Source organism: Sciurus vulgaris (assembly GCF_902686455.1).
Source record: "Sciurus vulgaris genome assembly, chromosome: 10".
Taxonomy (NCBI): Eukaryota; Metazoa; Chordata; class Mammalia; order Rodentia; family Sciuridae; genus Sciurus; species Sciurus vulgaris.
This window is the reverse complement of record NC_136470.1, coordinates 85,947,213-86,091,391: the sequence shown is the minus strand read 5'-3', so window position 1 is coordinate 86,091,391 and position 144,179 is coordinate 85,947,213. Positions and strand designations below refer to the sequence as shown.

Sequence of the window (144,179 nt, the reverse complement as noted above, 5' to 3'; positions counted from 1 at the left end):
GGTTACTAACATCTAGATAATCACTGTTGACATGGTACATTGTTTAAGAAAAATAGGAATCAAAAAGAGAACAATTTTACATTATATAAGAATTGTCATTTGTGCTGCCAAACCTGTTATGCTAAGCAACTGTTGGTTGGTACAGAGGCGAGGTGTTCCCATTGGAGAAGCATTTCCTACATAACATGGAGTCTCAGGGTAAAATGGAGTCTGTTTAGTCATTGTCCATATAGCCTGGCCTATAACATTTCCATGAAGTCAAATATGTCAACCCATCCCAATGGGCTGAAGCACAGGATGAGAAGAGAAAAGTGGGAATGGGGAGAGAGAAATTCAGTCATTAAGTCCACATGAAGAGGGTTAGTGGGGAATCACAGGGAGGTGATCATGTGTGCACCGAAGGTAAAAAGCAGAGGCAAGATGATAATGATACAGATAGGTGGTAAGAGAGACTGAAAGCAGGTCCCTGTTACAGCTTTGATACCCTGGGGAAAGGTGAGGCTCCATCTCTGGGAAGACTGATTAGACCAATCTAGGCCTAGATCCAAGAAAGTCACAATACCAGACATTATCTAAGCAGTAACCCATTCTTTTTTTCATGTAGATAGCAAAAACTTTATTAAAATTCTTAAATGTACCAGAAAACGTGCCAGTTATTTAAGTCATTACTACAAATACATTGACTCTACAAAAATTTTTAACTAGAGATGATCAACTTATAATGTGGTTATACCCCAATAATCTCATCATAAGTTGAAAATATCATAACTGCATTTAATACCCCTAACCCAACTCATTATAGCTTATTCTGTTCTACCATAAACATGCTCAGCACAATTACTTTAGTCTACAGTTAGACAAAATCATCTAAAACAAATTATTTTATAATAAAGGGTTAAATATTTTATGTAATTTATTGAATATAATGCTGAAAGTGAAAACTGGTAATCATCATTAATGTATGGTTAATGCGTGTTAAAGTACAGTTTCTACAGAATGTCTATTAATTTTGTACTCCCATAAAGTAAAAAAAAAAAAATGATCAATTAAGGCACTGTAAGTCAGGGACCATCTATAGTGAGAAAGACAAGCATTATATTGTCTGGTGCTTTGGCAAAAATATGCATAGGAGGACACTATTTTAACCACTCAAAAATTCTGACCTTACAAGCTTAGTTGTAGTGATTGGGGAGAGATGAAGAATAGGGACAAAGTACAGAAAGAGGATTAAGAAAGTTTTCACTGAGGAGAAACCCAATTATTAACATAAATCAGGGCAAGGCGACATTTAGTTTGGCCTGTCAAAGCCCTCCTCTATTAATGCGCCTTTGTTTCTAGATCTGAGGGTAAAGATGGTGGGTTGGCAGCGTGCTGGGGACAATTGTATAATGAAGGTGAGGGCAGCGTCTGAATGAAAGAAAATACATGTGGAATTTCCATAAGATAGAAACAAACCTCAGAAATAGTTAAGCAGTAAAAAGGAATAAAATAATGACACACTATAAGATGTATGGACCCTGAAAACATTCTAAGTGAAAGAAACAGTCACAAAAAATCACATATTAGGACTCCACTTATATGAAATATCTAGAAAAAGCAAATCTATAGAAAACGAGAGCAGATTAGTGACTGCCTAAGGCTGGGGGAGCTGGAAGAAAACAGGGAGTGACTGCTCATGTAACGGGATTTCTTTCCAAGTGATAAAAATGTTCTAAAATTGAGTTTGGTAATGGTTATACCAAAAACCTCTGACTTACACACTTTAAACAGATAAATTGTGTGCACTGTGAATTACATCTCAATAAATCTGTTTTAAATATAAAAACTGGATAAAATAAAATAAATAAAAGTGGTTCATTAGTTGAATGAGAGAAACTGACTATGATTAGAATTTCAAGCGTACAGGGTGATGTACCAAGAGATTGGTTTAAAGCAGTGACTTTCAACTGATGTTAATTTAGCTCTTGGGGGGGCTATCTGGCAATGTCTGATAACAGTTTTGGCTACCACAGCTGGGGTGGAGATGCTTCTGGCACCATAGCACAATGCACAGGGTTTGAAACTGGAGACATTGGTGCTACACATGAGCATCAGGTGTATAATACAGTCACCTGTGGGAATGTGTGGAATATCTAAGGGAAGCGTGCATGAGATAAGAAGGCAACGCTGTAGTGAAAATTAACAGGCATAGAACAAATAAATGCCAAAGAAGACTAAAAGAGTTGCCAGAAACTTGGGGAGAAAAACAAACCCATAAAGTCATAAAGTCAGAGAAAGATGGTTTCAAAGTGACTCGCAGTATGTGATCCTGTGTAGGGATTAGATAGTGTGAAGAAGGACAATCAGCAATCCAACAAGAAGGAGTTTGAGGGCAGCCATGGTGAGCCAGGCTCCAGTGGTGTTTGGGCTGGAAGTCAGAAGGAGCACGTTGGGGTGTACAGGGAAGCTGAGGAGGTAGAGGCAGTGTGCCTGAGAAACGGGACTGTGACCTGTAGAAAAGAGATGGGTGGTAGCTGGAGGAGGATTCAGGATCAAGGTTAGAAGCTTTTTAAGACAACAAAGACTTCAACATGTTTAAATCCTGAGAGCAAGCAGCTAGCAGGGGAGAAAGAGAGATGCAGAAAAGGGTAAATTAAAATGCCGAGGGTTTAGAGAAGGACTGAAATCGTTGACCCCGTCAAGTTGAATGGTGACTGTATGTCAAAGCAGGGGCAGAGGAGGGAAGGTGGGTGAAGATTAAGGGGAACGTCCAGGTTTGTTCCCTACAGCTGAGAAAACGCTCATTTGAAGAGTCCAGGTAAGATCTGCTGAGAGAGAGCCAGGCAAACAGCAGAGATGCAACTTGTGGAGCATGGACTCAGCTAAAGCAAAGGAGGAGAAAATGATTGAGAGATATTTTGTTAGCACAGGTAGCTTAGCTAGATATGAGCAGTAATGAGAAGAGGGAGAGAGGAGCAACTGTAAAAAGTCCCCTGACCAATAATCGGCCCAGAGGTACCAGACTCCAGAAAGAGGCCCAGCACAGGTCACACATGCACCCAGGCTGCTCCAAGGGTCATTATATGACGGCCATCAGTGGCATTAGGCCAGAAAGGCAAAGTATGCAGGTGCATGCAGTGAAGGCATAGGACTTCCCCCAAATGGGTGGCAGCCACACAGAGCACTGGGCCCACGGAGTATGTGTAAGCTTCGCTCCACTCCAAGTTCTCATCTCCTATCTTAACAAAAACCAAAACGTCCTAGTCCTTGCAGCATATTTCAGCTCCCCACCCACCTGCGCACCACCAACCCTCTCTGGTGGTTATCTCACTTTCTCTTGCCTTTCTCTCACCTTATTATAAACCTGCCCCAAACGCTATTTCTGCCTCACTGTATTTTTCTGTCTCTGCACCAGGGTAATCACCTCATCTTAGACAATTATATCCAAGGATCAAGTATCACAATGCTCCACAATTGATTCTCAACTAATGGTAACAAGTTTTGGTCAATATGGAAGGCTCTTTTGAGATTGGGGAACATGAATGTGCAATGGCATCAAGTGTGTGTGTGTGTGTGTGTGTGTGTGTGTGTGTGTGTGTGTGTATTTCGGTGTTCAACAGTATTCTGCAGGTACTTACATAAGAGAATAAAGGAAGTAAATTCATCGCAGGTTCAGATTTTTATAGTTGGGATGAACTAGGCCTAAAGTTAGACCATATTACCTAAACTGGAGACAGAAGAAGGTAAAGACTTCAGGGTACTGGTAGATGAGGGGGTCAGGGGCTGATGAGGTCTAACAATAGGCTTGGTGGGAATAGCTGAATGTGTTTAGGAAGATGGATGACCAAGTATATGACAAGATAAAGTATGTGGCCACACGACCGAGTGACTTAAATGAGTGGAGTGAAGGTCATTGGAAATGAACGTAATCAGGATTGGAAAATGGATTTTCTTCATCAAAGTTGTCTTGAAGAATAGAAATAGATAATGTCTCTTAAGATAACTGTAGTTCTGAGTAATGTTTTTATTTCAATTCTGAATTGTTTCATCCAGAAAGCAAGACTCAATAGTACTTGTTACACTTCAAAGTTGTCTAACACTTGCACTTAAGGAAGAATAGAAACATTTCAGGAGGCCACAAATGAATACAAATCATTATGTACTCATTGATATGAAGGTTAGCCTAGACTTTATGGTAATCTGCAAACAAACACCCACTTAACCCACTTATGCTAAGAGTTTGACTTGTATCAGGCTAAGCAAGGCTGTGCTGATTTCTCTCATATTTTATTTTCAATTTGGAGGATGGGGAAGATACACCCCAAGATTTTCATAGATCTGGGATTGGAAGAAAGAGGCCTTAAAGCTGTTTCCTCCAACTGATAATCGGCATGGATCTTTTCAATGTCCTCACTTGGCCACTACTACCCCATCCTGGCCAAGCTTAGTTTGAATCTAGGTCTTTAATTCTAAATTTGGCCTTTTTATGCTACATCAAAATTCCTGGGATGCAGGGCTGGGGATGGAGCTCAATGGTAGGACATTTTCTTAACATGTACAAGGTCCTGGGTTCTCTCCCCAGCACTGTGTATGTATACACACACACACACACACACACACACACACACACACACATACATGCGCACATGCCTAGATGATACTAGAGAAAGGAAGTTGATGATTGTGATCACCCACACCAGCTTTGCTTAGCCTTGAGTGACAATTTTATTCAGTTACCCTTTATGTTGAGAGAATTCCTCTTCCCATAGCTTCTCTCTCCTGCATGGAATTTAGCACTTTGGAGATGTCAGGGGTTAAATTGCTTCTTCTTGCAAATGAAAGGGGTTCCTTTGATGTTTTCAAGTAGCTGTATTTCTGTGAATCTGTCTTTCCTTCAGGTAAGTAGTCTTCCTTCCTTGCCCACCCTTCCCTCTTACTGACCTCATATGCTTTGTCCTCATCCTCCTCCAGTTTTCTCTGAGGGAAAACTGAGCTCTAGTGGGAGGCAGGCCTCCTGACTTCCAGAGGACCACCCTCAAGGTCATTACTCTGCTATGTCCTTGAGACAAGCTGGTGCTTGTCCCAAATCAAAACAGCACAGTCATGGATATAGTAGAACTCTTCATCCCTCACACAAATCCGGAGACCTGTTGCACCCCCAAAATACCAGAACTAGAACTGAGGGGAGAGGCCAGCTAGTCTAGTGTTTAATTATGCAGAAAGGGAAGCTGAGGCAGAGGACAAAGCAATTTGTCCAGATCAAGGCACAGCTGGATTTAAATCCAGGTCCCCTCATGCCTGATCTGGTTCTGTTTATGTTTATCAAATTCTCTGGGATAGTATCTCATTTTCTTCTCCCCATGTATTTACGCCTGAATAATTTTTCAGCTCAGTTCTATATATTCATGTCTCAAACCTCAGGAGCTTAACAAGAACAAAAATTGAATTCAAAAATTAATCTGCCACTGGGTGACCTGGATTATAACAAAGCAGGAGAAAACACACACAAAAATAAAACCTCAGCGTGGGTACAGCCTTATGACATTCATCAGACTGCAACCAACACTGGACAAGAGAGAGCATTATACATCCTGGGGCTGTGAGGGGAAAACAAGGAGAGAAAATAGTGCGACAGCATTGCTGCCCCAAGCAACATCCATCACCTGTGATGGTCCAGTCGCGGCTTCTTCAGAGTGTGTCACGAACACAGCGGGCTTGTGTTCTGAAGCAGTAAACCTCATTGATCCCTCTCTATGTACTTGACATATGTGACTGACACCCGGCAATTGAATCTCACAGGGCCTATCTATCCCTTCTTCATAAAATAAGATTATAATGTATCTGGAGTTTAAAACTGAAAACAGAAGGGGGACCTCCAATAAAGTGTCTGCAGGGACACAGGGAGAATAGACATCTTTTCTTCCGATTAACAATGGAAGAGGGACTCACACAGTGATAAACAAAACAGGTTGTGACAATGACCTGTTAGGATGAACTTGGGAGAAATCAATGACTTCAGTGGAAGATTCCAGGTCAAATTCTGAAAACACTTGGCATGAATCTTGTGAACAGTCCTTGGGGAAACAAGTCTAAACCTCTGCAAAACATATGCACTGAAGCCAAGATCAGGAGTCCTTTAATATACTTACCAAGCTAGCTACTCTTCGGTGGGTTGCTTGGTCCTGCTTGTTTCCTGGCGTCTCAGTTGCCCTGTGCACAGGTTTCAATTTCTCTCTGATGTCAGGTGGGTCCACAGGTCTCCCTGAGGCCTGAGCTGCATTCTTACACTCAGATCAAGGTTGAGGAGGTAAAAGGGTTACCACTTTTCAGTGATATTGTTGGCACTGATGTGCAATGTCTCTTCAGTTTTACTTTGTAATGGCCTTGAATGATCTGTCTCCATTTTTTATTGCTCTCCTCCTTCACTTTCAATGTGGTCTGTTGTTAATCAAATTCATGCATTATGACTGTGGCTGTCTCTTGGACTCTATCCATCAGAGAGAAAGCTGCTTTCAGGTGCCAGGTCAACTCACCCATAATGACTAGATGAATAAAGGCTGACCTTGCTTTCAGTAATTTCACTGTAGGGGGAAAAAAAAAAATACACAGGGAGAAGTTAAAGTACCTTGCTTTAATCCTGTCTCTGCCTCCATGTTGTTAGATCTTGGTAAATCACTCTTATTTCCTGAGTTGTAGGATTTTTTTTTTATTTCTAATGATTTGTATCCAGGAATGTATTTCAGTATCATTCCTGAAGCTTTTAAAAATACATAGCCCCACCCCAGACCTGTGGAATCAGAATTTCCAGTGGTAGTTCTGGTCATTTTACAAAGCTTCATTAGACTCACCCACTCTGAAACCTTCTTTAATAAGAGTCATAGCCATTGGGGTATTATAAGGACTATGTAGATTTGAGGAGAAAGGTGCATTATAAGAGACAAAGGGCTCTAAATTTTAGTTCTTCATTTTATCTTTTGCTTTTTTCCCTCTCCAATACAAAGACACAATTTCTTGATTTAAATATCTCTCTCCTTTCCATATGTGTGCCTTTATGTCTTCTTCATTCTTTAAATGTTGAGTTTTACTCCATCCAAATGCCATTATTTCAAGTTTTTCATATTCTTCCTCTTTTGAAATAATACTAATAGTTTGTCACCATAATCCATCTCTAAATCATATTTGTATACATATTAAATCTAATACAGTTGGTACTATTATTTCCATATTATAGGAGAAAAATATTAAGGTTCAAAGAGATTAAGCAATCCAGAGAGTGTTGACAGTAGAATTTATACCTTTGACTTCTAATTTTAAGTCCATTGCTTTTCCTCCTGAGTTACTCCAGGCATAGGATCTAGTTTTATATATAATTCAAATATCAATCATAAAGCCACCAAGAAAGAAATGGAACTTACAGGCCTTTTAAAATCTCTCCTATAGCTTAAAGGCTTAATGACTCTAGTTTGTTTGGACACTTTGATAACTGATTAAATTCTTTATTTCTCCCTCAGATATTATAAACTGAGTAAAAAATTAATCTGAACTCTGTGGGACCTGGCTCCTCCCACAGAGGAAACCACAGGCAATCCTGACTCTTGAGCATAGGCCAGTACATTTCCTGGTCACTACTAGCTTGGTGGACTTTGTTCTCATTATTATCAGAAAGGAAGTCATCCCTGAGGTGGAGCAGGGTGGTTCCTGTCCCCCATATTGAGGGCAGAAGTAGCTGGCATTGAGTATTTCCCTTTGTAAGGTTAGGCTTTGATAAAACTCAGTCATGCTTTGGTGAAATAGATTCCCATGAGGACAGATCATGTTAGGAGAGCAGAGAAAGCTCTTGGTGTTTGTAAAAATGGTTCTATTTGTCCTCTCCTGTCAGAAGCACAAGACTTTTCTCAGTCTTCACAGTGAGATCCTTGTGGGATTTGTGGAGGGAAAACTGATGAAAGTGGACCCTCTTAATTCCCAGTTTTGTCCTCACTGTGTCTCTAGCAATTCTGCAATCACAACATGAAGAGTTCCTACCTCATCAGTGCCAGTTGCAGCTGTGACTTTCATTCCTTGGTTTTGATTCTGGTAAGCTGTGATTCTCATTGAAAAGATTGTGCATTCCTTTAGTTTGTATTTTACAGTCTTCATCTATCCCAATGAATCTTAAATTTGACCTTTCTGTGTTACCCAGATTTCTTGAATATTCTTTCATGGTCTCTTAACATCTTTTCTTTATGGTTAACTTTATTTTCAAGATTACATACTTTGTCTTCAAGGCCTGAAAAGTCAATCTTCAAAGTGATCTATTGGTGATGCTATCTATTGAATTTTTAATTTGGTTCATCGATTCTTTTATTTAGAGGATTTCTGTTTGGTTCTTCTTCAAAATCTCTATATCTTTATTGAAGTGATCTTTTATTATCTGTATTTTTTTTTTCAGGTTGAAAGGATGTTTATTTTGTCCATGGTTTTCTGGATTTGACAGTCTGTAAAGGATCTCAAAAAAATGGAGAGTGAAAATAGAAGATGTACATTATGGGCTGTACTTTCTACACATTAGACTCATTTTTCAGTAACTACCAGTTATACAAAAGACAATGTGGACATTTGCCTAGAAGAGTTTCATATTCCATAAGTCAGTCTTTTTTTTTTTTTGCAAACAAATCAGAAAATATGGCATTTTTATATTTTGAACAAATGTATTCAGAATTTTCTAGAATTCTTTTTTTAGGTGTGGCCATTTTTAATTTTCTATACCAGTTGAAGAATCTATCTAGGGTAATTTACTGAGTTATATTTTGTCCCTGATTTTACTCCTTACATATTATTTTGTCTCATAGAACAGCATAACTATAAACTTTCTAAATTCCTTCCAATGAAGTGTCAATGAAGTCTGTTGTTGAAATATTATGGGCTGTTTGGGGTGGTTTGTTCCCTTGCTTTTCATATTTTTTGTATGTCCACCCATCTATTTGTATAGTTCTGACTTTTAAGCTCCTTGGTCTTAAGAGCTCTGGGGTGGGTGACTATCCGGATAAAGATATTTTAAATCAATGTGTGACCTTTGCTGGTCCCAATATCAATACCACTTGAAGAGATGCCACTAAACTTTATTTACTATAATCATTTCAGAGCCAAGTCTTATTACTTTCAATCTTTTAAGAAAAAAAAAAAAAAAACTTGTTGCAATTGTTCTCCTTGGTCCCTCAAATTCAAGTATAAACCTATCATAAAGTGCTGGAATAGGAAAAACAATTAGTTATTAAATTTAATAGACACTATAACTTTATGTGAGGGTTAAGAGGGGAGGAAGAAAGATTGGGCAAAAAAGAGAAGGAAAAACAGAGAGAAAGAAAGAGACAAAGAGTGAGGGAGAAAAAGAGAAAAGATATAACAGAATAAATTACACCAAGGGAGAAAGGAGAAATAGATGAATGTTGGGTATTTGAGGAGATGGCAGATAATAGGAGGTAAGAGGAGCAAGCATAAACTAGGACTGGGAAAACAAAGATAAGAAGATCCATTCCGACTAGTGCATTGTACCGTTAGATGAAATACACTCAAATGGGTTGAAGACACAATGTTGGCTATTGGGTTAACAATTACTGTTCAATTAAAGTAGTATTTGTATCATCGAAATTGATAATGGAGTTGTTTTTCGTAAACCATCTCAAGGTGAAGAACATTCTTGTTGAATCTCAGTTTAGATTTCATTGGGGTTTGGAGAGTTAGCAGATGTCCATCAGTCCTTGGCTGGGGATCGCTCTCAATTTCCAGGTGCAGAGGAACCAGTCCCCTAGTTGCTCTGCACCTCCTACCAGCAGCTGTCAGCTCAGGGCCCTGCAGTTGCCTGCTTGGAGTGTGCAGTGTTGTAGCTTGGCTGTTTCTATTGTGTGCACTACAAGATGCAGGCTCTGAAGTGCCTCTGTGTTTGCTGTGGGTCACCATGTACCTATTCTCCTCTATAGGATCCTTTTCAAGGTAGTGAAGACCCTGGTGGCTATCTGTGAGTGCAGGGACTTTTGTTCTGGGTTTTCCACTGATGTTCTGTGGTACGGAAGTACTCTTCCAGCTGACACTGCTCTCTGAGGTACTGTAGTGAAGTCTCAGGTGGTTCACCTGGACTCTAGTTACCACTGCCCCAGGTTGTGAATGGCAGGTGTTGATCCTTCCATTTACTAAGCCTAATTCAAGGTTCCACAAGTATCCAAATGATGCCCTTTCACTCCCCAGTTGTTATCATGGGTCAGGCTGTGCCCCAGTTGAGACTGGGGTCAGCTCCTACCTGCTGTATAGACTCTGGTAATTTTCCTCCAGTTCTCTATGTCCCTAGATACTCTGGAAGTTTCCCTCTGGTATAGCCCCACTCCCAGTACTGTCCCTAAGCTTCCCAAGTTGCCTCCCCCTAATTTAAGTAGTTGGGGTCTGACAAATCCACTTTTCTCTGGAACCAAAGCTGCTTCATTGATCTCTCTGAGTTGAGCAAGTAGAAACTGCACAGAGCTTTCCATCCTTGCCTGGGTCACAGGGGCTGAGCAGGGTTATATGCACTTGCTGGCACAGGTCCCACCAGCTTGCTCCCTTCCCCTTGTCCATGGTGAGGGGGAGGGAGAAGAGGTTTGGGGCTAGGAGTGATCCTTCTAGAAGTTCTTTCTGACTTGGATTCTTGTGTGTGTGTGTGTGTGTGTGTGTGTGTGTGTGTTGCTGGGAACTGAATCTAGGGCCACCTGCATGCCAGGCAAACCCTTTGCCACTGAGCTACTTTCTCAGTCCCTGGCTTGATTCTTAAGAGGTCCCACAGCAGGGGACTTTCCTCTTGTTTAATTTGTAGCTGTTTGGGCATGAGAAGTTGCTGAGCTGGTTTTCAGGGGTGATTGGTCAGCTGAGGGCTCTACAAGATGGTTGCATACCTCTGGATCAGTTTTCTTTTTATGAGTTGGTTTTAAGCTGTTTATGCTTTAAAAAAAATTCTTTCTTTTTAGTTATACATGACAGTAGAATCAATTTTGATATAATTATACAAGCATGGAATATATCTTGTTCTAATTATGACCCTATTCTTGGAGATGTACATGATGGTGGGATTCACTGTGGTGTATTTACATAAGTAATTAGGAAAACTATTGTGCTAAGCGAAATGAGCCTATCCCCCAAAACCAAAGGTCAGATGTTTCACTGATATGTGGAAGCTAACCCACAATGGGGGCAGGGGAATAAAGGAAGTTCTATAGATTGTGCTATTTTAAGGATTCTACTGTTGCTATTGTGCTTTTACATTGTGTCTGTTTTTCCAAATGTTTTCAAGTGGGTGAGCTTAAGAGAATTTCTACCCACCATTTCTCTCTGTGTTGCCCCTCCTGCTTTTTATCCATCGGTTTGAGGTTAGGGGACCCTGAGTTTATTTTCTACTCAGGTAACCTGTCTTCCAGTCTCTCCACTTTATAATATTGAGTCTTAGAACATTTATTTTGTCACCCACCTCTCAATTCTGCTTTCCCTTCACTGCCTCCTTTCTCTGTTGTGAGATCAGGACTTGCAGTTTAGCTGACTTCTGCCATCTTCCTGTCTCAGCTGTGATTCTCTGTATCCATCTCTCTCCAATTTTCAGGGCAGCAGTTTGCCCTGTGACCTCAATTCTCTAATGGGTCTAAAAAGAGATATTGATTCCCAGTTTGTTCAGCTTTTCTCTTATTGTGAGGGTGGGAGTGACAATTTCTAAATTCCTTGTAAGTCAGACTGGAAACTCCCTTTTTCCTCCATAAAAAGGAAATAAAGAAAAACAAAATAAGTTGCTCTTTCTTGGTTACAGTTCTTTTAAGGGCAGAGTCTATGACAAGTAGTCTTGGTACAAGTAGTTTGAGAGGCAATCTTTGGCAGCAGAGTAAGCAGTTGATAGAGTGAGCCAGGGGCAGAAGAAAGCTCGTTAAAGGGTATATTTGGCCTGCTTGTTTCCAAACACTGGTCTGGAATTGAGGTGATTACAGACCCTGCTCCTTTGCCGGGCATATGTTCACCACAGCCTTGGAACAGAGTTCAAAGAGTTCTGACTCTGGCTTTTTAGATCAGCTGTGCTGAAAAGGAGAAAGTGGCTATCATGAACAAAATTCAAGGCTCTAATTGCAGTGGCTGTTATGGTTTGGATCTGGAATGTCCACCGAAGTCTCATGTGTTAAAGCTTTAGTCCCCAAGACAGCAACCTTCAGGAGTGGGGCTTTGGGGAAGTGATTGGATCACAAGGGCTGTGACCTCATCAGTGGATTAATCCACTGTAGTTTTAATAATTTAATGGGAGCAGCTTTCCTAATGCACACCCTTCCACCATGATGTTCTGCCTCGCCTCAGGCTGACCCAAAGTAATGGAGCCAGCTGACCATGAACTGAAACCTTTGAAACTATGAACCAAAATAATTTTTCCTCTTTTAAGTTGTTTATGTCAGGTATTTTGGTCACAATGACAAAAACTAACACAGAAGCCTCAGTCAGCGGGGCACCTCTGGATTGGTCACCTCTCCTCTCTGGGTCTCAGCTTTATTCAGATTCATGGAAGATTTTTCTACCAATATTCACACGGTTGTCTATTGGGTAGACCCCCGTATCCTAGTGATGGATCTCAAGAGGCCTGAAACTCAAGTAGGTTTTTGTAGAAATTATGAAGCAAATGAAATTATGAAGCAAATTGTCCCTCTGAAATAGTATAAATTTTTATCTTCATTCTTTTGCATAGGTTTATTTTAGGATGATATTTGCTTTCTTGTTTTATTTATTTATTTATTTATTTATTTATTTTTGCATACTTAACCTCAGGGCCTGAGCAGTACTGGCTCTGGATGTCACATCTCCTTTCCCTTCTTCACTCCTCACAGTGTGTTTGGCCTTGAAAACAGGGGTTGAGCATGTGTCCTGGAGAAGGAACTGGCCTTGCCCAAGGAGGTGCACAGAGCTGGACAGGGATAGAAAACATGGGACGATAGGAATATATAGGCTCAGTCCGAATTCCTAAGGAATATTGGGCTTTCTGAATACTAAGCATATTACACTTTTTTCTCCCCACACTATAATTTTTAAAATATGCATCCATAATTTTATCTTGTATTTTCAATATGTTTAAGAAAGATGTTATGGTAACTTCACAGAAGCATGTAATATAGCAACAAAAAGAACAAACACTTCTATTTGCTGGTGCTGGCAGCTGCTTTTAAATCACTCAACCCTCACAGCAGCCCAATGAGGTAGGTAAGATTTTTATCTCCATTTTTATATAGAGAAACTGAGTCACAGAACAGTTCATGGTCTTGGCCAAGGCCACCAAGGTGGTAAGTGGTATAAGTAGGACAGCCCAGGTAGTCTGGCTCCAGATCTGTGCTCCTAACTCATGGAATAAACTCATGACAAAGTGACAGGGGGAAAATGAGAGACAGCTGGAAAGGAGGAAGAATCCCTAAGGGAAGAAAAGCACTGATAAGCTCTGAAAGAGGGAGTAGAAAGATTGATTCTCAGAAGTTCAGAGTTGAAATAGCATGTGCCCAGTGACCCCAGAGAGTGAAATCCATGGAGGAGCAGTGTAAAGATGCCCACTCAGATTCAAAATGTAAATAATATGATTCCTGCCTTACAGAGCCCCTCTCTCATTTTTGTTTCTTTCTTAACCAAGCTGAATCTCTCCATGCCTTTCTACTCCCAAACTAAAAGAACTTTAGAAACAAATGATCCTGTAGATAAGTACCATAAGCAGGGCCCCCATTTCCTCTTTCAGTCTGATCTCCATCAAACCTTATCATTCATGTCTGGTCTCCTCTCTTCCCAAGCCTACCATGTCTTAGTGTTAAACTTTGTACTAGTCCTCTTTGTGATAGGTCATGTGATATTCCAAAAATGGGTGCATGCTTAAGATTACAAAAACATCAAGCTTTGGTCAAATCAGATGTATCTTAGCTTCAGTTTCTGCAATTTGTAAAATAGAATAGCAACTGTAGTTGAACTACTGCAGGAATGGCAAGAATCACCCAAGCAATTGGTAATGGCTTCCTGGAACTCTATGATGTGAGGGATTCTCAGTCATACCCAGGTCCTGAAAAAAAGTGTAGACACTGATTACCAACGTCTGTGTCGAAAAAGTAGGGAAGGGTATCACTTGCCATCTGGGTTTAGATGCTATTGTAGACTCGTTCTGGCTCTGAACCCCTAAGAATCTAGATTTTTCTATGCCTTCTTTTTTCCAGAATAGATCTGTGCTTTTCTTTCTTTGGGGATCTTTTCTGTTTTATGGCAATCTCTCAGCAGTGCTTTAATCTATGTTAAAGTCACCAACAGTTGAAAAAAGTCTGAGGGCAACCATGATCACATTGTATGCCTTGGGTAAGTCAGTTTTCCTCAATGAGTCTCAACAAAATGATCTTTTCCAACTACTGAGTTCCATGATTTCATTATCTTGGCGTTAGAATGCTTGGATATAAAACGTACCCAGAGTGGTGTAAGTGTATCATGAGGTTGTAAAAGGTTCTGTGATTTCCTTTTACTTTCTTCTGCTTTTTCATCTTTTCCTTCTTGGTGTGGGGATGGTGATGGGTTTGTTCTGGTCCTTAAATTACAAAACCTACTCTTAATGTCCTTCCTGTCTTCATCTTACATGTCAAAGACCAGGCCAACCAATTGTGTATGTCATCGGGAACACACAAGATAGTGGCAGGAGGAAATCATGAAGGAGGGCAGAGGATCAGTCCGTATTTTGAGCAAAACAGAACATAGATGGATCCAGTGATCAGGATACTCTCTGAAGGCTTATTCTGAAGATAAAAGAGAAAAGAGTGGAAAAGGTGGGGAAAAGGTTTATTTTTGGGTCGGGCAAAGGAGCCAAAGCTGGGGATTGTATTGACTTAACATTGCTGTGTGACCTTGGGCAGAAGACCTCGTTCCTCTGGATCCCTTCCCTTTCTTTGCCTTCCCTTCCCTCCCCTCCCCTTTCCTTGGCCTCTTCTCTGGGAGTGAGTGGTGAAGACACTGCAGGGTTTGGAATCACACAGACCTGCATTCCAGTCTCACCATAACAGTGGTCCACTTTATGCTTTGAAGGTAGCCCTTTCACATTTAAAACAGATAGGTTTCTTTTTCTTCCTCTCCCCCTCCTCCTCCCTAATCTGTCCCCCTCCCTAGTCTGGAGAAAACAAGATTACCTTTCTTCTCCATCCTAGGCAGAGTTATCTGTCCTTGAATTCATACTCACTACAGGATAAAGTAAGTCAGACTTGGGGATGGCACAAGGAGATCTAAGAAATGAGTGTCTCCCAAATTAACAAGTGAATTACAACTCCCAACAGAGAACACCCAGAATGTAGCCTTTGGTTCACTTGTTAAAAAAAACAAACAAAAAACTGTTCCCTCCAAGAGGAACAATCACAGTCTCTGGGATAGGAGTCCCCTGAGTTTCTCCTTTGCTAGTCAAAGAATAAAATTTCTTTTTCCTTTTTCTCAAAACTGTATTTTCGTTATTGGATTGTTATTGGGGACAAGGACTGAGCATAAATTCTAGAGTCTCACTGGAGGCGATATTACTGAAATCTAACAAAAAAAAAGGGTCAAGGAGATTTAGGCACAGGTTTCTTCTCTTTATATATGTATTGTGTAAATTAAGTGTACAAATAACATTCTCAACCAAAGAGCAACAACTTCCTTTGCAAGTGCCTCCCAGGAAGAGCAAACAAAGCCCTCTCTGCTGGAGGTTGGATAAAAGTGAGTAAGGCCATTTGGGCCAAAGGGACCCTAAGGAAGGGGATCAATCCTTAACCAAGATTTTAAAGAGGAAATCACTTGCCCCGGAAAGAAAAATAAATAAATACCCCCTTAAGGCAAGCATCACTGGGGATTCATTCTCTTCCAGATAGAATTTTAAAACATGAACTGAGTCAGCTTTGCCAGAAACCCCAAATATATGTGTTTAGAGATACACATACATCTAAAAGCTTAGGGGAGCACTTTATCAAGCGGGTGCTTTCCCAACTAAAGTGGTCTGATTTGGGGGAATCAGGCAAGAAGTGGCAACACTCCAGGAGTGAGAGAACGCAAACTTTATTTTATGCCAGCAGGTTCAGAGGAGATCAGACTCCAAATTCTGAGCCTCATCACCAGTTTTTCACACTTATAGGCTACGTAGTGTCATAATTTTCTAGTCTAAAGGATACAAAGTTGTGCAAGGGTTTCAAGAGGGGAGTATGTTTACAGAAGCAGAGTGTGATAAGGGGAAGAACAGGATGGGCCTGGAGCCTCCAGAGGGACATTGACACTTAAAGCAAAGTAGTCAGATCCTAGGGGAGGAGTGGATGGTGTTGATCAGGTTCCCTGAAGACAGTTGTCTAGAAATGGGAGCAGAACTCTCCCTTTCCCAGGAGTTAATTCTTACAACAGTGTGTCTTGGTTTACTCTGCATCCAGGCTTGGGTTAGTTACAGTCTGCAGTAGTCGCTTCCTTTAGATTTACATAGAAATAGCAAATTTAACTGGGGATTTATTTATGTCATTTAATGGTCCATAACTGGATAAATGTAACCTGTTACCAATGAGAGATACGCATAGAATTTTGTGTTACTCTTTACACTGGGGTGGGAATTTAAATGCATTTTTGTCAGGTAATAAAGGAGAGTCTGATCTGTTCAAGTTAAGAGCTCTCTTAGCCTTTCTGTTTGATTCATGTTTCAGATGTAATGTTGTATTATGTTAACTGATATTAAGATAAATTCAGGAAATAATATATGAGAACTTTATAAAATGACATTTAAGAGAGGGCAAATATCAGCTTCTGAAATAAAATGCTTTATCTAGAATTTGTCTAGAGCCCCAGCTCACCTGAGGTAGGGCTCTGTCTCTCATCCTACCTCATGTTAGGATCGCTAGACTTAAGCTCATTTAAAGTTATGTTCAAAGGTAGATTTTTGTAGTAAAGATTACTGCAATCTCAAAACTAAAAAAGAGATATAATACATAAACTTTACACCAAAAATGCAAAGAACCTAATCAATAAATGGGCTAATCAAGAAACCAGGCAGATACTTCACAGAAGAAGATATACAAGCAATCAACAAATATATGAAAAAGTGTTCATCATCTCTAGTAATTAGAGAAATGCAAATAAAAACCACCCTAAGATTTCATCTTACTCTAATTAGAGTAAGAACAAAACATCAAGAACAAAACAATAATAAGTGTTGGCATGGATGTGGGGAAAAAAGTACACTCATATATTGCTGGTGGAGTTGCAATTGGTGCAGCCACTCTGGAAAGCAGAAAATTCCTCAGAAAACTTGAAATGAACCCACCATTTGACCTAGTGATCCCACTAGTTAGTTTATACTCAAAGGACTTAAAATCAGCATAGTACAGTAATGCAGCCACATCAATGTTTATAGTAGTTCAATTCACAATAGCCAGATTGTGGAACCTACCTAGATGCCCTTTAATAGATGAATGGATAAAGAAACTGGTATATGTACACAATGGAATATTATTCAGGCATAAAGAAGAATAAAATTATGACATTTGCAGGTATATGGATGGAGTTAGAGAGTATCATGCTAAGTGAAAAAGCCAATCCCCAAAAAACCAAAGGCCAAAGGTTTTCTCTGCTAAGTGAATGATGATACATAATGGGGTGTGGGGGGCAAGAGAAGAAAGGAGGAACTTTGGATTGTGTAGAGGGAAACGAGAGGGGAGGGGGCTGGGGAAGGGAAGATAGTGGACTGAGACAGACATCATTATGTACATGTATGATTACACAAATTGTATGAACCTACATCATATACAATCATATAAATGAAAAGTTGTACCCCATTTGTGTACAATAAATCAAAATACAGTCTATAAAAATAAAATAACATTTTAAAAAAGAGATATAACACAAAATTAAGTAAGGATTTAGGTAAGTTATAAAATGTATTCAAGATTGTAAATGAGTTTTTAAAGGAAATAACATTTATAAAGGATCTTATATGTGATTGATTTGATAAATCTATGGGTCTTTGTGGAGGTAAAATATATACCAAAAATACATTAGTGTTATTATAGAAATTATGTTTTTTGGTTGAAAGCTATTATATAAACTAAATATGTTTTTAGTCTTGTTAATTTCATTTTGTATTCTCCTTATAGAAATTTATAAGTGTTGCCTGTTAATGTTTTATAGAACTACTGCTTCTAATCGAACAACTTGAGTTTATTTGAGACAATAAATCATCACCCACAGGACAGACAGAATATGAGGTTGACTTCCAGTATTAATACTGATCCCAATTAAATGGAAGGGGAAACTATAAGATTACAGACATTGAAGTTTAAGATCCAGTTCTCCTATTTCAAGATTGGTGAAACTGACCTGCTGGATATTTAAAACCAAAACTTGGAGACCAAAGTTAAGGAAGTAAAAGGACCAGGGAAAAAGCAGCCAATATTTTGGTCCTTGCCTTTTAAGTTCAGCAAAGATCCAGGGAATGATGGGACATCTCTAAGGGCCTTGCAACTCCTTGATTCCCAATCAGTGGAATCAAGAGGACCCCAGAGAATAGGAAGCCAACCAGTACACATTCTGCAAAGAGGAGGGCACTGGAGAAGGAAAAGCCCTTGATGCTTCCAAGGAAAGCCACATGTGGTCAGAAAGACTGACCCATCCTGGCAGATGGCACAAATGTTAGATGTAAAGCCAAAAAGGAACCAAGGGGCTTCTTGCAAGTCCCCAAAAGTGATCCCTGACAAATTTCAGCTGATTCTAACAGTAGATTGGACAAAAGGTCAATTTTGGCCAACTTGGTCTTAAACACCTGGAAGGAGAATAGCCAATGCAGCCATACATGGACATTTCAAAGGTAAAACAATGGTTCTTTTACTCGATTTGTACATTTGTGTCAATCCTCCCAGAAGTAAGTAGAACAGGGAGGTTATAAAGGAAGGGATTTTATATAGGTGCCTGATGAATAACACAAAAAGTCTGTCAGAGTCACAAGTTTGTTCTGAGTCAATTTGACACCTATCTGTGATGTGTTTCTTTCTCCCCTCACCTTTTTTTTTTTTTTTTTTAATGAGCTGCTGCCAAGAATTGTTGGGAGAAATCCTAGTTCTTGACTGGCAGCAGTGAATGTCTCAAGTGTGTAAACTTGCAGGAAGGAGCATTCCGCTTCTCCTACCTAGGAGAGTAAACAAGTGCCCCAAGTTGACTCAGTGTTACCTAGAGAACCCATATAGGAGCCTGGTGGTCTGATCCTCTGTGCCACGTTGTGATTGAGCAAGAAGCCTATAAAATGTATAGCTGTTCCTGCAATAAATGAGTTTGCAGGCTGCTTGCCACAAGCCTGCTTCCACCCAACTCCCGAAATCTGGGGGTCTTGACTCCACATCCTTACCTGAGCTAGCCTGGCACAATAGACAAACTACAAAGGATCCTCTTCTGGAGTTTGCAAAAGAGGATCACTTCCAGCCTGGCAACTTGATTTTAATCAAGACCTGGAAAGAGAATAAACTTCAACCAAGTTTTAAAGGACCTTACCAAGTGCTCCTGATCACTGGGGGTGTCTATTCGAACTGCTAAAAAGGGGGAAACTCATTATCATAGGCAATTTCCACATGGAAATACCAAAGGGTACGAGAACAAAATATGAAAATGAGACCAAAAGGTATAAAAAGAAAAAGGGGGAACTTGTGAGAAATAGAAAGTCCAGTGGTCCATTTTCAGAATAGAGTAATTAGCCTTAGAGTAATCATAGCCATTTTAACTATAGCCTTCTCCTTTGCTCTCCCCAACTTTAAAATTAGCCACGCTCCTCCTCTCAGAGCAAGGAACGGTGCTGTGTTAGGGATAAAAATGGGCAGACTGCCAGCCCAAGCATGCTTGCTTGTTCAGTAGTACATCCTTCTGGCAGAAGTAAATTTGCCTGACTGAGCTACTCTCAGGCTTGTGTTTGATCATTACAGCACCCTGGTATTTCTAAGACCTTAAAAAATACTTTCTCATCCAGAGCATTTTTTTCCTTCTGATTTTCCAACTATAATATATTTTCTTACCTATAACTTTCTTATATTTCATTTCTAGTTTTAGATCCTTCCTTAAATTATTATTCTGAAATAATTTTTATAAGTGCTATGTATGCATATAATTTACACAACGAAATTTCCTCTCTGGAGAAGGATTGGATAACCTGGCATACACAAAATTTGCACCTTAATCTTTTTTTCTCCCAGGTGGCATTCAAGTGGTAGGAAGACAGGATATTGTTCAACCTGATCCATCACCCTTATCATTATCATAATGCTATCAACTTTCAGTGAGTTCCCCACTCTCAATTGTATCCAGAGGCTTTCGGGGGGGGGGGGCTTTCTCTTACAAGTAGTCATATTGATATTTAAGAGAGCAAAGAGAGCAAAGACTTCTCCATCCTTTTCTTTAGGCTTCCTTGAGTATCCCTTTGTAGAGGCTGCCAAAAAACACAGGTTGGCTTTAGTTTCTGTTCCTCTCAGGCATTATATACCATAAAGGTACTATCAGCTCGCTGTGAGGGGTTCATGTGAGTTTGTGTCCTCTGTACACTGAAGCTTGTTTTTTTCTTATGTCCAGGGCACTCTGTGTCTAATGCAGACCACATTGACCATACAGAGATTTTTAAGGACCTCTCTCTGCAGAAATCAGCAGGGCCAAGAGACACAGGTACCTGCATACATGGGGCTCCAGGAGGTCCTTGTATTTTAACTATGTGGACAATAGGCAGGAGTCACCCAGAAGTGTTGCCTGGCCAAATGGAGCATCCTGTCAAATCCATAAAAGGGGAGACCATTTTTTGTTTCCAGATTATAATCTAATAGTGCTGGAACCCATTCCTATGTCTGTTGTGACCAGTAGCCTTTACCCCCTGAATAAGATAGGATAATTAATGGTCAGACAATCAGGGTAATGGGCCCCAAGATCACCCCTATGAGGTTGGTCTGTAGACACATTCTGAACATTCCAGTCCACTCCTTTGTCCCAGAGCAGCTGGAAAATGAAAGTGGGGATGAACCCAAATGGAGGTTATAGAAAAGTTTAGACTCAAGGACTAAAAAGACACAGCCAATTAGAAAATCATGGGCCAAGATAGTCACAGGTGTGTTCACAATCACTGTGTGATATAGATTCCAGCCAGTAGCCTCAACACTTTTTTTTGTTGTTGTTGTTCAGCATGGACTTCAGTCAATGTCCCTACCCAGACTCGTACACCTAAGTGGAAGAAACCCTCTGCCAGGTTCCTCCTCACATTTTGGGAGCTCCATCTTTCCTCCTCTCTTTCGAATCTTAATCCTTTCACTTTTGCCCTCTGCCACCATCCATGGTGTTTTTTCAGCTTTTTTGTTGCTATGACCAAAAGACCTGAATGATTAGAGGAGGAAAAGTTTATTTGAGGAATTTACGGTTTCAGAGGCCTCAGTCCATAGGCAGTCAGCTCCATTCCTCAGGGCTTAATGTGAGGCTGAACATCATGGTGGAAGAGTGTGGTGGAGGAAAGTGGCTAAGGACATGGCACCAGGAAGCTGAGAGAGAAAAAGATGTCCCTCACCACAGGCAAAATATATACCCTAAAGCCATGCCTGCAGCGACCGACCACCTCTAGCAACATCCTGCCTGCCCACAGTTACCGCCCAGTTAATCCCCATCAGAGGATGAATGTATGGATTAGGTTAAGGCTCTCATAACCCAACCACTCATCTCTAAGCTTTCTTGCATTGTCTCACACATAAACTTTTGGGGGACATCTAATATCTAAACTATCACACATGGATTTCATTTTCTGAAACTGTGAGACAAGAATCCAGAAAGAATCAGCGAGGTCTGCAGACCACACAGATCCCACCCAACCGCAGAAGTGATGGGCTGAGCCCTGTTCTCAAACTCGTTTTAACCCATGAGCAAAAAGGGGCTGGAAGGCAGGACAGAGGCAGGTCTTCCTTGTCCATTTCTTTATAGCCCAGGTAGCTTTCCTGGGATTTATTTTTTTCCACTTGGCACAGGGCTGGTGTTACTGATCCATGGTGAGATGATCTGCAGCTGCCTGGGGCCAGGCTGAAAATCATTGCTGGGACTTCCAGCACTGGGTCGAAAGAATTTAATTTTTTAACACTTTCTGATGGTGTCCTGTTAACCTTGCACAACAGAGGCAGTGCTGTTTGCACCCTCAGCTTAGTTTCTGACTTCTTATCTTGCAACTGCAAAAATAATTCAGAAAGTCATTTAAAGGCTGCATTGTATTATAGTAAAATATCATCTTGTTATTATACAGGCTTATACCTACAGGTAGCCCAACACAGTATTGCCCATGTCTTAAAAGGGGCAGTAAGATATACAAATAAAAACACAGAGACAAATAGAGAGGATCCCCAAAACCATGACCAAAAGACAGGAACCTTTAAAACAGACAAACCAGACAGGGGAAATTCCCGTAAGTTGCCTATTCCCACTTAACCATGACTCCCATGCCAGAGGTGCCAGATGTTCCCACAAAGGGGAACCAGATGCATGGAATTAAGATGCACGGAGGGATTTACCAGATGGCCTAGAGGGTCACAATGTTACTGCATTCAGTTTCTGTTTTCTTAAAGTAGACCAAGATAGAGCAATCTGTATCATTCAGGGAGAGAAGGCAGGATTTCCCCAAAGCAAAGGGGGTTTCTGGCAACTGCTGGGACAGTCCCTCTGTCCTTCCCTTTACTCACAGGAATTCTGCATGGAAGTGGAGTTGCTTGGAGTGCCAGACCTGACCGACAAAGCCAGAGCAGGGAGCCACTAGTGAGTCCCATCTGGGTTGCCAATTTGTTATAGAAAGCCTGGTCCCTGATGCCAAGTCCAGAAGGACAAAGCTTTGAGAAAGAGGAAAAAGAAGTTTAATTGCTTTGCTAGCAAAGGGGACTCCTGTTCGAGAGGCTGTGATTCTCCCATCAGGGAGAAAGAGGATTTTTAAAGAAGTGATTCTTTCCAGGTTTCTCTGTAAGTATGTGTGTGGGTATGTGTGTGTGGGGGGGGTGGGGGGATGATTCACTTGTTAATTTGAGAGATAGCCATTTCTTAGATCTTCTTGTGGCATCCCTGAAGTCTGAGTTATTTGGTTCCTGTGGTAGGTGTATGCTATAGGACAGATAATTTAGCCTAGGATGGGGAGAAAGGTAATTCTATCTCCCTAGAGGTCAGGGACTGGGAGAAGAAGAGGAGAAAAAATGTCCATTTTAAAATAAGCCTCAGTGACAAAAGAGCATGGACTATATTCAAAGCATGTGGTGGAGCACTATTACATTTACTTGCTGTGTGACCTTGAGCAAGGTGCCCCCAGCTCTCTGTGTGTCTTACCTGCAAAATTCTAGGAAAATCCTCTTCTGGGGGACTGCATGAGGACAGTGTTGAACATACTCTCCCTTCACCTGTTCTCTGGGTCTCCCTTCCATGGGGGTAGGTTTCTTAGCTGCAAGCTCCTCCTTTATCCTAATGACAAAATTAGTGCTTTGCCTTTTATAAAAATGAGAGAAAAGTAAAATGAAAGTTGACTTGTAGGTGCCACCAGAGTCTAGAACAGATCACTGTAGTCAGCTCTCTAGCAAGGCCTGTTAACGAAGTAACAAAACTCTGCTGCCCTCTGTCTTCAGAACAAAGAATTGTTCTGTTTCGTTTTCAGCTGAAAATGAAAATTAAAAAAAAAAAAAAAAGTCTGTGTTCAGAAAAGGAAACTGAAACTGAACTGAACGGGGAAACGGAAGTCTTCTTTTGTTGGGAATTGAGCAGTACTGAAATCGTGTTCACTGAATCCTGAAGCTCAACAGAGAAGGAAAATGTATTTGGATATCAGTACATGGGAGCAGACGTTTCAATCACTGATCCAGCAGGAGGAACCCTGGGCCAAATGGACCCTGAAGTTGAATGAGAACATTCAGCCGGGTGGCATGGCCCGAGGGTGGAGGCAGTACCTGCAGAGAGCATTTGGCAGGTGAGTGTGGCTTTGCTCAATATTAGGCCTTCCTGAGCAGAGAGGCTCAGCCCAGCCTTGCATTATCCCTTTGTGAACTTGCTGAAACAATAAATGTCACCAGGTTCTCCAAGCTACTGTGGTTACAGTGCTCTTTAAGGTCTAACAGACTCTTAGCCTCCCTCTTGTTTAAATGCAGGAAGTTTCTTCTTTTACTAGGTTTCCTTCCCTAAATGTTTTTGGAAATCTTTGCAAAATTTTTCCAGGCTCTATAAATCTGCCCTCCTAGTCTCTTATCACTCATCTGGTGCAGTAACCCCTAGATTCCTCTGCAGTCTCCCTCATCAGTTAGTCCTGACCAGCCTCCCAGGCTGTAGCAACTCTCTGTGCCCTGGTACTGATTAGTAGTCTGAGACTTGATCCTTGCTTTAACATTCTAACATTCTACTAAGATCAAGCAGTCACTTTGAACATTAATAAAGACCTGGGGATAATTGGAAATAATGATGCTACAAAATCTAAATCTAAAACCTAGTTCATGGAGCTTCAATAATGCCCCTCCCTATTAGATATCCCCTCTTTCACCCCCAGCAAGCCTCCAGGTTGCAGGAACCAGCTTCCTTACCCATGTCAGGAGGGTGAGCATGACCAACCTGGACAATCAAGTCCTCTATATGACTGACACCTAGGACCTCAGTTTACTTATCTCACCTATTACCCTGCTGTCTGCCCCTATCCTACCTCAGGCATGCTCTGTGCCAATCCTTATGATCTATCAGCAGGAAATGCACTCTTAGGCCATACCCTGTGACAATGTTGTGCCTGTTTGGCAGGCCCCTTTCCTCATTCCCTCCCTACTCACCCTTCAAGGAATACTCAAGGGCTGTGCCTCATTAAGGCCTTCCCTGGTCCTCCTAAGCTGAGTAAGTTCCTTCCTCTATAGTCTCATCAGGTAATGGTTATGTATATAATAAAAGTAATATATATTTTTAAATAATATAATTTATTAATATTATACAATATTTATGTTTATTTTGAGCTACAGAATCCAATTTTTAAAATGAAGCCTTCTACAGCTCTGAAGACAGTTTTTAAGCCACTTGGCAGAGCCCACGTGCACCCATTCTGTTCTGCTCTGTAATTCAGTGACATGTGTGTCTCTCTTCACACCAGACTCACAATGTCTCTTATCACTTTGACACTAGATAAATCGATTTGAAAGTCATTTTGAGATGGGAAAAGCAACCAACCAGCATGCTTTTGGAAAATATCAAATCAGCTTTTGAAAAGCATTTTGTATTTTATATTTTCACATACATTTTCTCATTTGATGCTGACAACATAATCCTTGAACATTTTCCTTTTTATATATTTAAAAGTTGAGGTATAGAAAAGGAAGGTGCTTTGCCAGTGTCCTCTGATGCAAACCATGGACTCAGATCTTCCACCTAAATATTATGGTTCCAAATCCTAGTCTATTTCTCTAGGTGCAAGATTGGCCGCTTGCTCATGAGAATGGTGTGTCATAGTAGAGGGATAAACGAGGTTGACTTCAAATGGCCTATGATTGGAAAACATGCCTTTACTTTACCCTGTATGTCCTGAAGAGGTTGTGTAGACCTATTATGATCCAGTTTCCTTATCTGGATATTGTGCTCAATAATGCCTACTTCATAGGAATGATTTAAAGACAAAATGAAATGACATCATAAGACACTGATTACAGTATTTGCCTTGAAATAGTTACTTTATAAAAGTTTTCTGTCACCGTAATGGGGAACAAATTTAACTGCAGATGGTAGAAATTCTTTTTTCTCTAAGGCATCCAGAGATGTTTTTACTAGTAAAAGAGGCAGATTTGGGGACAACATGTAGGCAGAAACCCAGACAATCACAGGAAAAACCTTTTTCTAATCATGTGCTAATTGAAAGGGATCTCAGATCAGGGCCATTTTCCCTCAGGTCAGCATTGCCAGCTGAGGACACAGCTTCTTTCTTCTGCTTGCAGGTTCTGGTGTTCCTCATGCCATCGAAGTTGGACTTCTGCTCAAGTGAAGATCCTGTGCCACATGTATAGGGAGCGTCGGACAACCCAGGGCCAGGTCCTTATGCGGGTTTTTGCTCAGAGGTGCCAGAAGTGTTCCTGGTCCCAATTTGAGAATCCTGAGTTCTCCTCAGATAGCACCATGAGAATTCTGAATAACCTGGCTCAGTGTATTCTGCACAACTACTACGGACATAACTTCAGGAAGATGCCGGTTGCTCCTGTCGTGGGGTTGGATGGGCCCCATGATAGGAGCAATTGTGAGGCATGTACGCTGGGTGTCTGTGTAAGGGGCTCACAGGGACACATCAAAAAGCCAACTGAATCCCCACCCTCTACCCCAAAGCCAGGGCATTTCTTAATTCTGTATGGTAATGCGACTCCTGGTGAGGTACCCTTAGAACTTACTTCAGCTGACATTTTAGTGATTGGCGGTATTGCAATATTTTTTATACTATTTATAGCCATATGGTGGGAGCAAAATAAGTTTAAGTTTAAATTGTAGGTTTGCTTTGTTCTCTTGTCTTGATTCCATGTTAATCAATAAAGTGGTGACCATTTTAATATGACAGCAGATTTGCTTTGAGATCATGCAGGGTTAAGCATGTAAAAGCAGCACTGGTTTCCTGAATATACAATGAAGATAGTCTGAAACATGGCCATGCACATGATGGACCCAGTAATAAATATGTATTGAATCATTAAAAGGTCTTCATTTATTTATTCATGCCCTCATTCGCTGGTATTAGTACATATTGATCAAATCTTGACAAAAACTAAGGTTTATGAGTGCAGAAAGTTATTGTGTTGCCACAATACTGAATGAAACTCCCCTGTGAATATCCATGTCCTAATCCCCAGGAACTGTGTTAACTGTGTTAATTTAAGGTCTTGAAGTAGACAGATTATTTTGCTTTATCAAAGTGGATAATAACAAGAGTCCTACTTTCTCCAACTAGACACCACCTCCTACAGTTTCCATCCCTCCCCATAGTCTATTCACTTTGATAGATTAATCCTTTAATGAGTTCAGTGCCTTCATGATCCAGTCACCTCCTAGAAGTTCTACCTCTGTACATTGCTGCTTCTACTGGGGACACATTAACCTTTTGGGGACATTTGACAATAACAGGAGGCATGTATGAAGTTACTGATACTGAGACCCCATAGTACAAGGCTATTTCTTTCAACTATTTTTCACCTGTCCCATCATTTCTGTGTGACTGTCCATACTGACTTTTCTCTATGTTACCATGTTTGAAACCACACTCATCTTTGTGTCCGACTTTCTGTTTTAATTCGCCCCAGTCACCCAACCTTATGACCTTGGAGTCATGTTTAGCTTCTGTCACTAACCTTCATTATCTCTTCTTTTATCAGGTTGCTCTCATCTCTTTCCTCCATTTTTCCCTGTTATCCCACTGTTAACCACTTAATTCAGGGTTACTTAGTAACTAAGAGTTTGGATTTCATCCCACAGGTAATGAGGAATCATCATGAATACTTATGGATCTGGGCAATTTGAGTAGAACCACATTGTAAAAACATATTTCTGGAAAAGAATACAGAATAGAAATAGGACTATGTTTTGCAACAGGATAGCAGTAAACAGATGGGGGCTGCTGAAGACAATGAATAATTTGAAGGAATTTAAAGACAGTGAACAAGAAGCCTGAATATTGAATACAGAGGCCAAAAAATTCAAGGATAAAAATATCTTTCCTTGACTTTCTTAGTCTGGCTTATTTCACTGAGCATGACATTTTCCAGTTCCAACTGTTTATCAACAAATGCCATTATTTTATTCTTCTTTATGGCTGAGTAGAACTCCATTGTGTATATGTACACTGCATTTTCTTTACCCATTTATTTATTGATAGACATTTGGGTTGGTTTCATAACTTGGCTAGTATGAATTGCGCTGTTATAAACATAGATGTGCCTGTATCACTATAGTATTCTGATTTTAGTTCTTTTGGATAAATGTGAATGGGATGGCTGGGTCTTATGGTGGTTCTTGACTAGTCTTTTGAGGAATCTTCATGCTGCTTTCCAGAGTGGTTATATTAAATTGTAGTCCCATTAACAATGTATAAGTGGACATTTTTCCCTACATCCTTTCCAGAATTTATTATTATTTGTATCCTTGGTAATTGCTACTCTAACTGGAGTGAGATGAAATCGCAGTGTAGTTTTGATTTGCATTTCCCTGATTTTTAGGACAGTTCAACATTTTTCATATATTTATTGGTCATCTGTATTTCTTTTTCTGAGAAATGTCTGTTTAGTTCTGTTACCCATTTATCGATTTGGGGTATTTGTTTTTTGATGTTAAATTTTTTGAGTTCTTTATATATTATCAATTTAATTTAATCCTCCATTAAATGAGTAGTTGGCAGAGGTTTTCTCCCTTCTGTCAGCTCTCTCTTAACACTTTTTTTTCCATTTTCATGTAGAAGCTTCTAAATTTGAGGAAGGGGATTGAGGGAGAGGGAGGAGGGATGGGAAAAAGGAGGAACTGCAGAATGAACTTGACCATATTATGCTTGCTAGGTACATATATGAATATACCACAATGACTTCCACCTTTATGTGTATCTATAAAGCACCAATTAAAAATAAATAAATAAATACATAAATAAATGGAAGGGCAGTAGATGAGAGGAAAGGGAACAGGGATGGGGGGGAGGGAAAGAAAAATCACTGGGCACTAAAATGGAGTAAATTATATTCCCTGCATGTATGATCATATCAAAATGACCCCACTATTGTGTATAACTATAATACACTAATAAAAGCATTAAAAATCTCTTTCCTTTTACTCTCAGCCCACCCTTATAGTACTCTGCCTTACTCCCTATTCCTCTCTCCAAACCATCCTACTGAATTTCTGCATTCTTCCTATTTTCATACCTTTTTGGTTCTTTCACAGAGAATATTGCTCTGAAGACATGCCTGGAGAATTCACTTGTGACCTGCTTATGTTTTATAACCTGGTGCAAGCCATTGTCTCTGCTTGGACCTCAGATTCTCCATCTAAAAAATTGGTTAAGGTAAAACATAGAGGATTGAACGTTTGCATTTACCTCTGATCTCTCTTGAAATCACACTGAGTGACAGTAAAAGGGGAGTAAAGATAGAAATTCATAAGGGCAAGGAGAATGATTAGAAACTAGAAAACAGATGAACTAGAGACAGGTAACTGAGCACAGTAGTGATCTGGAATATATGTAAATATGGGAAATCCATGGCACAATTTCAGAAAGCCTCCAAAACTATAGTCAACCAATAGCTCTGAAAGTAGATAATAGGAATGTTGAAGTAGGAGGATTGACTGATAGCCTTTATAACAAGTTTCTTTCCTCCTATTCCCATGTAACCTGGTGACTGCTTTTCACCCAATCCAAGAGGAGCAGAGCTTTATTCTCTGAAGACATTTATTACAGGTATTTGGAACTCAGGAAATCCTCTAATGGAGAGGGTGCCAACCAGCCACCAAAAAGACAGTAAGAGTTCACCTATAGAATTATAAGACTCTTATTACCCACTGTTAAGCCTAGGACACTGTCTTACACCCTACCTGCTCACCCTTCAATATGCAGAGGGAAGATTTCTCTTTGGCAGTACTAATGAACGTAAGATGGGAAACACACAAAACACAACTAAACTGATGTGAGTAATGGTTAGCAGGCCACTCCTACTTCTACTCCAGAACCATATAGTCTACCTACTGGGGTAGCAGCATCATATAATGATCATTAATTCAGGGTGTGCTATGGTAGATGGTGACTCAAAAAGAAGGCAGCTCCTGATGCTGCATGTTTAAGATCATTGATGTATCAGCCTGACAGATTATGATTGATAAAACCAGGAAATCCCATGGTTATATCACCACTGCTGTTTATATTTTTGATACAAATTCTGTCCCTTGGTCTAAGGGATGTTATGTGGTGTATTAGTTGGCTGGGCCTCTGAGAATGTTGCTTGCCCGATGCCCAGCTTCTGGGGGTTGGTTTGCAATCATTGGAGTTACTTGGTTTGTAGATGTGTCACTTTGATCCCTGCCTCTCTTTCCTATGGTATTCTCCTGTGTGCATATATGTGTCAAAATTTCATGTTTTTAAATAAGGATACTGGTTGTATTGAATTAGGGGCCTGCCGACTCCAATATGACTTCATCATAGTTAATTACATCTCCAAGGACCCTATTTTCAAATGTGGTCACATTCTGAGGTATCAGTGGTTAGCACTTCCACATGTGAATTTAGGGGCATGAGATTTAATGCATAACATCTGAGATCTTGCGTTTGTGGATCAAGTGCCCATAAGCCCTGGGAGAGGTGCCGGTCAAAGTCCTGCAAACAAGAGTTGCAAGCCCATATCTGAAATATGTGCTCGTTTTCAATCAAAATAAGTCACTACCCTATCCGTGATGGAAAGAGTATAATGTAACCTATTTGCCACCAAGGTGTTGGTTTTTATACTCAAGGGATGAGACCATATTGAGGGCTTACACACTCTTGGCAGATTGGATACTCAGCAGTGATATTATTTATATCAGTCTTAGTGAGAGTAGACTTGCGATTTGGGGCCCATTTGTAGTCTACCCGCCCACCTCTGTGGCTATTCCTTTCACACACCCATAATGCTAGTACTAGAGTGGCCAGTGACAGAGGCCACCATCATCAACTGACTATGTCACTCTGTCTACTTGATTGTTTTGTGCCTCTTATATGGTGGGTACTTTCTGGTGGGTATTAAAAGAAGACACAGACCTTTACATTTTGTGTTCATTCTTAAAAATTCATTCACATTTCTCCTCCCTAGATCTCATTGTCTCTAATTTTCCCATATTTTTCCTTCTAGGCCTCTGACCAATCAGTTAAAACATTTGCCACTGCATGTGAGTTCATGCTTATTCTCACTGGGCTATTTCACTTTTTAAAATGAAGTGGATGACCTGGTGCACCAAAGTTTTACCCATTGGGAGTGTTACTCCTCTCCACTGCCTTTCAAGGCCCAGTGCAGCCACAGTCTACTTTCAGCTTTCACCACATATTGAGCTAAATCATTGATAAATCAAGATTGGCCTTTCCTTTCCTCTGTTGGCTGGTGATAAGTGAAAACCCCACATTGCCACCTCTAGATAAGTGTCTTAGCCTCTTTTGATCACAAGGTCAAGGCCAAACTGAGCAACTTAGTGAGATTCTGTATAAAAATAAAATTTAAAAAGGACTGAGGATGTAGAATGCTTATTTAGCATGTGCAAGGCCCTTGGTTCAATCCCCAGAACTCCCCCACCCCTGCAAAAAAAAGAAAAAGTCCCACCTCTTATTGCTGTTGCATTTAGGATTAAGTTTCTGACTCACAAATTTGGGGGAAAATGTTCAGGATGGAAAGGAATGCATTTGCCAGGTCAATGTGTAAATCCCATGTATCTGAAGCTATCTGAATTTACCCTAGGCAAAATTCCACTGCTGGCACAGCAGTTGCTATCATACCTCTGCTTGGTTGAGTGTGAGATAGCCCACTGTCATATTCCAGGATCTGATTGGTTTTTCTAGGGGCCATATTGGTGAATTGAATGATGATACCCTGGAGATTACTACCTCTGTATTTTTTAGCTTCTAAGCATAGCACTAATCTCTGCCATTCCCCCTGAGAAGTAATATTTTTGTTTTCATAATATCATATCTTGACTTTCAGGGAGGGTCCTAAGAATTTCTCATTATAGTAGCACTTGTGTGTCTGTGTGTGTGTGTGTGTGTGTTGCTGGGGATTAAATGCAGGGATTTGCATGTGCTAGGCTACACCCTGGGTATACCATTGAGCTATACCTCAACCCATTATAGTAGCTGTCAATCCATAGAGTAAAGAATAAATGAAGCCATCTGTCATCTACCACATGTATTCATTCCAATTATGTATTTGGGGAGTAGGGAAATCACCACTGGGTGAGTCTATGGAAGCAGTGGACCCATGGTGAGCCTGACCTGACTCTTATTACTTGGTTTTTCCTTTCACAGAAGGCTATGATTTGCTTCAGATGATTAGGGATTAATATCGATTCAGACCTTGAATCCAAAATCTCTCTAGCTTTCTGGGTATTTGCCTTTCTCCAGCATACAGTTACCTGAATACATGACCATGTATCCCCTTGGGGAAGAGCTGGAAGTTCCTTGTAGCATTCTTCCTCCTGGGGACCTGATCTCTCTTTCAGAAAATGAGTTGAGTCTGAAAACTGGATGAGATCTTGACTGAGCAAGAAATCCTAATTGTTTCATTGGATTCACTGTTTGCAGTCTCCTGAGCATTTATTCTTGGTTTCTCTTGATTGTGTAAATTGAAAAATACCCTTACTAGATGCCCAACTACTTGCCCACACATAGAAAATAGGAACTACATAAAACCAGTGGATTGAGTTCAGAGACCCAGTAACTGAAGAATGCAAGCTCCTGAAAAAGAAAACAGATGATGAGGGGAAGGGAATTATGAAAGGGATTTAAAAAAATTCTTTCCTAAAATAAATATATAATTAGTTTAAAAATTCTTTCCTAGAACCAAAGGAGACGATTTCTTGATGGAAAAATTTTTACCAAGGGGCTTGCCTGCACAATGAATGAACAAAGACTCACACCAAGACACGTTGTTGTGAAATTTCTAGCACCAGGTATAAAGAAGAGGCATTAATGCTTTTGTTTGTATCATTTTCTGGTTCTTGCACTGACTTTTTTTTCTGGCTCACTTTTCCCATGTTGATTTTTGTCTCTGCCTTTCATCTTAGAGGATTTCCTCAAATATCAAAGAGTTCTTGGCTCTCTGTTTAATTTCAAGCTCTAGACAGTAGCTGATTAGAAAACTGGAAGCTGAAAGACAATGGAACAAACTTTCAGCCTTCAAAGTTCTGAGGGAAAATTATTTCCAACATAGGATTCTATGCCCAGACAAAACTTTGTCACACATAGACATAGAATGAATTTTATTTTCATATTCTCAAAGACTTAAAATTTTACCCTCTTCTCTCCATGCATCCATTCCCAGGAAACTACTAGAGGATGCGCTCCAAAAAGATAAGATAGTAAAAAATGTATAAGGAATGCATGGAGCCTTGGGATAAGAAGAGACTAAGAAAGTTCTCAGAATGCAGGAGAAGCCTGAGGTGATACCAGAACACTGGTAAAGTGATCAACCTAGAAAGAAACCCATTCAGGTAGGGGTTGCTGAGAGAAGGCTCCAGGAGGTAATGTTCCCACCAGAAAATCAAAGGTAACCCAGAGGCTACCTGATGCATTTGAATGTATAGAGAGGAATTTACATTTTCAACAGAATTTTGGGATGAACTAGGTATAAATGGAAAAGTAAAAAGAGAAACAAGAAGTAAAAACCTAAGCAAGCATTAACTTCATGGGCTGAAAGAAAGGTTGTACCAGACAACAAATTCAGTAGAGTACTCTACATGGTGTAGTACTCTACATGGTGTACATGAATAATATTGAAATAGTCATAATATTAAATATTAGGAGTGAATATTGGTTTATCAAAAATATGCTTAAAAGTATTTGAGGGGAAGAGAAGTATACTTTCGTAGAGGCTGATGGTGTAAGAAAATTAAATTCTTATCTTGATGATAGGAAATCAGTGGAATATTATCAAAAACTAAAAAACCAAGAAACAGAAACATGTAGCTGAGTACCAGAAGAAAAAGTTTAAAAAGAGTAAACAAATTGCTGTGGGGCGTGAAGATGGAAGTTGGCAGGGACTGGAAAGGACTACTTTTGTAATAACCGCTATAGAACTATTTCATGTTTCTTAAACTATGTACTCATATAACTAATAAAAATTAAGGTAAATGCCACTTTATTTCGCTTATTCTAATATGCCCATTTCCCCTTTCTTTTCTCATATCTCCTTCTCTTTTCTTCTTTACTCTTTTTCTCTAATCACAATTAGATATGGTCACAACTGCACGATTTTCAGTTGGAAGAATGTTTTTTCTTTATGAACAGTGAGACAGCCCTAGACTAACACTACTTCCACTACTAAGATCCAACTCTGTGAGCTGCTGGTGAATACAAGGTGGGGGGTGGTAGGTGGGCTCTGCCCTAGGTAATGGAGAGGTGCGTTGAGTGCAGAAAAATTTTAATTCGTAATAAAATGCGTGAAAACTTGTCTATTTTTTCCTACCATGTACCATTGACCCTGAACAACATCCGTCCATGGGTGGTGAGGAGATGGTCAACAGCCTGGGAACATCATTCTATTCTCATGCCAAGGAACACATGGAAAATTTATTTCTGAAATGGATTGGGATATTATTGAAGGGGAGAGAGTTGAGAAGAGGAATTCAGCACCTCCCACTAAGCCTTGAGTGATCCTTATCAGCCATGCCAGGCAACTAAATAGGACTCAGAAACGGAAAGATATTTATTTTGTGAATGCTCCAAGGACTGAGATGGTTCTTAGGCAGAGATCTGACCTGAGAAGGCTTGGGAAAAACTGCTGTTAACAGAATCAGTCATCCTCTGTAATGAAAATTTTCCATGTGTTGCTCACTAATTGCAGCTATGGATTTCAAGGGAAATGAAATACAATGCTCAACCTTTCCTCAAGCACCTGTCGTGTTCTCTGCCCCCAACTACACTTCACATCTTTATCCTGTGAACAAGGCACCTTTAGCCTTCAGCATGATGCCTTGAACATCCTCAGGCCAGGAGGGCAGAAGAAAAGATGCCTCTGGAGGTTTGGAAGGAAAGATTCGTCTGAGGTCAGAGCCAGAGTGATTTTAGAAAGGAATACTGACCCATCCCCTTCCGCAGAGTGAAAGGAGTAGCTGTTTGACCCCTGGGTCTCTGCTGGGAACAAAGACACAGATTTCCACTTAGGGATGTCAAAAAGGTGAACACTCAAGGGTAATGTCCTGACCTCTGGATTAAACTGAAAGCTGTAGATGCAGAACTGGGGATTTTTCAAGGTTTTAAAGAGAAGCAGGGAGTGATTGGTGGAGGAAGAGGTAGAGCAATGAGGTAAACTGGACCAAACAATGTATTCTGGCTCCTGAGAACTTCTAAACCTCAGAGGCACTGAAGGCCGAAAGCTTTCTAATGCAATTTGACCACTGCTTTGTGGGGCTGGGTATGGCAGGAAGCAGTACTGTAGTCACTAATTCTTCCTCCAGAGAGATAGGATATCCTTTTCCCTGGAGACCCCAGGATGTTGGGAAAGAGAGTCCCAGGTGGCTTAGTGGCTCAGATACCTTAGAGTAAGCTTTTAGAGACCCTCTGGTCCTAATGCATTTTTCAACAGATAAGGACCCAGATCCTTGGAGGCAGAACTGAGTTGCCTGTTAAAGTATAATTTTTAACAAGGTAAAATCATGTTTCTGGTACAGATAGTAAATGAACACGTTTCAAAGATTTTTACTGAAACTCTTTAATTAATGAGGAAACAGTAAGATTTAAAACTGGCCTGAAGTACATCTGAGAAGCTATAGACATAAAATCAATTTAATAGCTCTCGGGTTACAAGCTATACAAAAAACTGGTTTAATGGGATCATAAACTGTAAACTTTGGGACTATTAGTTTCACTGGGCAGAAATTATTTCCATTTCTACTGAATAAAAATTTTAAGTGATACTTTACAGTGAAGTAAAACAGTCTAGTAAATGGAAAGTTAAGTCTAGCACTAGAAAAACACCCAATAATCTCTGGTTTGTATCCAAGTTTCAGATGCTTTTTAAACTTGTCCAAGGTCACAACGGTAATTACAAGCAAACGTAAGATGACAGTTGGGGTCTCCTATAACTAAACCAATACTTTTTGCTCTTGTAACACAATTCTGGAAGACGAAGCTGTTCAAGAGTCAAATTGTCACTCATGGAAGCAACCGGTAGGAGAAATGGTGGATTTCCTTCTTGCCTGCCCAGGTGGGACATCTCTCTGTCGCTCCTTATGCAAACACTGACTCGTGAGTAAACCTGAACTGGGGCCCTGCTCTGTGTTCCCCAAACTAGGTCTGGAGACCTAGTTTCTTCCTTACAGCACTTTACAGGATTTCTTGACCATTCTATGACCCCTTCCACACACTCACTGGGTTTTCTTACTCAGCTTCTGTGGACTCCCAGTTGGGCCCTGCAACTCCCTCTCTGAATTGCTGAGTTCTTGCAGCACATTCAGTTGGAACCCTCATTAGAAGTCTTCAAGTGAGGCCTGAGGACACTCTGGCTGTGATATTTAACTAACTGGATTGAAGTAATGAGCATGCTTGTTTGGCATAGTGTCCTTGAACATTCTTTCAGAGCTTAAATTCAAGGATTCTCTAATAGCTCATTCCCAAAACGGGAGTGATAACTTTCATACAGGACCTAGAAAGCCTCAGGTGGGTTTACCGAGCTGGCACTGCAGTTTGGGCTTTAGGACAGATCTAATTTCCTGACTCCTCATCATAGTGAATGCGATGCCCTTCCTTTGGGAGGGCTTGTGGCTGAGTGAGTTACTCTTTGCTAAGAGATTTGGGAGCCTGAGGCAATGACATTGAGCAGCTTACAAACTATGACAAGGCATCTGCACAAACACCCTTTTGTTCTTTTGTTCTTGCCAGATCTGTGTGGGTGGCAGAGGTTGGAATAATTTCATTACCAGAGTCCATCAGCCCTGACAGCGTCTCTGTGAGATTGCCTTTTTCATGATCGTTTTGTTTACTTGTCTGGAATGGAATTCAGGTAGATAAGGAATAGGGTAGCACCGGGTAGCTATTAACCATTCAAAAGATAACTCGAGGAGGAGAATGAGTCATCTACCCCCACGCCCCACTCTCAGGTTTGTTTTTGCATTCTTTTTATCCTCTAAAATAAGAAAAGTTCCAAGAAGGCTAAGTTCCTTATAGCTAGTAAAGTAGTTCAGAACTATTATAATACCAAGTTCAGAACACAATCTGGGATGGAAATGGGAACGTTTTGAAAGTGTGAGGCCGAGATTTCAATGTTTTTTTTCTTTGTCGTACAGAATATTAGGGCCCGAGGAATATGACAGATGAGTAATTTACAGATTGGAAAAGGAAAGCCCAGATAAGCAGCAGGACTGACCCAAGTTCACGCAGCTGAGCGGAGGCACCCTTGCTGTGTGTGTGTGAGGTACGGGGATAAGAAGGAGAGCAGAGCTCTGCACTGGGGAAGCGAGTCTCTGCCTCCTAGCCCAGCTGAGTGAGGGGTAGCTCTCTGAGGCTGTACTATAAAACAAAGAGAGCAAAGCTAGATAGGAATGACTGCAGTACATTTCTCCTTCTCAAATCAAGCCTCTCTCTCCAGGCTGAGAGTCAAGGCAGGCTATTGACTCCACTCTTCGACATTTTCTTTATGTACTGTTTCTCAGCCTCCCTCCATCGAATAACAATAAAATACCAACATTTATGGAACATCTGTTGGAAGTGGTCTTTGCATTCCACTTCTAGTATCTCAATTAATCTTCACAGCCAGAGTAAGGCCTGTACAGTTAGCCTTATTTGATAGGTGAGGAAACAGGCTTAGTGAGACTGGGCATCTTGCTCCAGATCCCAGGCTGACAACCACAGAGTTGGAAATCTTACCCCCAAACTTGTCCTTAAGTACTATGCTTAGAGTTCTTCCCCACTCTTCTCTCCATGTCTTCTCTCTACCTTCCAGGTCAGTAAATTCCACCTTTAGACAAGTAGGGACCCCTGTCACTGGCACCATGCTGAAATCAGAAAAATTAGGACAGGCAAGGGAATGGAGCAGATGGGTTCAGAGCCCAGAGAGATGTCAAAATTGAACTCAGTGCACATTGTAGTTTGCCTGCCCAGCTTTCACTTGCCATTCCTCAGTGTCTCTTGGCATCCACCTCTCTCATAAAGCTTCCATACCTCACCCCTAGTTCCAAGCGATGGCCTGGTTTATTCAAGGAAAATCATGTCCCCTCGTCAGCAGATGGTTCATAAGGAAGCACAAGACCAGTCAATGGAGTGCAAGAAGTTTACAGTGGGTTTCTGAGAAAGTCCTGATTAACTTAAAACACAGAATTTCCAAAGAGAAGCCCTCTGATTTTCTCTGCACAACCTGTGCTCAGGTTTGAAGTTTGGAATGTCCACAGCTGTCTCACTAGTGAGCTGTAGAGGCAGTTTCCTGGGGCATTGACCCAGGGCCACCAGCGTATGTGGACCTTGAGGTTTGCCCTGCCACTGGACTTGGTTTCAAGAGCTGATGAATTCTGTTTAAAACACATAGAATCCATGGGTGAAGACTGAATGCTTTGGTTTGAATCTGAAATGTCCCCAAAAGTCCTAAGAATAGAAAGCATGGTCCTAAGGTTCAGGGGTGTGGCTTTTAGGCAATGCTTAGAGCATGAAAGCTCTGACCTCATATTAATCCACTGATGGCTAAAAGGACTACTGGGACCTAGTTGATCACTTGAGGCATTCCCTGGAAGGGTTTGACTTCTCCCTGGCTCCTTTGTCTTAGCTTCCCAATTAGATGAACCAAGTAGCTTTCCTCTGCCAGGCCCTTCCACCATGATGTTTCTGCCTTGGACCTGATTGACCATGCACTGAACTTTTAAAGCCCTAAGCCAAAATATATCTTTCTTCCTTTAAGCTGTTCATATCAGTAGTGAAAAACTGAATAACACGCTGAATCAAGATTCAACATCTGGGTTCTGTGGCACACACCTGCAATTCTAGTCACTTGGGAGGCTGAGACAGGAGGATCATAAGTTCGAGACCAGCCTCAGCTACATAGCAAGATCCTTAGCAACTTAGCAAGACTCTGTCTCAAAATAAAAAATTAAAAAAAAAAAAATGAAAAGGGCTGGGGATATTGTTCAATGGTAAAGTGCTCTTGGGTTCAATCCTCAGCAACCCACCTCTTGAAAAAAGTCAAGCAGATGATCCAATGGGAGTATTAACATTAATCTGAAATTAATCTGAAAAAGTTGGTTAGGAAAACAGTAGCTATGAAGCAACAACAGAGGAGGTGAAGATACCAGCACAAAGGGAAATTCTGAGAACATAGAATCTGGCACAGACCCTAAGGAGGTTCCTAAGAACCTGGGGCATTATTATTTTTTTCTTTGTATCAGGGATTGAACCCAGGGACACTTAACCACTGAGTCACATTCCCAGACCATTTTTTGTATTTTATTTAGAGACAGGGTCTTGCTGATTTGCTTAGGGCCTCACTAAATTGCTGAGGCTGGCCTTGAACTTGTGATCCTCCTGCCTCAGCCTCCCGAGCCACTGGGATTACAGGCCTGTGCCACCAAGCAGGCTCTGGGGTATTATTGTTGGGCTGTTTGTTCAGGAGATGATCTAATGGATACCAGTAGTGACCACAGACTTACTGACTTCTGTAATCTCCCTGTTTCTTGTCTCAATCCAAATCCCACCCATCCTTCAAGACTTAGGAAGTCTTTTCTATCTGGGCCTTATTTGCTTCCTTCTCCTGAAGTTTCTATGGAATCTCTTTTCTACAAAATAGAGAATTCCCATGCACCCATGGGTGAGAATTTTGTCTCGTGATTTCAAAGAAGCAGTATGTTTATTTCTTCTCCCACAGAAGAAACCAAAGTTACTTCCAGAAATCAAGGGAAAGCAAACACCACTCCACATGATATTGTGTGTATCAGCTGGCTTCTCTACAGTATCAGAATCAACAAGAAGTATGATTATAAAAAAGGGATTTATTAGATTGGCTTACATGACCAGAACCTGGATAGTCCACAATGGTCATCTATAGGCAAGAGAGACAGAGCACCAGAACAGGAAGAATCAACATTCTACCCTCATCTGAGACCAAGGCTTCTGGAAACCACCTGGAGAGTCACTGGCAGAGTCTGCTTTGGAAGAGTGAAGAAGGGGTGTCTTCTATCCTCAGATGATCAAAGCAGCAATCAAGAACCTGTTCTAGGAGAGTCGAGCTAGCATCCGCATCTGCTTCCTTGTTCTCACAGCTTTTCTTCCATCCAAGCCACCACCCTATTGGGCAGTGCTGCCCACGCTTAGGAAGGGTCTCCTGTTCACTATCCCACATTCCAATCACTCCTAGACACGTCCTCATTGACACACCCAGAAACCTCTTAATCAATGCCATCTCTTAATCCAATCAAGTTGACATTTCAACTTCACCCTTAGAGTGTGCTAAGGCTCCTAGAGAGGGATTCTGAGTGTTCTTGAGGAGGCCCTTTGTAAGTACAGCCCTTGGGTGTGTTCCTCCCTCGGTGTCTGCTCATATAGGACTGTTTCATGGTTGGGTTCAGGTGCAGAACTCCTGAGCCATTTTCAGACTATGCAGGAAAAAGACCATTGTCCTGGCTCATGGAGAAATTCCCAGAAGTGGGGGGAAAGGTGAAGAGCAACATGAACAGGTCTGACCTTGTTAAATGCTTGGAGTTGTGAATTATCTAAGCTGAAAGGAAGCTTTAAATTCACAGATGCACATTCTTCTTTTCAGCTGGGGAAAGTGAGGCTGAGAGATGAATCTGCCCAAGGCTCTACCTGTTTTAGAATATTAAAGTGACGTTTAAAAATCGCCTTTGTAGTCTAGACAAAGGTAGTTTAGTGGTAGATTGCCTAGCAAGCATGAGGCCCTGGGTTTGGTATCCAGCACTGCAAAGCACAAATGAATGAATAAACATCACCATTGAATGAATAGGGAAGCCTAGGCAGTTAGTCCATCATTTTCTTAAACATAATTCTTTATTTCTTTCTTAGGTTTCTATCACTATACAGGTTGGAAATTTGATGGAAACTAAAAAAATTTTCTAAATAAGTGACTATTTTAAAGTGAACTACCACTCATATTTATATATAGCTCTGCAGTTAAAACATTTTTATATGCTGAATTTCATAAAATTGCGTTCTGGAGGTAGGGATTATTGTTTCTATGTTTAGAAGATAGAAGCAAATCTCAGTCCCTATCCTGGTTGTTGCTGTAGATTCAGGCCTGGAGTTCTACTCTCCTTTTTCCTGTTTCCATGCTTTCTTTTGTTGTTGTTGTTGTTGTTTTTTAACATGGGATGAGAAACATCAATTTGATTTCTCTGTGAGTCCAAACCCTTTGCATTGGGAGAGCCCCTGCCTTGTCATTGGCTCAGCTGTAAGTCTAGACTCTGGGTTCAGAACTCCCTCCTTGTTTTTAGTTGACCGTGGAGTTTCTTTAATGAGGTGACCCAAAATACTACCCACTGTCGTCAAATATTAATAACTCCATTTATTTCTAAAACTTAGAGACCGTGTCATGAAAATTAATGAGTGTGCTGGTGGAAATCAATTGTCTTCTACAAAAGATTCTCTGGAGTCATTGTGTAAGAAATTATGTGGGCTGTTTTATTTTCTTTTTTCTTTTTCTTTTGGCATCTGGGATAATCTATTTCTAGCTAAAGGGTATGTTTTGATTATATTTATGATGCAAAATAATGGAGACTTCGTTGAAAAAAAAGCTTCTGGCCCTTCATTTTGTAGAAATAGAACTTTTGAAGAAAAATAATCCCAAGGAATGAAAACCCAAAGATATCATGTCAATCCAGTCTTCCTCATGACTTGGTCTTAGGTTTCTGAATTCTTTTCAGTCCTTACATTTTCACACTTGTATCTAGGATAAGGTGGATTTTTACTGAGCTGAGGACACAGAATCGAACTTGGAGAGGAAAAGAGATTTACAATCTCTTATAGTCCAGTTAGTGGGAGAGGTTGCTGATCTGGAGACCATAATTCTTGCTATACTTTATTGCCTGCCTTTCTCATTCTTTCTAAAAAAAAAAAAAAAAAAAAAAAAAAAAAAAAAAAAAAAGCCACCCTCTGAAACAAAACCAGGCATCAGAAGTTAACAATGTATTCATTTGTTCTTATAAAATATCAAAATTAAGATATTTTAATTACCTTGAATTAAGATTGAGATATTTGTCCACTGTGACTCTGCTTTCATCTCATATTTAGTAGGAAGGTGACATAAACTAGGTTGAAAGCATTTTGGGGTTTGAGCCATGAGAAAGTTGAGTTTGGGAACTAGTTAGTCTGGATTTAGTGGGGTATATTTGTGTATTTAATATATATAAACATGATAAAGATGCACAGGGGTATGCAGAAAGTTGGCAACATTTAAATACACCATTTCCATGGAAAAGACATTGACTATCTCGATAATCAAGTGAGAGGTTACTAATACTCAATATGAAGAATCAAGATAAATACATCATTTTTTCCCTCAAACAAATGGTTTATTGAAGAATTTAATGACAATCAGATAAAAATTAGTGGATATTTACTGTACCATTTTTCAATATTTTTGTGTGTTTGAAAATTTCTATAATAAAATGCAGGGACTGTATTAAAACTTAATGAAACATGAAATAATAAAGATCAGGATGAGTAAGGAAATTTATAGAAGTTTCTGATGTAGAAAAGCAAATTGTTACAAAACCAAAAATAACCAAAGGAAGTAATTCATTAACAGGAAAAGATAATGTTTCCATAACAACTGTAGATAGGCTCTTGGGTTGTTCGATAATCTAATTAATGAGTGAAGTGAATCATACAAACCCTTGGAAAATTTGAAACTATTCTGTAGATTTGGCATGGAATGCTCATATCAATGATGATAATATAAAACTGATAACAAACCACTACAACAAGGATATCAATGATAGACTTGTTAAAAAAAATGCTAGCAAACTTGTTAATGAAGGTGTTACTCATTGATTCAGAGTATTTATGATGATTCACTATACTCAGAAATGTGAAATGCCCTCTTGGTGGTCTAATGTTTATGTATGAATGTTATAAGATTTTTCCTAACAGGACAATAATCCTAAGATTATCTGTGACATTATTAACAAAAAATTGTAAACCTAAAAGAAAGGGAGACTGAGGAGTAGATTTGGTGATTTTGAAAACCCCTGAGTAACAATGACAATAGCAATTGCTACTATTATTGAGCTCTCATTATTTGTCATGCATTATATCAGAGGTCAGCAGACTATAGGCCCTGGACCAAACCTGTCCTGCTTCTGCTTCTATAAATAAAGTGGGTTTTTTCCTTTTTCTTTTTCTTTTTTTTATACTGGGATGGAATCCAGTAGTACTCTACCACTGAGCTGTACTCCTATCCCTGTTTTGATACAGGGTCTTCCTAAATTGCTGAGGCTGGTCTTGAACTTGAGATCCTCCTGCCTCAATGTTCCAAGTTGCTGGACTTATAGGACAATTTTATTGGAATCCAGCAATAACCTTTGGGGATCAACGTGACTACCTTTGTGCTGTAAAGGAGGAGTTGAGCGATTATGACAGAAACGACATGGCTTTAAAGCCTAAAATAATTACTCTTTGGCCCTTACAGAAAAAGTTTGCTGGCCCCTGGACTGTGTGCTGATCATCTTTGTGGCACATTGTAGTGTTTCCAGATAGTATGTCCACATAGGATTCCAGTCCACATGCTCTTGAGAAAATGTGACCATGTCCTGCTCCCATCAAGAGGCAGACTGAGTGGGTACTGTTGCCACCTTGAGCAGTAACATGTCATAGAAGTGAAGTTGAGTCGTGCCAGATAGAAGTTTTCCTTAATCTGGCTGCAACATCTGCTTCCTAAAGTCCTGCTTCAGTTGCCAGTTAAGAAGTACCACTATCTGAGACGACATGCTATGAGAATCTCAAATCTCATAGAAAGGGCCTGGTGGATGAGATTCCATGTCAGGAGAGAGGACAAGGCTCACAGGAGAGCCAGGCATATGAGTGAAGAAGCCATCGTGGAAGTGGCTCTTCCAGCTCCAGCTGTCCAGGTGGTGCCCTGTGGACCACACACAGATCACCCAACGAGCCCTTCCAGAATTCTTGACCCACAAAATCATCACTGTAACAGATTGGTTGTTTTTATCATTTGAATTTGGGGTTAATTTTTAAAAGCAGCAAATAGTTAGTTGGAATGATCCTATATAATCCTCAAAATGGCCACATATGATAGGAGTTAGGAGTCCAAATAACTAAATACCCACAGTACATCTTTGGTATAATATACCCACGGTATATCTATGAAATACTGCTGGAAAGGAATTCAAGAATATAGTAAACATTATTAGAGAAAGAACATCAAGCACCTCCCCCCAAATTGCTCAGAGTCAAGAAGTTTGCCCAAAGTTTGAAAAGAGCTGGAGAAATGTCCTGTGATTATTTTGATTTTGGGGAATCTTGATCATCCAATGACTAATGTCTCTAAGAGTCTCAAATTAGATCTTGGATCAACTCTCATTTTAGATGGCTAGGGCTTGTGAATGGTATAATCGAAAACACAGGCTTTCCTTGACAACTCCATTTAATTACAGACTTTTTAAAAAGGGCTATGCTTAAACCCTTAGAATCAAAGAAGACATTAGGAATAGGATAGTTCATAATTATGATAGTTGATACTACATCAACTCACCACAATGCCCTTGAATGAAATATGCTAATAAAACTTCTTTCACTTAATTATGGAAATAATCTTTCACAATAGAAGGTAATCAGACTAATCTTTAAAATATTTGAAAAAATATTTTAAATGAATTGGATTTTTCTTAGGGCAAACTAGTGTTTTACCTTCTGATCTTGAGTAATCATGTCTGTTTTATCCAGCAGCCTCTATTTTCCTGAAAGTCAGGACTTACCTCCTTTTATCTGCAGCTCGTATACATCTAGTACTGTGCCTATACACAGTGAAAATTCAGAAAATATTTTTATGGACTTGCATCATCATCTGCTGTTTTTACAATCTATTGATTCATATACTCCTAGCAATGATGTTGCAATACACTGTCACCCTAGTCTCTACAAAGGAACCAAGCCTAAGAGAGGGAAAGTGATTTGCCCAGGATGGTCCTTAGAAGAAGGCAAGGTCAGGATTCAGTCTCGTTCAGAATTCTGTGGAAACAAGAGACAAAAACAATCAAACACAAGGCATTTCATTGCTCTCCTGCTGTTGTAAATTCCACTATTTTCTCTCCTTTTTGCTCCATTGACTTACCATATTATGCTTTTCAATTACAGTCGTCAACTTCCTCCCACAATTGCTCAGTATTCTGGGCCGTAATTGCTCCTCAAAGAACCTCAATTCACATGCCCACAATTTCCCTATCAACTCCGCAGCCCTCCCTGCCTCCACAGGCCCAAGGCTAATGCAGCCCACATAGGTATAGACACCTGTGATTACTGCCATTTTCCACTGGTTTAGTTATCCCAGGAGAAGTGTATTCTAGAGTGCCTCTTAAGTGCTGTGTAGTGATAATACTCTGATGTAGGTAGGTGGCCAAGAATCATCATCCCACATGCTATTATCAAAAAGCGGTTCCTTCCAAGGTGGGGAGCGGACATGTTCACTCACACGACTGAGGGGAGATACAAAGGTGAGATCCTCTGAAATTAAGGTCTATTTCTTGTCCTTAAGTTAAAGGTAAAATGCTCCTTCCTTGATAGTATATTAAAGTCTTCACTTAAGTGATAAAAATCTTCAGTGAATAAATGACTGACTTGTGCTCTACAAGAAAATAAGTAGTCAAGAAATAAAGGATTCCTCCAATTTCTTATGTATAAATTTAAAAAAAATTATTATTATTACCATGTATTGAGCCCAGGGGTATTTAAGCACTGATCCACATCCCTACCTCTTTTTATGTTTAATTTTGAGACAGAATCTCATTAAGTTGCTGAAGGCCTTGCTAACTTACTAAGTCTGGCCTCAAGTTTGTGATCCTCCTGCCTCAGCTTCCTGAGTCCTTCGGGTTCCAGGTGTGTACTACCAGGCCCAGCTTCTTAGGAATTCTGGAAATGTGTTTCAAAAGAATTTGAGCAGGTCACAGGACCTGAGAACTTAAAAGGGCCTTGAGAGGATGAGGGATTGGGGGTCTGCACAGGGAGCAGGCCTTGGCCAAGTCACCCAGCAATGGTTCTAAAAGACTGCAGTGTTAAGACTCCCAGATGCGCAACCACTCTGGAAAGCAGTATGGAGGTTCCTAAGAAAACTTGTAATGGAACCACCATTTGACCCAGCTGTCCCCTTCCTCAGTTTATACCAAAATACTTAAAATCAGCATACTACAGTGATACAGGCACATCGATGTTTATTGCAGCTCGATTCACAATAGCTAAAATATGGAACCAATCTAGATGCCTTTCAACAGATGGATGAATAAAGAAAATGTATAAATACAATGTGGAATATTACTCAGTCTTAAAGAAGAATGAAATTATGGCATTTGCAGGTAAATGGATGGAACTGGAGAGTATCATGCTAAGTGAAATAAGCCCATCCAAAAAAACCAAAGGCCCAAATGTTGTCTCTGATAAGCTGATGCTAATTTATAATAGGGGTGGGTGGGTGGGGAAGAATGAAGGAACTTTGGATTGTGCAGAGGGATATGAGGAGAGCAGAGGAGGGGAGGGAGTGTGGGGATGGGAAGGACTGTGGAAAGAGCATTATTGTCCTACATACATGTATGATAATGCTATACATGACTCTTCACCATATTCATTTGTGTAAAATGTGTCAAAATGCATTCTACTGTCATGTATAACTAATTTGAACAAATTAAAAAAAAAAAAAAGACTTCCAGATGACCTTCTTCACCTTGGTTAATCAGGGTGGACACTGGTGTTGGGCACTTCTACCTTCATGCTCCTAGGAACTTCTTTCAGGGGCTATTATAGAAACACCAGGTGTCTGGACTAATGGCTACTGCCATTTATTCATCTATAATATGCTATGTGTTATTTCTAGACACTCAAGTCAAGAGCTTGAGTTAAACACTTTGGCCAAGAAAGCCAATATTGTGAAGAAATTAAAAAATAACAACAAACAAAATGAAAAAGCAAGGTAACAATGGAGGTGATCGATGTGAGATTGCAAATCCCCTCTCCTCCACCTTAGGAGTGGGAGGAACAGGCGAAGACCATCCTGAGATCATGATAATGCTTCGAGGAGAGACAAAGAGATCAGGTGCAAAGACTTTTCCAGCCTGAAGCCCAGGGGGACCTCTAATCACTCCCAGAAGAGGGAACCCCTTTCCTCAGGGTTAGCTAAAAGTAGGACCAGTGTCACCCCTGGTCCGCCTCAAGCCAGCAACACCCCAGAGTCAGCAACAGCCCGACACCTGGCCAAGGCAAAGCGAGCTGAAACCACAACAGCCTGAATAACACCAGCACCACAGCATGCAGCTGAGCTAGAGCTCTTACCTGTGGACCCCTCCCAGGGTCTTGGTTTTGTCCTCAGCACAGTCTATAGCAAGAAGCAAGAATTGTGAGAGGGCCAGTGTGAACAGTTCTGGGGAAAGAATTACCTACTGTACAGGAAGACACTATGCTAATAACATTTCATAAGAGACCAGGGCTATGTTGAGAGCCCCACAATTTCTCTGCATATATATAACCAGTATTATTTTTTGTACATATTAGTTTGAACTGGGGGAAACTGCCTGTTCTGTAGGCCAAAAAACCATCAAGTAACAGACATTCCATATGCCTCAAACTAATGTATATAATATATATTCTTTGGGAAAGTAAGTAAAAAAGTAATCAAGAAATACAATTGTGCAGGATATGGGCTATATAAAGAGTAAATATTTTACACTCCAAGAAAAGAAATGAAGGAGAGTAGTTGGGAGAAACCTCTAAGAAAAAAATGACATCTGTGTTGGGACATGAAGGCTCACAGAGGAAAGCAATGGAAATTAATCACTGTGAGTTGGATTTAATAAGTCAAGGAGGCTTTGGGTGATGGGGAAGTAACAAGTACAGGACTTGTAATCTCACTGTCAACAAGTAGAAAACTGAATAAAATAAATGAGACTAAACTACCTTCAGATGTTGGTCAATAAGCCTCACAGGATCATAATCACTGGGAATAGAAAATAAACCAGATGAGTCCTTCAGTGGATTAAAATGGATACATTTTAAAAGATTAAAATGATAAGCCAGGCCTGGTGGCACATGCCTGTAATCTCAGTGGCTCTGGAAGCTGAGGCAAGAGAACTGTGAGTTCAAAGCCTGTCTCAGAAACTTAATGAGGTCCTAAGCAACTCAGTGAGACTCTGTCTCTAAATAAAATAGAAAAAAGGGCTGGGGATGTGGCTCAGTGGTAAAGTGCTCCTGGGTTCAATCCCCACTACCAAAAACAAAACAAGATTAAAATTATAAGAAGTATGTTTTCTGATTATACAAAATTACATTAGAAATTAAAAAAATAGACTGAAAATAGTTAAGAATAAACATAGTTTTAAGTACCTTTTTTAAGTAAAAAGAAGAGAGGCCTACACTCTACTCTGGAAATTTCTATGATTTGAGTGTGTTCCCCAAAAGTAAATGTGTTGGAAGTCTAATCCCCAAATTCATGCTCATGGTGTTTGGAGGTGAGGTTTTTGGTAGATAATCAGGATGTTAGGATGGGACTCCTGTGATGTCATTAGTGGCTTTAACTTCATGACTGGATTAATGCATCGATGACTTCCTGATTTGAAGGGACTATTGGGAGGTGATGGAAACTGCAGGAGGTAGGACCTGGTTGAAGGAAGTAGGTCACTGGGGATGTGCTTTGGGAACAGTTTTGTCACTAGCCCCTTCCTCTCTGTTTCTGTTTTTTGGCTGCCAGGAAGTGAGCAGTGAGCAGCTTTCCTCTGCCAGACACTTCTGCCATGATGTTTCTGCCTTGGAGAAGGCCAACCACCAACTGAAGCCTCTGAAACCGTGAGCTCAAATAAATCCCCTAAGTTGATTTTCTCCGGTATTTTGCACAGTGGTGAAAAGCAGGCTAACACAGGTGAAGACAGATTTTGTGATGCGGAGCTTATAGTGACCTTCCAGAATATGGATTTGGTGGAGTTTTGGAAAGAGAAACCAGTTTGTAGGCCTCCCTCAACTCCTCCTCTCTGCTCCACCTATTCCCACTCTTGTCCACGTTCGTTCTCCTCAGTCATCAGGGGAATTGCGTGGATATGAATAACAAGGATGATGGAAGCAGTATCCTAACAGATGCAGGAACTGGAAGATGATTTCTATGCCCAATGCTCTTTTTTTTTTTTTTGTTTTTGTGCCACTAACCCCTGAGGAACCTGGTGGTTTATTGCTTGGGACCCTTCCAGAAGAGGAAGTTGTCAACTCTTTGCTTTGATAATTCAATTTACCATTCTTCACACTCACCCTAACCCACTTCCCATCACTTTTCACTGCACCGTGTCACGAAGAGCCCCAAGAACCTAGACCTAGCAATCACAGAGAGGGAGCACACACATGTGGACAAGGTACTTCAAGTCTTGGCTAACGGCAGTACCAGCTTCAGTTGTCTACGTCATCAGGAGAGGACTCTGGATGGGAGGGGTTATTATAGTGTTCCATACTTCTCTGAAATCTAGAGCAAATCAGGGCTTCTTAGAGCAGTTAGTGGTACATCAGTCCTGCTTCTATGTAGTCTTTTTACACAGACTCTAGAGTAGATACACCTCTTTGTTTTCAATATCACACATTGTCTCCATCAGCAGATGTAAGAAATCCCCAACCTCTCTAGAACTGAGCAGTGCAACACTCGCATAATTTTATGTAGCGGCTCTGGCTCTGGCTTTTTGAAACTCTTGGCAGAGGAACCAATCCCTAGGTCTCTACCAGGTAGAAGGAATTTGGACAGAAGGAACTGCAGAAATTTTGGGAGAAAGGTCCACCCTGCAGTCTAGGAAGTTCACTTGGTGGTGATGTGGAGGATAGATGAAATAGATAATTAAGGGGGGAGCAAAGGATTTTATTGTAATGAGTCATTGCTTCTCACTGGGGGCAATACTGCTCATAGGGCATGTTTTGGAATTTTGTGGAATTGTTTGGTTTGCTATTGGTATTGGTGGGCAGGAACAAAGAATGATGTATTTTTTTGGTGCCACCAACCCCTGATGAACCTTTAGTTTGGGACCCTTTTTACATTGCATAGGCCAACTCCAAACAACTTAGAATTGTCCTCTATTTCATGTAAAAGTTGAATATATATTTTAATGATAGAGAAAGTGTAGAATTTAACTCTATTTTACATATGCACACAGTGTTAATGGTATTTTAATCCCAACATAAAACACCTGTGCTGGCCACATTTAAAACTACAGCACTCAGTGATTCCATGAAGAGGCACAAGCCTCTGACTACTTGCTGTGTGCTCTAGTGAAGGTGCACTTAGCAATTACATGACTCAAATATATCATTATTTCATCATAAATTACTTTATTTCTGTATGTATTAGGCATTATATTGTTGATGAAAATGATATACGTTGATAGGTTATATTATCTATAACTTCCATTTCAGGTACTAAATAAGGCATCACAAAATATGTTTTGTTTTTGTTTCTTTCCTTTTAGAAAAAGGAGCATTAGATCTATTGATGTTTAAGATGCCTGGTTTAGATGGTAAACATTGAGAGCCTAAAGAAAGACCTGAAGAGTGGAAAAGAATGTTATGAATGTAGAATTAACAGAATTTGGAAAGTGTTGGGACTCAGTAGATTATAATTAAGCTCTGTGTCAACCTTCCCTTCTGCAGCCTAAATAAACCCAAAGCCATCATCCTACTTTGCCTGCTTCACAAACCCCTCATTATCTCGGCTGCTGTCTGCAAAAGCACTTCCCTGGGTCTCCAAATGGTGTTTAGTTGTGTGTTTCCAAATGGAGCTTAAACATATTAAACAAGGAGCCAAGTTTCCCAATCCCCTCACAAATGCACTGTGTACTAGCCTGTAGATCCAACCACGTATGTGAATATCCACATACAGGATATATTATCAGTGGTCCAACCCTGTTCCTCCATCTTCTGCATTTGCCAAGTGACTTGCAATTGCTAGCACCTGCATTTCTTTGATTAAGAATCTTCTTTGGCCACCAGAGCCCATCATGAGGGATGTTGGAAGTGTGGGACTTAGTGTCCTTTCCTATCTCCCAAAGAGGTTAGCTCCCTTTTCCTTTGCATGGGATACCTTTAAGGTCTGTGTCCTGTACTGCTTCCCAGAATAATAGGATTAAGATACATTCACACAGTCATAGCCCATTTGATTAGGAGCCCTATATCCATTGCCATCTCTTTCTCATTTCTTCCTCTCTTCACTACTATTTCTTTCACCCCCAAAATAAACTACTTTGCTGTCCCATCTTTGTCCCAAGATCAGCTTCTGGGGTAACCCACACTTCAAAGATGTTTCATCCATTGGGCTGGAGTCCTCTGGTTGAAGAGGAATGCAGTCAAGAGTACAGGCCTGGAATCCACTGTAGCAACTCACTCTCTGACTTAAGGCATGTTATTGTTATTTTTCTCTCTCTCTGGGCTTTAGTTTTCTTATATTTAAAATATAGCCTTTGGACTGGATTAATATTTCTCATAATGCAGTCTTTAGAAGAACATTAAATTATTGGAATGTAATAGTTGTCATGAAGAAAAGAGGAAAGAGAAAAGAAAGGTGCTGTTCTGTCAAATGGGTCCCTTTATTTCTCAGGATCATGCTGAAGCACAGGTGGCAGGCCTAGTTCAGTGCCTGACATATAGCAGGCTAAAATGAATGAACGGCAATTGACCTGAATTCAAACCGGTTAGCTTATGTTCCACATGCAATAGTCATGATTGGACAGGGGTCCTTAACCTGAAGTCCATGAACTCCCTAAAGTTGTAATAAAAATTGCATACACTGTGCCCTAGTGCCTTTGTCAAGGGTAAATTCCTTATAAATCAATTAGGTTCTTAGACTCCCTAAAAGTCTGAAGTCATTTTCCCTTTATCAAATTGTTTTGAAACATAACAGCAACTCATTTCTTTTGAGTTTCAATGATGCATCAATGAACACTTCCTTGATAATAAGATAAACATCTCTCCTTTTGGGGGAATACTTCCCAGGTCTTTGTGCAATGGTCAATTGGAGAAATTTATTAGAATTTCTCATCTATAAATGCAAAATGCATTCTAAAAGAATTCAGAAAAATAAATGGATTCAAAAAATCCTGGGTTTCACAAAAAAAGCATTGATATTTGGGTAAAAATGAAAAAAATATATATATATATAACCTGGCAGATTTGGTGGATTTATGCTGTATGTTAGAATAGGGGTGAAATATGCCCTGAATGGATCAGGACAACTGGGCTTCCATTGAACATTTCCTTTGATGGAGTGACAGATCCCAGGTCTTGAATTCAAACGCTTTGTCTCACTGAGTGCCCTTCACTGCATCGGCGTGTCTTGGTGTTTGCTTGCAGTGATGTTTCTGTCTGAGATGGTTTACGCAGTCCTTTCCCACTTGTAAGACCTTCACAAATGTTCTCCAGGCCCTTGGAGATTTGCTGTTATCTTAAACCGGAGCAGCAGGGCACTTTCTGCATGAGTCAACCTCAGGGAGTATGGAATGAACCCCTGCAGGTGTTTCCAGCTCCACCAGCTCCAATTTTTAAAATCTTTCTCGACACACGAAGCTTAATCTTTGGTTGTTATTGACAACTGTTGTCACCACATTTGAGAGCGTGTGCAAGGGACCATGTGGAAGAAGTGTGGGCAGGCAGGAAGGAGAGAAGACAAATTGGCAGAAATGATTTTAAAAGAGCCTGTTTTTCCAATTATTTAAATTCACCTGGTTTGGTCTACAGCATAACATTTTTGTTTTTAAAAATAAATTGTGCCTTGGTATGAAATAAATGTATTATTATGGGTAAAAGAAAACACATTGTCAAAATAATTGCTATGTGAGATAGAATCTGGTTTCAGCAAAATCTTTTTAGTGTTTACAGACAGGGAGCAGGCTTTGCTTAAACTAAACTAACCTAATGCATTAATACAATGGCCTCTGCTGTACTTTTCTTTATCAGTTAAAATTCCTAGCTCAATGAGTCTTCACATTTTTTGTGAATGTGGGGATTCCTTTTCACTTTTTTTTTTAAATTGAGGGCCTGAAGCAGTAGTTGTACTCCTAATAACCACTAGAGAGAGAAAATGTAATGTTCTAGCTGTTGATTGCTGATTAACAGACTGTCTCATATTTCGTGGCTTTAAGAGACATTGATTTGTTTGGTTCTTACATTAGCATTAAGACAGGAATTGTCAGGGACCATTTGTCTCTGATTCACACATTAAGATGAAGTTGCTTGAAGACTGGGATCTGGAAACATTTGAAGCCTAAGGCACTCACCTATTGAAGGTTAATACTGATATGGGACTGAATAAAATCTATACTTGGCCTTTCCAAGTGGTTTCTTTGCTTTCACCTGGCATGGTGACTGAGTTTCAAGAGCAGGTGCCATCTGCATCACCTTTTATAATCTGAACACAGGGCTCCTAGACTCAAGTCGCAAAATTCACTTCTGCTCCAGTGATAAGCCCACTCAGACTAACTGGGAGGTGAAGGTCAACATTGCTGTCAGAAAGTCTATTACAAAATAAAACCACAGCAACCAGAAAACAAATGCTGGCAAGGATGCAGAGAGAAAATTGTTGAGTAAAGTCTTCTTTATATATCAAATATACTTGAGTCAAACCATCAATCAATGTACCTAACTGGCATTTACAGAAGACTTTATCCAACAGCTATAGAAGGCACAGATTTTTTTTCAAATGCAAGATTTCCCACATGGTGGGCAAACATCTAGACCTTCCTAAATTAAATTTTAAAAAATCATGTGAAACATATATTTTTGACCACAATGCAATAAGTTGAAAAACCACAACAGAAATATGTATGAAACCCCCACAACAATTTAGAATTAATTAACACATTCTAAAATAAACAATGTGTCAAAAGATCAGAGCTCAGAAAGGAAATCAGCCAACATTTTAGCTGAATGATATGTAAACACAACAGATCAAAATTTGGGAGATGAAGTCAAAATAGTTCTTAGAGGGAAATTCATAGTTATATGTGGGAATGTTTTAATAGCAATCTTGTAGCTTCATTCTTTTTTTATGAGTTCATGTCTTTTATTAACTCATACACACTACTTGTCTTCTGGTTTGTTGAAGCAGTAAGTCAGACAGCACTTGCCACAATAATGTCTGTCAAAGTGGCTGAAAAAATCCAGCACCATATTTGTCTGAAGGCCACTCCCAGCACAGGAAACTGACTTGGCCATTGTCATCCACCTTATAATATTTCAGGACAGCCCACGTAACCTTCTTTCTCTTATGGTTATTCTTTTGGGGAGTGGTGTAAGACTTCTTCCTTTTCTTTGCACCACCACAAAGCCTCAGCACAAGATGAAGGGTGGACTCCTTAGGAATGTTGTGGTCAAAGTACATCCATCTTCCAGTTGCTTACCAGCAAAGATCAGTTTTCACCAATAAGGAAGGAACTCTTATTATGGATCTTGACCTTTACATTTTCTGTAGTGTCCAAGGGTTCAACCTCGAGTGTGAAAGTCTTCCCCATAAGGGTTTTTATGAAAATCTGCATCACAGTGGTGGTCCCACTTGAAGCCAAAGAAAAGGGAGACATGGATTAGACCTGGGGACACAGTTTGGGTGACTCATAAGCCACTGCCAGAGACTGGATCAAAGCACACACACTGCATGATTCATTATTTTTTTATAAAATTATTTATTTACTTTTTTTTAACTGACTGCATTTTGATTCATTATACACAAATAGGGTACATCATTTCATTTCTATGGTTGTACATGATGTAGATTCATACCATTTGTATTATGATACATGAACATAGGGTAATGATGTCTGTCTCATTCTACCATTTTTCATACCCCACCCCTCTCATTTCCTTCTACATAATCTAAAGTTCTTCTATTCTTCCCTCACTCCCCAACTCCCCACTCCCATTATATATCATTCTCCACTTATCAGGGAAACGTTTGGCCTTTGGTTTTGGGGGATTGGCTTATTTCACTTAGCATAATATTCTCCAGTTCCATTTATTTATTTGCAAATGCCATAATATTATTCTTTTTTATGGCTGAATAATATTCCATTGTGTATATATAACACAGTTTTTTTAATCCATTTCTCTGATGAGGGGCATCTAGTTTGGTTCTACCATCTAGCTGTTATGAATTGAGCTGCTATAAACATTTATGTGGCTGTGTTACTGTAGTATGCTAATTTTAAGTCCTTTGGGTATAAACTGAGGAGTGGGATAACTGGGTCAAAAGGTGGACCAATTCCAAGTTTTCTCAGGATTCTCCATACTGCTTTCCAAAGTGGTTGCACCAATTTGCAACTCCACCAGCAATGTAGAAGTGTGCCTTTTTCCCCACATCCATGCCAGCATCTATTATTGTTTGTGTGCATGCTTCATTCTTAAGAATCTAGAAGAAAAAAGAGCAGATTAAAGTAAAAGTAAAGAGAAAGGATGTAAGAAAAAAGGAGAAATCAATGAAATAGAAAATGGACAAACAGTATGAGACATCATTCAAAAGCAAAGCTAGTTTATGAATAGTTTAAGACTGCTATGTCTCAGGCAAGTAACCTTGCTTGATCAGATAGAAAAAAAATGAAAAAAAAACCCACGAATTACTAATATTAGGCAAAATGCCATTTTTTAGCATCTGTAGACACTTAAAGAAGAAAGGAAAATCTTAATACCTTTATGCTGACAAATTCAGGTATTAGACAAAACCTGCAAACTCCAAGTCACCAAAGAAAGGCACAAACTGTTGATTAAAGAAACGACAGACATTAATATAAATGGACTCCTGTAGTAGCTATGCTATTTATTGTAGAGCTTCTTTTATTCAATGCAACATTTTGTATTAAGAGTTGAGTATGTCACTAGTTTATACTTTTTCTTATAGATGATATACAATGCTGCATGTATTGATAGGTGTTCCTTTTTTATTGCTGAGTAGCATTCTACTAAAATGAATATATCACCCAAGTATAGTGGTGCACACCTGTAATCCCAAATGCTTGGGAGGCTGAGGCAAGAGAATGGAGAGTTCAAAGCCAGCCTGAGCAATAGTAATGCACTAAGCAACCGAGTGAGACCCTGTCTCTAAATAAAATACAAAATAGGGCTGGGGATGTGGCTCAGTGGTTGAGTGTTCCCGAGTTCAATCCCTAGTACCAAAAATAAAATAAAAGAATACATCACAAATTCACGAATTTGTTTCCAGTTCTCTTTTTTATGGACATTTGGTTGGCTGAAAATGCAGAAGAATTATGATTTCTTTTGCAAACGGATATGTGTTTGTAATGTCATTAGAAGAGTAAATGAAATAAAATTGACCAAAGGAAGAGAATTAGGGAAGAGAGGAAGGGAGGGAAGAGGATAGTACTGAGAATTGAAATGGAGAAAACCATGTTATATGCATTTATGAATAAGTCAAAATGAACCTCACTGTTATATAAAACTATATAACGTACTAACATTTAAAAAAATTAAAGAGTAAACCCAGGCTGGGTGTGCTGACATGTACCTGTAATCCCAGCTGTTTGGAAGGCTGAGGAAGGAGGAGCATGAGTTTGAGGCCAGACTTAGCAACTTAGTGAGACCGTGTCTCACAATATAACAGGGCCACAGATGTAGCTCAGTGCCTAGCTTGCATGAGGTCCTGGACCCAATCCCCAGTACTATATACATAGAAAAAAAAAGAAAAAACACAGGAAGAGATCACCTTCTCTTTTATTTGTCTGTCCTTACAGTTATGTTTTTTTAAACTATCATTTTATACTATTCTTTAGTTGACAGGGTACTTCTCTATGCATGTTTTCATATTAGCTTTACAGCATTGTTTGATAAGATAAACATGACTAGAGATTATTTTTCCAATTTTACAAGATAGAAACAAGGCTCAGAGATGGGTGTTTGCCCAAAAGAACTGGAACTAAATCCTGGGTCCTTAAGGCACACAGCTCTCCATCACTGCCATAACACCAGCTGCTACGTCTCACTTAGATCCATCTCTGATCTGCTTTTCCCTACAGCCTTGCCTCCCAAGTAGAGCAGCCCTGGCATACTCTAAACCTCTCTCCAAACCAAACTTCAACTTGAAGCTTCTTGTCTTTCCAGTTCTAGGTTACAGCATGGAATTCTGGCTGAGCCTGAGTCCTATGTAATCCTATAGAAGCCTTTCCAGATAAGAAAACCAAGTGTTAGATGATGATTTATTAATCATAGCTCAGCTGTCTCCTTGGGCAGTTCATCCGACTCCACGCTGCCTTAGTCATAGGCTACACCTCAAGCTTGGGTGCCCTCCCCCCGGGGCCATGACAGCCCAGCCTCCTCTGACCCTGAATGCTTAGTTATCCTCTCATTGGCTGCTCCATGTCCCAGCTTCCAGTGTGGAATAAAGGAGCTCCTTTAAGAATGTCAATAAAAGTAGAAGCAGAATGTCATGTAGTCAATTCTCACATGTGTTTTCTGGTGAGCTATATCTAGGCCTGTGGGAAGCGGGGGGCCTCCCCTGACTGGCCTTGTCCTCTAAATGGCTTACCTATAGTCACAAACTGGGAGTCAGGCTGAGGAGACGACACACACAGATTTCACTGCTCATGAATCTGGAAGGAACCTTTTCACTTTATAGACAAAAAATCAGAAGTGTGACTTGCCGACCTTCACCCAGTGAATTAGTGGCAGGGTGAGGGCACAGATTCTTTCATTTGCTCCCAAAGTGTCTCTCCTTTCTCAGGCAAATTTCAAGGTGGGAAATAATCAGTCTGGTTGAGAGGTTATTATCTTAGGTAATATTCTTGTGTGTGTGTGTGTGTGTGTGTGTGTGTGTGTGTGTGTGTGGTGCCGGAGATTGAACGTTGCGGTACTTAACCACTGAGCTGAGCCACATTCTCAGCCCTTTTTAATCTTTTCTTTAGAGAGAGGGTCTCACTGAGTTACTTAGGGCCTCACTAAGTTGCTGAGGCTGGCTTTGAACTTGCAATCCTCCTATCTCAGCCTCCTGAGCTGCTGGGATTACAGGTGTGTGCCACCATGCCTGGCATTAGGTAATATTTTTAAAGAAGCAAGAAAGACCTACCTTCCCTCTGGTAGAACAGATTGTTTATGCAGAGAAAACCCTGTAGTTATGTACTTTTAAGGTTTCTTTCCATTGAGAAGGTTTGATTGTATGTTCCTCACTCATAACCTACTGTTTGCCCTTGGAATTACTTTTCCTGGGTTCCATTTTCTTTGCATTAAAATACACATATAAATATACACTCTCTATGGTTGGACCGTGTTTCTCATGGACGCGGCTAAACTGTAATGAGTCTGTGTGTGCAATTTATGATTGTTCTTTTCCACGTGTTTTCTAATTCAGGGCCTTCCTCAGTCCAGTGAGGATGTCGTATTGGAGCTCAGAATGTGGACACTCAGTCTTGAGAGACTTACCACATTCTTTGCAGCAAGGAAAACCAACACGACCTTTGACAAGCATGCCACAAGGCTTCAATGCCCCTGAGCATGTTGGTGACAGGGTTTGATGTGCACACATCAGGCCTTCATGTGGCCTTATGAGGGGTCTACCTGCTTCTGGAAGGAGGCAGCACTTTGCTTCAGGGCTAAACACACCCTCTGGCATTTCACGAACACTTCCAGAAGGGAAGAGAGACACGGCTCACCTTAGTGACAGATCTGTGGCAGGCAGTAAGAGGGCAGTGGGGAGCTGGAGTGTTCCTGTCAACACTAGTATTATTGCTGTTGCCATCATAATGATTCTGATGCACATTCGCTTAAGGTGACAACAGGGCCTAGCCCCAAAAGGAGACTCAAAAAAGACATAGTCTCTTTGTGTGTGTGTGTGTGTATGTGTGTGAACACTTGTGTGAATGTGCTTTGGGGATGGAGATGGTTCTGGTAAAGGGAATTTTTCTAAATTTAGAATGGAACCTATTTGCTGATTAAAAGTAGAGTCAATGGAATCCTCATCAGTCCTTTCTTCATTACTCTGCTTTGGTCCCTGGCCGTCACAATAGTCCTGTGCCCCAGACTATTAGTTCAGTGAACACCATCTCCAATGACACATGCACGCACAGACAAACGCACACTGAAGGGACGTGCCCACTCCTCACACTGTATCTTGGAGGAAATCTGCCTTTTTGATAACCTCCAGCCACTAGTAATGATTTTCTGCTGAGGACACATGGGCAAAGTCTAATTCATTTTTTTACGAGAGGCTTCCGTGTATTTCAAGATAATTATCATGTCCTTCACAAATGTCTTCTCTTGGCTCAACAATAAGTTTGGCTTAATAAAATGTTACCTGACAAATGTTACTTGATTGATGCAAAAAGGATAAAAAAAATGCACTCATGCTTATTATTGTTATTCTAGACATTTCAGTAGTTCATCCAGCAGAAATTCAAATGATTAGAGATAGGATAAGATGATAGATGGGTTGTGGAACATAGGATATTAAATCACAAATTCTGTTCCTATTTCCCTTCTTTTGTGTCCAGCACATAAAAAAAAAAAAAAAAGGAAGAAGATGGTGAAAACAGATCCTATGCTTAACCTAGCAGTTCTTTTCCCTCACTATACAAGCTCTACAAATCCATTGAATAAGTATTTAGTAACATTGAATAGTACTTATTAAACACCTGCTATATATATATGTCACTGTGCAACTGGCACTTAGAAAACCCTTAGTAAATTTAAACTGGGTGATAACAGCTATCACTTAGTGCATAGAATGCTGCAAAGTAGATATAATCTTAATTTGTCTAGACTAGAAATTTGGAGTTTGAAGAATTAAATAAATGGATCAAGTGTTTACACTTAGGAAGTATATAACTAATCTAAACATTTTGTCAAAGATTTCTGCCTTTGTATCTCTGTGTCTTCCTTTCTGTGTGTGAGGAGGAATAGTCAGGATTCAATTCAAATAGGATGGGAGGAGCATTGAATGGTCCTGGAGAAACAGTGGGGTAGAGGAGGCATGAGAAGGTCTAACAACACAGGGATCCCTAAAGCCAGATATGGAGAGGATGTGCTGGAATGCTCTGCAGGGTGTAGGGAGGTAGGAACTCACAGCTTAGAGTAGAGGCCCAGGAAGCAGGGAGACAAGGTAAGAGACATCACACTACCTCAAGCAAGTTGTGGGAGATTTGTCAGGAAATCGAAGGAATCTGCCCTTTCATTCATTCGCTCATTCATTTACTTGTTTATTCACTCAACACTTTTGTAGACAGAACCTACCATGTGCTAGTCTATGGGTCAAAACTCTGAAAATCAGAAATAAGCACACCAGTTACAATACCTTTCTTCAAGTCTACTCTATGATAGGACTCTGAATAGTTGCTGTGCTTTGAGTGTTAGTAAATATACTCCCTAAAGGTTCATCTGATGGAAGCCTGGTCCCCAAAGTGGTGATGGTATGGAGAGGTGGTAGACTTTGAAGAGTAGGTACTAGTGGGAGGTGACTGATTCATTGGGGGTAATCACCCTCAGAAGAGATTAGCATAGTTCTTGTGGGACCTCAGTTTGCTCATCATAGGAAATAGTGCAACTGGCCCCATTCAGTTCTCTGACTTTCTGTCTTACCATGTGATTACTCGGTTTCACATGCTCTCTTGCCATGATGTCATCTGCCATGAGGCCCTTACCAGAGTCTCAACTGATGGATCCACTTGATCTTGCACTTTTAGCTTCCAAAACTGAGTTAAATAAACCTCTTTATATGGAGTCTTAGGTATTTTTAAGCAATGAGAAAACTGACCAATAACAAGAGCTGTAAACAACAAATTAAGAAGTCTTGTTTGTATAGCTTGGTCACAGCAGAGAGCACCGACTGATCATATTTCCAGAGGTATAGATAAATCTGTATCAACACAAACTCTTTTGTTGTTGTTGTTGGTGGTGGTGGTATTAGTTCTGTTCAAAACTGGCCTCTCTTTGTGATTAAATGGTAAACTATGGAATTCAGATTTAGGATTGAGAATGGAGAGGAAGGTAGTAGTTTGACCTGCTTGGTTGACAATAGATTGGGGGAATACCTGGTATCTGGCATATATTTTTCTTGGGCATTCCTAGAAATATTGAGCAACAGGATTCAAAGAATCACAATCCTGTACTCCAGTCTCATAATTCTTAATATTTTCTTATATTCCAAGTATACCGAGTTGTTACTTGATGAAAAAGTACTGTGTCAGGAGCATTAATATGGAGTATTTGTCTCATCACAGCTTAGAGTAGAGGCCCAGGAAGGAGGGAGACAAGGTAAGAGACATTACACTACTTCAAGCAAGTTGTGGGAAATCTGTCAGGAAATCTAAGGAATCTGTCCATTTATTCATTCACTCATTCATTTACTTGTTTATTCACTCAACACTTATGTAGACAGAACCTAACCTGTGCTGATCTATGGGTTAAAACTCTGAAAATCAGAAATAAACACACTAGTCACAATACCTTTCTTCAAATAATTTATAATCTCATTTCTAAATGAATAATTCTGACATTGTTATGCACTGTTACTGTGTTTCTGGGTGATGGGATACTACAGAATTCAAGATATTCATTAAGGAGAAAAGTTACTTGATTCTACAGCAATCCCTTCAACTTTGGGGGTAATTACCACACCATGTAGGAGTCTGAATTAAATATCTACTGAAATATCTTCCAACACAGGAAATATAAGCATCTAGAATTCATGTTGATTATATTTTAGAATTCATATTATTAATATTTTCTTATATTCCAAGTATACCGAGTTGTTACTTGTTACATGCCTTCTTCATGAGTTCTGAATTCACAAATTCAATAAAGAACAGAAAAGTCTAAATAAAGAAGAAATTATACTGGATACAGACAGAATTTTTTTCTTGTCATTATTCCCTAAACAATACAGTATAACTATTCATATAACATTTATATTGTATTAGGAATTATAAAAAAAATTAGATATGATTTTAGGAGAAAGTGTGCTGGTTACATGTAAATACTGCACCATTTTATACAAGGGACTTGCACATCCAAAGATTCTGGTATCAGAAGGACAAGTGGATATGCATCTGAGCCTGCCACAGGATTGGTCTGAAAAGGAGTCAGGGGTAGGGGATTTTTTCTTCTATCTTCCAGTGTAAAAATAATGTGTGATAGAACAGCCAGCGGTCAAGTCCTCTCAGGAAAGTCAACCCAGAATGCAAGCAAGCGATTGTGAGAGCTCTTTCACAGAAAAAGGAGAGCCATCTTCCAGGTTCAGCTTGATTACAAACTCAAACAACATGAGACCAGTCTCCTTTTGCCTGATCTTGGCAATTTAAGTCACTTGTGCAAGGAGAAACGTTAGGAGGAGCTCCTGGCCTTAGGACGTCCCCTGTCAGGAGGTCAGAGTAAGGTGCATTCTAGGTAGTCGGCATCTTTCTCTAGTCCATGCCCTGTGCGCAGCACTGTTGGGGGCTATGCCCTGCGGACTCGCCAAGATGGCGCATGGCAGCCAGCCAGAAGTTGTTTTGGTTACCTCGGCAGTGAGGAGGTTGATTAACATAAGCACACCCAGGTGATTTATCATTGGCCGTATTCAATTAAGTCCACACACACAACGTGTGCACAAGTGTTCCCAAGTGCTCCTGACATGCCTGCTCGTTTTGACCTTTGCCATGATTGGGCAGCTAGCTGCTCGCCTAATCTTCGCATAATTGGCGTCAGCCCTACCCTTCACCTCCTGAAGGGGATATAAGCTGGCTCTCCTCGAGCACCAGAGTGCGGAGTTCAAGTTGGAGTTCGAGGTTGGAGGTCTCAAGTTCCAGCTTTGAGAGCCAGGGTTCCCAGGTTTCCTGATCCAACAATAAACTGTCCGAATTCAAGAGCCTTGCTACTCGTTTGTCCCTGCTCCAAATCAACCCCACCAGACGGCTCACAGCACGTAGTTATGCCAGTCCTTCCGCAAATCCCGTGAGATTACTTCTGAGGAAATTTGGCATGAACCTCAGTTTCCTCATCTGTGCAGTGGTTCTGATGATATTTTTTGGAGGTTACTGTGAGGAGTAAATAATACCACTTAAGTAATTTGGCAAATATAGTTCCTAGCTGGCACCTAAAACTCACCTCATACTGCCACATCTAGAAAAGAATGAACTTCTAAGAAATGGCACATTTTGTGAAAGAGGTTTGGCATGAAAGATAGGAAAAAACTTTTAGTTATTAACATTTTCAGCAGTTGGGTTCCAAGTTCCTTAGTTTACTCATACCAAAGTTAGGGGAGAAGAGAAATCTCTGGATGAAGCTCCCAAGAAGTTCCTAGAGAGAGGTGGGAACTCAATAAGACAAGTGGGGCCTTTAACATACATGATGGGAAAGAATTTCAGCACATGTCAGTAGAGGCCCAGAGATTTATTTAGGAAAACAAAGACTACACGTTCAAAGGAGAATGTGGGCCATCTCCAGAGTAAGAAGTGCATTTTGGGATTTTCAATTTCCCTTTTTGAAGGAGCTTTGGTAAGGGCTGGCTACGGGAAGGTATGTTGAGGCGATATCAGTCTGGTGATCTCAAGATGGTTTATGGTGATCTGGTTATTCTCAGGACCCTCATGCTTACAAAGTCTTTATTAGCAGCTAAGTTATAGGTTTTCTGTCTCTTTGCTTAATCTATTTGTTGGTGGGCTTATTAATAATACACCAGGTAGATTTTCAGATTTTCCATAAATTTGGTAGTGATAGGCCCAGGAGAGAGAGTTGGGGAGTGATAGTCCTGGAAAGGTATGTGGAAACTGTCTTAAGTTATATTTCTTTGTCTTTTCTTTATGTTTCCTTTCTATTTTTTAAATTTCTTCTATCCTACCTCATCAAGATTAATGGGAAGAAATTCAAATGAGACAGGGAATAGGAAAGCCCATCGCAAACTGTTAGGCTCCATCTTAAGGGGCAAGAGGGACTGTCTCAGGCCTGAGGGGCTACTTCTCCGCAGACAGGAGTGCTGGCACCCCCAGGCCAGCATCTGTGTGGAAGAGGCCTCATTATCAGCCCTACATGTCTGCTAATGATGCCCGCAGCAGCCTTGCGGAGGCTTTTATCCTGTGCCTTGCCTTCTTCCAGTGCAATTTGTGCAGGCAGGAGCTGGCCCCTGAGGCTGTTCAGACAAGGTCACCAGCGGTGAACCTCTGCTCATTCCAGCCAGCGAGTAGTGCAGTTCTGACTTCCCAAGAGAAGATCAATGAATGATAAACCCACAGAGAAGGGAGAGAAACACTTCTAATTAACAACCCTGGCAGATGACAGAGGGGTGGTAAGGATGTATGCAAATGGCACTGCTACCCCTTCAGCTGCTGCCACTCTAATTGCTTCCTGGCGCTGTCAAGGGGCAGGCTGATGACAGCCTGCCTCACTGAAGATGTCTCTGGAGCTGTTTCTAGAGGGGCTTCCAGGAGGAGCAGAGGCAAACCCTGTCAGAGCTTTCTGGTATCAACTCTGTTGCTTGTGTCTTCTTCAACTACAGACCAGAGGCTGCAACCCAGCCATCTCTTAAAATGACAGCCTGGTGGGAGGCCACCTCCGAGAAGACTCCTTCCAGTTTTTCCCAAACACGCACGCACGCACGCACGCACGCACACACACACACACACACACGCATGCACAAACACACACTTATTTGTTATGCTATTATTCTCTTGGGGGCAGTGAGTAGTTGTCAAACTTCACTGTGCATCAAAATCATTTGAGAAAACCACCCCATACCTGCAGAACTCAGGGAATGTCCTGCAACCAGTCTTCTAGGTGATTCTGACGTAGAAGACATTTGGACCATACTTTGATATACACTATTCTAGAGATTAAGAATTTAACAGAACCTATTTCCCAGAGAGTTGCAAGCTACAGGAGAATCCAAGGATATCTAGAATAGCTTTTCCTTATACAAACAAGACAGTGGATAAGGGCACAGACTCCACTTGACTATCAAAGTTAAAAATCCTGGATTAGCCTCTTACAAATTTGAGCAAGTATGATTTGGGGTAAACTACTTAAATTCTCTGTGCTTATAGTAACATTAAATAACATTATAGTAAATACACATAATATATATGTGTGTGTGTATATATATAACATTGTAGTAAATATTCAATAAATATTCTTATATCACTTAGGATTCAGGGAAATAGGACCATTCTGAGTGGCATAGAATAAGAGATATATTCCATGAATAATTGTGATAGCTGATATGTTGGCTATTAAGTCTGTAACTTCTGCTTTTGGTATTGGACTTGAAGTCAGCAGGCTAGGAATGTGAAAGAAAATATAAGCAAGAAGTAGGGATACAAAGAACAGACTAGAAGCTTGACCGGTATCTGTGTCTCACTTCCTTCATCTTCAATGATGCAGCTGAGATACAAGAAAAGCTGGTACCTCGTACCATAGAGTAATTCTTGCATTGGGTTCAGGATTCAGGGCAGAAAAAGGATGGGACCTGGCAGGAGCTGGAGGAGCTACAGCCCCAACTCTACCCCATACCAATCAAGTAAGCCAGGGATACTGACTTACAACCATGCTTGTCCTCGTTGACATTTAGAAGAAAAAGAAAATCAAATGGATTTTTCACTTTCTCCTTCCAAATCTCACATGACTTAGAACACTAACTTGTGCTAATACTAACTCAGAACCATACAGGAAAAGGAATTCTAGGAATTGTAGTTCCAACTTAGCTAAGAGAGTAAAATACAAAACTACCATATTATCAAATACTCAAGATGTTATGGTTTGGATGTGAGGTATCCTCCAAAAGCTCACATGTGAGACAAGGCAGGAAGGTTCAGAGGAGAAACAAAATTTGGGTTGTAAGAGTCTTAACCCAATCAGTGAATTAATCCCTGATGAGATTAATTGGATGTGGCTGGAGGAGATTGGAATTGGGGCATGGCTTTGGGGCATATATATTTTTTTCTGGAGATTGGAGACTCTCTCTTTCTCTGCTTCCTGATGATGTAAGCTGCTTCCCTCTGCCACACTCTTCCGCCATGGTGTTCAACCTCACCTTGAGCCTTGAGGAGTGGAGCCAGCCTTCTATGGACTAAGACCTCTGAAACCGTGAGTCCTCAAATAAACCTTTCCTCCTCTAGAATTGTGCCGGTCAGATCATTTAGTCATAGGAGTGAAATAGCTGACTAAAACACAAGATGCATTAGTAAACTAAAACAGACAATAAATAATTTATGGAAGGAAAAGTTATAGAAGTGAGTCAAGGAACAGGCCTCTGCTTTTCCCCTTCTGCCATTGAAGCATCCTAGTTACCACAAAGAACCTAAAAGGAATCACTCAATGTTTTTTAAACCTGCAGAAGACCCTAGGTGGTGACAGATCCATTTCAATGAAACATTCCTATGCCTATAGGAGTTCCTTCATATTGCTCACTGGGCAGACAAATGCATTGATAATTATCATAGAATGCTGTAGAGTCACATGGTTTCAGAGAGAAAATTGTAGTGTTTTAGGGTGGGGCTCATGAAAATTATTTGTCTAATACCCAAATGTCATCAATTTAGCTCTTAGTTCTCTACTCTTTTGTCCCTTGATACCGTGCCTAAGCAGGACATAGGGAATGATTTACTTGGAGGCTTCTCGCTATAATGATAGAACTGAAAAATTGTGTTTTTTCTCCCACATCATTCTAAATAACTCATGCTAACCTTGACCCCCTTGCTTCAGTGGTTACTGCCCCCTAAGCACATGACATTCTCCTGGCCACAGGCAGGACAAAGGAATCAATAGGCAAAAGTTAGGTTTTGGTTTTTTTTATTAAAATATTTTTTTTATTTTTACAGACATTTTGATTCATTGTACAGAAATGGGGTACAACTTTTCATTTTTACTCTTGTACACAATGTAGATTCACACCATTCATGTAATCATACATATGTGTAGGGTAATACTGTCTGCTTCATTTTAGTTTTTCCATTCCCACCCCCTCCTACCCCTTTTTCCTCTAAACCATCCAAAGTTCCTTCATTCTTCTCTTCCCCCTGCCATCCCCCATCATTTTATATTGTCATGCACTTATCAGAGAAAACACTCGGCCTTTGGTTTTTCAGGTTTGGCCTATTTCACTTAGCATGATATTTTCCAACTTCATCCATTTACCAGCAAATGCCATAATTTTACTATTCTTTATGGCTGAGTAATATTCCATTGTGTATATATACCACAGTTTCTTTATGCATTTGTCAATTGAAGGGCATCTAGGTTGGTTCCACAATCTAGCTATTCTGAATTGAGCTGCTATGAACATTGATGTGGCTGCATCACTGTAGTATGCTGATTTTAAGTCCTTTGGGTATAAACTGAGGAGTGGGATAGCTGGGTCAAATGGTGGGTCCATTCCAAGTTTTCTGAGGAATCTCCATACTGCTTTCCAGAGTGGTTGCACCAATTTGCAACTCCACCAGCAATGTTATGAGTGTTCCTTTTTCCCCACATCCATGCCAACACTTATTATTGCTTGTGTTCTTGATAAAAGCCATTCTAATTGGAATTATATGAAATCTTAGGGTGGTTTTAATTTGCATTTCTCTAATTACCAGGAATGATGAGCACTTTTTCATATAATTGTTGGTCACCTGTATATCTTCTTCTGTGAATTGTCTGCCCATTTCTTTAGCCCACTTATTGATTGGGTTCTTTGTATTTTGGGTATAAAGTTTTTAGAGTTCTTTATAAACTTTGGAGATGAGTGCTCTGTCTGAAGTGTGTGTGGAAAAGATTTTCTCCCACTCTGTAGGCTCTCTTTTCACATTATTGATTGTTTACTATGCTGAGAAAAAACTTTTTAGTTTGAATCTATCCCATTTATTGTTTCTTGCTTTTATTTCTTGCACTAGGGGGTCTTGTTAAGGAAGTCTGGTCCTAAGCCAACGTGATGGAGATTTGGGCCTACTTTTTCTTCTATTTGGTGAAGGGTCTCAGGTCTAATTCCTAGATCCTTGATCTATATTGAGTTGAGTTTTGTACAGGGTGAGATATAGGGGTTTAGATTCATTTTACTGCATATGAATTTCCAGTTTTCCCAGCATCATTTGTTGAAGAGACTATCTTTTCTCCATTGTAAGTTTTTGGCACCCTTGTCTAGTATGAGGTTACTGTACTTATGTGGGTATGTCTCCATGTCTTCTATCCTGTACCATTGATCTACCTGTCTATTTTGGTGCCAGTACCATGCCATTTTTGTTACTATTGCTCTATAGTATAGTTTAAGGTCTGGTATATTGATACCACCTGCATCACTCTTCCTGCCCAGAATTGCTTTGGCTATTCTGGGTCTTTTGTTCTTCCAGATGAATTTCATTGCTTTTTCTGTTTCTATGAGAAATGTCATAGGGATTTTAATTGGAATTGCATTAAATCTGTATGGTGCCTTTGGAAGCATGGTCATTTTGATAATATTAATTCTGCCTATCCAAGAACATGGGAGATCTTTCCATCTTCTAAGGTCTTCCTCAATTTCTTTCTTCAGTGTTTTGTAGTTTTCATTGTAGAGATCTTTTACCTCTTTGGTTAGATTGATTCCCACATATTTTATTTTTTTTTAAGGATATTGTGAATGGAGTTGTTTTCCTCATTTCCCTTTCAGATGTTTCATAACATGTATAAAAATGCTTTAGGTTTATGCATGTTGATTTTATAACCTGCTATTTTGATGAATTCATTGATGAGGTCTAGAAGTTTTCTGGAGGAGTTTTTTGGATCCTCTAAATAGAGAATCATGTCATCAGCAAATAGTGACAACTTAAGTTCCTCTTTTCCTATATGTATCCCTTTAATTTCTTTAGTCTGTCTAATTGCTCTGGCTAGTATTTCAAATATGATATTGAATAGAAGTGGTGAAAGAGGGCATCCCTGTCTTGTTCCCATTTTTAAAGGGAATGCTTTCAGTTTCCCTCCATTAAGAATGATATTGGCCATGGGCTTAGCATAAATAGCCTTTACAATGTTCAGGTATGTTCCTACTATCCCTATTTTTTCTAGTGTTTTGAGCATGAAGGGGTGTTGTATTTTGTCAAACGTTTTTCTGCATCAATTGAAATAACCATATGATTCTTATCCTTAAGTCTATTGACATGATGGATTATGTTTATTGTTTTACGGATGTTAAACCATCCTTGCATTCCACTTGATAGTCGTGCACAATTTTCTTAATATGTTTTTGGATACAGTTTGCCAATATTTTGTTAAGGATCTTTGCATCTATATTCATCAAGGATATTGGTCTAAAATTTTCTTTCCTTGATGTGTCTTTTCCTGGTTTGGGTAAGAGGGTGATATTAGCTTCATAGAATGAGTTTGGTAGGGTACCCTCCTTTTCTATTTCCTGGAATACTTTGAGAAGTATTGGAATGAGTTCTTCTTTGAAGGTCTTATAGAACTTGACTAAGAAACCATCTGGTCCTGGGCTTTTCATGGATGGTAGGCTTTTGATGGCTTCTTCTATTTCATTGCTCGATATTGATCTATTTAAATTGTGTATGTCCTCCTGGTTCAGTTTGGGAGGAGCGTAAGTCTCCAGAAATTTGTCAATGTCTTAAAGTATTTTCTTTTTGTTGGAATATAGATTTTCAAAGTAGCTTCTCATTATGTAATGTATTTCAGTGGTGTCTATTGTGATATTTCCTTTTGCATCATATAGTTTAGTAATTTGAGTCTTCTCTCTCCTTCTCTTTGTTAGTGTGGCTAAGGGTTTGTCTATTTTGTTTACTTTTTCAAAGAACCAACTTTTTGTTTTGTCAATTTTTTGAATAGTTTCTTTTGCTTCAATTTCACTGATTTCAGCTCTGATTTTAATTATTTCCTGTCTTCTACTACTTTTGCTGTTATTCTGTTCTTCTTTTTTTAGGGCTTTGAGCTGTAATGTTAGGTCATTTAGTTGTTGACTTTTTATTCTTTTCTTGAATGCACTCCATGCAATGAATTTTCCTCTTAGTACTGCTTTCATAGTGTCTCAGAGATTTTGATATGTTGTATTGCCATTTTCATTGACCTCTAAGAATTTTTTTATCTCCTCCCTGATGTTTTCTGTTATCCATTCTTCATTCAATAGCATATTATTTAGTTTCCAGGTGTTGAAGTAATTTCTGTTTTTTATTTTGTCATTGAGTTCTAATTCCATTCTATTATGATCTGATAGAACACAAGGCAGTATCTCTATTTTTTTGCATTTCCTAAGGGCTGCTTTGTGGCATAACATATGGTCTATTTCCGAGAAGGTTCCATGTGCTGCTGAGAAGAAAGTGTGTTTGCTTGTTGATGAATGGAATATTCTATATACATCTGTTAAGTCTAGGTTATTGATTGTGTTATTGAGTTCTATGATTTCTTTGTTTAGTTCTTGTTTGGAAGATCTATCTAGTGGTGACAGCAGTGTGTTAAAGTCACCCAGAATTATTGTGTTGTGGTCTATTTGATTCCTAGAATTGAGAAGGATTTGTTTGATGTACATGGATACATCATTGTTTGGGGCATAAATATTTACTATCGTTATGTCTTCCTGATTTATGGTTCCCTTAAGCAGTATGAAATGTCCTTCTTTATCCCTTCTGACTAACTTTGGCTTGAAGTCCACTTTATCTGAAATAAGGATGGAAACCCCCACTATTTTACTGAGTCCATGTGCATGGTAGGTTTTTTCCCATACTTTCACCTTTAGTGCGTGGATATCTTTTTCTATGAGATGAGTGTCTTGAAGGAGCATATTGTTGGGTCTTTCTTTTTAATCCATTCTGCCAGTCTATGTCTTTTAATTGATGTGTTTAGGCCATTAACATTCAGGGTTATTATTGAGATATGATTTGTATTCCCAGTCATTTGGGCTTATTTTGGGTTTTTAACTTGGCTTGGTTTCTCCTTTGCATGGATTTTTCTTTAAGGTAGTTCTTCCCTTTGCTGACCTACATTGTTGTTTTTCATTTCTTCCTCATGGAATATTTTGTTGAGAACATTCTGTAGCGCAGGCTTTCTATTTATAAATTCTTTTAACTTTTGTTTATCATGGAAGGATTTTATTTCATCTTCAAATGTGAAGGTTAGTTTTGCTGTGTATAGGATTCTTGGTTGGCAACCATATTCTTTCAGAGCTTGAAATATGTTGTTCTAGGCCCTTCTAGTTTTTAGAGCCTGGGCTGAGAAATCTGCTGATACCCATACTGATTTCACCCTAAATGCAATCTGATGCTTTTCTCTTGCAGTCTTCAAAATCCTATCTTTATTTTGTATATAGGCATTTTCATTATAATGTGACCTGGTGTGGATCTGTTGTGATTTTGTGCATTTGGTGTTCTGTAAGCCTCTTGTATTTAATTTTCCATTTCATTCTTCAGATTTGGGAAATTTTCTGATATTATTTCATTGAATAGATTGTTCATTCCTTTGGTTTGTATCTCTGTGCCTTCCTCAATCCCAATAATTCTTAAATTTGGTCTTTTCATGATTCCCATAGTTCTTGGAGATTCTGTTCATGATTTCTTACCATCTTCTCTGTTTGGGCAACTTTATTTTCAAGATTAAATATTTTGTCTTCATTGTCTGAGGTTCTGTCTTCCAAGTGGTCTAATCTTTTGGTGATGCTTTCCATTGAGTTTTTTATTTGATTTATTGCTTCCTTCATTTCAAGAATTTCCATTTGGTTTTTCTTGAGAATCTCTAGCTCTTTGTTGAAATGATCTTTTGCTTCCTGCAGTTGGTCTTTCAACTGCTTATTGATATGATCATTCATTACCTGCATGTGCTCTCTTAACTCATCCTTTGCTTCACGAATCATCTTAATCATGTATAATCTGAAGTCCTTTTTTGACACTTCTTCTACCATACTGTCACTGGATTCTATTAATATAGAATCTAGATTTGTTTGAATCATTTTCTTCCCTTGTTTTTTCATGTTGTTCATGTATCTTCCCCTCTAGCAGTGCAGATCTGGGGTATTGCAAATTCCCCACGATAGGCTTACAGTGGCCCTATAGGTTTCCAAAACCTGTTCTTTAAGGGGGAGATCAATATTAGCAGTGCCCAGTTCAGACAGTATGCAACCCTAGACCAAATAGCCCCTCTGAGGACATTAACAATATTGTCACAATAAACAGAATGAGTTCAATTATTATCTTCAGTATAACAAATAGACTTGCAATAAGATCTGCAGTTTCTAATGTAGGACAAAGAGGATGCAGAGGGGTGTAGGATGTAGCTGTTAATGGGATAAGAAAAGAATATATAGAAGTCTAGATAATAGAAAGAGTGAGAGTGTGATCAAAAGAAGTTGGTTGTTAGCATGGGAAAAGGGAGAAAGAGACTCTGAGGGAACAGGTAAACAAAAGGAAAAGAGAGCAAGCAAAGTAAAGAAATAAAAACTTAAAATTTTTCAATAAGGAGAAAAAAGAAAATCTACACTGTAAGTCATATAGCATTCAAACCTTCTAGTCTGCAGTAGACTGATGTATGAGAGTTACCTTACAATGAGCTTCCAGTCTCTAGCAGGCATCTCAAGATGGAATTTGCCCCACCTAAAGATAGAAGATACAGCTTCCAGGATTATGCAAGATGGCCACTGTGGCTTCCAAATGTGTTGGCAAATGGGGAGCTGCAGCTCAGGGTGTTGGCGTGGTTGGCTGGAGGTCCTGGAGGCAGGGTGCGGTTGGTTGGTCAGGGGTCCTGGAGGTGGGGTGTGGTTGGTCTAGTTGCAGGATCCTGGAGATGGGGTGCAATTAGTCGGTCTGGGGGTCCTGAGTTAGGGTGCAGTCAGTTGATGTGAGGGCTCTAGAGGCAGGGAGTGATTGGTCGGGCTGAGGGACCTTGGAAACGGGGCTCAGTCAGGGGTCCTACGAGGTCTGGCTGTCATCTCAAAACGGTGGCAGCCACGTGTAATCAAACCTGCAAGGTACTGTGGCAGTGGACTTCCAGGCAACAGCAGACAGCTGGCGCTCCACTGGTTGTGGTCAGTTTGCTGACTGCTGTCGGCCGAGGAGGTGAACCTCGGGCAGTGGGTGATGGATAGGTGAAAGGCAGGTGATGGACTTGCAAGAGGCAGGCAAATGGTGGGTGATAGGCACCTGACAGTAAGCAAGCTGCACTCAAAAAGGCATTGATATGCTGGCAGACTGCAGGTGATCACAATAGACAAATGGGGTAAACAGCAGGGGATTGATAAGTAGCAAAAACTGCCTCACCACGAAACAGATATCCTCTGCTTGAAACCCGAGTTATGAAGTGACAAGGAATGCAGCCTCCCTCTAGTCCACCATCTTGGATTTCCCTCAGGGTTTTTATTTAGTGGTTGGAGCTAACATTCAGGTCATCTCCCACTAGATGATAGAAGGAGGGACAGCACTGACTGCTACCGGAAGCATCACAGCAGACACCAGAAAAACCAGTCATAGTATGGAGTCAACTTTCTGAAACGGAGAAACACTACTGAGCCACTGAATCAACCACCTCTGGAGCTGCTGAAAGCCTGGACTGCCCAGTGAACCGAATCAGTGAATTCTCCTATATTTGAAATGGTTTGAGTTGGACTTTGCCAATAGTTTCTATTAAAAACATCCTTATTCGAAAATGTGGTATTTTTATTTTTGGTTAAAATAACAGTTCCCATATTGTACCTGAAAGTTTCTATTCATCTTTGAAAACTCCCTCTATTATTTCACCCATAAGTCTTAACATTAATTTTCAGTACCTAGAACAATTCTGTCTCCCTCTGGGGTGTTTTTTTCATATATATGGACATTTGGGGCTGATGGGAAGCAACACATGTGAATGGTCCAGTGTTGGGGACTACACAAATGTGAGTGGGGTGCCTTTAAAACTATCATGAGTGAGTTTTAGTTTTTCTGTTCTCTGAGAACACAGATTTGAGTGATGATTTCCAGGTTGCTCATAGTAAATCTTTTGGTCTTTGATCCCCAGGCTCCCTCCCCAGGATTATGCAGTTTCCTCAATGCAGTGGCACCTAGCTGGCCCTGTTCTGTCACTCCTCTGCATATATGCCCATGATTCATTTGGCTACTTATTGGGCAAAAACTGGGCATCTACCATGTTCCAGCTCTGTGCTAGATGCTCTAGATAAAGAATAAGAGGTAACTGTGTTCTCAAGGACTATAGTCCAGCTTGGAGGACAAATATGCAAATAAGTAATCAACACATGTAGCAAATGCCATCGAAGAGATATGCACAGAATGTAGTAGAATGGAGTCATTAAAAGTATGACCTCTGGAGCAAGATCACTAAATTCATACTCCACCTCTGCCACTTAGCCACTAGAAGATCTTGGCCAACCCACTTGACAACCCTATCCTGTTTCCTCATCTGTAGGCATGAATGTGCATTTAAAACCTCAAAGAATGAGTTAGAGTATTTTGGAAAGAGAGGTGGAAAAGGAAATTTCAGGAAGGAAGAAAAGGCAAAGAAAACACCAAAGAACATACCATGTCTGAGGCGTGAGGAGGCTAATATTTGAGTAGGATGGAAGAGTTCAAGAGATGAGAAACTCACCAGCTCTAAGAATGCTCTTGTCAGAAGAGTCTTAGAAGTTATCTAGCAAATTTTATGCCCCCAGTGGAGATTATGGGGCTCAGGAAGGTGACCAACCATCCTGGTTTGTCCAGAATGGAGGGGTTTTCCAGGATGCAGGACTTCCAGTGCTTAAGCAGGAAAAAAGTGGCAAATTGTGACTTATTGGTCACCTGAAGTCACAACAAGGCAGAGTGACCTATTTCAAGTAAACAAACAGTAAGGTAGCAGGAATGACTTAGAAATCAGATATGATATTCCCTTAGCTATTATGACAGACTATTTAAAAAGGCACTGAGCTTGTAATTTTCAGCTCAACAAGTCCAGGTACCAATCACAAGCACACCAATAAAAGAATCAGGACATCCTCAACTTTCCTCAATAGTTTTTAAAATTCGACTCCCACACAGGTTCTGAATCCTCTTTACTCATGTCTATTTTCCCCACAGATGTCCAAGACCACTGGGCTTGGGTGTATATGGGGTCTCTATGGATCTTTCCCTGTCTTTGGCTTCACTGCTGCCTTCCTGACTCCTCCCAATTAAGAAGTCGCAGAGGAGGATCCCCACACTCAAACACCCAGCACTACCAAGACAGAAGGCCCATAGCAGAAAAAAGGGTACTGATGTCCACATTGAGATGGCCACTTAAGAAGTCATCCAACTCCTTGTAAGGAAAGTTGGAAATAGTCAGGGGCTCCTGTTAAGACCTCTAGCTTCCACCATGCAAACAACATATCAGATGAATCACCTTCCGGATCTACCAACCAGGGTCTTTGTTTGGCTTACACAACTAAAATTAGCAGCCTATTCACAATCTGTGATGGCTGGAGAATTATCTCATACACACAGGACAAAGGAGAGGGAACTGAAGAGGGGCGTCTTCCCTAAGTCTCATCCATGAGATTCTTCTTGTTAAACAGGCTCTCTCAAGCGTCCAATTTGCTGCAATTATAGCAATCAAAAAAGCATTCAGCTTCCTTCCGCACCTGACAAGCCAGCTCATGCATTCATTCTCCCAAGTGGCGGGGTGGATGCTAATGCAGCTCCCATCCCCCTGGTTCTAGCTACAGCCACAGCTACCAACCTTGTCCACACCCCTAGAGCTAGAGCTGGTTTACAGTCCAAGGAACTCAGGTATGTTGATGCCATGCGATAGACCTGTAACTGCCAGACCCCAGGGGCTTACTTGTTCTCCAAAAAAAGAGACTGACTTTGGTATTGGTTAGTATGCTTGCCTGCGAAGACTGGAAGAGAAGTGATAAAAGACAACCTCCTCCTTTTTGTAAGTTTCTAAGGGCTGATAAAGAAGTTCCTGCCATGATAACAGGTGCAGGTGTAGCACCATGGAGAAGCCGGGGCCTGTCTGATTGCTGCATTGTGCCAGCTTCCATGGCTCTTGAATGGGCACTTTGTGAGTATACAGGCTCCCCAGATTGCAGGGACCGGCTGCTGCCGGCGGAGGAGCAGAGTTCTGTTGATTCAAGGCCCATTAACCAAACACAAATAACCCTCAATTTCCTCTTCTCACCTGTTTCTTTGTTTTAGTCCAAGGGCTCTGAGGAAAGCTGAAAATGTTATTTAATTATTCCTAAACCCCACACTGCTGCTACTATGAGTCCTCCTAGAGCATGCCATTCCCAGCAAGGCATTTGTAGTCATTCTTAGGAACCACTCTAGGCTTGCTAATGGATGAAACTCTGCAGCCTCTTCAAACAGAGTGGCGTTGAGTCATCTACACAGACTGCCACGTATCACCCCCTCTGAACACTCTGACTGGCCCACCTGGGATGTGTTTCCATCTTCTGTGGAAGCCAAGCTGACCATGGCCCTTAGATTACTGCTGGCTGTGTTTCTCTGAGTTCCTTCTGAGAATCTTTGGAGAGTAATACATAAATGTTTATTGTAGTTTAGGATGGTCGTGCTGAGAACAGTGAGAAATTGTCTCAGTTTTCTCATCTATAAAAGCAGGATGATGGGGATAACCAGATTTTCTTCAAGGATTACTGTGAGTCCCAGATGAGATATTATCTGTAGGATACCTGATATCTTTATTATGGTTTGGCTCTGGAATGTCCCCCAAAGGTTGTGTGTTTCCAGTGCAACAATGTCCAGAGTTGGGGAAGTGAATGGATTATGAGGACTCTGACCTCATCAGTGGATTAATCCTTTGATGGCTGACTGGACTACTGGGAGGTGGAACCTGGTTGAAGGAGAAAGGGGAATGCCCCTTAAGGGTTTATTTTTTCCCTAGCCCCGTCCCCTCTCTGCATCCCAGTTGTCATAGCTGAGCAGCTTCCTCTGCCATACTCATCCACTATGATAGTTCTGTACTGGAATCAGCCAACCATGAACAAAGACCTCTGAAACCATGAGCCAGAATAAATCTTTCCTCCTCTACGTTGTTCTTGTCAGGTATTTTGGTCATAGCAATGGAAATCTTACTAACACAACTGTTAGTTTTAAATAACTAGTTCAGAGTATTTCCCAATGTGATGATAAGTTATCCTAGAACAGGATGCTTCTAGATACTGTGATTCATCCACATAGTTTATGAGGCAGCTGGGACCTGGAAAGAGTACTTGAGTGGGAGTCAGGAGTTTCAGGCTGAAGTCCTGACATTGCCCATTATTAGTACTTTCTTTCGTCAGGTGTCTCCCCTTATGTGTCCTTTGTCTCCTCTCTGCCTCTGCTCATCCTCCTTTCCTTGGTTCTGTTTCTTGAGATCCTACTGCACCTTCCAGCTCATGTCAAATACTGTATTTTTTCTGAGTTCCTCCATGACTGATTCAGACTACACTAACCTCTCTTTTCCTAGATTTCAAGTACTTGATGCTCAGTAAGCAGTTGCTTTTAAAAAGACAGACATTAGTATTTTTTAAAATATGGTCTTCTTCACATTTTTGCAAAACTTCTTTTCCTACTGCATTTTGCACATTTATGTAGCACTTTTGGGTGGAGATTGACCCACTGGCCAAATCTGGCCTGCTTTCTATTTTTGAATAGGCTAAAGTTTAAAAGGTTGAAAAAGATCAAAAGAAAAATAATTCATGAAGTGTGAAAATTATATGAAATTTAAATTTCAGCATTCAAAAATAGATTTATTGAAACACAGCTGCTCTTATTTGTGCAGCAGGTTCACTGTTGTAGGGGTTACCAACTTGTCTGAATCTGGTGAGAACAACACATTCATAAGCAACAAGTTACATGAGATGAAAATTTGTTATTTGTAGATTGGCAACCAGAGACAACCGAATCTAGGATTCATTGCAAGTCAGCACCCCAAGGCTCAGGAAAGCTGCCAGGGTAGATGGAATCCTCCCTGCACATGCCTTACTTGCATCACAGCTGAAGGATCCCAAAAAGCAGCCCATCCTGGGTATAATACCCTCAGGAACATGAATCACTGGGCTGAAGTAGTGAAGGAAATTCTGTTTCTCGGGCCCAGGCTATTCCAGCTGATCTTTCCTGATGTTGATATGTTGCATCCTCAGCATGTTCTATTGTTAATTCTTGAGAATGACAAGCTAGAAGAGAGGAGACGGGGCCTGACAGGAGATCTGTCTTGCACCATTTGTCATGTATTACCTAAGGCTGTCTTCATATTATCACAGCTGAGTTGGGTAATTGCAAAAGAGACTGTACGACCTCCAAAGTTCAAGTTATTTGCTACCTGTCCATTTACAAAAAAAGTTCACTGACCTGTGCTTTCAAGTATAAAACCCCATTCACATTTACACATTTATTTGGTACTCAGTATAAGACTATGGTAACATCTCCATTTTCAGAAGCTCAGGAAAGTAAGGTGCTGCCCAAGACTGCACAGCTTCAAGGAGGCAGAGCTGGTAGTCTCTAATCCACTCTCCTGACACCTAGACCTGCCCTGTCTTCAAGCCAGCTAATGTGTCAGTAACTCTTGTCTTATAACCCGTGACCTATCAAGTGTCTCACTTAACATCACCAAGGAATTCCTGCAAGAATTCTTGGTATATGGAAATGTGACCTTGAATCAGTGGCTCCTGAGCAATCTGAGATGGGGAATAATTGTTAATGAATGAAAGCCATCAGTAACTGCTAATTACTCTGCTCTTGGGTGGTGGAGGTGACCCATAAAAGCTGCCTCCAGCAACCATAACTTCTTCCTTGGCTGATGGGTAAGGTGTAATTAGGAGGATATGTTGTTGGTAACCACTGATTTAAAACTGAGCATCAGCTAGTCTCTGGGAGGAAGAGATGGAGATGCTAACCCCCATCCAAGTCATCCTCAGGCAGTACCCTGCCTGCAAGGCCCCCAGTCCTAACCTGCTACAACCCTCCCTCTTTACCCAAGCCCATGTGGGTGTTTGGTGCTGTCTTTAATTTCCCTTTCCCAGGGCTGGGTGATTTAAAGCAAGCTACTTTCCCTCTCTGAACTCAGTTCCCCTGTGTTGAATGGAGATGATTTAGCTTTCAGCATTGCTAAGATGATCACATGATAATTGATGCCAAGCATACTGAGCACAGTTCCTGACACATTACTAAGCAGCACTGAGTAAGGGATGTGATAGTATTTTCTGTGATACTTCTACACCTTCACTGTGAGCCTCAGAAAAGACAGTCACTAGGCCTCATTCTAGGAGTGTGTTTCTTCTTCCAGGAGCTTTATGACTTAGGTTACTCTTCCTCTATCCTCGCTCTATAGTTCTCAAGTTCCGACACTTCCCCATAACTCCCTTGTCAGGAAATCCAGGAATACCTACTGTGATGATTCCTGCCTAGGTAGGGTGGGGAGATTTGAACTAGAGCTGAGGCTTCCTGGTGGGGAATGCTAGGTCCCATGGGACTCCATCCATGGTGACTCGGGCTACTAACCAGGCCTTGCTCCCTCCCAGAAATCAAGGTTTCCAGGTTTTCATTGGGAATTACTTTCCTGAGATTTCACATGAGTGGAGTAAAAACTACCCACTACTAAATCTGCAGTGACTCCCATTTGGGTGGTGAGTGTGTGTTAGTCAGGGTTCTCCAGAGAAGAAGAGAAGAAACAGAACCAATAGGATGTGTATGTGTGTGTGTGCGCGCGTGTGCATGCAACTGACGAATCCAGGATCCACAGTGTGGGGTGGAAGGCTGGAGACCAGGAAATCTGACAATGTACTTATAGTTCAAAGACCAGCAGGTACAGACCAGGAGTGCTCACGTTCCAGTATCAGTCTGAAGGCTGGCAGCTGAAGACCCAAGAGACTGGATGGCACCCATGAAATCTATGGATGGTTTGCTTGAGAATTCCCTTCTGCTTGGTAGGCTGGTCATGTAGTTGATCAACTGGTTTGGATGAGACCTATGACCCACTAGCATTATGGAGAGCAAACTGCTTTACCCAGTGTTTACTGATTTCAATGCTATTTTCATGTAAAACACTGTCTATGTTGATGCATAAAATTAACCACCATCATTCTGCATTAGCATTTTAATACTCTTTCCATTTCCTCTTCCTGACAATTCTGATTTTATCCTTCTAAAGAAGTGTCTTTAGGAGATAAAGCAGTTGGAGAGCCATGTGACGTTTCTTTCTCTGCTCAGAGTGGTCAGATAATAATAATAAAATATTCCCTCATGGTTGGAGGAAGGGATGGTAGTGTAAACTACCTTAATTATATGAAGAATTTTTTCAGTCTACTGTCTCATTAATGAATGAGTTAAATAAAATCTTTGGCATGTAGTCTTTTATATCTGTACTAAAGTCATGTTATATTCTCTTTCAGAATGTATTCTTCAGTAGGTCTTAATGTGAACCACATATACACCTTATTTTCCCACCCTGCGTTATATTCCCATTGTGTTCAATGAATATCTTTAAGACCCTACGAGCATCTGAACATTATGAAAAATAAACAGCTCATACTGTGGAGTGCTTTAATGCTTGCAAAGCACCTTCACTTTCACCATCTCACTTGAGTCCTACAAGCTGCTTGGAAGAGCACACATTATTCTCATTTCACAAATGGGGAAAATGAAGCTAGAAAACATGTGCATTATAAAACCAAGTTTTATAGCTCTGTATGAGGCAGAGCTATGACCTCCCCATGAGCCTCCTGCTTTTAAGTCCTATGCCCCTCCCCTTCGTCAATCCATGTCTTCCTTTTGGGTAAAGAAATGCTGTGGACCCAGCTGCAAAGCCTGCCGTGCGTGAGCTGCTATTTCAGAAAGCAAGGGCCAAGAATTTGGATGCAATGGAAGTTCTGAGAAGTCGGAGTTCTATCACCAAGGATGTTGTTCAGCTCCTTTTTTCATTTTTCCCCTTGAGAACAAAAGCCAGTTTTACATGTTAATGGATTTAATTACTGCATGGAAATCTGAACAGATAGCAAAGTAGCAGGCAGTGATGACGCAGTGATGGTCTATTGAGCAGCATTTGAATTAATTTGAGTTTTCATTCCTCTGATTAGGGTGGTTATTAGTGTTAATACTTGAAGTTCGTGTTAACAGGGCGTTGCTGTGAATCTGAAGCATTAAAACAGGTCTGATTTCCTAGTATTTGTTTGCCTATTTATTAATCAGTCCATTCATAATTGCTGCAGTCCTGACATAAAACACCCCCTGCATTCAGTTTCTCAGCTTGACTTCATAAAGGATAATATCGGGTCTCGTTTCGCCACTGTTTAGTGCTAATAGGTTGTCCTTATCTATTTTGGTATCTTCCCCACTGTGGACGTTCCCTCCTGTGTCCTCAGACCACCACTGAGAGGCAGTTAGAGCCTCAGAGCTTATGGAAAGAGCCTGAGCTGGGGCTCAGGATCCGGGATCTTTGTTCAACTCTCACAGTGACTCTGAGAAAACACGTCTCCTCTTTGGGTTTCAGTTTTCCCTCTATAAAATAAGAGGTTTAGAGTAGATCATCCCTGTGTTTCCTTTCTGCTTCATGATTTAGCAAGCAAACAAAAATGCAGAGATGACTGGAGAGTTATGAATATGTGCATTTGTGACTAAGAGATTATTTACCCTGATGAGTTATTTCTACAATAGAGGACAACGAGACACCAACAGGTCAGGGATGCCCAAGGTCAGATGAAAGGTTAAAGTTGGGCCTGAACATGATCTGTACTCCTAATTCCTAATCTGGTGCTATGTACTTCTTTTTTATTTTTTTTAGCTACAAAATAGTGAGTCTTTTTAAATTTTATTTTTATTGATTAATGAATTTTTTTGTGTGTGGTGCTAAGGGTCAAACCCAGGAAGTCATATGCTGGGCAAGCATTCTACTACTAAGCTGCACCCCCAGGCTACAAAACAATTCTAAAATAGAGTAAATAATGCACTAGACTATCAGAAAAATCTAGTTAGTATAAATGCACCTAGTTAGTATAAATATTAGCTTTTTTGGTCATATTATCCTTCTTTTTATTGTATTGGGCATATATAATAATCCAACATTAAAATTAAGCAGAATTCCAAACCCTCCAGCAGTCGTCCCAATAAGTAACAGACATCCGGAGGTTTGTGTGAATTATCCTTATGTTGTTAATATTTTAATTATGTCTAAAGTATTCATTTTACATTTGATTCATTGAATTTTTTTTTTTTTTTTTTTTTGCTGTCTACTGGTTTGAAATTATACTTTCTATCTCTTTTCTTTTCGGTTTTACCCTTAAGTGTTTACTATGCCTACCTGACTTTAAAATGATCTCCATTTAATCAGAATCTCTGCCCTAAGCAAAACCACCAATAATCTAATAACTTTCATTCTAATTCCCACATAATTAATATTGTTAACAATTTAGTACTGCCTCTTTTAAGTATTCCAATTGATTACTTTTTAAAAAATAGTTTGTACTATTTGGATTTAAACTAATGCTATTTGTATATTTTCTTATTTTTCTTATCTATCACTACTCTGACACGGTGAAGGTAATAGTCTGTTGCCTTCGGGTTCCTAGGTTGGCTACTAAGAAGTCAGTTGTTAGCGTCATTTATGTTTCCTGTGGGTAATTTTTCTTTCTCTCTGACAGCTTTTAAGATCTCCTTGCTGTGGTGTTCTGAGCATTCATTTCAAAGTATCCAGATGTAGATTCATTTTTTTCTTTTGGTGCTCTGGGTACAATCTCTAATTTGCAGGTTCAAGTCTTTCTTTGGGCATGGAAAATTCTCCTCCACTATCTCATTGAATATTGATTCTTTCCTACCTCTCTCTTTTTCCTTTAAATGCCTACTAAAATAATTCTTCAGGAGATCAGTGCAGTACAGGAAGGGGAATGAGATGGAGAGAGGAAGGATGGAGAAAGGGAGGAACTGTAGAATGAAATTGATCAAGTTTCAATATGTACATATATGGATATACTACAATGATCTTCACTTATATGTATATCTATGAACAGTTTAAAAGAAACATGAAATAAATAGAAGGAAGACCAATAGAGTAGAGGCAGGAGAATGGGGTGGAGGAGGACAGGGAAAGAGGAAGTACTTAGGATCAAAATGGAGCAAATTATATTCCGTGCATGTAAGATTATTTCCAAATGAGCTCCACTATTATGTATAACTATAATGCACTAATGAAAACATTTGAAAAAAGAATGCTGTCTGCATTCTAATGTCCAAAAAATCTGTCTTCCAGTCACTGATTCTCTTTGTAACTGTGTCTAGTCTGCTCTCTAAACTATGAGGAAAGTTTTCAATTTCAAGGATTTTGGTTTTTCATTTCTTAAAGTACCTTTTGACTCTTTCTCAAGTCTGCCTCTTATTTTTTCATTGAGTATTATTTTTATTATACTTTGATTGTTAATTTTATTTCTTCAATAATTTTAAGCATTTATGTTGTAGTCCCCCTTAAATAGATTTATCTTAAGTACTTGACATGCAATCCTACCTGTTATATTTTTGCTCTCATGTTTTGTTATTTTATTTGCACTCATTTTTTTCTTGTGTATTCTGTAAGTTTTGAGTGTGAGGACATTTTTAATGGCAATTTGGAAATGAGTAGGGATTAGATGTGATGTGAGTTGGGGGAGTATTCTCCCAGAGAAGTTTTGTTGTAGTTTTTGCTATGTACCCCAGAGATATCATGACCTTAGAAATATTTTAATGCAATTTTTTAGGTGTAGAAAGTCTCACAATGTATAAGTGATATACCAAACCCCTGCATGGGGTGGATACATGGAAAGCTTTCTTTGTCAACACAGAATCCCAACAGAGACAAGCCTCCTTCAAATCCCCCCTAGGCTAGTGTGGTAGGCTGAATAAAGACTGATCTCCAAGGGCCTATAATTGAGGCAAGAAAACAAGACAGACCAAAAATAAATAAATAAATAAATAAAAAGAAAAGAGGAGCCAGGCATGGTAGCACATGCCTGTAATTTCAGCAGCTCGGGAGTCTGAGGCAGGATGATTACAAGTTCAAAAAAGCCAGCCTCAGCAAACGAGGCACTAAACAACTCAGCGAGATTGGGCTGGGAATGTGGCTCAGCAGTCAAGAGTAACTGAGTTGGATCCCTAGTACTGAAAAAAAAAAAAAAAAAAAAAAAAAAGGAAAAGAAAAGAGGAGGGGGGGAGTCAGCAAAAAGAGAGAATTCCACACACAAGATAAAAGTGACCACCACAAAAAAGGAAAAATAAATCAGGAACTTTGGGAAGTTAGGAAGGCTGTGACCTGGTAGGGGTGGGGGTGTCTGATTAGGCTTTATGAAGGGGCATTAAGATATACACATTTAAAAAATTCATCCCCTTGAAAAATAAAAACTAATAGCTCAACAACTACTAGAGAGTATCAGAATACAGGAACATATGCCCTGGATTCTCCATTCCACAAGCAGTTACTGTGCATGTACCTACTATGTGTGGGAGACTGATCACACTGGAAAGAAGAGAGCTGAAACTGCCGCGGAACTAGTCTAAGGTAGGGAATCACACCAGGTAGGAACTACTCCAAGGGAGGGAATCACACCAGGTAACCAGGAGGCCGGTGGATGTGTTTTCCGCTTAGTGTCTTCTTCCTCAGCTGATCTAATGCTCTGAGTTTGAATGAGTAGGGCATTTACCTACTCTGTTGTCTTCTTTTTTTTTTTTTTTTTTTTTTTTAATTATTCCTTCTCTTTTTCATTGATTTTTCCTTCTCCCCATTCCTCTTCTTTCTCCTCTTTCTTTAGAGATCCGCCCCCTTGCCTCTCCTGTGGTTATTTTCCTTATCACGTTCAGCGTCTGCATCTTTTCTTCCTCATTACCCGAGTACATGTAAATTGGCCGTGTTGCTGATGCAGAAGCAATTTTTTAAATTGGTTAAAATGTGCCAACGTCAAACATGACGAATTCTTCCACTTTTGGACTCCTCATGATTTTAATTATCCAAAATCAGCCAGTTAAGAAGTGACAGCATGAGGACCGAACTCCCTTGGCATCAAGGGAGTTTTGTCCTTTGTTTGTTTTGTCTTTTCATGGTGTGTGTGTGTGTTGTATTCACCAGAGTTGCTGGTGAGTCGGGGCATTATTTAACTCCTTGAGTATAACATTGAGCTAGTGCAGGGTACTGGGCACTGGTTCTGTAGTTGGAGATGGAGAAAATTAAAGAAGGAATAACATCTAGATATATAACCATAACAGGACTTAGGAGCTTGGTGAATGAAAACATGTGAACATAATTAAAAGTTAAGATGGAATCTTTAACTGCATAATAATGACATTTTGGCCTATGTCCCAGGGATGCTGGACTCACCTTAAGCACGGGGTCCTTTAGTGTTGCTGCACACTTAGTAAACTGTAGCAGCCTGGGAATAAAACTACTGCTTTGTTCCTGAGACCAGCATCTGATAATCTCTGATAAGGGCTATTTGGTAAAAGCTGACTTAGAAAACATGACTTAGGCCTATCAATAGTCTTCCTATCCACTAAACCTTAGGACTCATGCATTCAGAAATACCTATGGAAAGAGAAAGAAAATTGTACTCCAGAGAGACCTTGAACTTGCCTACTCAATTAGCTATGAGTGGAAACTGAAGATCAACAAAACTGGCCAATCTGAGCCAGGTTTTGCATGGATTTTAGGCAGAAGAGGAAGAGAGAACACAGCATATGAGTGTTACTTGAACAAGGTGTAGTAAACCAGGCTATGAAGAAATTGGGTTTATTGAATGTCCTGGCTCTGGACAAATAGTAAATTCTCCTGTTTGGGGAGGTAGGAGGTAGGAGTAGCTGAAGAGGGAATGCTTTCCACCACCTGGTACCCCATCAAGGCAGGAGATCCACGGAGCTGTGTAGAGTGAATGGAAGGGGTAAAACTTTTACCTCTTCCAATAGGAGCCTGAGTAGAAGATATTGCTAGTCAGGTGGGCAGATTCGGGGTAGAGGAGGAGGGTCAAGCCCATTTCAGGTTATACAAAAGAGTTGAGGAAGGTGGGCAAAGAATTGGGTCTGGAGACTATGGTGAGTCATAGTCTGATTTCTGAACAAATACTGAGACGAGATGAGTAGAGTGATTTATCCAAGGTAAACCTGAGGAACACATACATCTTTCAACTCCAAGTTTCTGGGGTTCTTTTCATTTCACCACAGCTGCCAGAGTAAAAGTCACCATCTAAGCAATTGGTAGCAGCAGGTGGACAGGACACCTGGGAAAAGACTCAGCATCAAAGATGAGATCCCTGTCCTTAGAAAGAGTACAGGACAGAAAAAATAAAAGTTTAGCAAAGGCCTAAACAGAGAGGAATAGGAGCAAGTTTAGCTTTCCATGAAGACCCAGAGACACAGAAATCAGAAAGTGGGGCCAAGGTGGGGTTTGCTTGCATACCAAACCAGAAAGTCAGGTGCTAGTCTAGTGCTACCATGTCAGAAGCTCCTATAGGCAACCCACCTGGTGCTGTGCTCTGAGGCTAAAAAAGCAGGTCTTCAAAGTGCCTGCTGGTGTACTCTGGATTGCTCTGGAGGGACTGACTATGCATGGAATATTGTGGCTCTAGAGTCAGGTGATGGTTTGAAAACTGGTTTTGCCACCACTAGCTCCATCATTCTGGGTAAATCCTTTAACTTCTCTGGCTTTCAGTTTGTTCAACTGTAAAGCAAAAATAATGGTATTTACTTGAAAATATTTATCTAAGTATAAGGTGAAGTAATCTATGCATTTAGTATTTGGACATATTGTATGTTTGGCTAAAAGTGACATTGCTCTTGTAGGTACCATTTATTAGTTTCTACAAAATAAAACATACTGATCTGCTATAGAAGTGATTGCTAAACTCAAATGTGCATAAGAACTCCAATGGGGTCTGTTTAAAATATGGATTCTGGGGCCCATCTCACATCTAGAGATTGTGAGGCATGGCTCCAAAATATGTATTTTAATAAGCACCCCAAGTGATTCTGATGAAGTAATTTAATGATCATACTTTGAAAAATATTTCTAGAAAATTATATTCTAAATTAAAAACAAAACAAAACAAAAAACCCTGACCTCTGGTACAAGGTTCTCAAAGCTGTGCAAGTTAGGCCTATATCTTAAAGATGTCTGGCTCCCTTTTTCTACCTTCTCTTCAAATTGAAGCACAATGATGGTAGCAGGTGTTTAAAATAAGCTGCTCCTATTATCAGTGTCACCTTTGGATATACCTAGAAGAGGGGCTCTCAACTCTGGCAGAATCATGTTGGGAGTTTCTACCCACCCTGGTGCCCAGTACACATCCCAGACCAATTAAGTCAGGCTCAGGGTAGGCACAGGCATGGGGGTTTTGGAAGCTTGCGGGTGATTTCAATGTGCAGCCTAACTGAGAGCCTGCTGTTCTAGACCCACTTTTCCAGAATCTCTTTAAGTCTTCTCACTCACCTAGCTTCCATCTCATCTTATGCCTTAGAATTTTTTCTCTTTTGAAAATTTTGGTTGAGTTCATTCAAGAAATTTCCCAGTTTTGTCATCATTTTCCACTGATGCCTCCTACCTGGCTCCAATTGATGTACACCAACATGCTAGCCGCCACTCTCTTCATGCCACAGGACACAGCACGGTGGCCCTGGAACAGCTCCACTTCGTCTTGGGAGAGGAGGATCAGCAGAAGCATGCCACTGTCTTTCCTCCTGCTGGAGCTTTTCCACCACCCTTGCCTGCTCAGCGTGCCAGAAATCCAGAGGACGCCTCCTCTCCTGCCAAGCCACTCCTGACCATCCCAGGCCGACTAACAGACCCTTTCTCGTTGATTTCTCCAATAGCACTCATGTCACACATGCTGACGTTCAATCTGTTTTATCGTAAGGTGGGAGAAGGGGAGATGTCACAGAAACATCAGGTCTTCTTGTGGAAAAGAAATGGTACTTATTTAGAAAAAAAAAAAAAAATGAGTGCTTTGGGTAAAACTTTATAGTTAGAGGAACCAAGAGTAATAAAACGGGTCACAACTGCTTTACTAAAAATCAAAGAGGTATTGCTATTCCTCCAAAAAGGAAGAAGGAGGTCATCCACTCTGTGATATATCCATGCTGTGGTTCTCTCAGAGTCCTAAGTAAAGTCTGTAAAGACCTTACAAAATATTTGATAAGAATAGATTTCAGGGATACTGCAATAGGCTGTGGGTTTGGGTTGATGTAGAGAAAGACAGGCACATATGCTAGCACAGAGGCAAGGAGAAGCAAGCAGAGAAATATGATAGAATCTCAGGGAAGGGTTTGGACAATCGCAGGTCAGGGACTGTGGACGAGGTCAGTTTTAACCAGACCTCTAAGGATCCTCATCTGATACTCAGCTGTGAGCTTTTTGATACCAGCACCTGTCTCCATGTGCACAAGGTTTCCTAGTGTCTTACACAATTCCTGGCATATGGGATACTCCTGCGAAATATTTGGAGAATGAACAACACAGAAAGAATATAATATAGGCCTATTTTTTGAAAGGTCAAAGAAAGCACCATGGAGATCTTATTTTCTGTGGTTTTTGTGTGCCCAGATTGAATTCGCTTTCAATAACCTCTTAGATGTTATTGAACTTGTTTCTCCAAACTCTGTTATTCAAAATTTGATTAATTTGAGCTCAAAATGACATTTCAAAATCCCCTATTTCCAAACACATAGCTCATCGAAACACCACCTACTATTTACAATTTTGCTTCATTGAAATATGATGATTCCAGGCAGACAGTGGTGTGTATTCAGTGGAATTCAATTTTCCTGATCACTGGCTCCATCGATCAGTCTGTTTGCAAAGGCCTGATGCAAGCATCCATCCAACTCCTACGGACAGTGGGTGAGCCACTCTCCTATTATTTCTGGATGTGAACAGGGTTGTTATACTTTAATGATGACATTCTGGAGGATCACCCTTTTGTTGTTTTAAGCTTTATTGAGTTCCTATGATGGTCCAGGAGTTTTTACTGTGTTTGTATTTAATCTTTACAATTGACATTTTATGGGTGAAGAATCTGTGATTTAGAGAGCTTGGGAGAACTGTCCGTGGTTACAGATCTGCTAATATGCAGGGCCAGGATTCAAACAATTCTTTTGGTTCCCAAAGTGTGTACCATCCATTAAGCTAGATTCTCTCCCATAGGACTTGTCTTGGGGTAGAAGCAGAGGAAGTAGAAAGAAGTGATTAAAAGGAATCCAAGACAATCAGAAAGGGAAGAAAAGTGACAATGATTTATAATTTAACAGATTTGCCATCTGTTACTCTCTCTGCTGCCTACCTTGTTCCTGTATAGACACTTTTCATGCAGCACAAAGAGCATGCTTGGCTCCAGACCTATCCCTCCCCATGCATTTTGAGATCCTGAAGGGCATGCATTAGAACAGTGTCCAGTCCCGGAGGACTGGTGGGAATGCAATGATCTGTCACCGTGTCAGAGAGGAGGATTTGAGGACACAGATCTTTATGGCTTCTGCAGGAAAGCAACTTCTTCTGAATTACCAGAGGTGATGAGGACCTGGATGTCTGACTCAGAGGGCAGAAAACAGTTCTGTGAGAAACTGTTCCAGAATTCCACTCTACATGAGTGGCCCTGACAACCCAAATCCCCCTAAGGATAAAAGCAGCACTGCGTGCTTCCTTTTCTAACCCAGGCGTGGCCAGAACAGGGCAGGACCATTCCATTTCCCTTTCAGTCCAGGACATGACTACTGTATTGTTCCAGCTCCACAGAACTGTCCTTGTTTGTCATTGTGTAAACAGACATCTGCTACTGTGGAGCTATCCTCAAAGCACGAAATGCAAGGAAAGATCTCAAGGGGAGCCATGTTCTTGATCCACAAATAAAATTGGATAAATATTGGTAACATGTATCTCTCCTTTTAGACCATAATTCTAGCTGATATCAGAATTAATCAATAATTATCCTTGATTTCTTTGAAAACCAAATTATCAAGTAGGATAATTTTCAAAGCAATCACTTTCCTTATTAGCAAGTATTGGTGTCTAAATAACCTTTAGATTTGTCTGCAGGGCCTGATTAACAAAGAACAGAATGTTGTATACATTCATAGCAAACCTGAAACAGGGAGTTGATACTATCATTTCCATTTTACGGATGAAGAAACAGGCTCAGAAAGTCCATGTGGCTTACCAAGTTCACACAGCTAAAGAATGGGCATGCTTGGAGGGGACATGGGTGTTGTGTTGTCCAGTTCAGTCAGGTCACACATTACGCCTTGGCTCATGGTCACAGTTTCATGTTTATCATTCAACCTTGAATCCTTAAACCTTGAATCATATGCATTGCTTAAGACAAAGAAACCAGGATTAAGTGCAACCGGCTGCCCTGAATACAACCAACTCCCCTCTGAATAGAGAAACTCCAGGAAGCCATTCTGATGGGTAGCAGAAGGTTACTATAGGTTCAGTGTCTAAAAATCAACGTGGGTTTCAGCATTCGGGTTATGCAGCAGTCATAGATAATCTTTCTAATCCGATTAAAGGATAACTCCTATTTCCAACTTGGCTGATAAAGTCCAATTACATGGCTGGTCAGAGTAAACACTCTAGGGCAAAGATTATAGTTTTACACAAGAAAAATTGAAGTTTTGAAAATGTGTGTGTGTGTGTGTGTGTGTGTGTGTGTGTGTGTGTGTGTATTTATACTGTTTTCAAGCCCCAGTGATCATATGGTAAGTTTTAAAGCAAATACTATAAAAATGGTCTAGAAACTGGCTCATCATCCTAAGATCTTCTTGCTCCAATTACCAAAAAGAATGGAAAAATGAGAAACAGAAATTTTTGAAAAAAAATGGATACAGTGGCTTATCAACATACACAAATACATTCCATGAACTATCTCTAAAATGTAAACTGTACTATAGTAACACTCACATCTCTACTTCGACCCCTGCCCCAGCTCTACCCCATGTATGAAGGAGGAAGAGCAAGCACAAATACCAACATTTTAAAATAAGGAAACAGAATGGTAGAATTCAGTTTAGAGTCATGTTTGGGAGCCTTTAGTCCAGAACATTCCCCTACACTGTCAGTTCCACATATATATTGGACTTCATTAACATGGTGTTATCAGCATAAGACACTGTTAAGAGTGCTTTATGTTGACTCATATGATATATAGTTGTTGTACTCTGGTTCAAAATGCAATTAAACTTTCTCAGTTTTATACAAACCCATTAAAATACTTCCTGAGGGGGCTGTTCAAGTTCAATGAGAGAGAGAAAGAAAAGTGAACACTTGGCTCTATAAATGGTACGATTTTACACAGTTTGTGCTGCATTCGTATCATGTTGAACACTCTTAAAGATACCAGGGCCTGTGAAGTGAGTGTCCTGTCCCCATTTGACACAGAGGGCAAACTGAGGCTCTGTGTCCTGGAGCAAGATCCTGTTTCTGGAGTGGAAGGTCTTGCAGGTGCTATGTTGGGAGAGAAGAGGAAAAGTAAAAAGGGGGTGCAAAGTGGAGGGAGAGCCCAAGGGGGAGAGGTGGCTCAGAGGACAAGACTGCGGAAGCAATTGAGGACTTGCTTGAGTGGCAGTGGATTAAGGCGAGGCATCCTTTGGCTTTGTGCTTCAGCCCTTACTGACATCCTTCTCTCTCATTTTCCCATATGCTCTGCGGTGTACTCACTATGCACTCAAGAGGCTATGCAGAGTGGAGATTCTTCTCCCAGGACCCTTGTAATTCTACCTGCCCCTATACTCAGAAACCAATAAGGAAGAAAAGGTAGGTGGAGCAGGAGCAGGGACACCAGCAGCCATGGTCTCCCATGGCAGCCAGATGGGATGGAGCAATTTACAAGATGCACAGTATAAAACATGAACATGCCCTTTTAACTCACGACCACAGCTCTGCTACAACCACGGCTCAGCAATGGGACCGTCCACCTCATTCAGTCCCTTTGGTGCTGGTGTCTTAGTTCAAGGCAGGATCACAGAGTGTGGGCCAAAACTTAGATTTCCAACTGCTGCTCAGGTTTTTCATTTAATTTTTCTCTTCAGCAATCATTTGTCAAACACTGGAAATGATCGCCAAGCCAAGAAGTGGAGATAGGCAATTTTTTTTTACTTAGCAAACATTTATGCAAAATTCACCATAAGCTAGGCACTAGTCTATTTGGTTTATTAAATAATTTAATCTTCACGCCAGCACTAAGAGGACTATTACAGTCCCCACTTTCACACATGAGAAAACGGAAACATGGGTTAGGAAATTTGCTGAGAACATGCACATATTAGTCCTTGCTCAATTTTAGTCCTTGCTCTATAGCCCCAGAGTGAATGCTACGTACCACTGCCTTTTAAAATCTCTGCCTTAAATATTTGTAGTACAGAGGACCAGACAGACACATAGTCCTGAAAGATTAAAGTGAATGTTGCAACAGAGACCTGTGCCACCAACGTGCTGTGGGGAACAGTCTGAACAAGTCACGGTGGCTGCCTGGGGCCTCGCACTTTTCTAATCTTTCCATCCTTGATTCTCCATAACCTATTCAAACTAACCCTCTACTGAATCAGTCTCATATCTGAGTGAAACCAATCCTATCACTGTAGGGGTGAGGGGTTATGGCTTCTTATGCCAGAAGTTCAGGACACTTGGCATCAAGACAGCCTAGCTGTTGGTCCTTCGTAGGTACAGCCTCACTAAATGGGTGGCTTCTGTCTTAATCTGACCAAACCCCTTCTCCTATCATTGGTCTAATAATTTCAGCCTCTGCCTTGGTCTGTTGTCAGATTCTCTGGAACGTATACTGATTTGTCTCTTTAGGACTTTGCTGCAAAATATAAGTCCTTATCTAAAAATCAAGGCTCATTGCACTCTTTGGGCTACTCATATAGGTGGTCCCTTCCCCCTCTTTTGCTTCAAGTGTCTCCCTCCTGTGATGGGACAGAGAGGATGACCTTTCCTGAGGGAGGGGGCTACTTTTTAGTCAAGTTGACTGGGCATTTTCCCACTAGAACTTCTAAACAATCCCTTGAGGCCTTGCTCTCCTTTGGAATTGAATCTCTGCCTTCTGTCTCTAATTCTTTCTCTAGTTCTACATCTGACCTGCCTGTTTATGTCACCAGCATGGCCTGCCCATCTCAGACACATTCCTGACTCCCCACTACTTCCCTTGCCCAGGAGCATGCCAGGACTGCCACCTGTCTCCATCCAGTACATTAAGTCACATTCATCCCAACCCTCAATGTCCTCTGCTGCTGTAAGATTATCCTGATGTCTCCTCCAGCAACCTCTGCAATTACAATTTGTCATTAGACTTCATGCTTCAGCTGTTTATTTACATTAAATTGTAGGCATTGGTCTCATTCTTTTTAGGTGTTTTATCTCAAGAAAATCAACCATTTCTGACACTCCAGACATTGGCATTTTTTTCTTAGCTTTTTCTTCTGGATTCAAAAAAGGAAGCATCCTATTCTATAATCAAATGGATTAGAAGGTAGAAGATTGGTACCAAAACACTGCAATAAATATACTTGGCCGTATTGAGTGTGTAAGATTCAGAAAACACTAGGCTTCAGTTTTCATTTTCTTATCCATCCTTACAAAGCTCTATAAAATTAATGGTTACTATCAATATTTCACAAATGAGGAAACAGAAGCATGCAACATTTAAATGATTTAACTGGTCATAACAGAGCTAACAAAAGGTGGAATGTATTTTCAAACCCAGGTCTGTTCTAACCACCAAAGTTCTAAAACTTCACTTCTTTCTGAGTCTTTTTCTTTGCTGTAAAATGAAGGGGTGTGATGGATTCTTGGGCTTCAAAAGTCTCTTTCAGCTCTGGAAGAGCATAAATACAGAAGTTCAGGCTGGAGTTTTGATGAGCTTGCCTCCCTTGCCCCTCATGGTCCTATGTGGAGAGGCAGGGGCACTGTCTTCAAGTCAGCAGGGTTGTCCCCTGAAGGAGGAAGCTGGCTCAGTCTCAGGCCCAAAGTCACAGATTTCAGATGAAAATTGTATTCAGTTCCAAAGATATTTTCTAAGAAATGCAACCAACTTAGCCCCTTACACATTAGATATCTAGTCATTCTGGGGAACAAATAGTTTAAAACTTGGGAAACTTGTAGCCAAAAGTAATCTGAAGGCATGTGTGCATCTAATTTAATGACTAATTCCAGCTTAGATTTAAGCCAAACTTAGGCTGCAGTGGATAAAACAAAAACAAACAAAAAAACAAAAATAAAAAAATGTAGAGTGGGAAGGACTTGAGACCACATTACCCAGTGCCTTCATTTCACATGAGTGAGCTGAGGTGGAGAGAGGGTGAAGAGTTGCCTGGTGACTTGGTCACAGGACATTGCTCTGAGCTGTTATAATTATCCCATGTAACTAGTAGAAGAATTTAATGGCACTAAGCTTAACGGTCAATGGATTTTCTGGATTGTTGCATTCCACATAAAAGGAGAAATAACTTAGATCTGAATTGCCATACCACCTGCTCCCCATGGAGACTTAAGCAGGGTTTTCCAGCGCACTCACTGGATCCATCTTCCAGTTGAATGCTCTGCAGGAAAGCTCTTTATCTCAAAGGCATTAGTTCAGATGGTATTATAGTTCTTTGCAATCTCAGCCGATGACTTTGTTATTATCTTTGAAGGGTGTTTTTAACAGTGTTAAACTCACTGAGGTTGCTCAGCTTGATCCAATAAAAGGATTGACCAAGATCAAATTAGCATGTCATTAACTATTTTACGTACAATGTAGGCTTGTTGAGCAAGGATGACAGGATGTATCAGAATTGATAATTCATAAACTGCCCTCTAAATTCAGGTCTGGCCCTGCTCATGAGGAAAGTGCAAAAGGCTACGTGGGTTGAGGAAACCAAGGCACTTCATCACTGAGAAGGGATTGCTCTAAAGTAATGAGAATGATTTGTTTGCATGGCAATTATCTAAATGAAGTTTCCAGAAAAATAAATGAAAGAGTTAGAATGACTTCTCCCAAAGTCAGTTTTAAATAAAATCTCTGGAGGTGCCAGGCCAAGACCCCTGTGATAAGCAAGGGGTGGAGGGGAAAGAGTCGGGTGGGACCGTGGGAACTCTCCTGACTTGCAAACTGTGTGGTGGCTGTCAGGTTAAACTGCAAGGTCCAGGGAAATGTGAGGACTCTGTTGAGGGGATCTGGTGGAGTCAGAGTGAAATTCCAGTCTCACCCATGGGGCTTGAAATAGGAGGGCCCAGACAATGGTGATGTAGTTTCAGTAAGGCAGCAACATAGGGACATAGTCCAGATGAATAGTTTGTTTGAAGTGGACCAATTACTGCTGATGGGTAGATAGGAGAATTGGATCCAGTCACCCAAGAAGAAGATACTGGCAAGACACAGCCCGAGCATCTAAGCCTAGACAAAAATGTCTTGTATTACGAATGTTATAGTCTCAGCAGGAAATTAGGGCATAAGTGTGAACTTATAATGACCGAGTAAGCGTAGCAGAAAATAAGAAAACATTGTAGCTTTGGTGAGAGAGCAGACTGGACCAGAGACCACCTAGGCACTGTGACTACCAAGTCTAAGAAGCAGAAATTGTTTTAGACCTTTCAAGATGGATGTGCCAGATCTCTAGGCTTGATTCAGGAAAGAAGGGGCAGAGGGCTCCAGGCCTGCACCAAGAAGAGCTAAGAAGGCAAGGGCTGGAACTGGTGTTCTGAAAGCCTTTGTTCAGATGTTCCTTATATAGCATCATAGAATGATATGTGGTTCATCTCTGGCACAAAGAGAATATGGGTAGCATTCTTGGTGGCCTGTCAGGTGCTATGAGAAACCCACCTCTGCCAAAACAGAGATGGCAGCAATGAGTCAATGTGTCACCCCTACTAAGCAATGCATTTGTTTATAATAAGGACTCATCCCAGGTTACAAAAATATTATTTCAAAGTTCAAGATTCAGGAATTTTTCTGGGATGATATGAATTTTGGGCTTCAGTGCTTATCTGATAATGAAGAAAATAAATGGGGGGATGGACATGTGATTTTTTTGTTTCAGGGATTTGTTGTGATTCAGGGATACATCCTTTTCTAAGATTGCTATGATTTAAAAAGCAACTATTGTAAAAACTTCCCTTTTTTTCCCTAAAACTTGAAAATTTCTAAAGCATAATCCAGTTTCATGATTATAGCGACTTAGAAATATAGAGGATATATTAGTATCCCCATTTTACAGTTATAAAAATTAAAGCTTCAAACAATGGAAGTCAGTTGTCCATAGTTACGGCAAAAGAGTTTGACCTGAGCCTTGCTCCTGTGTCTTCTGAGTCCCAGACACAGAACTTGCCACCATCTCATGTGGTCTCTTCAGTCAGTGCCAAATGAATGATCTAAGACCCTTAGAAATGTCCCCCTCTGCCATCCCTACTCTTGTCTTGAAATCTGGAAACCCCCAGCCCATGAATACTCTCAGTTTTTTACTTTCCTAAAAATAAATTAAGCTGAAAGGTTACATTCTCCTCAGATAAAAGGCCATCTATCCTTTTAACCCCTTCTTCTTTGGATCTAAGGAACACCATTGTCCTGTAGCTGTCAGACAACCGTGGCCTTACCCCCTAGAGGGAGCAAAACTTTCCAGTAAATCTATTCACTGTAGGCTCTAAAAACCTTGCTGAAAGGCTCAGGGGGAAGCAGAAACATTATTATTATTTTCCACTGTTTGATTCATGTAGCATTCATTAGATGATTATAGCTGTTGGGATTTGATGGATGCAGCAGTCTGTCTTGTCACTATATTTCTGAGCTGGTGGGTAACTACTCAATAATTACCACACAGCAAAGTGAGGGCCTGTTCAAGAATGCTAATGAATTATCCATTTTCTTTAAGCCTCATTAGATTTTTTGATAGCAAAACCTCCCATTGACAAGATCTCATCTACCATGATTTTCCAAAGCCTTTATCGCTTGTCAGACAAGGGACCCTCTCTCCACGCATGGGGTAGTTTAGAAAACACTCTAATTTCCTGCTTTGACATTGACTCATGCGTTTGTTTTTGTTATGGATTTTTGGGTGTGCATCTGTGATGTACATGTGCTGTGGAAGTGAGAGGCGGTAGACTGAAATCTCTGGAGAAAGTAAAACAAACTTATAATATTTAATTCTATTACAGAATTGAATTGTCTAGTTGAAAATTATTTAAGACTCATTTTGAACTGTTGTCTTTCATCCCTAAATCTGATTTTCTCTGATAGTAAATGGCAAAATGATACACCCAGTTCTTTTGTCCAAAGCCTCAGCATAATTCTTGATTCCTCTCTCTCCGTCATCCTCACATCCAGTCCCTCATCAAATCCAGCTGGCTTTCTTCTGACTCCACCCGCTTCTCTCCATGACCATATTCCCAGGCTTTATTGCTATTTCTCTTCTGACCTAAGGCAACTACCTCATTCCTTGGCTTCTAGCTCCCATTTTTGAGCCCTTAAAATCCATTAGCCCCAAAGTGACTAGAATCATCTTTATAAAAACAAACTCTTCTACTTCAAACTCTCCTACTTCAAACTTCCCAATGGTATCCACTGAAGCTAAAATAAAATTTAAATTCCTTTACCAGGTCTGCATGCCCACAGAGAAACTGGCGCTTCTATTCCCCTCAGACTCCAACTTCCGCCATTTCTCCCCATCACTCACCACCCTGTAGAAAGACCTAGCTCATCCCATTCACCGCTTCTGCATTTCTTGCCTGCATTGCCCAGATCATTCTTTCCTCTGCACCTCACACCAGCTAGCCCTCCCATCACCTAGATTTCAGCTCAAACATCATTTCAGAGTTAATTCTCAAAGGGCGGGCTCCTACCCTCAGACACTTTCTGTAAGATCACCCTGTTTTATTTCCTTCATAGAACTTGTCATTGCCTAGAATTTTATTTTGTTTGAGTATGTCTACTTGTTTGGTGTCTGCTTCTCACCCCTGGAATGAAGCACCATGAAGGTAGAACCCTGCTTGCCTTATAAAAGAGTGACTGGCACACAGTAGGTCCCTAAGAAGACATTGTTGAATGAATAAATGAACAACAAATGAGTGAGTCCTTTCTATTTATTTATATCTTTAATTAATTAGTTAGTTAATTAATTTTTGTAGTACTGAGGATTGAGCCCAAGGGTGCTCTACCACTGAGCTACATTCCTAGCCCCTTTTACTTTTTTAAAAAATTTGAGTCAGGGTCTCATTAAGTCGCTCAGGCTGGCCTGGAACTTGACATCCTCCCGCCTCAGCCTCTGGAGTAGCTGGAATTATTGAAGCACTACCTTGCCTGGCTCTCCTTTCTTTTTGAAATGAAGACACTGATGCCCCAAATTGGAAGTGACTTGTTGAAAACTATAAAAAAGCAAGACTTGTTTCCTTGATCCTGACTTTTTGATCTTTCCAATGTTTCAAGCTGCATCTCAAAGTGGTTCTCAACTGTAGGTGATTTTGCCCTTCAGAGATATTTGGCCATGTCTGGAAAGATGTTTAATGGCCATGGTTGGGGAACAGGCTCACTGGCATCTAGTGGGCAGATGCCAGGGATACTGCTAGTCATCCTACAATGCATAGGACAGCCTCCCCCAAAATGATCTGACAGAAAATGTTAATAGCATTGAGGTTAAAACTCTTAGCCTGGACTTTGGAGAGGGAGGGTCATTCTCTGGCATTCTTTGCTTCCTCTGGGCCACCAGGTAACTTCATATTAGCTGGGTCTCAGAGACTGCCTCAGCTTTCCTATCTGAAATGTGCAACTTTCCCCACCCTGCAAGGCTGTCTTCAACTACCAGGTGCATCTTATCCCTCTCTAAAGTAAACCCTCCAACACCTGAATAGCACAGAACATGCCACTAAGATGGCATTCAACTAGTATTAGTTATGACTTTTGTTCAAGAAAGTAGTTGTGTCAACTGTCCTTCCTGCTCTCTTATATCCTACCCATCTTTCTAACCTGTAAATCTACACTTCCAGGCGGCCTTTCCTGAGTCCCAGGTAGAGTTCATCTCTTCCTTATATCATATTTTCTTAGCATCTAGCTTATATTCTTTAAAATACTGACCAAGAGTTCCTCATTTTCTCCTACCCCTGACCTTCGAGTTACTCAAAGGCAGGCAGCAAGTTTTGGCAGAACACGGGTCATTCTCAGCACATTCTGGAAGGAAGACACACATCACAGTCTGCATAGCCATTCAAAGTGACAACAAAGAAAACCTTGCAAAATGACAACTCTAAGAGAAAAGGAAAAATTTATCTCACTGCAGCCAAAGAAAGTAGCTAGGCAGGCATGCTAATTGACATATCTTTCCAGAGTATTGTCTCCCTTTTGTGACATTCAAGAGGTAGGCAAGCGGAGCCAGCTCCCCCTCCACTTGGAACAGCCAAAATGGGTAATTATCTCTAATTTGGTGTCCAGGGGCCCAGGAGCATGAATAGTGTAAATCCCTAAGCCAATGACAGGGACAGGGACAGGGAAGGGACAGGCTGAGGCAGGCTGTGTTTATCAGCACCCAGAAGGGAGATAAGGAAAACAAAGTGGTAACTTTCATGCTGCTTTCCTGGGAACACAGTTGGCTTGCCTTAAGCTTGGTGTGCTATTTAACTCAACCCAGCTGCAAACCAACAAGATTAGAAATGAATGATAATTTTTTTTCTTTTTAAAATAGAACATGAAACAAAGGTTTTTTTTTTTTTTTTTCTTTTTTCTTTTTTCTTTTTGTCACTGTGGGCAAAGAAATAGAAGTGCCTGCTCAAGGAAAATAATTACTATATGCCAGTTCCTTACACACCAGTCTAAATTCTCTGATTAAAACACAATACACTTAGTCTAGAAAGTCCTTTAGAAATATTTCCATGTGTTCAATTTATAGATAAGGAGACTAGGATCTGGATAGGAGAAAGAACTTAGATAAAATCACACAGCACATGAATTGAAAAAAACAGAATCTAGTATTGAGTTTCCTGACTCCTGATCTACTAAGTGAGTTGGTGATGTCAAGAAAGGGGTGATCAGCAGAACTCAGCAGCTGAAGATCCAGTCTCCAGGGGACGTTTTATCAAATGATAAACTGTGTGACTTTGGGCAAGACACTTCCTCTTTTTTCACCTTCCCTATTGATGAAATAGTGGATTTGGACTAAATGATCTATGAGGCTACTCTCTGTTCGTAATTATGCATAATTAGGATTTCAGTACAAGCTGATAATAATAAATAAAATTTATAGAGTACATACCACATGTGAAATGCTAGGTTTAAACAATGTTTCATATGATATCTCATTTAATCCTTATATCCCTATAAAGTAAGGTATGTTTATTACTGCCACCTACACATGAGAAAGCTGGTACTCAGATCAACTGACCCAAGGTCACAGTGGAATTGGAACGTGTGCCTGTCTGATTTCAGAGATGAAAATTATAAGGATGGCAAATGTTCAAATGTTTCTTCTTTCCATTTCTTCGGAGAGACTAGGAGTTTATGTCTATCACCATAAATCACTCTTATTTGGGGCTCTTGTGACAGGGTAAAATTTACTTCCCTAAAACTTGTACCTGTTTATTCCAGGATGACTAGAAGTCTAACTCTTGTTCTATAAAATGCTTTTTTTAGTTAAGGGGTATTGCTATGTCCCTTATTCTAAATCTCATTTTCTCTAAATTAAGATTCTCCCTGGATTTCCATGTGGATCTGCTCTCAACTCCCTCATAAACAGAGCAGACTGTTTCTTCTCTCATTTCAGCATATTCAGTGCTTTTAACTTAGGGTATTATATTTACAAGGCCTCCAGTAATTGCAAAGAGATTGGGGGTGGAGATGATGACTTCAGTGCAAATTTGAATAAGAAATCTTTCCTTTGGGTCTATGATAGAATTATGGGGACTTAATTACCTTTCTGCCTTTAGTTACTTTAAAAAAAGAAGGGAAAATAAATCAAGAAAAGGAAAGGAGCAATATCAAGAATAAAAAGGCATCTTTACAAATCCTATAGACATTAAAAGGATAAAAAGAGAATATTATGAACAACTTCATGCCAATAAACCTACACATTGTTTCAGAAGGAGAAAAGTTTTTTTTTTTCTTTTTCTTTCTTTCTTTCTTTTTTTCTTTTTTCTTTTTTTCAGTACTGAGGATTGAATCCAGGTCCTTGTACCTGTTAGGCAAGCACTCTGCCATTGAGTCACATGCCCTGCCCTTTACACATTACTCAAAATGAGAAAATACCTTAAAAAACAAAACCTACTGAAGTTCACACGCAAAGATAATCTGTATTCTGCCATATTTACTAAAGAAACTGAATCAATATATAATCACCTTTTAAAAATCACCAAGTTCTGATGTTTACACTGGTGACTTTTTACCAAGATTCGATGGAGGAAATTATACTAATTTTTCATAATCTCTTCCAGAAAATAGATATAAAGGGAGCACTTCCTAATTCATTTTATGAGGACAGTATTGCCCTCAATATTCAAAGTAAACAAAAGTCATTACATAAAAAGGCAACTATAAACCAACATTGCTCCTGCACCTAGACACAAAAATTCTTAACAGAATTTTAGGAAGTTGAGTTTAATAATATAGAAAGAGGAAAATAACACAGTGACTCCCACTATCATGTACAACCATAAGAATGGACTCTAACTAGAATTGGATATATTCTATGCTTGTATAATCATATCAAAATGGATTCTGCTGTCATATGTAATTAAAAAGAACCAATATAAAAGGAAAAAAATATATAGAAAGAAATTAACACATTGTGCTTGAGGTTTATTGCAGGTATTTAAATTTCCTTTAACATTTGAAAATTGATCAGTGGAATTTACCACATTAGACTAAAAAAGAAAATCCACATGGTCATCTCAATAAGTACAGAAAAACAGATTTGGTAGAATTCAATGTCTATTCATGATAACTCATAGCTCCCACCACCTAGAAATAGAAAAAAACTTATTAAAGTTGATAAAGAGTATCCATGAAAAACTTAAGGTAGCATGATACATGGTGATGAAAAGTTGAGTGGATTCCCTTTAAGACTGGAGGGGAAAAATTTATAACACATATTTGCAATGTTTTTATTCAGCCTTGTGTGGGAAGTTCTAAGCTGCTTTAATAAAGCCAAAAAAATTTTTTCATACAGACTGGAAAAGAAGGAATAAAATTCTCATGATGGGCAGATAGCACATCTTCATGGAAAATCATAAGGAAACTCCATAACAGCTATAAGAAGTAATAAGCGAGTTTAAGTTTGCAGGTTACATGGCAAGTAGAAAAAAATTAATTTTATTTGTATGTGAGCAATAAGCAATCATAAAGTGGAATTAAAGATGATAACTTTTATAACTTTTATGTTAGCATCAAGAATATGAAGTAATTAGGGATAAATTTTACAAATGACAGGCAAAGTATAAAAACTGAAGACTCTAAAATATTCATGAGAGATATGAAAGAACACCAAAGAAACAGAAGACATCAGACACCTGGATAGAGTAAATATTTTGAGAGATTAATTCTTCCTAAGCTATCTTACGGTTTCAATGTAATTCCAACAAACATTTTTATACATGTTTCTATTGTCAAACTTATTCCAAAATCTGCATGAGAATTTGAAAGAACTAAAATAGCCTAAACCAAGATGAAAAACAGGAACAGGAACAGTCAGAGAACTCATACTACTTAATTCCAAAACTTACTATAAATCGACAATAATCAAGGCAACATGGACTTGGCATAAAGTTAGAGAAACCTCCTGTACTCTACAAAGAATACATAATAATAAGACCAACATGTAGAATAACAATTAACCAATTTTTTAAAAAATGCAATAAGAATTAAACAGGGAAAAGATAGTCTTTTCAACAAATTGTTCTGCTTAATTTTTTTCTTTTTTTTTTTTTTTTTTCCTGAGACAGAGTCTCACTATGTTGCTCAAGTGGTGTTAAAGTCCTAGAATAAAAATATTCCTGCAATAAGGAAATCCTTCTGCCTGAACCTCCTGGGTTTGGGGACTACAGGTACATGACATTATGCCCAGCTTATTCCAGCATAATGTCATAGCCTTATGCTAGCTAAATAAATAAATAACAAAAGAAAAGAAAGAAAATCAACTTCTATCCCTTATGACACTATATAAACAAAAATTAACTCACATGGAAAGTAGACTATACACCTAATTATGGAAGATAAAACTATAAGACATTTGGAAGAAAACAGGAAAAAGTCTTAGTGATCTTAAGTTAGGAAAGGGTTTCTTAAATAGGATATTAAAAGGATTAAGCATAAAATTTTTAAACTGATGAATTGAATTTCATCAAAAATTTTAAGACTTGTTCTTTAAAGGATATTGTTAAAGAAAATAAAAGTTGAGTCACACATTAGGAGAAAAAATTTCCATATTACATGAAATATACATCTGATGAAGAACTTTAATCCAGAACATATAAATAACTATTACAACTCAATAATGAGAACAAAGACAACATAATATTTTAAAATGGGCAAATGATTCTAAATTGTACTTGACCAAAGAAATATAAATGGCATATAAAGACATAGAAAAATGCCTATGATCATTGGTCATTAATGAAATTCATATTAAACCACAATGAGAAACAAGTAACCATTGACTAGAATGTCTAAAATTTAAAAAATAAATAAAATGAAATGATGATTCCAAATGTTAACAGAGATGTGGAACAATTGCAACTCTCATCTATTGCTGGTGAAAATATGTAAAGTGGTACAAGAGCTTTGAAAAACTTTTGACCAGTTCTTAAAAAGTTAAACATACCTCCACCATACTACTCAATCATTCCACTCGTTTATCCCAGAGAAGTGAAAAAAAAAAAAATACGTTCATGAAGAGTTGTAGATGAATAATCACAGCACAACTATTAATAACAGCCCAAACTTAGAGTCCACCTGAATGTCTACCAATAGGCTAATGTAAACAAATTCTGACAAATCCACATAATGAAACACTGCTCAGCAATAAATAGGAACAGAATATTGATACTTGGGTAAATCCCAAAATAATTCTACCAAATACAAAAGTCAGAAAAAAAGAGTATAGTAGATATTATATGATTTCATTATATAAAATTTTAGAAAATGTTAATGAATCTGGAATGACAAAGGCAAATCCATGATACCCTAGGAACAAGGAAAAGGATCTATTATAAAAATGGCATGAGGAAACATTTTGGGTTGATGGAAATCTTTGTTCTCTTATTTGGGGTATGGTTACAGGGTATAGGGTATATATACATGGCAAGACTTGCTCACTCCCCTGCCACTTGCTCACTTACCCTATCCCCCCCCCCTTTTTTTTTTGGTACCAGGGATTGAACCCAGGGCACCTAATTACTGAGGCACATTCCCAGCCCTTTTTTGTTTTTTGTTTTTTTTTTTAAATTTTGAGACAAAGTATTGCTAAGTTGAGGAGACTGGCTTTGAACTTGAGTCCTCCTGCCTCAACCTTCCAAGTTGCTGGGATTACAGGTGTGTGCCACTGCATAGTAAATATATGCACCTTATTTTGTACCTATTACACCTCAATGAAGTTGCAAACACTATTTTAAATGAAGAGGGAAGAATGGAAGACATAACAGGGAGTTAGAATCCTCAATGAGAAAGCATGTAAGAAAGACATTGAAGAATTTATAGGAACAGAATTCAAGAAAAGTCACAATATTAGGCATAGGCCTTTGAATTGACAGCATTGGATCAAACTTCTTTTAAAGCATAGGTTCTTTCAGATTAGCTTTAGGGAAGAGATAATCTAAGAAGAGGGTTTAGCATTGACTTTAGGGTACAGGCTACAATATAGCACATGATATTTGTGCAGCATACAAACAGGAAGAATATTAAATCACAGGTTTGAATCTGCCCCCTTGTCACACACTCTGTGCCAAGACGAGTTCATTTCAGAGGTGTTTGGGAAAAATAACTCTCCATAGTCCATTTCTTTAAACTGTGTTCATAATGTCAGGAAATGTGTGTTCACCCATCTAGGGCCTTGATTCATCTAGACTTCTGTTATCCCCCACCCCTTGTGGCAGCCATGGAAAAAAACCCTCCCAAATCTCTCCCCAAGTGCAGCTACCTACCTGAGGCATCCCACCTGAATGCCTTTGGATCCATCACATTTGAACTGAGTCCATTCTCTCTCCAGCCCTAGTCAGTGAATGATCTCCCCAGTCTGCCCAGCACAGGGTTCCTTGCCAGATCTGCCTTGGATCAGAGCTCTCCATTGGGGTTAGATAAAGTTTTCTCAGAGTTTCACCACCATCTGAGGCTCTTCCTATTCAATTGTTCTTCCTTCCTCCTCTCCTTTCACAGATATCAGACATACATCATGGTGTGAAGGCTTCTCCTACCTATTTCTGTTCCCTCTTTATCATTCCTCAGCTTTACCCAACAAATCATTGCACTTCTGTCTTGACTTCTGCTTCCTGGAGGATCTGAACTGATATGCACCCCCTTCACTCATCCTTGGCATCTAAGATCCCATGTTCCATTGACCTATCTTCAAACTCTCTTGACGTTGTTTCCTCTTCTCCAATTTCACTGCCTGTCTTACGTCAGGCTGCCCTAGTTCCATAGTCCAGAACGGGTCCTTGTCACATGTGGGACTTGAATTATAGTGCCAGTGTTACACTAGGAACATGGCGATGGTCTACATGGACTAATATCTTCAAAAAGGCTATGCCACCTTTAAGTACAGGCTGTGAGTTGGAACTGGGCTGTGGAGCTGCTGCTGAGCCCGGCTGTGACAATTCACTGGCATCTAATGTTCCATACTTAAAGGTTATCTTATTTCTTCTCCGTCTACAATGAGAAAAGTTTAATTACAATCTCCGTTCTTTTTTGCAAAGAATCAGAGGGGTTGGTGAAAATCTCATTGGTAAGATTCTTTGAGCTCCTTAGAAGCTCTGATAAACTTTCATCTATGGATGAAAACACTGACCTGCCACTATTCCCATATGTGCCTTCCATTTTTACTCCAAATGAGGCCTGGCTGTCTTCCCCTAGTGTTTAAAGCCTTCTAATCCCATCTTTCAAGACCCCCTCTTGTTGACATATGTTCCAGCCAAATGGAACCGTTCGCTTATCCCTGAGCGCAGTTGGTGCTTTCTCACTTCAGTAATTTGACTTGTTCTCTTTCCTGTCTGGAATCCTCCTTCCTCTTATTCCCAAAGCCGCTTGTCCAAATTCTACCCATCATTTAAAGCCTAACTGAAATATGCTATCCTCTGAGGATCTTGAGTTACATTCTTCCTGTGCCACCATCTCACAGTAAATTTTCTTGTATGTTTTTCAGGGCAGTTGCTGCTTTTGTCTTGTCTTGCATTTATTACGTACATGTGCTATACACCCTACCAAGCTATAAGCTCTCATCCCCCACCCCACCCCAGGCCTGTCCCTACAGGCTACTCAATACTTTGGTTCTAACTGTATGTGTTGTTTTCACAGGTGGTGATGGATTCCTTCGTGTTCCATATGCTGTCATATAGCACCTCTCTGGGATCCAAAGTCCTAGCCCCAAAGGGACTCTAGGAAGCCCAATATTTTCCTAAGTACAGACTGCTGTGCAAGGCTTTCACTACGAGCACAATTCTCTGGGCATACTAGAGCAAAGAGTAAATATAAGCAGATGGTCCCCAAGGTTTGGCAACCATGAAGGGTTTGGATGATCCTTGGCCTTAGATCAGATTACCTGACCTCCAGTGTCTGAGCAAAGGGTTTCAGAAGGAGTTGCTGCAGATGGGGAAGAACATCAACATTTTCACTTCTGTTGCACCCCAAGATCCTTTCCATTCTGTGTTCTCTCGTTTTGATTCTCTAGTCACCATCAGGCATGACTCAGGAATCCATCACTGACTATAAGTTATAGTTAAAATATGAACAGAGTTCCCATATATTTCTCTAAGAACCTTGTAGTGATCCTAGTCTTGCCAAGAAGTTATCTCTGTTCTGTGTACCCTACACCAACTTCCATGAGCATGTTTCCAGGTCGGGATGAACATATTTTGAAGACTATTATGTGCCAAGAACAGACCTGCACTTGCAGAGATGGAGAAGACCCTGATCCTGCACTCAGTGAACAGAGTGACCTTTATTTGTAGAACACAATTTTTTTATGCTTCAGACTTTTGACCCACTTGGAGGTCAGTTCTCACTTTAAAGCTCCATTCAAAAGCAGTTTTTTACAGAGGCAAAACAAACCTTGATTCAGACAATCAATTCTGCTTACCATATCTGTCCAGTGCAGCAAACTCCAAACCACCACCTAGAGAAATATTTCACGAAAGCTCTGGCATAGATTATCAGCTTGACTCAATAAAGTAATCACAGTGTATGAGTTAGAATACACACAGAGAGGAAACCTGTTGCTGCCATCTTGGTCTATGTAATATAGAAGTTTTTTGAACTTTCCCAGGTTATAAAGAGAGTAGAGAACAGAATGCTCTGGAAAGCAGTTCATGGAAGAGAACTCAGGCAGATCACTACTTGGATGGCAATTTTCTCAGGTGTGGATAATTAGTTCTAGCTGAAAAGGCAAAATTGTGTCCCCCAGCAGAGCAGAAACAAATCTAGTGCTTGTCTTAATTTGCAAAAGATTTCCAACAGTAGCATTTTTAATCGCCAGACCAAATATCCAACAGCTGCTACCAGCCCAGGTCCTGAGGCTTGGAATGAAGCCTGATTATTAATTTCCTGAAAGTCCAGCAAAACAAAATTGGATGCCAGATTCTCAAAAAAATCTCCTCTTGCAATTACAAATCTTCCTCCAGTTTCTTAACCTCATCCTGAGGTCTCAGCAGAGATAAAAGACACACAAACTGTAACCCTGGATTCTATCTCAGCATTGCAGAAAAACCTATCACTGCCTGCCAACAGTGCCAAAGCTTTATCCTATCAACAGCTCAAATGTCCTAGGATTTTTTATTCTTCTGTCATCATAGATACACACACACATACACACACATTTCTCAGCAAGTTACTTCTAACTTCTAAAAAGTTTAATGTGGTGGGCGGAAACCCGGGCCCAGGGTTAAGCCACATGCATCCAAAGATGGCGACTGGCAGAGAGCAAACGGCATTCTGAATATGCATGGAGAGAGGCAGAACGCCTTTACAATTGGCTGTACGATAATAATCCGTTCAGCGGCCTAGCACGTGGACAGATATACTTTGTATGTGTGCTCCAGCGAGTGACTGCTTGACCTGTAACAGGATTGGATGGACATATCTGGTTACAATTGCTTATGCATGAGACTGCTTATATATTGAGGGTGTTATTGGAATAAACGGGAAACTGCTTCATGAACTTCTAAAGAGTATGTGTCTTTTGTCCCACTGGTCGGGCAGAAAGTGCGAGAAGCAGCTTTCCGTAAGCGGAGCCGCTTGGAGCCGCGGGCAAAGAAGCCGCAGTCTTTCGTAAGAGCAGCTCTCCGCAGTTTAAAATTTATGAGTCTTTTGAAAGCACTCAAAAGATCTGCTTGCTAGACTTTGCTATATGAACCCACCGGTTGTCCTGGAGAAAATTTATCTGTTTAATCATGTGTTTTCACCCTGAATACAGAAATAATAGCACCCAGATATCTGTGACCCTCAAATGAGATAGTGCATATGAATAAAGTTGATAAAAGGGAAAACAATCACTGTATAAAGGTAAAGAATTAATACAGCATTGGTTAACCTGCTTAACTTGGAGTATTATGTAGACCAGAAGGACATGAATATTTAGATATAGCTTTGCTAAATAACAAAAGAAAAAAAATGTTGAGCTTCAGAATCAGCAAGCCCGTAGACAGTACCATATTTTAGTTTTAGCACACTGTTAGGTACATGGAAGATAATAAAATTTTACTGTAATTATTAGTGAATAGTAATTGTATAAAATAATGGATATCCTTGTGACACTTTCATGCATGCTTATAATGGACTCTGATCATTTCTCCCTCCCTATTGTGTTCCCATTGCCCCAGTCCTTTTTCTCTTCTCTAATAGCCCTCCTTCAGCTTCTGTGTTATCTTTTTTCCTTCCCTAATACAATTTTATTAAATAAAAACCAGTGATGGGAAGGAATTTGGATATTAGCTCTAATTCCACCTGTGCCTTGGCCTGTGACAAGCATCTCAGAGTGGGTGCATCTGCCTGCAGGCAACACAAGACTTTAGTCTTGAGGAGGTGAATACCAAGACACTGCAGCTCAGTAGAGGAAACCAACAGGTGTGTTTACAAAGTTTATTTTGGTATCATTCTATTTAAAATTGTTGAAAGCCAGGCACAGTGCACATACCTGTAAATACCAGTGGCTCAGGAGGCTGAGGCAGGAGGATCACAAGCACAAAGCCATCCTCAGTAACTTAAGGAGGCTCTGTCTTAAATAATAAATAAAAATAGCTGGGGGTGTGGTTCAGTGGTTAAGTGTCCTGGTGAAGCCGAAATAAGACAAGCAGTTAGTGTAGAATAGTGAATTGGGTTGAATCAAAGAAATGGAGGCCAGTTTGGATCTGGGAAGGTAGTGACTGCCCCTGGAAGATTGGAATGTCAATGTCTCCAGAGCACTTTGATCACCAAGATTACCCGCCTATACTACCCCTCCCAAAAGTTTGCAGGCAGGGAATTGCTAATTAATGCCCCCTGGGCTGTTACCTGCCTGAATCCACTCCATTTGGCCCATCCCCCTGCCCATCTGCTTTTTGCCTTTTTGCCATCTCACCAGCATCTCCTGGGCCTAGTCATGTAAGCAGGAAGGAGAGAGATAAGCGGGGGAGAGAGCAGGAAAACAAAGGATACTTTAGTCTATAAGAAGGGCAGGGTGCTCTCACTTCTGGGGATACCAGAATACCAACCATGGCCCCCTTCTCCCTCCCAGGAGAAGTCTGTGTTACCACCTTTAAATAAAACCTGCTTCATATGCTTGCCTTGGTTGTGCTTCTCTAATGTTCAAACTTCAACATTTGAGGAAGTAGAAGTTAACACCAGTATTCGGCTGTGTCATGGGGTTTCAATACCCAGTACCAAAAAAGAAGTGTTGGGGAAATAATAGAATTAAAAATAAGATCACATCCCAGACTAGTAACATCTCCACAAAAGAGGAAGAGAAAGAAAACACTTTTGTTATTGAATAAATATTCAACCAAGATAAGACATGACTTCCACCACAGGCAATATGTTAAGGAGTTGCAAAAACTGAAAGGAATCTCACCCCCTTATATAGCCAAGTGACTACAATCCATTCCATGCATGTTTTCAAGATAAACCATCACTAGTCCTCAGGTAAGAGGACTTGACAACACCTATTGTCACTCATAGCTTATTCTAACTTTACCATGGTAACTGAGCCATTTGGCATTATCTGGAGGAGAAATAAACTTCTCACATCTTTATGAGGAGGTAGTTTAGCAAGTTAAAATTAGGCTCTTACCTCCCACAGGAACTGGGAGGTGGGGGCTACCTCCCTTGATGTTAACTTTTTTAAAAGATGGCTGCCAGATCCTTGAGACTTTTGTAAGAAAACCCACGAAAACCACACCAGACACGGGAAAATCAACAAGGGAGTTAATTAAGCAAACAGAGTGTCTCCCTGCAGGGTAAGAGAGAAAATGAGAGGAAAAGAGAAAGGAAAGAGAGTGGAAAAGCAAAGAGGAGAAAGAAAGTGAGTCAGGGGGAGAGAAAGCATGAGAAAAGATGGCAGGGTAGCTACTCTTAAGAAGTTGAATTCTGTCGGGCTAACAGGAGACTAATAACAGGGAAGGATACTTGCAAGCTGACTGATGAACCAATAGCTAGGTAGGATGTTCACAGACTGACAAGTAGTTGGGAGGCAGGGAAAATGGCTGCAATGGAAAGGGCAGGGAGAGTAGCTTTGTACATTACAACTCTCCTGCATCATGAAGGCCTATATTGTCTTCCAAGAGATACATTTCAAAGACATGAAAAACACAGGGTTAGGGAGGGGGGCAAGTATGGAGGAAGGAAGCACTGTATAGAGGGTAAAGAGGGGTGGGAGGGGTGGGGGGAAGGGAAAAAATAACAGAATGAATCAAACAACATTACTCTATGTAAATTTATGATTACACAAATGGTATGCCTTTACGCCATGTACAAACAGAGAAGCAACATGTATCCCATTTGTTTACAATAAAAAAAAAAAAAAACACAGGATGCCTAAGGTAAGTGCTCTTAAAAAGAGAAAGGAGGGAAATCTTTTCCTTTATTTTCAACAGAAACAGTTAAACCCCTTGTTTTAAATTTGTCTTTGCTCTTTTAAAAGTCACAGCTTTTTAAGCAGAAAAAATAGAACAGATGGAAGATATGACCACATTGTACTCCCAACAGTAGCCTCTGGGTTGAAGTCTCTCTCTTAACAGCTGGTTGTACATTTAGAGAGAAGACTTGCATTTGCGCCTTTCATGGGACAGGTATGGTCCTTAGTCCTTCTCCAATCCTATGACTTTCTAGTAACCAAAGAGGGTGTTGACCCTCACATGTTATGACCAAGCCCCCATGATGAAACTAATAAATTATTTTCTTTTGTCAGAATGGACCCATTCTCCCTCCCTAGTTAAGCCAAACTGATAGAGCTCATTCTTTCTGTCCTCTGGTCGATGGGGACCAGCATCCCCATTTCCATTTCTATAACTATTAATTGCACTTCTTATTATCTTTGTTACACAGGGTGATTTACTAGCAGGGTGATTTGCAGAATCCTAGGATAGCTCACTGGCCCACCAGGTATTTGTAGCTGGCAAGAAGTTTGAAAACCTTGATTTTATGAAGTTTCCTCCTGGATTATCTCTGCCTTTGTCCCTCATGTAACTCAAAATCATGCTTGCTGGGGAAGGCAGATTTGGGGCTCACCGTCCCCTACCGTCTTAGTTGGTAACTTCTGGGTCAACTTTCTCTACTCCAAGCACTGGTGTTCAGTGATTGGTTGCTATTCATCCATCGCACAAATCTGACTCGAAGGTTCTGTAACCGTCATTAGTCAGCCACACCAGCATGTCTGCTCTTCCTCTGGATGTTTCTGCTCTGAGTGCTCCATTCCATACTCTCTTGACTCTTGTCTGTCTGTGGGGCCTGTCACCTTGGAACCTCTCTACTCTACACAGGTATTCCTGTTGGTCCTTCTAGGCCAGGGCTGGAGACATGCTTACTGTTGCCTGCTGTGCTTCTGTGACTTTCTGCTAGGTAGCCACAAGTAACACCTTGAGAACAACTGATGCTGAAGGAACTGCTCCCTCCACCACACCCACCTGGTGTTCTGCTGTAACCCCCTGCTTACCCAGAGCTCTTGTGCATAATCAGAGACACATTTTCTCTTTCCTGTGTCCCACTTGAAACCCAAGGATAGAACTATTTGTATTTTCATATGCAGTTCTCTCTCATCAGTGAAAGAGGAACCTTGAGGGACTATTTGGGACAGATTCAAGTGGGGCGATTGAGGTCCCAGTTTGTCCGTGACTACCCAGTTTTGCCAGTGAAATCTCCCCAACTCATGTACCTCTCAACCCAGAGCAAATCAGAAGGATTGGTCATCCTGTGACAGCTTCTTAAATTTTAATGGGCTTTGGATCTCCTGGGGATTTTGTTAACCTGCGGATTCTGATAGAATAGGCCCATGGCAAGACCTCATTTTGAGAAGCAAGGATTTAAAGTGCAGCATCATGGTTTTTCCCCAGATCTCTAATTCCTTCCTTTTGAAGACTGCTAACAAGAGTGAACCTTCATGCTAGACTCTATTTAACCATGATTAACTGTATTCCATAAGCCCATTGCCCTTCATTGCAGCTTGACTTTTGCCTGAGGTCCCTAACCTATCAGTCATTCCAGTAGCAAACCATAGTAGACATTGCTAATTTCCTACTCAAAATTCATCCCTCACATCTTTCCTCCTATAGGAACTAAAAGGTGGGTTAAAAATGAATTTCAGAGATTTTTAGACACCCTGTTTGGTAGCTCTTATGTCTGTAAGTTACTTAGGAACAGGAACTGTCTTACTCATGGGTGGTGCAGAGGAGGAGACCCATGGAGCCAGAGTGACTGGGAGTCCTCAGCTCCTGGCTCTTGCAATGTCACAGGAAAGTTTTCATGCAAGTTGCATATTGTAGCAGGTAGGAGTTTGTTAGAAGGATGGAGAATACAAACATTCAGGAAAGACTGAATGGGAGATCAACATGCCTTGATAGATTTACGGTTAAGTGTTTTGAGTCACCTTGATCCTGCCTCAGTTCTCTTGTACTACCTTAAGCAATTTTTTGCCTCTTTGAATAGCCCTCAGCAAACTTTCTTTGTGAGGTTCATGATGTCCTGGTCATAAAGAGTATTTGGGGCAGTTCTGATAAGAGAGGGTTGTGCAACCTGGTCACAAGAAATAGTGACTACATGGTGAGGAACCAGCAATTCCCTTAGGGATTATAATTAACTTATAACTGGGGGGACGTTCTGACATACTGTAGGACCCCCAAAAAGGAGACCCCAACTCTATTTCTCGGATCGACGGCAACCCCAATCAACCACAGGAGGCGTCACTTGATGCAAACCGCAAGAGGTATTTATTCCAGCGCGCTGGGACCCAACTCATGACTCATGCAGGAGTCCAGGAGTCGAGTCCCTAGCAGCAAATCTTACAAGTTTATAAAGGCAGAAAACCACACATCGGGAGGGGTCGCACATGAAAGGGAGAAAAAGGGGGAAAAAAAGAAAAGAAAAAAAAGGGGGAACAAAGCTGCCGGGAAATTCCAAAGGGGGTCTGAGTTGTCTGATAACATACAACATGTTTCACAATGTTTTACAACAGTGCATAGATTCTGGTCAATAGTTTCTGGTAATCCTACTGTTTGAGCACTATCTAGCTGCTATCTGGCTCAATTTACTCTTTTACTCTCTGTTTGGGGCTGTTTCTTGGAACAGCTTTAGGGGCTTTGTTCGGGAGACCTTAGGGAGTTGAGACAATGGGAGGGAGACCTTAGGGAGTTGAGATAAAACAGCTTAAAAAAAAAATGTCCATTCTTTCAATACCAGGCCAAATTTTCCTGAAGCCTTCTACTTTGATTAGGTTCTCCATGATTTCAAGTCATAGGTCCCTTGAGGGGTTATAATTATGTTCAGGTCATGGCTGGTTGGACATTTTGGCTTCCATTTTCCACACGCTTGCCTGCCAATAAGCATCCCTGTGGTTTCAGCTTGTGACTCAGGGCATTTTCTTAATTTCTTAGGCATATATCTGATGCCTGCCCTGTGCATTACTCCCCTTCATTGTTCTTTCCTTACCCACCTGCTTATGGCTGACTAAACTACCCAACGCTCACCCCTATGCTCACATGACAAAACATGAATCCTTGCTGAGAGAAGTCTTTGCGTACATGCTTGTTGGTTGGTTCCTTCTCCAAGCTCCCTTTCCATTCCTAGAACGCAATTAGTATTTGGGATCTTCTAGAAAATTTGGGGGAAAAAAATGATAGTAGCAAATGTATCTTGAAGTTGTAGTGACATAAAATTAGAACTGGGATCGATAATGGCTGTGTATGTCCCCCAGGCTGCATATTTACCATGAAATATTATTGTTCTTCTGAAACAGCAAATGCCTTTTAGGGAAGAGCCATCACATTATGGACTTATTATGGAGGTCACCAAAGAAAATATCTTGCAGGGTAAACATGCCCAAAGATACAGACAGTAGTTAAACTTAGGGCACAAAATCAGTTAAAGATAATATACATGAAGTGGACCACTTTCTCCCAAGAATGGCAAATAAATTAAAATGTGTCATAATAAACACATTTTAATGTTTTGTTTTTCTCTATGATTACTTTGTCTGCAAAGAGGGAAACAAAATATGAAGAAGAGAGTTTTAAGGAAAAGGTCAAACAGCAAGATGGTAAAATAGACATTTAGAAAAATCTCTCATGATTACAACTCACTTAAAATATAAAAACCTGATATTTAAAATGTAAATATATATCAGTGCATAATGAGCTGTTGAGAAAGTAGAGAGAGCCTGACAAAAGAAGATATGAATCCATGGCAATAGTTTTGCTTTATCTGATCTCTGGTCATGAGTGGCCAGATCAGAGTGATCTCTGGTCTGGTTTCTAGCTGGAGATAACTCTGAGCCAGGTAGAGTGGTGACAGGGATTACAGACCAGCCTGGATTCCTGACTCCCTGAGGGGAAACTCATTCTGCAGAGGGAGATCATGAACAATATGCTTGACTTGCCTTTGACTCAGGGTTGAGCAGAAAAATAGAAAGCAGAAGTTTCCTCTGATAATTCCCAAATCTGGGTGAAGTTCAAATGGATTCAAGGTCAGAAATGACCTTAATGTGGGTCACCAAAATACTAAGCTAAAAAAATTAAAGTGATCCTGGAGTGATAGAATTCTTGATGTCCAAGAAGTAAACGTGAATCTTCTCTGGAGGAGCACAATTGAAACCGGGGCCTCCAAGAACTTCTACAAAGCACATGAAATTGCATATTGAAACCACTATCCACACAAGTTAGCCTAGGTGCGGGAATCAGCGAAAAACAACAAACTGCGGAATCTTATTTGTGAGTATGCCAGACATCGAGATTACCAGAAATAAAAGAAAATAGACATAATTAAAAGACCTAAAGTAAAAGGTAAAAAAGAGCACTGAAATAGGTTAATTACTGTATAGTTTCTGTATAGTATGAACAAGTAGAATTGAGGAAGAACCTAACTGTAGAATGTTTATTCATTAAAAATATAAAAATTGACTTTTATAGTTTAGATACGAGGTGTTCCCCAACAGCTCATGTGTAAAACAATGGAAGGAAGTTTCAAGGTGAAATGATTTGGGTTTTGAGAACTTTAGCCTTATCAGTGGCTTAATCTACTGATATGAATTAATTGGGGGGTAACTGTACATAGATTAGGGTATCAACAGAGGAAGTAGGTCACTGGGGCATGCCTTGAGAGTTTGTATTTTGTCCCTGGTGAGCAGAGCACTCTCTCTCTCTCTCTCTCTCTCTCTCTCTCTCTCTCTCTCTTTGTTTCCTGGTTGCCATGTTCTGAACTGTTTTCCTCCACCATGTCTTTCCACCATGATGTTCTGTCTCACCAAGGGCCCAGAGACCTTTGAAATTGTGAGCCAAAATAAACTTTCCCTCTTTTAAGTGGTTCTTGTCAGGTCTTTTAAGCACAGCAATGTGAAGCTAACTAAAACAGTGATGTCCTTCAGTTCCATACATTTCACTGTAAATAACAAGATGTCATTCTCCTTTATAGCTGAGTAATACTCCATTGTGTGTATCTACCATATTTCCTTCATCCATTCATCCGTAGATGGGCACCTTGACTGATTCTATGATTTAACTCTTGTGAATAGGCCACAATGAACATGGGCATGCAGGTGTCTCTTCTGCATTCTGACTTCATTTCCTTTGGATATAGAACTAGGAGTGGGATAGCTGGATCATATGGTAGTTCTATTTTTTGCTTTTAGAGAAACATTCATACTGTTTCTATAGTAGCTGTACTATATTCCATAATAATGTGTACAAGTTCCTTTTTCTTCACATCCTTAACAGCACTGGTTATTTTTTTTTTATAATAACTGTTCTTGTTTGTTTTGTTTTGTTTTGTTTTGTGTTTTGAGTCAGGGATCTCATCACATTGCCCAGGTTGTTCTTGAACTTGTGGGCTTAATTGTTCCTCCCACTTCAAACTCCCAAGTAGCTGGTACTATAGGTGTATGCCACCTGTAATGAGGGAAGATGGTATCTCTTGTTTTGATTTTTATTTCCCTGGTGGCAAAGATATTGAGTATTTCTTCATGTATAGACACATATTTCTTCTTCTAAGAATCATCTATTTGGATCATTTATGTATTTTTCAATTGGATTAAGTATAATTTTGTTAAGTTTTTAAATTCCTGGTGTATTCTGGATATTAACCCTCTCCATCAGCTGAATAGCTGCAAATATACTCTCCCATTCTGTAGGTTTTCTCTTCACTCTGTTGATTGTTTCCATTGCTGTGCAGAAGGTTTTGTTTTGTTTTGTTTTTTAACTCGATGTAATTCTGTTTGTCAATTCTTGCTTTTAGTTCTTCTTCTCTTGGAGTCCTGTCCTGGAAATTGTCACCTCTACCAATCTCTTAGAGTGTTTTTCCTGTTTTCCTCTAGTGGTTTCATAGTCTTACATCAAGTTCTTTGATTCATCTTGAACTGATTTGCATACAGAGTAAGGGATGGGGTCAAGTCTCAGTCTTCTACCTGTGGATTTCCAGTTTTCCCAGCACCACTTGTTAAGGAGGCTGTTTTTTCTGCAGCATATGCTTTAGGCACCTTTGTTGAGAACTGGTTGACTGTGGGTTTACTTCTGGGTTCTCTGTTTTGCTCCTTTTGTCTTTGTGTTGTTTTTATGCAAAAACTGTGTGGTTTGGGTTACTATGTGGTGTGTCCTAAAATCAGTAGTGTGATGCCTTTAGCGGTTGAGAAAATGTTTACCTACAAAACTGGTAATTTACTTCTCAGTTACACAACTGAAGCCAAGAAATATGTCTTTAAAATTCTGTGTTGGTCAACTTTTCATGGCTATGATCAAAATGCCTGACAAGAACAACTTAGAGGAGGAAAATTGGTTTGGAGCTCATAGTTTCAAGGGTTTTGGTCCAGAACCATTGCTCTGGGCACAGGGTAAGGCAGAACATCAAGGCACAAGGTGAGGTGGAGCATCATGGCCAAAGACAGCAGTAGAAGAAAGCTGATCCACTCAGGGTGAAGGGGATGCAGAGAGAGAAGGGGAGTGACCATAGGGCAAAGGAACCTTCTAGGGCAACCCCAAGTGAATCTCCACCTCCAGCGATGCCCCACCTGCCTACAGGAAACACCAAGTTAGTCCACTCAAACTAGAATAGACTGAATGTGTTACTGCTCTTATAATGTAATCATTGCTCTCCTGAATATTCCTGCATTAACATAGGAAGTTTGGGGGACATCATATATCTAAACCATAACAAGTATTAAGAGAAGATGATTATCAAAATTACATTATATGCATGATGAAATCATCCACCAAAAACAACCACAAGAATGGGATCTTAATTAGAATTAGTTATACTCTATGTATGTGTGTCAAAACAAACTCTACTGTCATGTATATCTAAAAAGAACAAATAAAAAAATCCCTTCCCCCCAAAACACCTGGTAATAGAAACATTTTTAATGAATGAAAATTGAATTTACTACCAATTTTCTGTATTTAGAGAAAGAAAAGAAGGAAATTGTGAAAAATAAAAGGAGTCCCAAACAAAGCAGGGCCTTGAGGATAACATTAAACAGATATTATTGTAAAAGAAATTAATGTAGCTTGATTTTTGGTGTTAAAAATCAAGGCAATGTGCACATTTATGAATGGGTAGCAATGAATTCTGCTATTATGTATAATTATAGTGTACCTGTAAAAGAAATCAAGATAAATCTTGGGGTACATGCATACAGGATGAACAGAATGATTGCCTCCAGGTGTTTTAATTTCCTTTTGCTGTTCTGAAGGAAGATGAATATGTCAGTTTTTCTTTGGATATTATTAAGTTAAATGGACATGTTTAAAGTTTATGGTAGCTAGAATATTAAATGTACAACTTCTAAATTGGTGGGAGGAAAATAAGTTGAATAGAACATAGTCAATCCAGAAATGCAATAGAGAGAATGAAGAGGAGGATTAAAAAATGCAGAGCAAATGGAAAGTGTGAAGTGAGATTAAAAAATGTAATTCAACATATCAGTTATTACAATCAATGTAAGTGAAATAAATTCTATTGAGAAGAAAAGGATTTTTGAACTGCATTTAAAATTAAATAAACTTATCTATATTGTATTCTCAAAAGTCATAACTAAAACACAAATACATAGACACATTAAAATAAGCAAATGAAAAAAGTGATTCTAGGGAAAGTTGAAACAGAAAACTTTATATTAAAAACAAATAGCCCGATTTTCAAGATGGCGACCTAGAGGGTAGCTGCATTTCATGTTGCTCCAGGACTCAGGATTCAAAAGAGGAGATATTGAGAGACATGGGACCAACTCAAAGCAGCCGGGTGAGTCTCTCCCATTGGGGAGGTGTCCCAGATGGGACGGTAGTCCCGGAACGCAGGGAACTTTGTGAAGTAGAGCTGCCGGTGAGACGCCCCTCCCCCCGCTGGAGCAGTGAACTCGGACAACTGGGAGCATCGTAGAGAAGGCCGCTCAGCACAGCGCTGGGACTCAGAGCAACCACTGGGGCTCTGGTGGCTGCCCAGGGGAGGAGCAGCAAGGAGAGCTGTGTGGACTCAGAACACCAGGGCCTGCCCTGAGGAGGAGGAGGAGGAGCACGGCCGCTTGGATTCGAAGTGACTACACCAGAGCTGTTTGGACTCAGAGCAACCGCTTCTGAACACCGGGACCTGCCCTGAGGAGGAGGAGGAGGAGGAGGAGCAGGGCCACTTGGATTCAGAGTGACTACACCAGAGCTACAGGCGGTTGCCAGAGGAGGAACCGCGCGGCGGGTCGTTTGGACTCAGACCACTTCTGAACCCCGGGGCCTGCCCTGAGGAGTAGGAGGAGGAGGAGGAGGAGCGCGGCAGGTCGTTTGGACTTGCAGTGACTGCATTAGAGCTCCAGGCGGCTGCTCAGAGGAGAAGGCGAGTGGTGAGTTGTTTGGACTTAAAGCAACCGCTCCTGAAACCAGGGGGGCTGCCAGGAGGAGAAGTGCGGTGGGTCGCTTGGTCTCGAGTGTCTGCACCAGAGCTCCGGGCGGTTGCCCAGAGGACGCGTGCAGTGGGTCACGTGGATTCAGAGCCACTCAGAGCGACCGCTCCTGAACACCCAGGGGGTTACCTGGAGGAGGAGGAGGAACGGGGAGGGTCACTTCAACTCGGAGTGATTGATTGCGCCAGGCTAGGGGTGGTTGGTGGGAGGAGGAGGCACGCAGTGAGTTGCTTGGATTCCTAGTGACTGCACTGGAATACTGGGCGGCTGTCTGGAGGAAGAGGCGTGTGGCGGGTCTCTGGGACTCAGAGCGATTGTACGGGGCCCCAGGTGGCTGCTCAGAGGAGGGGCCACATAGCCAGGTGTTTAGGTGCAGAGCAGGGTCAGAGGATCTAGGAGGCTTCTTGGTGGAAGAGCCCCACAGAGACAGGCTTAGGGGCGGAGTGAAGGTTCCAGGGCTGCGGGCAGAATCTCTGAGGAGGGGCAGCCTAAGGAGATTCATCTGTGAAGGGTGAGGCTCCCAGGCCCAGGAGGTAGGGCCGGGCCCCTGGGAACTTTGCAGAGGAAGGCAGCCCAGCCCAGGCGGTAGCTGTAAACTGAGGGGAACCTCTAGGAGGGGAACTGACCAGCGAGACCTCCCCACCGGGTGAGTCTTCCCTGCCAGGTGAGGTTTCCCCACAAGAACGATAAAACCAGAGACACAGGCCCAAACAGGCCTTGCCTCAGCCCGCAGTCTAGTTTCCCTTTGGATGTCCATTGGTCAACAAGTGGAGGCACCTCTGCCCACTAGCAGGGAATATACCCCACCTGAAGGCCACCACTCCTAGAGAGGCAGCTTCCTTGTGGAGCACCGCATTATCAACTTCCTCCAAGACTTCAGCCTACTGAAGGCTAAGAGGGGATATATATAGAAATCTTCAGGGACATTGTAAGTCAATAGAGGAAATCTGCAATATCTCAACGGTCCACTGATACCTGAACAATATGAGAAAACAAGGAAAGAAAATGCTGCAAACAAATCTAGATGTTACATCAATAAAACCTAATGACAGCATGGCAGAAGAAATGACAGAAAAGGAGTTCAGAATGTACATAATTAAAATGATCAGGGAAGCAAACGATGAGATGAAAGAGCAAATGCAAGCATTGAATGATCGCACCAATCGACAGTTAAAAGAGCAAATACAGGAAGCAAAAGATCATTTCAATAAAGAGTTAGAGATATTGAAAAAAAAAAACAAACAGAAATTCTTGACATGAAGTAAACAATAAACCAAATTAAGAACTCCATAGAAAGCATATCCAGTAGGATAGAACACCTGGAAGACAGAACCTCAGATATTGAAGACAAAATAATTAACCTTGAAAACAAAGTTGAACAAACAGAGAAGATGGTAAGAAATCATGAACAGAATCTACAAGAACTATGGGATATCATGAAAAGGCCAAATTTAAGAATTATTGGGATTGAGGAAGGCCTAGAGAAACAAACCAAAGGAATGAACAATCTATTCAATGAAATTATATCAGAAAATTTCCCAAATCTGAAGAATGAAATGGAAAATCAAGTTCAAGAGGCTTATAGGACTCCAAATACACAAAATTACAACAGGCCCACACCAAGGCACATTATAATGAAAATACCTAACATACAAAATAAAGACAGAATTTTAAAGGCTGTGAGAGAAAAGAACCAAATTACATTCAGGGGGAGACCAATACGGATATCAGCAGATTTTTCAATCCAGACCCTAAAAGCTAGAAGGGCCTGGAACAACATTTTTCAAGCCCTGAAAGAAAATGGATGCCAACCAAGAATCTTATACACAGCAAAACTTACCTTCAAATTTGACGATGAAATAAAATCCTTCCATGATAAACAAAAGCTAAAAGAATTTACAAAAAGAAAGCCAGCATTACAGAACATTCTCAGCAAAATATTCCATGACGAAGATATGAAAAACAAAGAAGCAAATCAGCAAAGGGAGGAATTATCCTAAAGGAATTGTCAAATAAAGGAGGAAACAAGTTGTGTCAAACAAATAAATAAATAAAATTTTAAAAATGAACCAAATGACCGGGAAACCAAATCATATCTCAATAATAACCCTGAATGTTAATGGCCTGAATTCCTCAATCAAAAGACATAGACTGGCAGATTGGATTAAAAAGAAAGATCCAACAATATGTTGCCTACAAGAGACTCACCTCATAGAAAAAGATACCCATAGACTAAAGGTGAAAGGATGGGGAAAAACATACCATGCACATGGACTCAGCAAAAAAGCTGGAGTATCCATCCTCATTTCAGATAATGTGGACTTCAAGTCAAAGTTAGTCAGAAGGGATAGAGAAGGTCATTTCATACTGCTTAAGGGAAGCATAAATCAGCAAGATATAACAATCATAAACATCTATGCCCCAAACAGTGGCTCATCCATGTATGTCAAACAAATCCTTCTCAATTTCAGAAACCAAATAGACCATAACACAATAATACTAGGTGATTTTAACATGCCTCTCTCACCACTGGACAGATCTTCCAGACAAAAATTCAACAAAGAAACCATAGTTCTCAATAACATAATCAATAATTTAGACTTAACAGACATTTATAGAATATACCATCCAACCAAGAGTGAATACACTTTCTTCTCAGCAGCACATGGATCCTTCTCTAAAGTAGACCATATATTATGCCACAAAGCTAATGTTAGCAAATACAAGAAGATAGAGACACTACCATGTATTCTATCAGATCATAATGGTTTGAAGTTAGAAACAAATGAAAGAGTAAAACACAGAAACTATTCCAACATCTGGAGATTAAACAATATGCTATTACATGATGAATGGATAACTGAAGATCTTAGGAAGGAAATTAAAAAATTCTTAGAGGTAAATGAGAACCAAGAAACATCATATCAGAATCTCTGGGACACTATGAAAGCAGTACTTAGAGGGAAATTTATTTCATGGAGCGCATTTAATAAAAGAAGTAAAACTCAACAAATAAACGACCTAACACTACAGCTCAAAGCCCTAGAAAAAGAAGAACAGACCAGCACCAAAAGTAGTAGAAGACAGGAAATAGTTAAACTCAGATCTGAAATCAATGAAATTGAAACAAAAGAAACAATACAAAAAATTGACAAAATAAATAGTTGGTTCTTCGAAAAAATAAACAAAATTGATAAACCTTTAGCCACACTAACAAAGAGAAGATGAGAGAAAACCCAAATCACGAAAATTCGGAATGAACGAGGAAATATCACAACAGACAGGATTGAAATACAAAACATAATTAGAAGCTATTTTGAAAATCTATACTCCAACAAAATAGAAAATTTCGAAGACATCAACAGGTTTCTAGAGACATATGAATTGCCTAAACTGAACGAGGAGGACATACACAATTTAAATAGACCAATTTCAAGTACTGAAATAGAAGAAGTCATCAAAAGCCTACCAACAAAGAAAAGTCCGGGACCAGATGGATTCTCAGCCGAGTTCTACAAAACCTTTAAAGAAGAGCTCATTCCAATGCTTCTCAAAGTATTCCATAAAATAGAAGAGGAGGGAACCCTCCCAAACTCATTCTATGTAGCCAATATCACACTGATACCTAAACCAGACAGAGACTCATCAAGGAAAGAAAATTTCAGACCAATATCCTTAATGAACATCGACGCAAAAATTCTCAACAAAATTTTAGCAAATTGCATACAAAAACATATTAAAAAGATAGTGCACCATGATCAAGTGGGTTTCATCCCAGGAATGCATGGTTGGTTCAACATCCAGAAATCAATAAACGTAATTCACCATATCAATAGACTTAAAGTCAAGAATCACATGATTATTTCAATAGATGCAGAAAAAGCATTTGATAAAATACAGCACCCCTTCATGCTCAAAACACTAGAAAAAATAGGGAGAGTGGGAACATTCCTTAACATTGTGAAGGCCATTTATGCTAAGCCCATGGCTAATATCATTCTAAATGGTGAAAAACTGAAAGCATTCCCCCTAAAAACTGGAACAAGGCAGGGATGCCCTCTTTCACCACTTTTATTCAACATCGTTCTTGAGAATCTAGCCAGAGCAATTAGACAAACCAAAGAAATTAAAGGGATACGAATTGGAAAAGAAGAACTCAAACTATCCCTGTTCGCTGATGACATGATTATATATTTAGAGGAACCTGGAAATTCCACCAGAAAACTCTTAGAACTCATAAGTGAATTCAGTAAAGTAGCAGGTTACAAGATCAATGCTCATAAATCCAACTCATTTTTATACATAAGTGATGTATCTTCAGAAAGAGAAATTAGGAAAACTACCCCATTCACAATAACCTCAAAAAAAAAAATACTTGGGAATCAATCTCACAAAAGAGGTGAAAGACCTCTACAATGAGAACTATACAACACTAAAGAAAGAAATTAAAGAACACCTTAGAAGATGGAAAGATCTTCCATGTTCTTGGATAGGAAGAATTAATATTGTCAAAATGGCCATACTACCAAAAGTGCTATACAAATTTAATGCAATTCCAATTAAAATCCCAATGACATACCTTACAGAAATAGAGCAAGCAATTATGAAATTCATCTGGAAGAATAAGAAACCCAGAATAGCTAAAGTCATCCTTAGCAGGAAGAGTGAAACAGGGGGTATTGCAATACCAGATCTTCAACTCTACTACAAAGCAATAGTAACAAAAACAGCATGGTATTGGTATCAAAATAGAAAGGTAGATCAATGGTACAGAATAGAGGACACGGACAAATAAATAAATAACCCAAATAAATACAATTTTCTCATACTAGACAAAGGTGCCAAAAATATGCAATGGAGAAAAGATAGCCTCTTCAACAAATGGTGCTGGGAGAATTGGAAATCCATATGCAACAGAATGAAACTAAACCCATATCTCTCACCATGCACGAAACTAAACTCAAAATGGATTAAGGACCTCGGAATCAGACCAGAGACCGTAGGTGCATCTTATAGAAGAAAAAGTAGGTCCAGATCTTCAACATGTCAGCTTAGGACCAGACTTCCTTAACAGGACTCCCATAGCACAAGAAATAAAAGCAAGAATCAATAACTGGGATAGATTCAAACTAAAAGCTTTCTCTCAGCAAAGGAAACTATCAGCAATGCGAAGAAAGAGCCTACAGAGTGGGAGAATATCTTTGCCAATCATACTTCAGATAGAGCACTAATCTCCAGAATCTATAAAGAACTCAAAAAACTCTACTCCAATAAGTCAAATAATCCAGTTGACAAATGGGCTAAGGAAATGAATAGACACTTCACAGAAGAAGATCTACAAGCAATCGATAAACATATGGAAAAATGTTCAACATCTCTAGTAATAAGAGAAATGCAAATCAAAACCACCCTAAGATTCCATCTCACCCCAATTAGAATGGCGATTATGAAGAATACGAGCAACAACAGGTGTTGGCGAGGATGTGGGGATAAAGGTACACTCATACATTGCTGGTGGGGCTGCAAATTAGTGCAGCCACTCTGGAAAGCAGTGTGGAGATTCCTTAGAAAACTTGGAATGGACCTTCCATTTGACCCAGCTATCCCACTCCTTGGCCTATACCCAAAGGACTTAAAATCAGCATACTACAGAGATACAGCCACATCAATGTTCATAGCTGCTCAATTCACAATAGCCAGACTGTGGAACCAACCTAGATGCCCTTCAATTGATGAATGGATAAAGAAACTGTGGTATATATATACAATGGAATATTACTCAGCCATAAAGAATGATAAAATTATGGCATTTGCAGGCAAATGGATGAAATTGGAGAATATCATTCTAAGTGAGATAAGCCAATCTCAAAAAGCCAAAGGACGAATGATATCGCTAATAAGTGGAGGATGACACATAATGGCGGGGAGGGAAGGGTTAGTGTTAGGGTTAGAGTTAGGGCTAGGGAGGGGGGCAAGTATGGAGGAAGGAAGCACTGTATAGAGGGAAAAGAGGGGTGGGAGAGGTGGGGGGAAGGGAAAAAAATAACAGAATGAATCAAACAACATTGCTCTATGTAAATTTATGATTACACAAATGGTATGCCTTTACACCATGTACAAACGAAGAAACAACATGTATCCCATTTGTTTACAATAAAATAAAAAAATTAAAAAAATAAAAAAATAGCCCAATCAATAAATGGGCTGAAGAACTGAACAGATACTTCACAGAAGATATATAATTGATCAATAAATATGTAAAAAATGTTCAACATCTCTAGCAATTAGAAAAATGCAAATCAAAACTACTCTAAGATTTCATCTCACTCCAATCAGAATGGCAAATATCAAGAATACAAGCAACAATAAGTGTCGGTGAGGATGTGGGGAAAAAGGTACTCTCATACAATGGGGGTGGGAATCCAAATTGGTGCAACCATTATGGAAAGCACTATGGAAATTCGTCAGAAAACTTGAAATGGAACCACCATTTTACCCAGGTATCCCACTCCTTGATTTATACCCAAAGGACTTAACATCACCATAGTATAGTGATGCAGCCACATCAATGTTTATAGCAGCTCAATTCACAATAGCTAAACTATGGAACCAACCTAGATGTCCTTCAACAGATGAATGGATAAAGAAAATGTGATATGTATACCATATATATATGTGATGGAATATTACTCAGCTTTAAAGAAGAATGAAATTCTGACATTTGCTGGTAAATGGATGGAGTTAGAGAATATCATGCTAAGTGAAATAAGCCAAACCCAAAAAACCAAAGGCCGATTAGGTTCTGATATGTAGAACCTAATTCACAATAAGGGAGAGGGGATAGGGAAGAATAGAGTTACTTTAGGTAGAGGGGAGGGGTATGGGGAAAGGAATGATAGTAGAGTGAAACAGACATTATTACTTCAGATACACATATGACTGCAAGACTGATATGATCCTGCGATATGCATAATCAGAACAATGAGAGATTGCACTCTATGTATGATCTATCAAGATGTATAAATGCATTCTACTTTCATGTACAACTAATTAGAATAAATGAACTAATTAATAAAAAAGAATTTCCAAACATTAATTATTATTAGAAATAAGGAGGTTTTTTAAATATTAATCAAAGTTTTGATTCTAAAACATACATACAACATCCACCAACAGGTCAGTAAATACCATTGTTCAGTGCACATCTTGCAAAATTCTGTCTTGGTGTTAGGCTAGAGATGTCTCAAAAAAATTTGTCATTTTAGACTGCAATCTCTGATCACAGCACAATTAAGTTTGAAATCAATACCAAAAATTCATCCAAATATTAATTTCCTAGAAGCAACTATTCTTTCAATACAATGCACATTTCAAATTTTTCATTCAGGTTTGTTATTGACAATTTTGAAAATGCACATGGTGTCATTTTCTGGAATCTCTTTTATTTTTTTTCTTTAGTGTACCAAAATATTTAGTTCGAGAGTGAATATTTATTAATTGATTCTCAAGTATCTTGTAGCATGCACATGCACATATTCTTTGGATATTTGATGGAATTTAATTTTAAAAACAAGTTGAATTTCAAAAATTCTGCTTTCCATGTTAGCCTAGTCATTAAAGACTCTGTCGATAACTATAATTCATTTAAAAAATACTAACCCAAAATTTAGAAAACTTTCAACATAATTTTTAAAGATCAGTAATAGGACTATTGTTTATTATATAATTTTTACGTTATTTTCTTTAGACAATTTTTTAAACATTTTGGACTTGAAGTTTCCCAAAATGTTCCAAATGACCTCAGGGACACAAATTTCATTTATTAGAAATATTAATATATAGAATTAGTTGGAAAATATAGAATCCATGAGGCTGATTATAATAAAAATGAATTTATCTTAAACTCCATGAAGGCAGACACCAAGTTGATTTTTTTACTGTTTCTTAAGTGCTTAACATAGTACCGAGTACATGGTAGATATTCAGTAATTCTTTTTAAATGGAAAAAAAGAAAGACGATGTAAATTCTGACTGATAATTGAGTATTTAGTTGAAAGGTCAGAAATTTTAAAAAACTAGTCCTAATATGAAAAGAACCCACAATTATTAGTTATTTTATTTCAGTCAGTCAATACTGAGTCCCTACTCTAGCCAGAACATGTTCTAGGTTTGTTGTAATATTGTGAATACCAGGCATGGTTCCTGCCAGCATGGACCTTACAGACCATTGAGGAAGACATAACGTGTTGGAAATATATAAGGAAATTGTAGTGGACTAATAAAGTCCTACTACTACTAAAAACGTCTCCAAGTTTTGAGCTTCTTAGCCATGTTACAAGAGAACTGGGAATTCACTTCATCTCTTGCTGTAGGTACATTACAATGGAGACTTGACTTTTATCAAAAATTCGACCATATGTGATAATTCCTTAAGGACGGACAATACTTTTAAGTATTTAAGTATTTGAGTTCGAAAAGCTATTATCATTAATTTAAAAATGAGAAAAATGAAGTCCAGAGTGACTAACTTACTGGACTAGAACCCAGATTTCTGAATTCAAATGACTAGAGATAAAGATAATGTTTTCTTACTTTTACTGGGTTTTTGTGTTTGCTTGTTCTTAGCATACACTTGAATGGAGAGTTAAGTTTGGATCTGAGAGGTCCCCACAAAGACTCATGTGTTGAAGGGTTGTTCCCCAGTGCAGTGATGTTCAGAAGTGGGACTTGGGAAGTAATTGACTTATGAAGACTCTGAGCTCATCAATAGATTAACCTATTGATCATTTAATAATTGAGTGGACTCATGGGAGGTGGTGGAAACTGTAGGAGGAGAGGTCTAGTTGTAGGAGATAAGTCACTGGGGATGTGTGTGTGTCCCTGGTCCCTTTTCCTGTACCTCTCTGATTCCTGAGGTGAGCAGTTTTGCTCTGCTGCTCACTCCATACCATGATATTCTCGGTTACCATAACCCACAGTAATGGGGCCAAGTAATTATGGGCTGAAACTGTGAGCCAAAATAAATCCTTTAAGTTGTTTTTCTCAGGTAATTTGTCACAGTGATGAAAAGATGACTAACACACAAGCTATCTGGTTTTAGCCAATATCAGTTCTTGGGGATTGTCTGACCTTTTCACCTTTCAGTTGAAAATTTGTTATTAGCCATAGAGATAGAGTCAGGAGGTCCTCAATTAAATAAGCAGGTGTCCCTAAAAGCAAAACTGGTTGGACATTTTATTAGTCCACTGCAATCTTCTTTCAAAAAGCATGGCCATTCATCTTTGTTCTGAGCATCTTGCACTTAACGATGCTTCGAAGCTTAACCTCGGCTTTGAAGACAACAGTAAGAACACGTCAGTGTTCCACATACCTCTGATAACCACTGCGCTGTGACTCTGCAGCCTGAATTATCTTCCTGAAGCAATTCTGTCCATCATTCCTCTGAAAGCTCTAACGAATACCATAGACTGGACGACTTAAACAAGAAACATTTATTTTCCATAGTCCTAAAGGCTGGGAGGTCCAACATCAAGGCAGTGGCAGATCTGGTGTCTTCTGAGGGCACTCTTCTCCTTGCAGACAGCCTCCTTCTCATCCCATCCTGCAGCAGAGAGCACAGAGAGTGAGCAAGCACTGATATTTCTTCTTAGAAGGATACTAACCCCATTCATGAGAGCTCTACACTCACGATCTAATTTCTTCCCAAAGATCCCACCTCCTAATGTCACACATTGGAGATTATGATTTCAAAATACACATTTTGGAGGGGTGCGAACACACCGTCTTCAACAGAAGCCTTCAGAGTCTCTCTCACCTATTCAACACTGATCAAATCTGTAGGGTGCTGTCCATGACCAGCAAATAAAACCAGGCTTGGTTGAGCTATTAGACATGGAAATCTGGCTCTCAGGAATTGACAATTATGAGAAAATGTTCCAGATTGCCTAGAGTATGTGGTTTCCATGCAGAGTGGCTCACTGCTGGAATTTGCAGATCCTGGATGTGTCAATGATCCGGTAGAGAAAAATGGCTTGCTTAACTCCACCCCATCCTGTTTCTCATGGAAGAAGCTCCTACCAGTCCCCTATTGATCTATACCACTATTAATAAAGAAAACATGTGCTCCTCTATTTTGTTAGAGCCAGACCCTTATGAATGGTTCAACCTGTCACCCCCCATTCTAAAGATAATTCTGTCTTCTGTTTTTCCTGATAATAAATAAAGTTCTTAGCGATTAGTTCACAGCCATTCCATTCCTCTGACAGGAACCCTTATCTTCACCCATGCGGGACCTGTGGCGACACAAATCCTTCATTCATTTCAAGTAACCCCTAAGACTTTATGGTTTACGGTGTTTTGCTCACCTTTCTTCCTTTATTCAATGCTTCCCCTTCCTGTCCCCAAACCATCCTGGGCTCCAACTACACTGGTTTGCTTACAGTTGCCACAGCACAGTTGGTGCTTGCCCAATCGATATCATGCTTTCTCTCAAGCTGCTGCCTCTACCTGGAGCACCCTCCCTGCCAGCCTGTGCTGGAATCGGATGCATTCAAGCATCTCAGCCAAAATCAGACTCGTCCTTGAATTCTTGACTTGAACTTAATGTCCTCTCCTCAAGTCCTTAGGCTGCATCGCCTCCATGACTCTTAGTGATAACTTGCATACTGGCCCAATGACTCAGTCATGCTGACCCTGGTTCAGTGTCTTGTCCATAGTAGATGTTTTATAAACATATCACAAATTCTCTGAATTAATTATATCATTGTAAGTAACCACAGATGCTAGAACCTAGCTGCATGCTATCAATCTGACCCTGACAAAATTTCCTCCATGGAAACATGACTGCAGGGACACAGAGAAGTAGTAAAATTGTTACAATCACATGGTGGATGACAAAGGAACATGTTACCTGACATTTATTTTTTTTAAAGTAAGAAGACTTAGAAACTCAAGGCAGGCATTAGAAATTAAAACTGTCTGTTCAATATTGCCAGAAAGATATTAGTAGAAGTTCTAGCAATTGGCAACGCCAGGGAGCAAAGCTTTCTTGCTTCTGTACTTGTTTTTCCACATATTTGCAAAGTTAATTTGTGTCTAGCTCTCCTAAACTTTTATCTTGCTGGCTTTCAGTCTTCCCAAATTCAAGGAAATATTGAATTGCTCCTGACATCGAGCTGGCTTGATCTGGAGTGCATGCATAATTTAAGCTGATTGAATATTTTGCCACATTAGAATGGAAAATATCTGAGTCCCCAAAATGGTAAAAGAAAATGACAGATACAAATACCACTTGGCATCACCTTCTCTGATTTCCACGAGGTAATTAAGGCTGTCGAAGAGGCAGAAATGAAAATGTGTCTTTAGCTGCAGCATTCACTCCTGAGCACCCAAAGCCCAGAAAGAGAAGTATCTGTCTGGAGCTGATACAAAGTCTCCCCTCCCTGGATGCAGGATAAACTTGTTCCTCAGATTATTTTGCTGTTTTTCTTTTTTAAAATACTCTGTGGAATAATTTCCATTTTAACCAAAGAAAATGGGTTTAGAAAATGCTTTCATCAGTAGGATTTACTTCAATTTGAAATATATAAAAAAGACGCTCTTAAAATCAAGGTTTGTAAGAAATGAACAAATAAGGAAGCAGCTCAGTCCCTACTGCTGAGGGTTGCCCTTGGCTTCCCCTCTAGCTGCAGCCCCTGCCTCTGTGGACCAGCATGCAATGGCCTGGCTCTCATCCTTTGGGCTGCATGGTACACATGCCCCAATCCTCTGGGGTCTTCCAGAGTCACAGTCACAGCAATGTGACTACAGAAATGACAGAGCTAAGGAGAAAATCTGTTGGGAGAAGGACATGATAAGCTGGAAAATGTGGGCGGAGAGGCAAAGGAGCTTCCAGAGATGCCGGGGAGGAGACGCCTGGGGTCGGGAGGTGCCTGTACTCCAAGGCTGTGGACCAATCCTTTCAGTTGTAGGGAAGGACATTTCAATAAGTCTCACCAAGCCAGGGTACTGCTTAGGGCTCTCAATTTCCTTATGTGTTTCTTCCACATTCATCAATAACAATCCTATTCTTGCTTCTGAGATATTCTGAAACTAGAAATAGAGTCAGAAGATGAGTATTTTGGCTCCTGGGAAAAGATGGCTCCAATCAAAAATATGTGCCAGCCTGTTTTATTCAGCAAATAAAACCCTTTATTGAACACTTATCAAGTACCATGGGCTGGGTAGGTTCTGGAGATTCAACAGGGAAATAAGGTGGGAGATGGACAATAAATGTATGAGCAAGTAAACATGGATCAATTTCTATGCTACGACTGCTTATGGAGAATGTTTGCCAAGATGAGTTCACAGAGGGAGACTGCCAGAAGAAATGATTGGGAAAGGCTTCCTTGAAGTGGTGATATTTGAATTGAGACTGAAAGGATAAGCCAGCCATGTGATAATCTGTGGATTCCAGGCAAAAGGAATGGCAAGAACAAAGGCCCTGAGGAAGGAAGGAATTTACAGTGAGGAACAGAAAGACAATCTGAATACAGATATGAACAATAAGAGGTGGGGTGGAAGAAATTCAAACCAGTGGCCTCCTTAGATGCTAAGAAAATAATGTGGGGCCCTGAGAAATGGGGACTAGCCAGACCTTGCACCAAAGCAGATTAAGATGGGTATTTATCCTAAGAACTTCTTCTAGCAGCATGTCCTAGGCAATAGAGTCCATTCATCTTCTTTCTTCCCACAAGAAAATCCTTCTGTTCTCAGATTTGCCATGGCAATTCTCTCGGCATGTACTGCTAGTTCATGTCCTGGGCTTTTATACATCTGTTCCCACACTCCAAATGCTTTTCCTTAAATCTCCACCTGAAGAAATCTCAAGCTCATTCTTCCAAACCCAGCTAAAATATCCTCTCTTCTGTAATTATTTCAAACAAAGGTGAATGGTCCTGTTGAGGTTTGTGGGTTTGTGCAATTCTGTCCTAACAACTTTAAAATTGTGCTTTGTGCTTTCCTTTCTTTATCCCTAGACTAGGAGTCCTAGGAGGCAGAACACATTCTTGATCAACTTTTTATCTTCAGTGCCTAACAGAGCAGGTGCTCAATAAATACTTTGTGGGAAGGAAGGAAGGAAGAAGGAAAGAAAGGAAGGGCAAGGGAAGGGGAAAAAGGGAAGAAGGCAAAAGAACGAGAAGGAAGGATTTAAACTTCAATGCATCATCAGTTTATCTCAGGAATATTGGTAGTAAACACATGAATTAAATGTATCATAAGGACATTTTCATAATTCAAGAAAAAGTTACACTCATCTGGGATATTATTCTTTTGCCCTGTTAAGACCACTAAGGAATATAAAATCCCTCCCACACTTCTTTTCAAAGGTATTTGCCTGTGAGTCAGTTCCCAATGATCCCCAGTTACAGAGATCTGTACAGTAGCAATTGGGTACATAAACTGCTAGATGGGGAAGAATGGATGCTCATAAACTCTGATAGAAAAGAAAAACAAAACAAGCAAAAAAAAAAAATCCTCTCTGCAGGGTTACAGAGAGATTGAGAACCTATGAGGAACATCCAGGAAGCAATATTTCCAATATGAATGATAAGGGAATGCAGAAATGGACTCTGCAAAGATAAAATGATTAAATAAATATGAGACATGCCAGGCTTGGAATGGAGGTGGCCCTCATGATGAGGGCCTCACTCTTGTGAGGGAGGGGGTGATCCAAGTGGGAAATGGGTGAAGGGCAGAAGACAACCAGCCCAGTTCAGAGAAGTCCTGAGAGTTTAAGCCACCCTGGACGATGGTGCTGCCTATCACAGTGGTCTTCAACTTTGAAAGCACATGAAAACTTATCCAGGAGTTAAAAAAAAACAACAAAACAAAACAATGCAAAAGACAAAACAGTATCTGGACTCCACCCCAGATAATTTAAAAAAGAATTCCTAAAGATGGGGCTATAGCATCAGGATTTTTTAGAAGTTCCCCAAATGAGTCTATGACATATAGATGATTAAAATTCCTTAATTTCACAACATTCCCAAGGCCTATTCACATACACCGACTTATTTAATCTTGCCTATAAAGAAGGTAAACCCAAAGCTCAGATACATGAGGGAAACTCTCCCAAGGTCACGCAGCTAGTGGAAGATTCAAAATCATGCCTTTAGGCTTAAAGTTCACAGTGTATTCAGTAAGGCAGGCTAGTTTACAGAACTGCTCTGGGGGAACACTGTATGGAGACAAGTTGGTCTTCAGTGGTCTCGTCTCCCTTTTTTATGTCCTCTCTTCTTGATTAACGTTCCTTTTTTTCCCCTATCTCTCCCTCCCACATCCTTGGTTCCTGGGGGTGCTTATTCCTTCTCTGATTCCTGCTGGGATGATCTGGATGCTGACTAACTACTCAGTGGGAATCTCTTATGTGGGCAGCCTTCCTATGGAAAAAAAGAATGTTCTCTTAGAACATTGGCAAAGGAGGTAAAATGCAAATCATTGGTGAATCTGGGTAAAGGGTTTATGGGGGTTTCTTGTCCTGTTCCTGAAACTTTTCTGTAAGCTTGAAGTATCAATACAAAATGTTATAAGAAGAAGGATTAGGTGAAGAAAGAAGATGAAGGGGAAGAGGAGAAGGACAAGAATGAAGGAAGGAAGACAAAGCATGAAGAATTTTGTGGACTATATGACCCTTGACCTGGAGTCTGGAGGCCCAGCTGCAATCCTGACCCAACCCCACGCTGCCCTGAGACCTTGGGAAAACCTCCCATGTTGTCCATTTTATTCTCCTCTCAGTAAAATGAGGGGACTGGAGTAGATCATTCCTAGCCCAGTTATTTATTGCCACGTAATGAAAAGTCCCCAAACTTAGTGACTGAAAATAAAAAAAAATTCACTATTAATTCTCATGGTTCTCTTTACTGTCTATGCTCAGCCTGGTGATTCTCCTTTGCAGGGTCTCTCATGGAGCTTCAGTTAGAAGATTAGCTTGGCATTACCTGGCTCTGAGGGACTGAACACTCACCATCCTTAACTGGCATGGTTGGCAGGAGGTCCTGGCTGTTGACCCGGAGCCCAGATAGGCCATTGGCCCACAATACCACCTCCTCCTCTTCTCTCCTCTTCCTCCTCACCTCCTCCCCCTTCTCTCTTCTTCTCCCTCTTTCTTCCTCCTCTCCTCCTTCTTCTTCCTTCTTTCTTCCTCTTCCTTCTCCTCCTCTTCCTCCTTCTCTTTCTCCTCCTTTTCCTCATTTCTCCCTCACCCCATCTCTTCTCTCTTATACCATTTTTATTCATTGTGCCAGAACCCCCTACTCAATCTGGAAACTGGAGTCATTCCATCAAGGGGAACTTTTCCTAATCTTGGTTGAAGATTTCTCCATTCCAATTCTTCTCTTCTTTTGGAAACCATGTTATTATTTAGACATTGGATCTCAATGGCTGGTCTTTTTATATTTTCATCTTTTCTATTTTTCTGTTTGTCATTTTGTTCCATTTTATAATAGACCTCTTCAGCTTTAATTTCTACTTCTTCCATTAAACTTTTCTATTCTTGTTCTCACTTTCCAAGCACTCTTCTATTTGAATCTGAGTATGTTTTTAATTGTATCCTTTTCTTTTCTCACGGATGCAATATCATCTCTGGACTTTGTAAAGATGATATTTTAAGTTGTCTTCTTTCAGCAGGGTGTCCATGTTCTCTACGGTGCCTTTTGTGTTTGATTTGGTCATTGTATTTCAAGTTAGAAATAGATGGTGGTCCTTGAGGAATCACAAAAACTAACTAGACCATGCCACAAGAAAAGTTTATTAGAAGCTGGACTCAAAGGATGTAATTTGTTGACTGTGGGCTCTAATGTTGAGATTGGGACATTTTAGATTTGGGTCTGTAAATCCTTCCTCTTGAACTGATCATACGTCTGGGGAGGAATCCTCCCGTCTTGCACTAGAGGACAACAGTCTACCTGCTGCCGTTTGCTCTTTCTCCTCTTTGGCACTTATTGAGAATTTCTTTGCAGTCTTAGATAGAGTCAGCTTCACTGACTTGTCTCTGTGCCCATAATATTTGCATAAAAAAGGTCTGACTCCTATTCTTCTTTTCTTTCAGCTAATTTTGATGGTTAGTTTGCCATCTTCATTCACTTTACCATCTTCAATGCATCTTTCTGACATAATTTCATGGTTTATAGCAGAGTTTGGCTAGCAGGCCAAATCTAGCTCACCATCTGTTTTTGTAAACAAAATTTTATTGAAATTCAGTCACACTTATTTCTTTATTTATTGTATATGGCTAATTTTGCTCTATACTGATAGACCAGATGGTATGTGAAACTGAAATTCTTTGTTACCTACCAAAAAAGCTTACTATCTAATTTAGATTTGTAAAACCTAAAATATTTACTATCTTGACAGAAAAAGTTTGCTAATCACTGTTCCATAGATAGATTATTTTGAACCCTTTTTAAAAATTCTTATAAGCTTTTGTAGGATTTGACTCTGATCATTTTCTGTGGCTCATGTTACATGCTAGATGGCCAGTATCGTTTGATAGGAATTTTGGCAATGAGGGAATGTTATGAATCATATAATATGTATTTACTAACCAACATGTGACCATAACTTTAAATATGAATAGTTCTACTAGGATTTTAATTAGTCACATGTGGCTGATAGGAGTTGAACTAGAAATCATAGTACTGTACTTAAAGAAAAGGAAGTGGTCAGTAGAGTTTTTCTGGCTTATTAGCTAGAGAATACTTTTGTTTTCCAGAAATGGGGAGGGTCTTTCTGTCTTTCTTTTTTTGGAGAAAAAATCATCTGGAGGATGATTGTTTCATATTTTTTTAAGATCTGCTGACTTTCACCCCTCCTTCCTTCTATCTCAACTTTCTCATTTATTTGCTCCCATGTTCCTATTCCTCTCAATTTGGATCTTATTTTCCTTAGTGTCTCCTCAGTTCTGAGATTTTCCCTAGAAGGACTTTTTGGCAGGTGAGAATCAGTAGTTTTTAGGTCCTTGACCATTGTAGGGCTATATGAGCTTTTCATAAGCTTCTTTTACTCACTTAAGATTTTGAGTCTGGAAAGCATCCTTTCAGGTTTGACTTTCATTTAGAGGTTATGGCAATCTGGGTTTTCCTTGGGCTCTCAGGGCCCTTAAAAATTCCTCTATATGCCCTTCACATTCTGCCACACAGTTTTTGATACAACATAGTTCTTGTAATATGATATGTATTCTACTTATATTTGGGGGCTCATGGGTTATAAATCATGTATACCTTCTGTGGGATTTTAGTTTTCCTATGTTAGCCATTTGCTATACGTCTTTCATGGAAAGATTTAACCAGAAGGTGATACTGAATCATCTTCCACAGATCTCCTATTGTGATACTTGTAGGTGATGCATTCCACCTACTTCCCCATATGAGAGTTACTGACCCTGTTTTGAGAGGGGAAAATGACATGTCTTATGCTACAGACCCAGATAGTATAATACCAAACAGTAACACTCATGTTAACCAGAGTTTCAGTCTGGTATTTTTGGTTTTTATATGACAAGAAGAAGATTTTGTGGGCAGAACCATCTGATATCCTTCCTTTCAATACAGTCCAGGATTTGGTTCTCTGTTCTGATAATGCCACACTCCTAGCCCTTGTTCTCTCCTTGTATATGTTCTGCCTTCTGTTTGGAAAATACTTTTGTTTCTAAGAACTCAAGGTGACAGAGTAGAGAAGAGGGAGAGGAGACAGGGAGATGAAGATCCAGGGCTGGTTCTGGGCTTAAGGATCATGGGGCATAGGTGATTTTAAGAGTTTATGGGAGACCAAAATAAGGAAATAGAAAAATTGTGTGGAGGGGAATTCCATGAAAATAGAAGAGAGATCAGTGGAGTAGAGAAAGGGGATTGAGGGAGAAGGAGTAGAGATGAGAAAAAGAAAGAACTGTGGAATGAATTCAACCCAACTTTCCTGTGTACATATAAAAATATTCCACAGTGAATCTCACCTTTATATATATATATATATATACACACAAGACACTATTTTTAAAAAAAAACTTTAAATAAATAGAAGAAAGATCAGTAGAGTAGAGGAGGAAACGGGGAGGGAAGGGGGAAAGGAGGAAGCACTGGGGACTGAATCAGAGCAAATTTTATTCCATGTTTGTATAATTGTGTCAAAAAGTCCTAATATTATGTACAACTGAAACAAACTAATAAAAAATGCAAAAAGAAAAAAGTTTATGGGACAATTCTGATCTCTTCTTCTTATTAGCTACTTAATTCCTGGAATGACTGCTGATTCCTTCTTTCACCTGCTGTGAAAAATGAGAAAATGAATTCCTTCTTTTAAAACAGAGCCTTTCTATGTTTCCTAGACTGGCCTCAAACTCATGATCTTACTGCTTTAGCCTCCTGAATAGCTGAGACTATAGGCACAACCATTGTGCTTGGCATAAAAATGGGAAAATGGATGTGATAGTGCCTAGGATATTTATATGTTTTCTGATACCTATTAATCTCTTCTTTTTAATTTCTTTCAGATCCTTTAGAATGAAACAAGACAGAGCTCCTGCAGAACTGCTCTATCCCATAATAAAGACTGCACAAAAAGCTGAAGTCTATTCATTACCTGGTACGTGTGTTAGTAAGCTTTTCAATACTGTGACCAAAGTAACCCACAAGAAGAACTTAGAGGAGGAGATTATCCTGGGCTCATGGTTTCAGAGATTCTGTTCAGTCAGCTGACTACATTGTTCTGAGCCTGAGGAGAAGCAGAGCATCATGGGGAAGGTCCAAACAAAGGAAATCTACTTAGCTCCTGGTAACCAGGAAGCAGAGAGAAAGCAGAATGATCCAGAGACAAAATATTTAATCCCCAAGGCACATCCCCAGTGATCTGCTTCCGCCAGCCATGCCCCCACCTGCCTACAGTTACCCAGTAATCCAATCAAAATTATTAATCATAACACAGTTCAATCTGCTGATTAGGTTATGGCTCTCATGATCTGATCCTTCTACCTCCTGATTTAACACAGGAGCTTTTGGGGGACATCTCATGTCTGAAACATAACAGCATATCTGTTGAGATTGGCAAAATGAAGGCGACAAGAGAATCAAAAGGATGAGAACCCCCAAATCTCCCTTTCCCTCAAAGTTTTATAGTTTAATCATTTGAGTCAGGGGTTCCAGCAGGTTCTGTCCTAATTTCACAAGTGATAAAGCCTCAAAGACCCCAGGTTAGTTAACTAAACAGTGTCCCCCATACTGGCCTCAGGCATTCAGAGGTCATGGATATCAGAAGTGAGTATCACCAAAGGTCCCTGGAGAGTAGCCAAGTACCTGAAAAATCATATTATTGGAAAAGGAAATAGAAATTTCAAAGAAAAAAAAAACATGGTTGTATAAAAAAGGATGCAATTTAGAATAAGTGCAGGAACCCCTGCCTGAGTCAATTTTTTTTTTCCCTGAAGTGCAGTCTCAACTATTCCTACAGCATACACAACAAATTGATATTTATCTTCTTGCAGGCAGATGTTCCCATTGAAGCTATGCATCCTGCTTGAAGAGTCAGCCATCACTATGACAACAAGCCCCTTTATTTTTTTCTGAATGAATGTTATAATTAACTGTCATATGAAATAAGATACTGCTACTGACATCATCATCAGACCCTCTAACCACAACTATTTGAGATTCCTTGGTGGCAGAGAGCACCACTGGAAGCATCGACTATTAGTGTCTCCAGATCAAGCAGGCAATACAAAGGTGAGAGTTCACACAGGCCACATCTCATTACGGTAACCTGGGTCTAATTAGTGCTGCCCCATACCCACACACAAGAGGAAAATCAGGCTCTATAGAAGGAGTTATGTTGATCGAGAGGTAGTAGACTACCTCTTACTTCACCAGGCATGACGTATCAGCATATGTGTATAGACCACATTTGCTAACAGGAAGGGTGTTTGGTTTACTTGATCTTCAAGCAAAGGTAGGGTTGGTGTTAACACAGTTTATGCTGCTATAACAGAATACTTCAGAATGGGACATTCATGAATAAAAGAAATTTATATCTCATAGTTATGGAGGAGGCAAGTGGAATATCAAGGTTTGGTGTCTGACAAGGGCCTTCTTGCTTCATCATAACTTGATGAGAGAGTATGGATGATAGCCAGAGGGCCAAGGAAACCAGACTTTTATAAGGTATCTACTCCCCCATAACAGCCTTTATGCATTCATGAGTGCAGTGCATGCACTCATTATCTAACACCTCTTAGAGATCCCACCTCCCAGTACCATCATAGTGGCAATAAGATTTCAACATGAGTCCTTTTGGGGGGAGGGGAATTTTTAAACCATAACCGATGGAAACTAACTTCCTCTGATGTGCCTAGAATTCTGTTAAGCACTATTGCAAATGTATTTCCCCACTGAAACATCACCAGGAATGTAAAGCAGAGAAAAAGAAGCCAGAAATACAGACCAAGAAGTATATATGATTTGTCTCCATTTTACAGATTGGGGTGGCTCAGTGAAGAGCAAAAAAAAAAAAAAAAAAAAAAAAAATGCTTTGTAGCTGGCAGCACACTTTAGAAATCCAAGTTGAATGTTGAAAAGCAGCAGGGAAAAACATACAGGAATAAATGGGATTTCCCTTTTTGGTATTATTCCATGAATCTATTACCCAACCGCTGCCCACCCAGTGGGTCACAGAGTACTGGTGATTGTGGGGCAGAGTGTGGGAAGTCAGGAGGGACAGAGTCAGTCGGGCCAGTCTGTGCAGTGATGGCTCACCCCCAGCCCCACAGCAGTGGTAATGCGGAGGAGTCTTAGAGGTCACAGATTCTACTCCTAATCTGCAATCTGCAGAGGAGAGAAGAGCTCTGCTGGTTGTACTGCAACAGCCATCTGCCCCATTCACAGAGCAGGTCAGAGCAGAGAAGAGGAAACTCAGTCCTCAAAAGTCAGAACGCTTCTCTCTCCATTGCATGGCCTCCTCAGGTGGTTGTATTTTCCATATAAAGTCTCTGCTCAAAGGAATGCATCACTGAAATCCCTTCAAGAGAAATTTCAGACAATGTTTCAGGTAAGAAATATTTTTTTGCAGAGTTATCTGCTTAATTGCTTTCCAATAACATCAGCTGTATAGCCACTTCAGCCTCCTTTACAGAGTAATCTACCTAACTTGACCATGAAAGCAAACATTCTGCATAGCAATCAGAAGACAAAGTCACTGTCATTATCTTTCTCATCTTTTTTCTAAGTCCAGTGTACTGATGAAAAATACTGCAATATTATATCAATTTTCCTGCTCAATTCTCAGGCTCCATCAAATGCTTATAGATAAACAATCAACAGTATAAAAATTGCAATTTGTTTCTTCTCACAATTACATGCCATTTCAACAAACTTCACAGATATGCTTTGGAAGTAAATGTTCTGTTTCCATAGTTTTTGGTTTCTTTGCTCCTTTGTTTGCATATTGTTTTTTACTGGGGAAATACATAGCAAATACATTAAGTTATTTCCCCTTAATAAACTTGATAAAGATTAGTCTGAAAAGAGTAAAGAAACTAGATAGTTATTCTTCCCCTGTTCTTGGACTTAAGTATTTTCTTCATCTAGAGAAAATGAGCTACAGTATACAAAATTTCTGATTTTAATTTGACCCTAAGAAAGTTCCTTAAAATCTGTTAGTCTTATTTTATTTATCTTTTAGTTGAGGATAATTTTTAAAACATAATTCATGAGGAGGGCTTGAGAATAATTAAATAAAATCACATTTTAAAAAGGGCATTAATTACGTAGGAGGTACATAGTAACAAACAACTGCCTTAATGTAGTTAAATGTGTTGAGTGATTAATATGTACCAGGCCCTATGATGGGTGTGGTGGGGTTATAAGAATTAATATCCACATCAAATCAATAATTAACATAGTAACTATAATTCTGTGAGCACCCAGCAATCTATCAGGCACTGTGCTAGCTCATGTGCAGTCTCTGCCCTTAAGTTGCTCATAACCTCATTTGAGGAGGCAGAAGAAAAGAGTGTAATTAGCTCTTCCACAGGCTTAAGAGTAGGGTAGGAGGACCCAACCCATGCTTAAGAGGTCAGAAAGGGATTCACCACGCAGGGATGACGTGAGGAAAAATGGGATAGCACTTGAGGAAGACAACACTTTCTGAAAAGGCCTAGAAGCAAAAAAGAATAGGGATCATTCCTGGAGTGTTAGTTGTTTCATGGTCAAAATAAAAGTTGGAGAAGCAAACAATGAAAAATAAGTTACAGCAACAGGAAAAGGCTGAATTTTAAAGCTCTTAAAAAAGAATGTGATGTGTGTACATATATATATATATATATATATAGTGTATATATATACATACATACACAATGAAATATTACTCAGCTTTAAAGAGAATGAAATTATGGCATTTGCTCGTAAATGAATGGAGTTAGAGAATATCATGCTAAGTGAAATAAGCCAAACCCAAAATACCAAAGGCTGAATATTTTCTCTGATATGCAGATGCTAATTCATAATAAGGAGCGGGGGAACCAGGGAAGAATAGTGACTATAGATTAGGTAGAGGGGATTTAAGGGAGGGGAAGGATATAGGGCTAGGCAGGACAGTAGAGTGAAACAGACATTATTACCTCACATACATATATGACTGCATGACAGATGTGATCCTACAATATGTACAATCAGAAAAATGAGAAATTATGCTCCATTTATGTATGATTTATCAAAATGCATAAGTGTATTTTACTGTCATGTATAACTAATTAGAACAAATAAAAAATTAAAAAAAAAAAACTCTTAAGAAGCTTAAGAGGATTAGGCTTAATTTGCTTTAAGAGAATGAAGAAACTTTACCCAGGGGAGTGACATTATCAGATTTTCACTTTGGAAGGTCACTCTCTTCCATGGACAATGAATTATATGAATGTGGGAGGATCAGGCTGTTGTGGGCCAGGTAAGGAATGGTAAGGGTTTAGACTAGGGTGAATCTTAATAAAGCATAGAGAAGTATGGACACATTTAGGGAGTGAGTGAAATTGAAGGAGTTTAGATGACTCTCAGGTTTTAGTGTGATCTGGCTGGCTGCATGTTTGTATCATTTACCTAAAAAGGAATCTAGGAAGAGAGGCTAGTGGAGAGGGAAGTACAAAAGAGGGTACAAGATTCAGGCATGCTGAACTTCAAATCTGGGAGCAGGCAGAAATAGAGGAAAGCTTGTTTCTACAGAGAATGGGTCTAGAAGGAAATCACACATAGAATAGAACCATAAACCATGCTTAAAACAGGGATGACCTGCTGAAGAGATGGGGGCTAAACAAGTTGACACTGGGCATGGCCTTTAAGAAGTTTGTGTATATCTACAGAATTTGAAAGGTTATGTGCATCTATAGGATTAGAAAGGCAGGGACATTCAGATGCAGGCTTATATCCTGGAAATCAACCAATCTGACCTCAGGAGAAGGGGCCATGTTCATAATACATTCTCCAACTCATGGTAGAGAGGATATGGAACCACCAATGGAAGACACAGGACAGTGGATCTGGTAGAGGAAACTGCACAGTCATGGCAAGGGAGAAGTAAATGAGGTTGATGATGTCATATCTCCTCTTATTTTCTTAAGAGCTTCCTTTAATTTATCTTATGATGTGGGTGCGTTTCTGTTTATTGCAGTTTTAATTTGTCTCAAAAGTTTCTTATATTGTCTTCACTTCTGGTATAGTAGTGTAGGCTTACCTCCATACCTCATTCCACTGCCTGCCAGCTTGTTTCATTTCAAAGAGAAGTCTGCTGTCATTCTTAGCCATATTCTTCTATGCATAGTATCTTTAATTTTTCTCTGATTTTCACAAATTAAGCTATGACTTACCTTTGTGAGTATGTTTGTGTGTATGTGCATGCACATGTGTGCATGTGTGTGTCCAATATTCTGCTTGGTGTTCATTTTCATCAGATTTTAGGAAAAACCTTTATTTTTTCCTCAGATCCTTTTATATATCTTCCACCTTTCTCTTTCTGGAAATTCAATCTATGGGTGTCAGAAAGGATTGTATTATCCCACATTCATGAAGGCCTGTCTGCCTGTTTTAGCCTTTTATATATATATATGCTTTGTTTTGGATAGTTTCTTTTGTTATGTTTTTAAGTTTATTATTTTTTTCCTGCAATGTCTAAAGTATTGTGAATCTAATCTGGTATATTTGTTATTTTTGATATATTTTCTTCTTTAGACTTCCATTTACATGTTTTTAAAATGTTTTTCATTTCTTTTCATATCATATTTGTTTTACTTCCGATATTTATGAATATTTATGATAGCTATTTCAAGTTCTTTATCTGACCTCATAATTACTTTCATTTCTAAGTTTGTTTCAACTGATTTTTTCCCTCTTATTATGAGTCTTATTTTTATGTTTCTTTGCATGCCAGGGAATTTTTTATTGGCTACCAGGCCTTTTGTATTGGTTAATTGTTGAGTTTACTTATAATCCTTTGCAGAGTGTTGAACTTTGTTTTGAAATGCAGTAAAATTACTTGCATAATTGTTTGAATATTTGGCATCTTACTTTTAAGCTTTGTTATAGTAAGTCCAGAACAGTGTTTACTCTGGGTTAATTTAGCTCTACTGCAAAGGCATAGCTCTTTCAAAGTCCCTATCAATACGCGTTACATTCCAAGATAGCTCCAGTAGTTGTTGGATGTGTGAAATATATCCTACTCAGTTTGAGATTTTCCACTTTATGGATTTTCCTCCAGCTTCAGGAGTTTTATTCCACATAGGTACAGGTCAG

The 144,179-nt window shown here is 39.9% G+C and overlaps 1 protein-coding gene and 1 pseudogene across 5 annotated transcripts; one reads left to right on the top strand and one right to left on the bottom strand.

Annotated features, from left to right (window-relative positions):
* Positions 1–23,723: 23,723 nt before the first annotated feature.
* On the top strand, positions 23,724–138,069 carry RTP4 (receptor transporter protein 4). 4 transcript variants are annotated; one of them, XM_079101487.1, is made up of 5 exons: positions 23,724–23,941; positions 28,897–29,017; positions 32,523–32,634; positions 35,808–35,888; positions 137,909–138,069. In XM_079101487.1, exons 1-5 carry the CDS (start codon positions 23,787–23,789, stop codon positions 137,920–137,922), a joined length of 483 nt encoding a protein of 160 aa, XP_078957613.1. In that variant the 5' UTR covers positions 23,724–23,786; the 3' UTR covers positions 137,923–138,069. The 4 variants fall into 4 exon arrangements, with proteins under 4 accessions (XP_078957613.1, XP_078957614.1, XP_078957612.1 ...); XM_079101488.1 differs by lacking the exons at positions 35,808–35,888; positions 137,909–138,069 and adding an exon at positions 48,576–48,710; XM_079101486.1 differs by lacking the exon at positions 137,909–138,069 and having other exon boundaries at positions 34,527–39,653.
* On the bottom strand, positions 51,547–54,468 carry LOC306638239 (ubiquitin-ribosomal protein eS31 fusion protein-like; annotated as a pseudogene). The gene has a single exon. The product of its transcript is annotated as a ubiquitin-ribosomal protein eS31 fusion protein-like (transcript).
* Positions 138,070–144,179: the final 6,110 nt, after the last annotated feature.

What these genes read in the sequence shown, in the direction of transcription:
- RTP4 (XM_079101489.1), top strand. Translation starts at nt 23,787, where the DNA reads ATGTATTTGGATATCAGTACATGGGAGCAGACGTTTCAATCACTGATC. An exon ending in CTGCAGAGAGCATTTGGCAG is followed by an intron (nt 23,942 to 25,928) that starts GTGAGTGTGGCT and finishes TTCTGCTTGCAG; the next exon opens with GTTCTGGTGTTCCTCATGCC.